The 144,179-nt window shown below is 42.3% G+C and overlaps 1 protein-coding gene and 1 long non-coding RNA gene across 3 annotated transcripts; one reads left to right on the top strand and one right to left on the bottom strand.

Annotated features, from left to right (window-relative positions):
- The first annotated feature begins 27,951 nt into the window (after positions 1 to 27,951).
- Positions 27,952 to 118,949, top strand: EVA1C (eva-1 homolog C). Of its 2 annotated transcripts, XM_075197180.1 has the most exons (8): positions 27,953 to 28,384; positions 83,027 to 83,232; positions 88,283 to 88,406; positions 102,568 to 102,720; positions 106,289 to 106,432; positions 109,535 to 109,615; positions 116,661 to 116,750; positions 118,337 to 118,949. In XM_075197180.1, exons 1-8 carry the CDS (start codon positions 28,273 to 28,275, stop codon positions 118,717 to 118,719), a joined length of 1,293 nt encoding a protein of 430 aa, XP_075053281.1. In that variant the 5' UTR covers positions 27,953 to 28,272; the 3' UTR covers positions 118,720 to 118,949. The 2 variants fall into 2 exon arrangements, with proteins under 2 accessions (XP_075053283.1, XP_075053281.1); XM_075197182.1 differs by lacking the exon at positions 109,535 to 109,615 and having other exon boundaries at positions 27,952 to 28,384.
- Positions 36,414 to 37,165, bottom strand: LOC142140508 (uncharacterized). Its single transcript, XR_012688519.1, has 2 exons — positions 36,553 to 37,165; positions 36,414 to 36,496 (listed from the first exon to the last, which is right to left on the bottom strand). It is a non-coding gene; the product is annotated as an uncharacterized LOC142140508 (long non-coding RNA).
- Positions 118,950 to 144,179: the final 25,230 nt, after the last annotated feature.

Raw genomic sequence — 144,179 nt, 5'->3', positions numbered from 1 at the left:
ATTTGCATCATTTTGAACCCGCCCCCGTGATGTAATGACGCGTCATTTTACAGCAGGAGGCGGAGATAATTCTGCCCACTTCCTAGTGAAGTTGGCAGATGCGGGAGATTGCCACACTCGCCCGGGAGTCCGTGAGACTCTCACGAAATGTGGGAGTCTCCCGGACATTCCGGGAGAGTTGGCAAGTATGCTTTAAATGCCAGGGCTGATTTTTAGTCCCAGTCCGGCCCTGCCTAAATCAAATCACTTTCATTCTTTTATACTTAAGTTCTGCTATAAACAAAATAAAACTGTTATCATACATCAAAAGGCATCTGGAAACCCCCATCTAATAAATACCGAGATGGAGGAGAAAAGCAAATACATTGCTTATGACTCATATCAAATACAATTCAGTATGTTTTTCATACTGTACAATTGCTATGACTCTTTTGTCATTAAAGTTTCGATGCACATAAAATATATATATTACGTCTATATATGAAGACAACAACTCTGAAATTTGACACATGGGGAAACCCCTTGTTTACGTGTGGGCCTATATATGCAATTTTCAGGGTACAAGTTAGACCTTTAGAAGTGTGAGTGTTTATATGATTAGTGATCTTTACACTTCTCCACCAGCAAAGCGTGTATAGAAAATTGAGAGAGACCACATGCAGAGTCTCAGTAATATTAACCATATCCTCTTGTTTAGACAGCGTGAAATCACTGTGCAGTTGCCCAATTCTTGTTTGGTCTCTAAGGGAGGATGTGTAACCTGCACATTGTCACTAAAATATACAAGTGTACATATATATTAGAGATGCTCAGGCTCGGTTTTCTGAAAACCAAGCCCACCTGAACTTAGAGGATTCGAGTAGACTCGCAAGCCGGCTCGGTACTTTCACGCATCGTCGGATCTGAATCAAGGCAAAAAGTCATTGTTGCGATGTCAGATCTTGCGGGTTTTGGATTCCATAAATACCGCCCTCCCCAGGAGATCCAGCGCCATTGCTCACACAGAAACAGGGGTAGCAGTGTTCTTGTCACTCTCCAGTCTCCAGTGCCGTTGCTCAGTGCCATTGCTCACACAGAAACAGGAGGAGTAGCAGTGTTCTTGTCACTCTCCAGTCTCCAGTGCCATTGCTCAGTGCCATTGCTCACACAGAAACAGGAGGAGTAGCAGTGTTCTTGTCACTTGACAAAAATTGACTGGAAATGACTGGAAATTAATGTTATTGAGGTTAATAATAATGTAGGAACAAAAAAAGAGTCTAATTATGTAGATTTAAAAAAACAAAATAGGGATTTTAGACAAAAATATGGGATCCAAAACCAAAACACACGAGGGCAGTTTTTCCAAAACCAAAACACAAAGTTAATCCAGATCCAAACCAAAACCAAAACATGCGGGTCAGTGAAGATCTATATATATATATATATATATATATAGATCATATTTGCCTACTTTCGGCAAGTTCTGTCCGGGGAGAGGGGCATGACTGGAGGGCGGGAGGGGGTGGGGCGTGACCAAACACCTCATTTTGGCCCCGCCCCCACAATGAAAATTTAATTTTGTCACTGGGGACAGGGCCAAAATGACACGATTCACCACGAATCGAGTCATTTTGGGAAGGCAGTTGCGGGATGCGGGAGACTTGCCTGCTCTCCCGGGAGTCCGTGAGACTGACTCGAATTTCGGGAGTCTCCCAGACATTCCAGGAGAGTTGGCAAGTATGATATAGATGTAAATATAGATGTTATAATTAGACGTGACAATTAACTTGCTCCATTCAGAGAAACAATGCAACTAACCTTAGATCAGATTGAGGAAACCTAAAATCCTGGTTTCTGCAGAACTACAAGTCCCAGAAAACCGTGCCAGCCATGCAGGAACTTGTATTTCCACTGACCTGTAGTTTACTCACAATTAATTTCTGAAGTTTGTGCACGATACAATTTATGTCTCAAACATAAGAGGGAAAATTACACGACTGCGCCATCATCATCAAAACTGTATTTTCTGTAAGTTAAGTTAAGTTAGGTTATACATAACCATTATATGCATATAGGGGCGCCGAGAGGGAACGGGGTACAAACACTGGAGAAATGTAAAGTGTGGGGGGGTTGGGAATGGGAGCTGACAGCTGCTCCGTCTCCGGACAGTGTGCGATGACAGCGTGTGTTATCACAGACCATCCAGAAACTCCAAATCTCGAAAGACTATGAAATCTCGCAAGACTAAGAGCTTCCCTGCTCACTCTGCAGGATGTTGTCTACTCTGATGACAGCAGCATAGGTAAGTACAGTGGGCTGTGGAGTGGGTCATAATGTATCTTGGCTGGGTTATAATGTGTCTGAGGGGTCATAATGTGTCCAGCGAGGAGGCATAATAATATGACTGGGGGCTGGCGTGCTGTGTCTGGGGTTGGCGTGATGCGTGATGTGGCAGGGGGTGGCATGATGCGTGATGTAGCTGAGGTGTGGCGTGATGTGGCTGGGGCGTGTGATAGATGTAATATTTTAATTTAATGTATTTATTATATACTGCATGATCGGTGTTATGTACGTCGTTCACTTATAACTTGGTTTTCCATTTTCCATTTTCCAACAGGTCCCAACATTCCAGAATCCATGCAAGAATCCAGCACCAGGTTGTGAAAGCTGTAATAACGGGTAGGCGAGAGCAATGAGCAACACCATTTTAATACATAATAAGGGAATTCAATCAGCCAGGAAGTGTTCGCAAAACACTTTGCGGTGGGGATTTGACAGAAATCTTCTCCCACGGCGTGCATTAAAAAATAAACAGTATTTTACTTATGTGCAAAATAGAAAACTAATTTGCACCCCTTGCATTGTAACATGGCTTTGTCCAGGAGACTACTTACTCATTTTTTTACTTAACTTTCCTTAATGATTCAGGCCCTCTGTACTTATATATGCCTTCTGCAGTACCTTTGTCTTACCAGAGGTGCTGCTCTTGTTACACCTCACCTGCAGGAGTTTACCTTCCCTAATCATCACCTGCACCTGCCCCCCACTGCTTTTTACACCAGCACCAAACATTGCACGTTGAAGGTCATTAATATTTGAGCCTGTGTGTTGACTGGCTGTTTCCAGTGATTCATGTCAAATAAGCTTCGCCATGCAAAGGCATGGAAACCTTTATTCTATAGGACAAAATGAAAAACCTCTATACCCGGCAAAAACAACAATTTTCAACACATTCAACACCTGGTGCCGTGTTACTGTTCAGCTTTATACATTATGCAAGAGGCAGGAAGTGTAAAACGACCACCATCAGCCTTTAATCTAACCACATTTCTATCTGTATTAACATCTCACATCTATACCAGTCCCTGGAAATATTCATGTGGTCAATGTAAAGCAATGCAGCTAAACTTGGCATATGAGTTTACCCGATACACTAACGAACCACATCCTGGCCAATGTCATGTACTGCATTGAATCACAAAACACCACAGATTTCCAAATGGTATAAAAGGCCTTCCTGTAAATATTTCAAGTAATAATCCCCAATATATATTATAACTATTATTATTATTATCATTTATTTGTTAGGCGCCACAAGATTTCCGCAGCGCCGTACATAGTACAAACACTAGACTATACAGGGTGAGACAGTACAGAACAATAAACAAGAAGTACCAATACAGTATAAAAAAATGATTTAAAAAAAAAAAACCACAGGTGAAAGGCAAATATATATCTATATATATATCTATCTATATATCTATCTATATATATATATATATATATATATATATATATATATATATATATATATTTTTATATATATATATATATATATATATATATATATTAGTGCATAGAAGCGAATCAATTGAAGTCATATGATAGTTGCCATATGTCTGCAATATGTGCTGCAAAATACACTAAAATATGAAAACTGTGTTAAGAGGTGTTTATGTGTGATTTGTCTAGTGGCTTCCATTAGTTCACACAGGAGGCAGCTATGATAAAATGTGAAAGGGTTTAAAGTGCATATATAAGAATGGTCAGGTGCAGCAGCATACATTACTGTCAACAAGACAGTCTATGTACAGTACAGAGTAGATTGGGATGTGTAGTGGAGTTACAAATATGGCATCGTGCATTGAACAACTAAGAAATGTAAGTGGCTTTGGCAACACCATGGCAGTTTTCACATTATGTTGTCGTTATTGGGGTTTAGAAAGTGGGGAGAGGTGACAGTTGGCAGTTGGTGGGAGACAGTTAGGACCAGGACCCGGGAGGGGGAGGGAGGTCCAGGGGTCTTCAGGGGAAAACACAATATATGCTACAAGGCTTCACAACTGTAGAGGGAACCCAGGGGGATGTAGAAAACCCCAATATAAAACAGGAGATCCCAAGCCAGAAAAGGGGGGCAGGGTCACCAGAGCTGGGTTAAGGCTTCGGGGTCCCTGGGCATTAAGACAGGGGGAGCCCTATGAACTAAATTTATGGGCTTAGCGTCATCATCCACAAGAAAGAGAGAACCTCTATTGTATAGGACGAAAAGTATGTTAAAATTGTCAATATTGTTTTTTGACATCTGCCAAAGGTTAAGATATTATTTATTTCATTTACATTTGTCTTTGTCCTGTCTCGGTGTCGGGGTACCATGCCGATGAGAGAGATTTTAAGGAGCCCTTTGTAACATCTTAAAGCAAAGACTTGTTCAAGCTGTTTCTTTCAAGTGAAATTGACTTACTTAGGTTGTCCAAGTAAAATAGCTGTTTAAATAGGCTAATGATGAGGCAACCAGGGGCGGATTGGAAATTAAAAATGGCCCTGAAAAATATCCTAAAAGTGGTTTCATGTGGAAGATGTGGCCAAATTGTCAAGAGGCGGGGTTAAATTGTCAGAAGGCGGGGTCAAATAGTCAGGAGGCGGGCTGTCACTATGGGTGCTGCCATAGAGTCAGATATGGGCGGGGCCAACACACAATATCACCAGACCCTATATATAACCAATAGAATTATACAATACCTGCTTTAATAATAGTGCAAAGTTAGATATAGAAAGAGGGCGCTCTAAAACCTATTTAATACCTAAAATAAACAAAACTATGGCCAGTTGCAGCTCTCCTTACAGGCTCTGGGACCTGATTAAGGATATAAACATAAACAAAAAGAAAACTGAGAGCGCAAAAAACTGTAAGCCACTAGTTGGATTAATTACAAATTAATTTATTATATAAAATAATATGTATTTAAAGATGATATAAATATACCATTACACATATTTATAAAACAATAGCCAGTATTAGGTATAACAAAAAACTGGCATATATCAGATTCAACACTCTAAAATGTGTCAGAGCACATAAAATATTCCCTAAATGGATTCACAGCAGATGTAGTAATAATTGGATATACTCGTGTATATGTATAGGTTGAAACTTGTAGACACAACAAAGTGTGTAAAATGATAATCCAACAAATACACGGCTCAATCCTGGAAAATGAATGTACTAGAGCACACAAATGTAAAAACAAATCCTCCTACCGCAGGTTATTTAGTCCATGATAATGATAAAATCACTCATGAATGATTCAGGAAGTTCATATGGACAAAAACCTCGTGTGTGAAATCCCCAATTGAGTACACAAAAGTCACCCTCTCTGTGAGAGGAACATTGTTGCCTTTTAGGTTGTTATATACTTGATGTTAGTCCCGGATAGGCAATCTAATGTGATAGTAAAGATCACTCATAGATAATTCAAGAGGTTCATATGAACCAGACTTCATGTATAAAATCCCCAATTGAGTACACAATAGTCACCCTCTCTATGAGAGGAACATAGATGCCTTTTAAGATGTTGTATACTTAATGTTAATCCCGATTAGGCAATCAAATGTCATGGAGATTCAGCCTCAAAGCGGTATTGTATAGAGGTTTGACCATTCAAATCACGGAGAAAGTTTCTTCGACCCCGGGGTATGTTAGTGACTCCGCTGTTACAATCACTGACTGGAATCCAGCAAATACCTGACGCGTTTCTCGGCACTCTGGCCGTTTCATCAGAGGTGTAATTATCAGAACAGACCAGCCTTCTCTATATAGTCAGTGCTTCTAATCACATGGGGATAGTAAACCAATCCTTTATCGCTGATCATGTGATACAATGGTGCAATGGAATAAGGTTCCTGTTTAGAAAAAAGGTTCCCATTCAGAAAAAATACCAGCTGTTAAATACGTCACTCGTAACTCAGCTGTGAAAGTTGTAATCCTAATTGTAAGATCCGCTGGTTTATCTGCCAATAAAGGGGTCTTGTCTTGGTTCATGAGCAATAACGCAGCCACTTCTGGACATCCTAAAAAAGTGGAAAATTCCCCTGAATACATAGATTGGTGTCTACAAATGATGTTTTGAACCAGTTGAATGAACTTCCTGAATCATTCATGAGTGATTTTATCATTATCATGGACTAAATAACCTGCGGTATGAGGATTTGTTTTTACATTTGTGTGCTCTAGTACATTCATTTTCCAGGATTGAGCCGTGTATTTGTTGGATTATCATCTTACACACTTTGTTGTGTCTACAAGTTTCAACCTATACATATACACGAGTATATCCAATTATTACTACATCTGCTGTGAATCCATTTAGGGAATATTTTATGTGCTCTGACACATTTTAGAGTGTTGAATCTGATATATGCCAGTTTTTTGTTATACCTAATACTGGCTATTGTTTTATAAATATGTGTAATGGTATATTTATATCATCTTTAAATACATATTATTTTATATAATAAATTAATTTGTAATTAATCCAACTAGTGGCTTACAGTTTTTTGCGCTCTCAGTTTTCTTTTTGTTTATGTTTAATAATAGTGGCTTTGGTCTAATGGGAACAATATTTGATATGTTAAACAAGAAATTAAGTTATTCACACCCTATCAACACATAAAAACCTATTGACCAAAATTTATTAGAATAACCAAGGCTTACTTAAAAGGGGATATGTCTGATGGTACTATCAGACTAATAAAGATGTGAGAAGGTCTATCAGTCAGCAGCATAACCACTCGGCCTGATTTATATTCGGAAATAAGTTTGTTTTATCCTGCATATGTAACACCCTTTTATAGCGGAGGTGTACTTCCTAGAATTCCTCTTCTCCAATGTCCCAATTTACGAACCAGAGGGGATTGGTCAAATAAAATCAACTTTATTTCACATCAACATTGTAGTACTTATACATAAGTGAAGTGTACTGTGGAATCGAAGTAATAATGCAGAAGCTTCCAGTAGTTCTAACATACAATAGAAGCGGTGTAGGTTAAGAGTTGTTGCTCAACGCGTTTCGCTCTTAACAGAACTTTTTCAAGACTCAGCATTTTCAGGCATGTCCATCTTTTTCATTCAACGTACCAGGCTGTGGTTGGTAGAGTTCTCTGTCACTCGCAATAAAAATCACAACATGATATGTTAACTCCTTCATCCCAAATGAAAAATGCTAGGATGTATTACTACAGAATCCCCACATAATAATAGTCTGTATATCCATTAATAAATTAATGAAACTGTCTCTATACCTAAAGGGTTATTAAATGTGTATATATATATATATATATATATATATATATATATATATATATATACACAAGTTAACCCGTGCATTATACTCATGCATTCTAGTCAAATCAAGCTACTTAAGGTGTTAAAAAGGTTCTTGTCATGCATTTGGGCCATAGCCCAGGCCTCAACCACCAACCACTCCCCACTGTCACCCCCGGCAATCACCAACCACTCCCCACTGTCACCCCCGGCAACCACCAACCACTCCCAACTGTCACTGCTCCTTCAAGAAATATATATATTTTTTTTAAAATCTTTATAAACACTTTTAACAATTAACAAATTAAATTAACAAATTAAAAACATCTTAGTATACCAAATTTCAGCCCTTTCTGGATTTTTTTCCCCACACACACTAAGAATTTAGTAGGTCAGTGTATAACTCCGCCCAGCAGGTGGCGCTGCAGCTTGGTTTTATTTTTTCTACACACACACACACACACACACACACAGACAGACTAACACACACCACTAGACATTTATATTATAGATATATATATATATATAATGAAATGCAATCAAAATAGATGTAAATATCACCTCTTATACTCGCTACAAATATAATTGTATTGAGTACATATAAGATCTCTTCCACTAATAATATTAAATACAAGTCAATCTAGGCTAAAAAATAGCATACAACTAATAATATATACATTTCTCCCTAACATATTAATACATGTAAACGCACCAAATCTATATAGATATTTCTTCAATACAGCACAACTACCCCAAAGCAAATAATAATAGAAATATCGCAAAAACATATTGCAGACACTAGAATGATATTAATTACTAGCTAGTTAAATGACATTGTATACTTCATATTTCATTAACATAATCCAATACAATATTATACCTATTATTAGGCACCCTCAGTAGCCATAATTGTTTACAACCAAATGCCCTAACTCCTCTCCTTACATGGCGGCCCCGCTATCTCATTCTATTAGCATATTGATTTCAAAATCAAAGTTCATCCTTTAGGGCTAGGGTTTTAAGTTGAAAAATCCATCTCATTTGTTCCTTATTGATCTTCCTAATAAAATCGCCCCCTCTCCAGTCCTTCTTTACCCGTGTCAGAGCCATGAATTTGATACCTTTAGGGTCGCCTTCACGATGTTGTAGAAAAATGCTAGGATACAAAGTTTTTCCTTTACTGATGTTCCTAATATGTTCACTAATACGCACTTTTAATTTTCTAATCGTGCGTCCCACGTACTGTAAGTGGCACAATAGTAAACCCCCCCCTTTGAGTATGTCTCCGATAGCCAAGTACTAGGAGCTTTTCTAAGTGGTATATAGCTCCGGGTAATTTTGGAGCTTAGATTTGGTGCTTTGCGACAAGTTTGGGCCTGGAGGCAGAGTCGTAATTTAGAATCCTTTCGCCTGGGGTGAGAACAACAAATGCCGCCCCTAGCACTCAATTTTAACCAAATTAACCTAAAATATTCCTAAACTGCGCCCCCCATCAGCGTTGCGCCCTGGGCGTTCGCCCCTATCGCACAGCCCTAGTTACGGCCCTGCCTTGAGGGTAAAATACTCTGTAGTACATCGTCCTTTAACAGTATATGACAATGACAATTTAACATTTTATTTAGCTGGGAGGCTGATTGGGAATATTGTGTATTCAACAATGGTTCCTGATCCCACTAATTATATTGTCCATTGTTAGGTTTAGATTTATATTAAAGTAAACTCGTCTGATCTCTATTTGTTTCAAAGGCTTTAACCACCAGACTGGAATCCTTCTGTTTATCCAAAAACTTTTCTTTCAATTGTTCACCCTGTGTATTATACACACTAAGATCAGTACATTTTTAATGACTTCTACAGAATTGTTCTTGTGGAATATTAGTCAACCAGTTATAATGATGATGGCTCGTGGCTAAGATGTATCCATTGGCATCTACAGGTTTTATAAAAGTTTTTGTTTTGATGGTGCTATTCTCTATGTAGATCTCCAGATCTAAATATTCTACTTTTTCTTGGCTACAGGCAAATCTTAAATTGTTTTGCCTATTATAAATATATTGCAATTGGCGAGACCCTTTCCAGGCGATTAGGATGTCGTCAAAATAACATTGCCAGAGCACTAGGTTTGCCTCACACTGGTGGGAGGACTAGATGTTGTCTTCCTCACACCTGCTCATTAATAAATATGCATAGCTTGGGGCAAACTTAGTGCCCATTGCTGTGCCTTGTTCGCAAAGGTAGGTTGTTGCAAAAGGCAGCAACTTTTTGACTGCCTCCTTGTGTGCAATTTTGAATGCCTTTGCAGCTGTTGACATCCAAAAATATGACAGATCTGCTTTGTTTTCAAATGCAATACGTGCTTCAATATTGCATCGAAGCTCAAGAAGTGCCTCTGCCAACCCTTGAGGCTCTTCTGGTACAACAGCAATTTCACATTTAAAGGGGTCTACAATCCAACTGGCAGCATGTGAATCGGCAGCATTACCCCCAGGAATTTTAATTTTTACCCCATTTAGGGTAATTTACCCCTGTTCCCTCACCGCTGTCTTAAAGCAAAGACTTGTTCAAGCTGTTTCTTTCAAGTGAAAATAACTTACTTAGGTTGCCCAAGTAAAATATCTGTTTAAATAGGCTAATGAGGAAGCAACCAGCGGCGGATTGGAAATTAAAAATACCCTGAAAATTATCCTAAAAGTGGTTTAAGATGTGGCCAAATTGTCAGGAGGTGGGGTCAAATTGTCAGAAGGCGGGGTCAAATCACCAGGAGGCGGGCTGTCGCTATGGGTGCTGCCATAGAGTCAGATATGGGCGGGACCAGCACACAATATCACCAGACCCTATTTATAACCAATAGAATTATACAATACCTGCTTTAATAATAGTGACTTTGGTCTAATGGTAACAATATTTGATAAACAAGAAATTAAGTTATTCACACCCCAGTAACACATAAAAACCTATTGACCAAAAGTTATTATAATAACCAAGGCTTATTTAAAAGGAGATATGTCTGATGGTAATATCAGACTATTAATGATGTGAGAAGGTCTATCAGTCAGCAGCATAACCACTCGGCCTGATTTATATTCAGAAATAAGTCTGTTTATCTTGCATATGTAACACCCTTTTTTAGGTGTCCTTCCTAGAATTCCTCTTCTCCAATGTCCCAATTGCAAACCAGAGGGGATTGGTCAAATAAAATCAACTTTATTTCACATGAACATTGTAGTACTTACACAAAAGTGAAGTGTACTGCGAAATCGATGTAAAAGCGCAGGCCTCAACCACCAACCACTCCCCACTGTCCCCCCCGGCAACCACCAACCACTCCCAACTGTCACTTCTCCTTCAAGAAATATATATATATTTTTTTAAAATCTTTATAAACACTTTTAACAATTAACAAATTTAATTAATAAATTAAAAACATCTTAGTATACCAAATGTCAGCCCTTTCTGAATTTTTTTTCCCACACACACTAAGAATTTAGTAGATCAGTGTATAACTCCGCCCAGCAGGTGGCGCTGCAGCTTGGTTTTATTTTTTTCACACACAGACAGACTAACACACGCCACTAGACATTTATATTATAGAATATTATATATTATAAAAAACAATATATATTGTTTTATTTATCCAAGCGCTTTTATTGAAAATCAGAAAATAATTATAGACACATTGTTACAACAATAAGGCTACAAAACAGCAGTTACTTGGAGTCCTCAGTCCTAAGTTATGAATCTGATAAAAACAGGACCATATCATACGTGATTCTAAACTCATCAAGTGACCTCATGTATGTGAAATAGTCTTAGGGGTATATTTACTAAACTGTGAGTTTCAAAAAGTAGACATGTTGCCTATAGCAACATGTCAGATTCTAGTTATCATTTATTTAGTGCATTCTACAAAATGATAGGTAGAATCTGATTGGTTACTATAGGTAACATCTCCACTTTTTCAAACCCGCAGTTTAGTAACTATACCCCTTAGAGGCTGTATGGCTAATAGGGGCATTGCAAATGAATGGCAGGGAAGGGGGGGAGAGGTCAGGGTAGGATGCAAATACTTGATAACTTTATTTTTACACTGACATTAAAAGTTGATCTAGGACATGCCCTACCCCAACTATAAATCTGTCCTCACATTTTATATTTACCTCCCCCTCCAATGCAACATGGTTTTGCCAAGGTTCAAAGTTATTCATTTTTTCTGCTTTACTTTCCATAATGAATCAGGCCCTTTAATGTTTAGTATGAAATCATTGGCTGGTAAAGGGTATCAGTGAACACTCAGCTGTACTTCCTCATCAGCACCAGCAGGGGGCAGGCTGAACAGGGAATGTCTCATTATTGAACACAGTCTGTGGAGAGATCAGATTGTATACATCCTGATTGAATTACTTGTCTCTATACTTACAGGCTCCATTTTAAATGGAGGATCTGATCTGCCAGTCTCTATTTCTTCCCAGTCACATGGAGAGAAAAACGGATGAGCTCTTATAAATCTACTGGAGAGCTGCCGTGACAGAGGTAATTTGCACAAGAGCTATGAAAGAAAATGTCACGAACACGCTCTAAGCTGCCGTGACTTTGAGGTGATTTGCTGTATGAAGTCATACAATTCCAGCCCGCAGTCTCTCTCTACCTATCACACAGGTTATAGACCTACTGAATCGCCCCCAAACGCAGCGCTCACACCTCACACACTTCAGGTTTGCCACCACCTATTGAATACGGACAATAGGACCCCAATATACTGTCTCACACTGGCACCCAAGGCTTCTAGTTATCCACAGACTAGCAAGACCCACACCAGCACGCACAGGGTTAACTCTTCATACCTCCAGACAGTTACACAAATGTAAATGCAAGCACACACAGCTTGTTAATCAAATGTATCAACAAATCACACACTGGCATTCCAAGGGTTAACTTGGTCGAGCCTTCTCTTCTAACAGGCTAATGGATTCGTTAGAGTATCAAGGACGCAACATATTAAATTATAGATTTAATATACAAAAATACAGGGCATACAGATAAAAAAAAATAATGAATAACAATTAATAGATTGACATAACAAGCAAAGCAGTTTTAAAAAAAAGGGTTACATTCAGATTCGCACTTACATGAATTGCATTCTGGCCAAGAGAAATTTGGCTTGGAAGATGGACAGCTTATCAATATGAATTGATTTCCCAAAAAGTCTGACCCCTGTCCCTTTCCAACACAGGTTTTTTTAAGCAAAATGAAATGGGATGGTCTTCACAGGGGCAGCGTTTAATGCTAATAGGGGGCAGGGATGTCCCCTGGGTGTCACTTAAGTCCTGTTCAAAACTATTCCTAAGTTTTGACCTGTCTCAGCTTTTCACAGATATAACTCCCGCTTCAATAAACCAGTCATAATTTCCCGCACATTTAAATACCAATCATGATGGAATTATGACAATGTGACATATCTTTTTCAAAGATATGTGATTTTAGCTGTCATTCACAAGCCTGGTGTGATTTCTGCTCCTCAGTATGGAGTGGCACCCAGATTTCCCAAAATATGAACTATGACAACATTTTCCTTTGAAGGTCATATTTGTATATACTTGTATAGGCTTTCACATGCTGCCTACAAGAATCTCCAGCTGTGATCGGCCCCGCAAAGTCTATTCAAGTGTCCAAGACTAACAGCAAGAGATCTTTGAAGCTGCTACAGGTGACATGGTTATCTTCTCACACTGTAATGTGCAAAGCCAGCAAATGCATTTACATCAGACTCTCTGTCTTCACACTTTACACTTTAACAGCTCAATTGATCCATGGATTCATTTGAGACAACCTATTTACACTGCAGTTATGATTTATCCCTTATAAATAACTGCAAGCTCTCTATGTTCACGACACATGGTTTTGTCTAGGAGACTTGCCTAAGTTCCTTAATGAATCAGGCTCTCTGTTCTTTTCCTGCTAATCAATCTGCCTGTACAGACAAGTCTTCTGCTAGCTTTATTTCTTCGATACATAAATAAGAATTAACATAATGAATTAAAGATACCCTCAATATATTTAAATTACAGCTACATTACAGATCCCCTGGAAGATGGGACAGTCTCTTCTAGCAATCTACACACCCGGCCACCTTATACATTATTACCTTCTGATATTGATGTATCTATAAATAGGTGGGAATAATATGAGGGCAGGTGTGTATGTATGTGTCTTACTATAAATATAGACAACTACATGACAGTATTGTCCTGTGACTCTATAATCTCCTCATCCATCTATATATCTGCAAATACTCACTCTCTCCAGGACGTTCTTCAGGTGAGGATCGAGGTGATGTGGATATGATGGGACACTCAATATCACTGACCACTCTGTATATAAGGTGTCACTACAATAATAGAAGGGATATCTCCCAATGGCCAGTTCATACAGTATGACCCCACAGGAGAACCAGTCTATGGCTGCATCATATGGCTTAAAGGAGCATCTGTGGAAACATTGTGGAGATATGAACAATTAGAATATGATAATTCCGCCTGGCAGGAGACACATAGATGGGCTGACGACTCTGTGATTTGTAGTGAAAACTTGAGAGCACTAACAAATAAAAAGAGTGTATGTGAAAGAAACCAAGTGATTCAAATTATAACAATTATGTTAGAGATAGTAATCAAAAGCACGGTAAACATCATATGAACATTTATCTGAATTATATACCATTGAGTCAAAGTATAATAAAATAAAGAAGAAATCACACCAATAACTATACTTAGAGTAGCATTGCACAATAAATTAGTTTTTGGTGTATATATGATATTTCTGCGGTCAGGTGGGTACCACCAAGAGCTATGTAGGAGGCTCAGGGTTTTAGCAGTGGGGAGAGGGGGCCATCGAAATAAACCTTGGGAGAACCGGGCCCCTATCACACTGCCAAGTTCTCTAAATGTCTCCTGGTACCCAAGCTCTGCTACTTAATCAATGCAAGGGGGAAAACCACCAGAAGCTGTAATTTACATCTAACTGAGAGCTCAAGGCACTCTGATTTGTTCATACAATTAGGCAGTTCTGTTAGATACTGACCACCGGAGATTAGAGATCGCCTATACCAGGGGTAGGCAACCTTAAACACTCAAAGAGCCATTTGGACCCGTTTTCCAGAGAAAAAAAACCTTGGGAGCCACAAAACCCTTTTGACATATTTACTTACCTTCACTCAGGTGGTGTCCTGGTCCTGGATCTTCTCTTCTCTGCTCCTCCTCGGCGCGCTCTCTGTCAACTGAATGATGCTGACGCGACCTTAGGGTCACGTCAGCGTCCTTCCATCCTTCAGCCAGCAGGGAGCTGCGGCTTCCATTAGTTTTTTATATTTTTAAATCGCAATTAGTTTAGCAAAGAGGGTGACAGAGAGGCGCTCTGTCAGACACATCTATAAATAATTATAACAACATGCCTCATAGGAGTGACAATATGGAGGCAAAGAGGGTCTGGGGTATTTTTGTCCTACGGACGAATCATTTGAGAAAATGTCTTTGAGTTTAGGTAGCAAATATCAGGTACAGGTAACTAGTTGGTTATTGGCCAGGTGACTTAAATCACCAGCTGGTAAAATAGATCAGACGCAGAAGACATGCTGGTAGGTTTATTGGCTTCTGACATTTCATCTTTCGCATCCTAATGAATTGATAGTCGCTGCTGTCCCCATAGATGACAAGGGTAAGCTCCGTTAATGGAGTTAAGGCTGGACAAGTCTCTGATTTCTCTTACGTTTCTTAAATTGCAAAAAATGGTGAAAAAGCCTTTTGCAGGCATATACACCAGCATTTTGCTCAATGCAAAGTAGATGTAAGTATGAATCTAGTCCCTATCCTTACAACACAACTTACTCTACTTCAAACAGATCTCCCAGTCTTCCTATAAGAGTAACAATGTGTATGGGATTATTTAATAGTGATTTTATAAGCCTTACCTGCTGTAGCTTGGGACAACAATTTACGGTTCTCAAGTGTACTTTCCTCTGTGCCCTCCACATCAGATGGTTTCCTCTTTCTAGACGCCTCTTCTCCACTCATATGATCTTCTCTCTTACGCTTTATGTCCGCTCGTCTCTCTGTGTCCCATCTAGTGAGTCTCCCCATGTGCCTCTTATTGCTGCCATGATCTAAGATATGTTCTCTTGGTCTCTTAGATCCTCTCTCCTCTCTCAGCTCGTTAGACCGAGATGTAAGATGGTCTTTGGCTGATTTGAAGGACAGGCTGGATCCTTCTTCTGCAGTGTAATATTCTGTTCTGCTTGTATCATGCAGGTTCTCATCCCTCTTTCTCCTCTTGTCTCTGGGACATTTGGAAGCCATACTTTTAGCATTGGCTTTGTCCCCTTCCCCGCTCTCAGACTTTTCAGATTTACTCCTCTTATTTGTCTTTCTTCCTCTTCTTTCGGGGAGTATTTGAAGCCTCCACATTAAGCCCTCTAGATGTCACATTGGGCTGGTTCCTGTCCCCATGAAAGTCCTCTCTCTCCTCAGCAATGTTCTCCTCTGAGCTGGTGTGAAGAACTCCTCTCCTCTCAGATATATCCTCCTCCCTTATATATCATCCTTACCACAGGTGCTAAAATTTCTGGTTGCAGCTCTGCCTTACAGCTCGGGGCCGGTGTCACTCAGCGGCCTCTGTGATATTTTAATATAAAAATGTACATCTTTTGCTGGGAAGAGTTACGGGAAGCTGGGCGGATTCTTTTTTTTTTTTTTTGCTCATAGCTGGTTTGACGTATAATATCTGAAGCTGCACAAATACACACATTGAGCAATACTGCATCAGGAAATGTAAACTGTGTGATGCATGCAACATATGTCATTTATATTATGTTTTATAGGTAATATAGTATATTTATGTACCAGCCTGGTGCTGCTCTGCCTGCACCACGCTCCTGGCCGACCTCCTCTTCTTTCTGGAAGCCCCAAAACCTCTTTATTCTGAACACTGAATACCAGGAACAATGGGAGAGACATAGGTATAGGATACCAAGATTCAGGGAGCCGAACAAGCCAACAAATTAAACTGGTTATAGGACATGAAGATCTGGTCCTCACTCAAGGATCCAGGTGCCTTAAATAGGTGGATGTAATGAGGAGGAGTGGTAATTAATCAGCCTATGATTGAAAGACAGAAGAGATAAAAAATGGGACTGCTGAAGATGGTGCCGCCATTGGAAGAGATGCGCTGGGGGAACAGTCGGAGGAGGACAGGAAAGTGCGCCGGACCTCAGTAAGCAATCCGAAGGCTCCGGCGCTACTATACCTGTTGGACTATGGTATTACGTATATTTATTTAATCCATTAATGCTGGTTTGTTCATACATTGGTTTTGTCAGTGTTCCATTGTTTAAATAATGTTTTTATTGCCTCCATCTTTACTCTTTATGGATCTTATTCAGGTGTAAGTTCTTTAACGTGACATAAAATTTCACTTTGCCGCACAGCAAATTCTTAGAGTAAAATATATCTTGCAATTGTTATCCATTGTGCCAGGGGAAGCAGATCGGGGGCATTCCTGCGCAAGTGCAGTACTGTGAGAGTGTACACATGAAAGTTAAGCACTCCCCAAGAGGCGTTCTATTTAGAGTTGAAAGTATCTTTAGATATATTTTCAGACGTACATTTTGCACCACCCGACAGGTACAGTTTAGTTGGTTGATAGTGATGACTGCCATATTTTTCAATTTTAGAAAAATAAATAAAAATCAAGTCCCCCCAAATCCTTAACCAGTATTGATGCTATACAGCCTGGGCTGGTTTCCACTAATAAAGGGGGACAGCAAGCATGAGGTCCCCTGCTTGAGTAGAAACCAGCACCAGGATATATAGCGCAGCTACTGGTTAAGAATAAACTGTAAATGTGCTTTTCACAGGTAGCTGCTTATATAGGCCTGAACCTGGGGTACCGAGCCTCAGGTGCTGGCAACTCTTCACCAGCATCAGGTCATCAGGACCTCGGGGTCCTAAATTGAAAATGTGCAAATATTGTATTGAAATGCAAAATGTTAACAAACCCTGAATGATTCAAACACAAACACAACATTCCATTAGGACCAAATAAAACAACTCCCTAGTACAGGCATATGTAGATAATAATATATATAAAAATTATTTATAATCATATACTAACATCTACCAGCCCTTTCTGGCTAGTATTTAACATTCTAGTGACAGTTGAGACCACAGAAAGCATCCATGTCACCGCTACACAATACAGAGATCAAGCCCCCCACAAGCTATTTCATTAACAGCCCCACATTGCTATTTCATTAACTTCCCCTAGCCAATTAACTAACCCCCCTAGCCATTTCATTAACACCCCAGCCAATTAACTAACCCCCCTAGCAATTTCATTAACCCCCCCTTTCCAATTCATTAACTCCCCCTTCTAGCCAATTCATTAACCCCCCCCCAATCACCCCCCTAGACAATTTATTAACCCCCCCAGTCATCTCCCACCCTCTAGCCAATTCATTAACCCTCCACCCCCAAGTCACCCCCCCCCCCCCCCACCAGTCACCTCCTCCATCCCCCGCTCTAGCCAATTCTTTAACTCCACTCCCCCCCCCCAGTCACCTCCTTCCTACCCCCCTCTAGTTAGTTCTTTAACCCCACTGTAATTATTGGCACATTATATGCAACTTTGTAGTTACTACTGTGAGCTGTACAACACATGGCTTGGCAGTCCTTTGTCGTCACATAAGCAATGCTGTTTATTTTATTAAACTACTCTTCTGAAAAAGCTCAATGCACAAGACATTTCACAAACTGCACTTAACTTGCCCTGCTCCTCTTCTCTCCAGACTCTGGGACTTCTGGCTTCTTGACAGGCAACAGTGCAGCGCGGGCTCAGTGACTAGTGTGGTCATGTGATCTCACATGACCACACTGAGTTTAGCACCGCAGCTGCACTGACAGGGCAGCTAACAGCATCGGATGTGTTGTTTACCTCAGTGTTTGCAGGGACAGTCGGGGCCGCACCCTTGAGACCAGGGGCGGCCACGATCAATGAGGAGGCAGCGCCAGACATTTTAGGGGGGGAGCTAAATATATTGACGTTTAAAAAACAAAAGTCCGGTTCAGTTCAAGGAATCCTTAGGGCCTACAAATTTTTTTCAAGGCACCCCTAAGACAAAATAATTACCAAGTAGTCCCCCGCCTTGCTTACCACTGGCCCTGGCCGAGGCACCCCTGTGAGATCTCCAAGGCACCCCAGGGAGCCTAGGCGCACAGTTTGGGAACCACTGGCCTAATGGTTGATCATGCCCTGTGCAGGTCTACACAGATGAAATTAAAAGGCTACAGCAGCCTGTTAACTGAGCCTGTGGCTCACTGTGCAGAGGCTGCAACCGGAGTTAGCACTTTGAGCACCACTCTTCCTGGCCATTGGTAGGACAAACCCTGTGGCAGCAGAGCAGCAGCGTCATGTCAGAGAAGAAGCGTAATCTCTAACAATGAACCTGAGTGCTGTTAGGCCTTTAGTACATATGAAACTCGCACAGCAGAGCAAGTCAGGGCAGACCTGCACAGGACCTGACAGTATGCGTCTCTTTAGTTTTCTTTAGATAAAAGGGAGTAAGGCTTCTCTTAGAGCAATGCAGCAACACATTTATTCCAAAAAAATTCCAATGTTATGACTTTTTGATATTCAAAAATCATGGATAAATACTCACACTAATAACCTGGTGTAATGCGGGTGCAGGTGGCTCCCACACAAAAACATGATATATAGAAGCCCTGCAACATTTAAAAATAATGTAAGCCAGATGACACGTTTGAGCAAACATTATGTTGATCTGATTTCGGATGTGCACTGGTTTCCATTAGATCCATTGTGTGCGGAACTCTCTATATACAGACATAGGACACTAGACCCCCCCAACATGACCCTGAAAATTATTGTAATATAATCCTAATGCACAAACCCTAACACCACACATCCCATCATAAACCACTGTCTGTACACACTCTACACGCCTCTCCAAACCTCACATCTATCTCTCAACACATCCAATTGCGCTAAAATCTATGTGTTCCTAACTCAAGTTAAACATATGTAAATTAAAAGGGGGAAAATCATTGTGCCAAATGGGTCCGTATATAAGTGTATTTTTACACTTACCTGGTGTAGCGCCTTACTTTGAACGCTATTTGTTCCATTTCAGTGCGTTTAACAAACTTCTATTCATCTCAATGGGTCGTGCATTGTAAACTCAGTGAGTGGATCAGAAGCCGTTACCATGTGTTTTGCCTGAAGATAACATTCTTCTGCTTTGTCAAAGACACATGTCTAAAAAACAAATTGCGAATTGTATAGAGATGCATATCAATGGTTGTGCACTGTTCCACAGAATAAGGGAGAAATGTACAGGATGTGAACACTTATGCAACCAGGGTATTGTAGATTTTTTTATTTTCACTCCTTTTCCCCCAAAACTCTTTGTTTATCGCGTACGTTTTGTTGATTCCGAGGTCACATTAAAGGCGCAAAAGGTCTGACATAATTTACCTTGATTTCCGGCTTTACATCCCAAACATCTGCAATTTCAATAAGGGTGTGTAGACTTTGTATATCCAGTGTATCTATCTTATGGTTTACCTCGTCAATGCGATTGACACACACCCCCAACTGTTCTGATTTTAGGGTTCTGTCCCGCTGAGCCGCCCAACGAGATGTTTGTACAGCGGTGTGGAACACTGGGGGGGAAGGGAGATATCAAATGGCAGCCTGGCGCTGTCACGTCCCCCATTGTGAAGTGGCCACGCCCCCACCATGCGGTGGCCACGCCCCCTGTCCCGCTGCCGAGGACTGGCATGTTGGGAGGTATGGAGTGGAGTCATGGTGTGGCTGGAACAAATACTCCTCAGTGGCTGCTTCTATGTGAGTACTGCTCGCCAGCTAAATGGTTATTAATATTTATTACCAGTTGTTACTTGATAAGTTTTTCATGGCCAATGAGGTGGCTGAGGTGGAGTCTGGAGAAGTACTGATAATCCTGTGTGAAGAGGTGTTGCTACTTTCTACTCGTGGAACACCCGCCCTCCCATCCCCTTTTTTATGTTATATGTGGTTTATGTAGTACGTGCTATGGGTTCTAACCATAGTTCTCTTTCTGCATTCAACTGAGGGAGTCATCCTCCCTTCGATCCTGGCTCTTTATGGGGTCACCTTTGCAGGTGCCCTGGGTATCGTTTTAGTAAGCATACCCGTGAGGCCAGAGGGGGTGGAGTCTTTCTGACGCTGTAATGGTTAGCGCCGGGATATTTGGGCCGGCTGGCCACCCCCTTTGAAAGTATTCTAATAAAGTTTGTATTGACTGGTAGCCTGCCTGCATCCGCCTTCGTTGCCATTTTCTACAATTTCTAACTAATTAATAAACCGTGACCTTAGTTCGCCAAAATGTATTACTGTGTCCGTGTGGTTTACTTCGGGTTCGTCATGTGAGTCATTATTTAAAGGCATTTAGGGTTTAGAACAGTGTGGTGGAATAAGCCATTGGCATTAGCAAACTCCACACAGATACTGCCCTCTACTAAGTAATACGATATTGGTGTGTACTTTGTATACAATTAAGAGGAGTTGAAGAAAACAAAAAAGCATCTTCTAAATGATTGTAAAGGTTCTTTAAGATTGTTTTCATTCTTCCCGTTTTCCAATGATCACCAATTTCACAATGAGGAAGTAAATAGCTTTTGTGAATGATATCAAAGGAATCAGGACCTGGGACGGAATGTGTGATAGACGAGGTTTAAATAACCGGACTGTTAGCTGCAGTTACTCAGGCTCTATGTGTCATGTTGTTTGAGTTTCCCTGTGCTTTTGTATGAGTTTTCTTGATAGGAGCTGCGGATTACATTTTTGGCATTGGTTCAATAGGAAAGTGTAGAATAGAAAAAAATATATTTCCGTCCACGGATACAAGCGGCCCATATCACCTCAGGCTTTCAACACAACTATGTGTAAGCCTATTTTCCTGCACTGTGTAAGTATAGTTAAGTCAGAGGTATATTAGTAAAGCAAAAGACCTGCTCTGTATTTCACCCTTCTCATTATTGAAATAAGATTAAAAATAAATCACCTAATGCAGTTAATCTAGGCTAGTGGTCAGGGAACAGGGGTAAATTACCCAAAATAGGGTAAAAATTTAATTCCTGGGGGTAATGCTGCAGATTCACATGCTGTCAGTTGATTGTAGACCCCTTTAAATGTGAAATTGCTGTTGTACCAGAAGAGCCTCCAGGGTTTGGCAGAGGCACTTCTTGAGCTTCGATGCAATAATGAAGCACGTATTGCATTTGAAAACAAAGCAGATCTGTCATATTTTGGATGTCAATAAAGGCATTCAAAATTGCACATGAGGAGGCAGTCAAAAAGTTGCTGCCTTTTGCAACAACCTAACTTTGCGAACATAAAAACAAAGCAGAGAAATCAATTGGACGCTGAAGACTGTATCCAAATTGCTCTAACATCAAAATTCCCCAATATTGATGCTCTCATATCAAAAATGAAGCAACATCATTTCTCCAAAACCTGACGTTTTGAAGTTGAAGCTTTCAAAGAAATTTTGAATAGAGTCAATAAAATTTTGAATTCCAATAATTAATAATATAATATTTCCTTCCTATCTGTTAGGAACCCCTCCAGCCGCACACAACACAACCCGGAATCTACTCTGCCAGTCAGGTGTTCACATGGAGCCCCTGATGTGTGGAACAGACTGGGGCTGCAGACTGACAGAGGGTCGTGAAGTGTGTACCGGCTGGGGAGAACCCAGGCAAGCGGAGTAAGGTCCACGCAGAGGTCACGGGCCGGCAGCAGACATCGGTATCAGTAAACAAGCTGAAGTCAGGGGTCACAGGCGGATAGCAGAAACGGTAAACAGGCCAGGGATCAGGGTCACAGGAAACACAAGCGAGGTCAGTTCAAAGCCAAAGGTCATACACGGTAAATCAGAAGTGGTCTCAGAAGACTAGAGCAGGAACAAGCAGGTCAGCAGACTGGAGCACAGAAGCTATAACCGGCAATGATGTAGCAGCCTTAAATACTAACCCCAACCAATCAGAGCCTAGCTCTGCCAGAATACTGCCCATATTTAATTAGCCCACAGGCTATCTATGTGCGCACGCGCCCAGCAGTTCCCCTTGCTGGGACGCGGCGCTCTCACACAGCTTCCCGCCCGTTGCCTAGGCAACGGCCGGCCCGAGCCCCCGGAAGTGACGTCCCGGTCGCCAATAGCGACGGCCGGGACGGAGGTAGGTGGAGTCGCGCCGGCTGGGCACCCGCCGCGGCTTTGTAACAGTATCTAAATATATTTGGGGCTAAAAGGTAAAAAAGTTCCCTGACCCCTGATCTAGGCAGATACAGATGCTGGGAATTATAAATATTATAGATTACAGAGAAACAGTTCCTGCTCCCCCTGTTGGCCAGAGACAGTGCTGCAGCCTTTTTTTTATTTCCCCATTTAAAGTTCACCTGAATAAAGCATTTTTTCAGCGGAGACAGTTTTTTTTAATGTTTTTAAATATGTTAATCTATTTTTTACAATAGAATTATTATTATTTTTTTTTAATTATAGGAACTGAAAGCCCAACTCTTGATGGCGATTGAAAATTAGCTCTGTCGCCATTTATTAATTGATAGACCCCTATGTGAGTTAAAGGCAAGAAAACAGGGGAGAGAAAGGAGACACCACGCTGTTTATGTAATCCAGGAAGCGGATTTATAAGCCAGATCGGATGGTTGGAGGAGCCGAAAACTTCACTAAACCTTAGTATACATACTAGCCGACTTTGCCAGGGGAATTGTTATGTTTAGTTACAGCCACGGGTGTTAGTTATATTTATTTTTAACACAATCTCACAACAAATGAGTGCTGTAACTTACATTTATTTTGTGTTTGTTTTTTTATTTGGAGTTAAAGGCTCTAATGTAACAGCTGCTGGGGTCGTTGTGTGTGGGCTTCTTTGCTCAGCACCTAAAAGGGATTTTTTTTGCATTTTGAATTGTTAATAGTGCATGGAATTTGGATATTCCAAATTATCTTTTTGCCAGTGTCTGTGTTTGGTTAGGGATCCTTGGAATGGGCCGTGGAAGGAGCCATTAGGATATTGCGTCTGGCATGTGGGTTTTATGTAAACTCATGGGCACAAGAAACCATCTGTAAAATATTTTAAGAATGTTTTTGCAGACACATATCAAGCTCTAAGGTATATTGGTCTAATAGTCGCCTAATCCTCTGGGTCCAGCTCCCATTTGGTTTCATGTGGGTCTTTGGGAGTCGGTGCCATGAGTCAAGAATTGCCGGTAGACCGTTGATATCAACTCTCTAGTTGGTGACCTACGAAAGTATTAATATTGCAGGGTGGATCGCAGGCGAAACGCGTTGAGTGTGGATAGCAAATTATGTAGGTGCCGGATTTGTAGATACTGGTGTGAACCAAAGTTTGGGATGCAGAAACCATATTTCATGAATCGATTGCTCCGATACCTTTAAACCCTCATACTCCAGCCAGAAGCGGCTCCACTCTCCTTCCACATTCCACGGGAGAGCAGAGAGATGCTGGAGTATCGGGATGTTCTCAGGGGATGCTGATTTTATTTGTTTAGTTTATTACAAACTATAACGCAGAACTTGGGACACAAAACGAGAAGAAGCTTCAACATCCAATCAAATACTCACTTCAGCATCTGCTCAGAGTGTTCCAGATTTTGCCAAACCTTTCACTTGTTACTATCATGAAAAGGAGAGCATTGGCTTAAGAGTAAGGGTTTGTAGCCCATTATTATAACTATCTTCTTTTTTAATCAGTATGCCAAACTCGTAACATCATAGGCAAACCGAGGAGGGGGGGGGGGTTTCTAGTGCCTAGAAACCCCCCTCCAAGCCTGGGGCACTGTATAATTGAGGTGGCTGGACCCTGCCCCCACTTAACACGGCTGTGCTTGAAAAGGGAGAGCTGCGTGCACCTAACAGTAGTGCATGCAGCATTGCCCATGTATATTATTGGGATAGGAAGAGTCGGAGAGCAGCCAAGCACTGTCTAACATTATAGCCACGCCCCCATGTATGCTGGTCACGCCCACTGGCGGGGTGGTGTGGAAACCCCCCTCTAGAAATCCTACGTTTGCCCCTGAACATAATGAACTGTTGGGTATGCACTCACCTTACCATTCTAAGGGCATATACCAATGTATATTCACTTGGACAGAGCTTGGCCCTCATCCAAACTGTACATCAGTTACGTATCAGTAATATCATGTCTGCCCTATTTGTCAGTAATATATTGTGGGCAGGGTTGAGGAGACACAGAGCACAGCACAACCTCGACACTTGGGACCTTTTGTAATTATTCAGTTGATTTTTATTCAGATGAACAAGAGTTGCCATTTTGAATTTGTACTTGTAATTGTTCGCATGTCCTCTGGTTGGGTGGAAGCCTACCCAAGTGCAAAGGCAAATACAGTCACTGTCAGCAAAAAGCTGCTTTAGGATTTTATGCCAATTTAACTTACAAAATTCACATAAATCTGTGATTTCCTAACACTTGCTGTTAGCATTATTCATGTACTTTGTCTATCTTTTTAACAAAGCAGAATACAGTTAACTATCCCCTTCCTGAGGTGTCAGGATGAAAAGACCTGTTGGCTACTGAGATGAAAAGTTCTAATTAACATGAGATTAACATAGGGTCCTTTCTTCAGACAGCTGCAAAAACACATTTCCTTCACACATACCTATTGTATCAGGAATAAATACATTTCTAATACACAAAAATAACACAGTATCACAATTAGTACATTTACAATTATATAAATTAACGCACTGCACTAAAAATTTAAATATATTTATACAATAAGTTATTTATAAGTGATCCAGCCACATTACTTAACCTAAGATTTGAACATTTTAGTACGTTTTCTTTATCCACTTGGTAGTAAAATTATATTTAACTATGTAACTCTGCACATGTAACACAGCGCATGCACTGTAAACAAGACTCTAAGTCATCAACTTACAAAAGACAACTATAAGACTAATGTAAGGCTAATGTCACGAGGGTGACTTGTCCCCGGGATTTCACTTACAGTTGCTCTTGACGACAGTGGAGATTTGTAGCAACGTGAGTCTGGTTCTGAAAATGGGAAAGTTATTATAACAATGCAAATGAGCATTTTTTATTTTTGCATTTGAAAAGATTGATTATTTGCATTTGTATTTTAGGACAAGAGTTGGAGCTACCATTAAGCTTTTTCTCTACAGGTGAAATTGAAATAACCATGGTATGTAAATTACAAAGAGCAGTCAACGAGCAGCGCAAAACACCTTGGTTTGCACTGCTGTTCCTGGATGGTCGCCCAGCTCACATCAAGCCACATTTACCCCTCGCACTCAGATGAGGCCTCTGCACTGTAGAAGCCCAGAAGTGTAAATGTCCCACCAAAGTCCAATCTCCCACCACCTTTGTGTCGTCCTAAAGCTGTTCGTAGCTTGTTATATTGGACAAGACACCGGTTCCCATAGATGATGTGGGGACTGCATTACTGATTTTGGAGATATCTGTGATACCTCTGACAATTGCCCACATACTAAAAATTGAATCAATTTTGCGGGAACATCCATTTCCGTAAGATATATGGCAAAATAATGTTCAATACATAGGCCCTTTATAGCTTAAATTATCCAGGAGGGTACATCCAGACTGACTTTATTAAATGCACCACTTTTGTGTGGATGAAGCTTTTTATTACTTTTATTACTTAAAATTTGCCATCCAGCCCCTGGAAGTAGATCTTACTTCCAGGGGCTGGATGGCAAATTTTAGGCCCTTGGGTGAGACTCTGCTCGGCACTCTATTTGCTTAGCTTCCAACTCTCCCTATTTTGACGGGAAGTCCCGATCTGCAGTCCGCAAAAGTGACGCGGCTTAACTGGAAAGTGGGTGGGTTTTGACAAAATATGGTCGTTTGTGGGCGGAGTTTGGTTATAACTGTGTAGGCGTGGGCAGAGCTTATTTTGTCCAGCTTTCAAGATTCTGACTGTTGGGAGTTATGTATTAGGAACATTTTAAGGGGAAAAAAATTCAGGTACCATAGTGACCCAGCCCTAGGTACCCACTGTGGGACCAGCCCCTACCCCTAACATGGAGGCAGAAAAAGAGGCTCCAAAAGTTTAGGCTGAGACCATAAGGTCACCAGATCTGAGCGGCCTTAAGTCAATTCTTTTCATGTTGTATAAAAAGCAATGTACCCCTCCGCACCCCACAAATGCCTCTTAAGATGTGCCCTCTACACCACTTTTATCTGATTTCACTAATCTCCCAAAAAGATCTCTTGCTTCCATATTGCATACTTGCCAACTTTTTGTCATTGACTTCAGGGAGATCACGGGGGAGGTGGGCGTGCGGGGGCGGGGCTTGATGAATCGCATAATTTTGGCACCGCCCCCTAAACGATTGTCACAATTTTGGCCAATTATGGCAGGGGGTGGGGCTAAGTTGACTCGATATTTGCGTCATTAAGCCCCACCCCTACCACTTATCTATTGAGGGGTGAGAACCGGGAGGTTGCTCTGCTCTCCCAGAAATGCGGGAGTCTCCCGGACATTCCGGGAGAGTAGGCAACTATACGTTAAAGAAAAGTAGCAAATGAATCTCTAGAGACTGAAGTGTCTTTTACATTTCTGTCTCCATTACTGAAGTCATGTTGTCTTACCTGTCAGTCGTTGATTAAATCTTGGTCTCCATGAAAATGGCCACTTCCATATCCATCAATACATGGACATAAGACACAATTTCTGAAGCGTGTTATCATGCCACAGATGGTGAAGCCAACCACATCTTGTACTGGTTCAGCATCAGGGAGAATGCCAGACTCTTCAGGGAGTGAGGGAGATCACCCCTATTTCAGGGAGTCTCCCTGACATTCAGGGAGAGTTGGCAAGAATGCCATATTGTTCAGCAAAACTAGGCGGTCTCTATTTTGCAGGAAACGTCTTCTCTCCACTCAGCCTGTGCAAACTTACCATCTTGTCTTTCGCAATCCCAATATCCCATGCTCCTTGGCAGAAATCTAGACACAATACCACAAAATAGGCCACATAGCGAGTCCAAAACTGATTTTTGCATTGCATGTCGGGCATTTTAAGGCTTCAGAAATGACCTCCATAGGTGGTAATAGAACTGCGTCACACAGTAAGGCTACAGTAAATCATGACAATTAGAACCCTTGTCTTGATCATTTGGCACATTTAGGGAAATGACCACTAGATGGCGCCAGCTGCCCATCTCTGCAAGCTCCATTGACGCTGAAACAGAATGAAGTTGTGTAAAGTGGGAGGAAATGTCTGGATCTCCGAACATTCCACGTGTTGTTGGGGCAGGAGGACGCTTCTGTTGTATCCCCAGTGATGATAAAGTAGGAACTGGACACTACAACTAATAGACAAGCTGCCTAAGAGCCAGCCACAAGCTACCTGCATGCCTGATAGATCAGACCCAGCAGCAGGACAGGGGCTGGGAGGGCAGTGAGACATAGTGGATGTGGACTGTGAGTTACTCTGTACATGAAGACTATTGTCTGTGCTGATCTGCAGGTCACTGATTTGTTTCCCAGGACTGGCTGGATCTAGAGATCATGTGAGTCCCCGGGATAGATCTCCACATCATGATCAAGCGAGATGGGTATGAAGGGAGACAGGTGGAGCCAGTGATCAGCATTGTTTACTGCATCCTCCTGCTGTGGACCACAGAGGTGTCTGCCCTTGCTGACTTCTCAGGTAAAGCACTGATGTGTCTGCTGGTAACTTGTCACTAAGTCCTCAACTTGTTGCAAGGACTTCTAGATACTGTGGTTATATAGGAAAGATGTTATTAATCTTGGGAAACTATCATTGTACTATACAGATAGTGGAAAATGCTTTGAGCAGATGAAATAAGAAAATAAATGAAAGTCAGCATTTTAATTTAATTTAATATTTAATGGAAGAGCGCAAGTTGTTTTTTTTCCATTGTATTTGATTTATTTGGATATTATGCACATACATTATTTTATGTTCTATATTTGTGTTGATTTAGATGAGTCCAGCTGCGATACTGACAGCTTGTCTTAGACAAAATGAAATATTTACAGACTAAATAATTAAGAGAGATACATATAAAACATTCATTGACCAAAAAATATTTGCTGGTGATTAATGTCACTTCACAATTAAGGTGAAAAGTCATAAAATCCTCACAGGTCCTTTTTTCCCGTTTAGTGTCTGGGGCTAAGACTCAAATACCCAGCAGCTGGTAGCATTAGTGCTCTCCAACAGTCCCAGGTAAAATATCATGCTGGGACTTGTAGTTCCATAATGGCTGGAGAGCCACATGCTGCTTAAGTGTGTTTATAGAAGGTGGCAGTGCATGCTGGGATTTGTAGTTCTACAACAGCTGGAGAGCCACAGGCTGCTTAAGTATGTTTATAGAAGGTGGCAGTACATACTGGGACTTGTAGTTATACAACAGCTGGAGAGCCACAGGCTGCTTAAGTATGTTTATAGAAGGTGGCAGTACATACTGGGACTTGTAGTTCCACAACAGCTGGCGAGCCTCAGAATGACTAAACTTGTTATAGAAGGTGGCAGTACATACTGGGACTTGTAGTTCCACAACAGCTGGCGAGCCACAGGCTGCTTACGTGTGTTTATAGAAGGTGGCAGTACATACTGGGACTTGTAGTTCTACAACAGCTGGAGAGCCACAGGCTGCTTAAGTATGTTTATAGAAGGTGGCAGTACATACTGGGACTTGTAGTTCCACAACAGCTGGCGAGCCACAGGATGACTAAACTTGTTATAGAAGGTGGCAGTACATACTGGGACTTGTAGTTCCACAACAGCTGGCGAGCCACAGGCTGCTTACGTGTGTTTATAGAAGGTGGCAGTACATACTGGGACTTGTAGTTCCACAACAGCTGGCGAGCCACAGGCTGCTTACGTGTGTTTATAGAAGGTGGCAGTACATACTGGCACTTGTAGTTCCACAACAGCTAGAGGGCCAGAGGTTGCCTAAGATTGTTATAGAAGTTGGCAGTGCCTGTTGGGACTTGTAGTTCCACAACAGCTGGAAGGCCAGAGGTTACCTAAGATTGTTATAGAAGGTGGCAGTGCATGCTGGGACTTGTAGTTCCACAACAGCTGGGTGGCCTGAGGTTACTTAAGATTGTTATAGAAGGTGGCAGTGCATGCTGGGACTTGTAGTTCCACAACAGCTGGAGGGCCGGAGGTTACCTAAGATTGTTATAGAAGGTGGCAGTGCATACTGGGACTTGTAGTTCCACAACAGCTGGAAGGCCAGAGGTTACCTAAGATTGTTATAGAAGGTGGCAGTGCATGTTGGGACTTGTAGTTCCACAACAGCTGGAAGGCCAGAGGTTACCTAAGATTGTTATATAAGGTGACAGTGCATACTGGGACTTGTAGTTCCACAACAGCTGGAAGGCCAGAGGTTACCTAAGATTGTTATAGAAGGTGGCAGTGCATACTGGGACTTGTAGTTCCACAACAGCTGGAAGGCCAGAGGTTACCTAAGATTGTTATATAAGGTGGCAGTGCATGTTGGGACTTGTAGTTCCACAACAGCTGGATGGCCAGAGGTTACCTAAGCTTGGCACAGTGACCACACAGTACTAGAATGTAAATGATCCCACGAGGAAGGGGATACATCCTGCTGTCACTTCCAGGCTCAGGGAGGCTCCCAGCACTTCCTTGTTCTATTTGGATTTCCGAGTGTACAGAACCGACACTGGTTTATAAATGTTATTATTAGAACTAATCACCTTCATGCTGTGTGATGACATATTAAAGAGGAACCAGTCATTTCTGTATCCCACAGCACAACTGTGGATAGGTGATCGTTCTAGTTCTGCCGCTGACTTCAGATAAGCAGAGTGATGTTCACACAAGGCCGGCGTCAGCAATAAGCGCAGCGTTTACAGACAGTATGCCCAGAATTTATTATTTACCATTCTCCACGGTGACTGGATTATTCGGTATCAACATATAGCTTACATGGATCTGGTTATCACATCAGGAATATATTTGGTGTATCTCTTAGGAGGTTCAGTAGAAAATGTACTTCAGAAAACACAATCAATCTAAACATATGCAAATGTATGGAAATGTTTCCATTTGTGCTTGTAAAGAATTCAGCATTATAATCCACATAGTACAGAGCCCCAGACCTCCCCCTATTCAACAGAAATATATCAATATAAGAATCCATAAAAGTCATAGTATTATATCTACTCATTTTATTGTAAGTGTGAGCCCCTGGTTTAATAGAGCTCCATGTCACTGGTAAGAGCAAGGCCACTCTGCCCTATTATTTATTATCATATATCTATCTATCTATCTATATATATATATATATATATATATATATATATATATATATATATATATATATATATGTATATCCGACACTTATTACTCTATACAGGGATTATCTGTTTTTCCAGTTTGTTTATTGCTGTGTTTGTCCCCAATTGTAAAGCGCTACGGAATATGTTGGCGCTGGATAAGTAAATGATGATCATCATTCCCTGCTCCGTTGGAGCTTACATTCTAAACTAGGGATGAGCGCACTCGGATTTATGAAATCCGAGCCCACCCGAACGTTGCGGATCCGAGTCGGATCCGAGACAGATCCGGGTATTGGCGCCAAATTCAAAAGTGAAACTGAGGCTCTGACTCATAATCCCGTTGTCGGATCTCGCGATACTCGGATCCTATAAATTCCCCGCTAGTCGCCGCCATCTTCACTCGGGCATTGATCAGGGTAGAGGGAGGGTGTGTTAGGTGGTCCTCTGTGCTGTTTAGTTCTGTGCTGTTTAGTTCTGTGCTGTTTAGTTCTGTGCTGTTTAGTTCTGTGCTGTTTAGTTCTGTGCTGTTTAGTTCTGTGCTGTGCTGTGCTGTGCTGTGCTGTGCTGTGCTGTGCTGTGCTGTGCTGTGCTGTGTTCTGCAGTATCAGTCCAGTGGTGCTGTGTGCTGTGCTCTGTCCTTCTGAGGTCAGTGGTGCTGCTGGGTCCTGTGCTGTGTCCTGTTCAGTCCAGTGGTGCTGTGTCCTGTGCTCTGTGCTTCTAAGGGCATAGTTATTTCCCCAATATTCCCCTGTGTTTAAAAAAATAAAAAAAAGTTTTTTTTAAAAAATACCAAAAACTACTTTAATATTTTTTAATTACCACAAAATTTGCACAACCAATCCTGCAGTATAAGCCCATTGGTACTGCAATATTACCAAGTTCACACATTCAGCAGTAAAAGTCCAGTGGTACTGCAATATTACAAAGTTTACACATTCTGCAGTATCAGTCCAGTGGTGCTGTGTCCTGTGCTCTGTCCTGCTGAGTTCCGTAGTGCTGCTGGGTCCTGTGCCGTGTCCTGTTCAGTCCAGTGGTGCTGTGTCCTGTGCTCTGTGCTTCTAAGGGCATAGTTATTTCCCCATTATTCCCAAGTTTTTAAAAAATAAAAAAAAAGTAAAAAAAAATAAAAAATTAAAAAAAAAAAAAAATATATAATAATTATAACCAAATTTGCAAAACCAATCCAGCATTATAAGTCCATTGGTACTGCAATATTACCAAGTTCACACATTCTGCAGTATCAGTCCAGTGGTGCTGTGTCCTGTGCTCTGTCCTGCTGAGTTCCGTAGTGCTGCTGGGTCCTGTGCCGTGTCCTGTTCAGTCCAGTGGTGCTGTGTCCTGTGCTCTGTGCTTCTAAGGGCATAGTTATTTCCCCACTATTCCCAAGTTTTTTAAAAATAAAAAAAAAGTAAAAAAAAATAAAAAATTTAAAAAAAAAAAAATATATAATAATTATAACCAAATTTGCAAAACCAATCCAGCAGTATAAGTCCATTGGTACTGCAATATTACCAAGTTCACACATTCTGCAGTATCTTGTGCTACATATAATGGAGACCAAAAATTTGGAGGATAAAGTAGGGAAAGATCAAGACCCACTTTCTCCTAATGCTGAAGCTGCTGCCACTAGTCATGACATAGACGATGAAATGCCATCAACGTCGTCTTCCAAGCCCGATGCCCAATCTCGTAGTACCGGGCATGTAAAATCCAAAAAGCCCAAGTTAAGAAAAAGTAGCAAAAAGAGAAACTTAAAATCATCTGAGGAGAAACGTAAAGTTGCCAATATGCCATTTACGACACGGAGTGGCAAGGAACGGCTTAGGCCCTGGCCCGTGTTCATGACTAGTGGTTCAGCTTCACCCACGGATCTTAGCCCTCCTCCTCCTCCCCCCCCCTACAAAAAATTGAAGAGAGTTATGCTGTCAGCAACAAAACAGCAAACAACTCTGCCTTCTAAAGAGAAATTATCACAAATCCCCAAGGCGAGTCCAAGGGTGTTGGTGGTTGTCAAGCCTGACCTTCCCATCACTGTACGGGAAGAGGTGGCTCGGGAGGAGGCTATTGATGATGTAGCTGGCGCTGTGGAGGAACTTGATGATGAGGATGGTGATGTGGTTATTGTAAATGAGGCACCAGGGGGGGAAACAGCTGATGTTCATGGGATGAAAAAGCCCATCGTCATGCCTGGTCAGAAGACCAAAAAATGCACCTCTTCGGTCTGGAGTTATTTTTATCCAAATCCAGACAACCAATGTATGGCAATATGTAGCTTATGTAAAGCTCAAATAAGCAGGGGTAAGGATCTTGCCCACCTAGGAACATCCTCCCTTATACGTCACCTGAATAACCTTCATAGTTCAGTGGTTAGTTCAGGAACTGGGGCTAGGACCCTCATCGGTACAGGGACACCTAAATCCCGTGGTCCAGTTGGATACACACCAGCAACACCCTCCTCGTCAACTTCCTCCACAATCTCCATCAGATTCAGTCCTGCAGCCCAAGTCAGCAGCCAGACTGAGTCCTCCTCAATACGGGATTCATCCGAGGAATCCTGCAGCGGTACGCCTACTACTGCCACTGCTGCTGTTGCTGCTGTTAGTCGGTCATCTTCCCAGAGGGGAAGTCGTAAGACCGCTAAGTCTTTCACAAAACAATTGACCGTCCAACAGTCGTTTGCTATGACCACCAAATACGATAGTAGTCACCCTATTGCAAAGCGTATAACTGCGGCTGTAACTGCAATGTTGGTGTTAGACGTGCGCCCGGTGTCCGCCATCAGTGGAGTGGGATTTAGAGGGTTGATGGAGGTATTGTGTCCCCGGTACCAAATCCCCTCGAGATTCCACTTCACTAGGCAGGCGATACCAAAAATGTACAGAGAAGTACGATCAAGTGTCCTCAGTGCTCTTAAAAATGCGGTTGTACCCACTGTCCACTTAACCACGGACATGTGGACAAGTGGTTCTGGGCAAACGAAGGACTATATGACTGTGACAGCCCACTGGGTAGATGCATCCCCTTCCGCAGCAACAGCAACAGCTGCATCAGTAGCAGCATCTACAAAATGGCTGCTCATGCAAAGGCAGGCAACATTGTGCATTACAGGCTTTAATAAGAGGCACAACGCTGACAACATATTAGAGAAAATGAGGGAAATTATCTCCCAGTGGCTTACCCCACTTAGACTCTCATGGGGATTTGTGGTGTCAGACAATGCCAGTAACATTGTGCGGGCATTAAATATGGGCAATTTCCAGCACGTCCCATGTTTTGCCCACACCATTAATTTGGTGGTGCAGCATTACCTCAAGAGTGACAGGGGTGTGCAGGAGATGCTTGCGGTGGCCCGCAAAATTGCTGGACACTTTCGGCATTCAGCCAGTGCCTACCGCAGACTAGAGGCACATCAAAAAAGCTTGAACCTGCCCTGCCATCACCTCAAACAAGAGGTTGTGACGCGCTGGAACTCCACCCTCTATATGCTGCAGAGGATGGAGGAGCAGCAAAAGGCCATTCAGGCCTACACAGCCACCTACGACATAGGCAAAGGAGTGGGGATGCGCCTCAGTCAAGCGCAGTGGAGACTGATTTCCGTGTTGTGCAAGGTTCTGCAGCCATTTGAACTTGCCACACGAGAAGTCAGTTCCGACACTGCCAGCTTGAGTCAGGTCATTCCCCTGATCAGGCTGTTGCAGAAGCAGCTGGAGAAAGTGAGGGAGGAGCTGGTAAGCCATTGCGATTACACCAAGCATGTAGCTCTTGTGGATGTAGCCCTTCGTACGCTTTGCCAGGATCCGAGGGTGGTCACTCTTTTAAAGTCAGAGGAATACATTCTGGCCACCGTGCTCGATCCTCGGTTTAAAGCGTATGTTGTGTCTCTGTTTCTGGCGGACACAAGTCTACAGCGGTGCAAAGACCTGCTGGTCAGGAGATTGTCCTCTGAAGAGGACCGTGACATGCCAACAGCTCCACCCTCATTTTCTTCCACATCTATGGCTGCGAGGAAAAAGCTCAGTTTTCCCAAAAGAGGCACTGGCGGGGATGCTGATAACATCTGGTCCGGACTGAAGGACCTGCCAACCATTGCAGACATGTCTACTCTCGCTGCATTGGATGCTGTCACAATAGAAAAAATTGTGGATGATTACTTTGCTGACACCATCCAAGTAGACATGTCAGACAGTCCATATTGTTACTGGCAGGAAAAAAAGGCAGTTTGGAAGCCCCTGTACAAACTGGCTCTATTTTACCTGAGTTGTCCCCCCTCCAGTGTGTACTCGGAAAGAGTTTTTAGTGCAGCGGGGAACCTGGTCAGTGAGCGGCGAAGGAGGTTGCTTCCTCACAACGTTGAAAAAATGATGTTTATAAAAATGAATAATCAATTCCTCAATGAAGTACAGCACTGCCCTCCAGATACTACAGAGGGACCTGTGGTTGTGGAGTCCAGCGGGGACGAATTGATAATGTGTGATGAGGAGGAAGTACACACTGTAGGGGGAGAGGAATCAGAGGTTGAGGATGAGGACGACATCTTGCCTCAGTAGAGCCTGTTTAGTCTGTACAGGGAGAGATGAATAGCTTTTTTGGTGTGGGGGCCCAAACAAACCAATCATTTCAGCCAAAGTTGTTTGGTAGGCCCTGTCGCTGAAATGATTGGTTTGTTAAAGTGTGCATGTCCTATTTCAACAACATAAGGGTGGGTGTGAGGGCCCAAGGACAATTCCATCTTGGAACTTTTTTTTTTGCATTATATGACCAAGCAACAGTCGTTTGCCATGTTCAAAAAGTAAAACCAAATGTAAAAAAATTCAAGAAATTAAACCAAAAGTAAAATGCCGTGTCATAATTTAAAACAAGAGGTATTGACGTGCTCTAAAACTACTGTATTGTTGTTTATATTTTATAAACACTACACTTGAAAGCTTGAGTCTTTCAATAGAAAAGTAACTGTCCATTGCACGAATATTTGCAACAGGGACAATTTTAGGGTTAAGAAAGTCAACTAATAATAACACTTCGACGCTGTCTGTCTTTATAAACACTACACTTGGAAGTTGGAGGAGGTATTGTGGCCCCGGCACCAAATTTACTACCGGGGACACTCCATTGTGCAGTCCATATTTAGGTGTATCAGATATTAAACAACGGTGACAGTTGATGCCCAATTTTTTAATTATATTGTGGCCTCATTATGTAACCCCCTGTCACTGTGTGTAGTGTGGGGTGCAAAGGGTACACAGTGCACCTCCTTCTCAAGCCCTGGCTAGCTGATGGGCATGGGTGTAAATGATCAGGGGGTCCCTGCACATGCAGGTGTTTCTTTGTAGTTAGTGGGACACAGGTAATGTCACTTTGGTGCAGTGTAATAGAAGTCACAATAATTTGGGCGCCAGACCATCTCTATAACAAACTGAACTTTTATTTACACTCTTCCTCCAGCACGATAATCATAATGGTTGCAGAATATATACATCTCCTTACTCTCTCCAGCACAGTTATTAATGAGAAATACGAATATGGTTGCAAATATCTTATCACTCCTCCTGCACAGTTCTTAATGTTATCCAGATGTTAAATAACATAATTTACATGTCTCTTGCACTCCATACTCACTGCAGATCACCCTTTCTGCAGGGGCACATGCATGGATGCTAATAGGCAGGCAGCCTCTCCTCCATGCAGCTCTGACACACTCTGTGTACCTCTCAACTGCAGCTCATCCCTCCTCTGCGGGGATAATGTCTCCTGTGCTCTGACACGTCACTCTGTGTACTCTCAGCCTCAGGATCTGACACTACAACTACCATGCCTCTTGTAGCAGCCCTCACTCCAGGGCCTCTTCCATGTGCAGTGTCCCCCTCTCTCTTGGGTTCACTATAGTGGCATGGAGTTCTCCCCCTCATCCAGGGCACACATTCCTTGCCCTGGCTCAGTCACCACGCTCAGACTTCCAGGCAATGCTGGGGGAGCCTGGGAGCTTCCACCCCAGGTCCCCAGCTACAACTCTCCTCTCCTGTGTCTTCTCTCTCTTTCTGACACTTTAAAGATCGTGCCTTTAAATGAAAAAGTCAGTCTTCATTGCACGACTATGTGCAACAGGGACATTTTTTTGGGTTTACAAAGTCAAACAATAACACTTCGACCCTGTCTGTCTGGGGTCTCTCAATGACGAATTGTCTGTACCATGTTTGGAGGAGGTATTGTGGCCCCGGTATCAAATTGGGTACCGGGGCCACCCCACTATGCAGTCCAGATACTTGTTTGGTGGAATTCAGACACGTGGAGGGTTTTTTAATTATATTGTGGCCTCGGTACCAAATTGTGTACCGGGGCCACCACACTACGCAGTCAAGATAGATAGATGCGTATTGCGTATCATAGATAAAGTACATTCAGTGGTGTGGGGCAAATTGAAAAATATTCAAAATGCACTGACATTATCAAAAACAAGAGGTTGTCACACGCTAAAACTCCAACATGTATATGATGGAGAGGATGGAGGAGCAGCCGTATGTGTAGTGTAATGCAGATCTGTTGAAGGTTTTTTATATATTTTATTGTGGTGCCCAGTGCCCACTCCTCTACGCAGTCCAGGTACAATTATTGGTGCGAATCATAAAAGTTCAGGGTTTTTAAGATATTGTGGTGACCCACTCCTCTACGCAGTCCAGGTCCAATTATTGGTGCGAATCATAAAAGTTCAGGGTTTTTAATATATTGTGGTGACCCACTCCTCTACGCAGTCCAGGTACAATTATTGGTGCGAATCATAAAAGTTCAGGGTTTTTAAGATATTGTGGTGACCCACTCCTCTACGCAGTCCAGGTACAATTATTGGTGCGATTCATAAAAGTTCAGGGTTTTTAATATATATTGTGGTGACCCACTCCTCTAGGCAGTCCAGGTACAATTATTGGTGCGAATCATAAAAGTTCAGGGTTTTTAATATATTGTGGTGACCCACTCCTCTACGCAGTCCAGGTCCAATTATTGGTGCGAATCATAAAAGTTCAGGGTTTTTAATATATTGTGGTGACCCACTCCTCTACGCAGTCCAGGTCCAATTATTGGTGCGAATCATAAAAGTTCAGGGTTTTTAATATATTGTGGTGACCCACTCCTCTACGCAGTCCAGGTACAATTATTGGTGCGAATCATAAAAGTTCAGGGTTTTTAATATATTGTGGTGACCCACTCCTCTACGCAGTCCAGGTCCAATTATTGGTGCGAATCATAAAAGTTCAGGGTTTTTAATATATTGTGGTGACCCACTCCTCTACGCAGTCCAGGTACATTTATTGGTGCGATTCATAAAAGTTCAGGGTTTTTAATATATATTGTGGTGACCCACTCCTCTACGCAGTCCAGGTACATTTATTGGTGCGATTCATAAAAGTTCAGGGTTTTTAATATATATTGTGGTGACCCACTCCTCTACGCAGTCCAGGTACAATTATTGGTGCGAATCATAAAAGTTCAGGGTTTTTAAGATATTGTGGTGACCCACTCCTCTACGCAGTCCAGGTACAATTATTGGTGCGATTCATAAAAGTTCAGGGTTTTTAATATATATTGTGGTGACCCACTCCTCTACGCAGTCCAGGTACAATTATTGGTGCGAATCATAAAAGTTCAGGGTTTTTAATATATTGTGGTGACCCACTCCTCTACGCAGTCCAGGTACAATTATTGGTGCGAATCATAAAAGTTCAGGGTTTTTAAGATATTGTGGTGACCCACTCCTCTACGCAGTCCAGGTACATTTATTGGTGCGAATCATAAAAGTTCAGGGTTTTTAATATATTGTGGTGACCCACTCCTCTACGCAGTCCAGAAAGATACCTTGTTGCAACGTTTTGGACTAATAACTATATTGTGAGGTGTTCAGAATACACTGTAAATTAGTGGAAATGCTTGTTATTGAATGTTATTGAGGTTAATAATAGCCTAGGAGTGAAAATAAGCCCAAAAATTTGATTTTTAAACTTTTTATGTTTTTTTCAAAAAAAATCCGAATCCAATACCTTAAATCCGAACCGAGACCTTTCGTCAAGTGTTTTGCGAGACAAATCCGAACCTCAAAAATAACGAAAATCCGGATCCAAAACACAAAACACGAGACCTCAAAAGTCGCCGGTGCACATCCCTATTCTAAACACACACAATAGGGTCCATTTTAACCAATTAACCACACTTAACAACCTTGTAGGATATCCTGGAGGGAGAAAGAGGGAGGTGGGAGGGCAGAAGGGGGTGTGGCCAATCGCGTCATTTGGGATTCACCACAAATCCTCTCTTACCCTAATTTTCCTCCCTCTTCGTCAGTATTTTTCTTTTCACCTCCTCATACGTATTAACCCTCAAAAATTTGTCATAAATGATAAAAGGAAATGAAAATATTGAATTATGTTTATATTTATTAATACAGTTATTTCTATATTCAATATATATATATATACTTTCAATAAAAACTGTTTAAACAAAAAAAAAATCACGTCATTGAGTTACAACAGCCAATCTTGTGATTAAAAATTAAATCTTATTCCAAGAATAACACATTTTTAATGCTTTTTGGATGATGATAAGAGAACAGATATTGTGGTAGTCCAAATAATATATTAAATGGGCCTCCCCATGTAAAGTAATGATGAGCCCCATACCGGCACGGTTATCAGTGGCAGTGGTAGTAAGTAGTGGTTACCCTTAGATGTATAAAGCCCGACTGACAGCGAGGAATGGAAGTTTTATATGTAGAAAAATCTCTGTGTAAAGTTTTAAAGACACCAATACGGTTTTATGTAGTTTTTAAGTACGTAAATAATGATTGGTCAAAACATTGTGAACTCAAAAAATATATAGAGTGTGATCGAGGGCATGGGGGGTATGGTGGCAGTGGGCCACTAGGTGAGGGGGGCGCAGCGAAGCCGGGATATGGCTCCATTCATTGGTTTAAATTAGTGTTATCATCATCATCATTTATTTATATAGCACCACTGATTCCGCAGCACTGTACAGAGAACTCATTCATATCAGTCCCTGCCCCATTGGAGCTTACAGTCTAAATTCCCTAACATACAGAGAGAGAGAGAGAGAGAGAGAGAGAGAGAGAGACTAGGGTAAATTTTGATAGCAGCCAATTAACCTACCAGTATGGTTTTTTTTGGAGTGTGGGAGGAAACCGGAGCACCCGCAGGAAACCCACGCAAACACAGGGAGAACATACAAACTCCACACAGTTAAGGCCATGGTCGGGAATTGAACTCATGACCCCAGTGCTGTGAGGCAGAAGTGCTAACCACTACGCCACCGTGTTGCCCATATGTTGGCCATGTGTTATCCGAGGTGGATGGCAGAATGAGGGGCCTAGGTTTGACCTGCGTGGTGCATTATGTAATGTACAGAGAGACAGCCTAGTATTTAACATGTACTATTCCTCCTATGTAATATTGTGCATGCCATTGTCTCTCACCTATACAATTATATCCAATTGTCCATCTCTGAACATTGTGTTAGGCCTTGGTTAGAAATTAAATGAGAGCTGCCTGGTGTATTGCCACCAACATTCAGATTAAAGTTCTCAAAATTGAAGCTCAGTCTTCAACTAAAAATCAAATATGTTTCAATTACAGTTAAAACAATAACAATCTCTTCTAGGACTATGATCAACATAAGCCATAAATCAAAACATTGTTCCAAAATGAAATTGCATTTTAGAACCTCTCTAAACATATATATATATATATATATATATATATTATATATATCTATCTATAATATAAATGTCTAGTGGCGTGTGTTTGTCTGTGTGTGTGTGTAAAAAATAAAACCAAGCTGCAGCGCCACCTGCTGGGCGGAGTTATACACTGACCTACTAAATTCTTAGTGTGTGTGGGAAAAAAAATTCAGAAAGGGCTGAAATTTGGTATACTAAGATGTTTTTAATTTGTTAATTTAATTTGTTAATTGTTAAAAGTGTTTATAAAGATTTAAAAAAAAATATATATAAATTTCTTGAAGGAGAAGTGACAGTTGGGAGTGGTTGGTGGTTGCCGGGGGCGACAGTGGGGAGTGGTTGGTGGTTGCCGGGGGTGACAGAGCGAGAGGAGTGTGATACTCAGGACCGCTGAGAGAGATCCCTGTGTCTGGATAGACATCTGGATAGATGTGGCGATGAAAATGAAGGATGAGGTGATGGAGAAGAATGATGAGGTGGTGACATGTGGACAAAACCACGTTAAAAAAGGCGCTTATGTCGGGAAGTAACGCTCTTCCCCTGAGGAGGCCTGGGCTAGGCCCAAATGCATGACAAGAACCTTTTTAACACCTTAAGTAGCTTGATTTGACTAGAATGCATGAGTATCATGCACGGGTTAACTTGTGTGTGTATATATATATATATATATATATATATATATATATATATATATATAAACAGTTTCCATATCTTGACAGGCATATTCATCAGGGTTATCCAAACAAACAACAACATATTTAGAGTAAAGAAGTAGCAAGAGATGGGGGGGACTAAATTAATGAGAGAGTAATAATTAAATCTTTAGACACAGATTATTTCTGAACTGTGCAACAATTGTGTGATAATAATCATGCATACAATTAATGGAGAAGTGTACCTTATTACTGCTTTTATCTAATTCTCTCCAGTATAATCCGAATAAAATATAATTATATTGGAAAGCATTAACAAAAAAAATGCCTAACAGAATTAATATATGAAATGTGTTATTGAATTAACCAACACAAAAAAATTAAATTGGTGAAGGATGTGTAAAGTGTTTAATAGCAACTTAGCAATGGGCAATATTATAATAATATGTAATATATTAATAATATATAATAATGTAGCAATAGGCAGCAATGTATTATGTCTAAGTGTTACCATTATAAATAAGACATCGTAGGCGCAGGATTTTTATTCCTGTCAATTAAACCATATTTGCTAACATTTGACTATTCCGGAGGGGAAGGTAAAAGTGAGGACGGAAGGGGGCAGGGCGCGGTGAATTGCGTCATGTTGTCCTCGCCCCATCAACGCAATGGCGTGAAAGTGTCATATTGCCGCGGGTGGCTGGGCCAAAATGACGCGATTCACCATGAATCACAACATGGAGGCTGTGGGAGAATGGTCTCCAGAATTCGGGAGTCTCCTGGACATTCCGGGAGAGTGGGTAAGTATGGATTAAAGTAAAATGGTTCTCTTTGGATCACAAACTAGGAACATCCTGACGGATAACAATGAGAATATTTCTCATGGATTACAAATGAAGAAGATCTCCTTGTATTACAAGTAAAGAAGATCCCACTGGATTACAAATAGATTCCCCATCCCCGCTGTGAAGTATGATGGTTGTGTTATGATTCTTAGTGGCAGACACTGGTAATCTTGTCAGGATGAACGAGGAGATGAATGGTGCATATTACAGATAAATCCTAGGCAAAAACCTGCTGCTCTCTGCCAGAAAGATCAAACTAGGGAGAAAGGTTGTCTTTTAACAGGACAGTGCTTCAAAATACAGACTAGAGCAAGGCTGGCCTGGCCTATAGTGAAGAAAATAGTCCTGTCTTTAATGAGATCAAAAACCTGTGGCGATACCTCAAACTTGTCCCCCCACCACTGCCACACTAATCTAACCTGACATGGGTAGATTTATCACACTTTTTAAAAAGGAAAAGTGGAGATGTTTCCCATAGCAACCAGTTATTTAGTACATTCTAGAAAATAATCAAAAGAATCGGATTGGTTGCTATGAAATGATCGCCAGAATCTGATTGGTTGCTATGAAATGATCGCCAGAATCTGATTGGTTGCTATGAAATGATCGCCAGAATCTGATTGGTTGCTATGAAATGATCGCCAGAATCTGATTGGTTGCTGTGAAACGACCGCCAGAATCTGATCTGTTGCTATGGGCAACACCACCACTTTTCCTTTTTAGAAGGTTTGATTAATCCACCCCTCAGTCTGAGCAATATTACAAGGAGGAATTGCTGTAAAAGTCACAAACGATTCAGCTAAGTACTGACCAAGGAGGATGTAAAATATAGAATGGTGATTTTTTTGTATATTCTCTTTATTACTGCGTGGTCTGTGATCACTTTTCTTTTTTTTCTGTAAAAAATTAATGTGTGACTCACAAAATCAAAATTCCAGGCTGCATTTCTGAAATGTGAAAAAGAATTGATGGGGGCTGAATACTTAAGACGATATTTTTTCAATCTTTTTTTCATTCCTGTTTAAATATTTTAATATATTTTTTTACAGTTCAATTATTATCATTTATTATTATTATTATTATTATTATTATTATTATTATATATATATTTTTTTAAATTGGTAAAAGTGAAAGGCCAAGTCTGGCTAGGTGGGTCAGACTTGGGCATATAGCCTCAGACTATCAACCTGTAAGTTGACCCTTACCGCTCCGGGTCAGTATCGCCGAGGCAGCTTTCAACAATAAGTCACCTGGATACGCGATGAGCGTCGATAAAAGATCAGCCCTATCGCCAGATATAAATAAATAGACCCCTGTATATTTATGCCAGTATTTGTAATGTCCCTATTTGTACGATGCTACAATATATGTTAGCGCTTTATAAATACATAATAATAAGTTAGTAAAAGTATTTGTGTGTCTCCCGTCTATAATACTCACTGTTGGGTAATATGTGATTCACTCAGATTGACGTCCCCGGGAGCAGCCTGGTATAGTCGCAGCCTGGTATAGTCGCAGCCTGGTATAGTCACAGCCTGGTATAGTCGCAGCCTCGTATAGTCGCAGCCTCATATAGTCGCAGCCTGGCATAGTTGCAACTTCGTATAGTCGCAGCCTCGTATAGTCGCAGCCTGCCATAGTCGCAGCCTTGTATAGTCGCAACCTCATATAGTTGCAGCCTGGCATAGTCGCAACCTCATATAGTTGCAGCCTGGTATAGTCGCAGCCTGGCATAGTCGCAGCCTGGTATAGTCGCAGCCTGGTATAGTCGCAACCTTGTATAGTCGCAGCCTTGTATAGTCGCAGCCTGGTATAGTCGCAGCCTTGTATAGTCGCAGTCTTGTATAGTCGCAACCTCGTATAGTCGCGGCCTCGTATAGTCGCGGCCTCGTATAGTCGCAGCCTGGTATAGTCGCAGTCTTGTATAGTCGCAGCCTTGTATAGTCGCAGCTTGGCATAGTCGCAGCTTGGCATAGTCGCAGCCTTGTATAGTCGCAGCCTGGCATAGTCGCAGCTTGGCATAGTCGCAGCCTTGTATAGTCGCAGCCTGGTATAGTCGCAGCCTGGTATAGTCGCAGTCTTGTATAGTCGCAGTCTTGTATAGTCGCAGCCTGGTATAGTCGCGGCCTCGTATAGTCGCGGCCTGGTATAGTCGCAGTCTTGTATAGTCGCAGCCTGGTATAGTCGCAGCCTTGTATAGTCGCAGCCTGGTATAGTCGCAGTCTTGTATAGTCGCAGTCTTGTATAGTCGCAGCCTGGCATAGTCGCAGCCTTGTATAGTCGCAGCCTGGCATAGTCGCAGCCTGGCATAGTCACAGCCTGGCATAGTCGCAACCTGGTATAGTCGCAGTCTTGTATAGTCGCAACCTCGTATAGTCGCAGCCTTGTATAGTCGCAGCCTTGTATAGTCGCAGTCTTGTATAGTCGCAGCCTGGCATAGTCGCAGCCTTGTATAGTCGCAGCCTGGCATAGTCGCAGCCTGGCATAGTCGCAGCTTGGCATAGTCGCAGCCTTGTATAGTCGCAGCCTGGTATAGTCGCAGTCTTGTATAGTCGCAACCTCGTATAGTCGCAGCCTGGTATAGTCGCAGCCTGGTATAGTCGCAGTCTCGTATAGTCGCAGCCTCGTATAGTCGCAGCCTGGTATAGTCGCAGCCTTGTATAGTCGCAGCCTTGGTATAGTCGCAGCCTGGTATAGTCGCAGCCTTGTATAGTCGCAGTCTTGTATAGTCGCAGCCTTGTATAGTCGCAGTCTTGTATAATCGCAGCCTGGTATAGTCGCAGCCTGGTATAGTCGCAGCCTGGTATAGTCGCAGCCTTGTATAGTCGCAGCCTTGGTATAGTCGCAGCCTGGTATAGTCGCAGCCTTGTATAGTCGCAGTCTTGTATAATCGCAGCCTGGTATAGTCGCAGTCTTGTATAGTCGCAGCCTCGTATAGTCGCAGCCTCGTATAGTCGCAGCCTTGTATAGTCGCAGCCTTGTATAGTCGCAGTCTTGTATAGTCGCAGCCTGGTATAGTCGCAGCCTGGTATAGTCGCAGCCTTGTATAGTCGCAGCCTGGCATAGTCGCAGCCTGGCATAGTCGCAGCCTGGCATAGTCGCAACCTGGTATAGTCGCAACCTCGTATAGTCGCAGCCTTGTATAGTCGCAGCCTTGTATAGTCGCAGTCTTGTATAGTCGCAGTCTTGTATAGTCGCAGCCTGGCATAGTCGCAGCCTTGTATAGTCGCAGCCTGGCATAGTCGCAGCCTGGCATAGTCGCAGCTTGGCATAGTCGCAGCCTTGTATAGTCGCAGCCTGGTATAGTCGCAGTCTTGTATAGTCGCAACCTCGTATAGTCGCAGCCTGGTATAGTCGCAGCCTGGTATAGTCGCAGTCTCGTATAGTCGCAGCCTGGTATAGTCGCAGCCTGGTATAGTCGCAGCCTTGTATAGTCGCAGCCTTGGTATAGTCGCAGCCTGGTATAGTCGCAGCCTTGTATAGTCGCAGTCTTGTATAGTCGCAGCCTTGTATAGTCGCAGCCTTGTATAGTCGCAGTCTTGTATAATCGCAGCCTGGTATAGTCGCAGCCTGGTATAGTCGCAGCCTGGTATAGTCGCAGCCTTGTATAGTCGCAGCCTTGGTATAGTCGCAGCCTGGTATAGTCGCAGCCTTGTATAGTCGCAGTCTTGTATAATCGCAGCCTGGTATAGTCGCAGTCTTGTATAGTCGCAGCCTCGTATAGTCGCAGCCTCGTATAGTCGCAGCCTTGTATAGTCGCAGTCTTGTATAGTCGCAGCCTGGTATAGTCGCAGCCTGGTATAGTCGCAGCCTTGCATAGTCGCAGTCTTGTATAGTCGCAGTCTTGTATAGTCGCAGCCTGGTATAGTCGCAGCCTTGTATAGTCGCAGTCTTGTATAGTCGCAGCCTCGTATAGTCGCAGTCTTGTATAGTCGCAGCCTGGTATAGTCGCAGCCTGGTATAGTCGCAGCCTTGTATAGTCGCAGCCTTGGTATAGTCGCAGCCTGGTATAGTCGCAGCCTTGTATAGTCGCAGTCTTGTATAATCGCAGCCTGGTATAGTCGCAGTCTTGTATAGTCGCAGCCTGGTATAGTCGCAGCCTGGTATAGTCGCAGCCTTGTATAGTCGCAGCCTTGTATAGTCGCAGTCTTGTATAGTCGCAGCCTGGTATAGTCGCAGCCTTGTATAGTCGCAGTCTTGTATAGTCGCAGCCTCGTATAGTCGCAGCCTCGTATAGTCGCAGCCTGGTATAGTCGCAGTCTTGTATAGTCGCAGCCTCGTATAGTCGCAGCCTCGTATAGTCGCAGACTGGTATAGTCGCAGCTTGGCATAGTCGCAGCCTTGTATAGTCGCAGTCTTGTATAGTCGCAGCCTGGTATAGTCGCAGCCTTGTATAGTCGCAGCCTTGTATAGTCGCAGCCTGGTATAGTCGCAGCCTTGTATAGTGGCAGCCTTGTATAGTCGCAGCCTTGTATAGTCGCAGCCTTGTATAGTGGCAGCCTTGTATAGTCGCAGCCTCGTATAGTCGCAGCCTCGTATAGTCGCAGCCTCGTATAGTGGCAGCCTGGTATAGTCGCAGCCTGGTATAGTCGCAGCCTGGTATAGTCGCAGCCTGGTATAGTCGCAGCCTTGTATAGTCGCAGCCTTGTATAGTCGCAGTCTTGTATAGTCGCAGCCTTGTATAGTCGCAGTCTTGTATAGTCGCAGCCTGGTATAGTCGCAGCCTGGTATAGTCGCAGCTTTGTATAGTCGCAGCCTTGTATAGTCGCAGCCTTGTATAGTCGCAGCCTTGTATAGTCGCAGCCTTGTATAGTCGCAGCCTTGTATAGTCGCAGTCTTGTATAGTCGCAGCCTTGTATAGTCGCAGCCTTGTATAGTCGCAGCCTTGTATAGTCGCAGCCTGCTATAGTCGCAGCCTGCTATAGTCGCAGCCTGGTATAGTCGCAGCCTTGTATAGTCGCAGCCTTGTATAGTCGCAGCCTGCTATAGTCGCAGCCTGCTATAGTCGCAGCCTCGTATAGTCGCAGCCTCGTATAGTCGCAGCCTCGTATAGTGGCAGCCTGGTATAGTCGCAGCCTGGTATAGTCGCAGCCTGGTATAGTCGCAGCCTGGTATAGTCGCAGCCTTGTATAGTCGCAGCCTTGTATAGTCGCAGCCTTGTATAGTCGCAGCCTGGTATAGTCGCAGCCTGGTATAGTCGCAGCTTTGTATAGTCGCAGCCTTGTATAGTCGCAGTCTTGTATAGTCGCAGCCTTGTATAGTCGCAGCCTTGGTATAGTCGCAGCCTGGTATAGTCGCAGCCTTGTATAGTCGCAGTCTTGTATAGTCGCAGCCTTGTATAGTCGCAGCCTTGTATAGTCGCAGTCTTGTATAATCGCAGCCTGGTATAGTCGCAGCCTGGTATAGTCGCAGCCTGGTATAGTCGCAGCCTTGTATAGTCGCAGCCTTGGTATAGTCGCAGCCTGGTATAGTCGCAGCCTTGTATAGTCGCAGTCTTGTATAATCGCAGTCTTGTATAGTCGCAGCCTTGCTTTGAAGGTTGTCTGTTATTCTGTAGCAGAGATGACTTAAAAACATTCCTCGTCTTCAGAGACCTATGGATTTTTCCTTTGCAAGGAAGTGGGGGGATTATTCCTTGGGTCATTGGTTTTTCCGCTCTGGGTAATCTGTATGATCAGATCTCTCTTTTAGCTGTCTACGCGCCTGTGTGATCCCTCCCTGCACGTTTTAAGGCTTTCCCTAATCGCTTCCACGCCTGCTGCGAGGGAATGCATTAAACAACATTACGTTTGCCCTTCTCTCTCCTGCACAATTAGAAGTTCTCACACTAGCAGCGAGCGGTCAGGAAGAAAAGTTACAATAAACCTTTAAAAAGAAAATTGTTTAGCTTCTCGGTTTTCACAAACTCAAATGGGAAATGAATACTCGAAATCTGCTATGTGACACTGCTCTGTGCCCAGAGATCACCTGCTGGACAATATCTCCCCCCAGCATTTCTTTATAGCAGAGATTTTATAGGAGGGTACTCTTTGGTTGGGGTGTAGCGTCGGTGACTAGGTTCCATCTTGTAGAAAGGTTTCGCCAGCCCCAACCCAGGGAGAGGTGAGTTCCCAAACCAAGGCAAGACCCAAACAGCGGCTAGATGCCCCCCTGCCCCCCGGCCCAACCCGCCACTGATTGTCTCTGTAGCACTGTGTCTGTAGCGGTGTCTCTGCAGTGCTGTCTATTTAGGGGTGTCTCTGTAGTGCTGTCTCTGTAGCACTGTGTCTGTAGCGGTGTCTCTGCAGTGCTGTCTATTTAGGGGTGTCTCTGTAGCGCTGTCTCTGTAGCGCTGTCTCTGTGTAGCGCTGTCTCTGTAGCGCTGTCTCTGTAGCGATGTCTCTGTAGCGCTGTCTCTGTGTAGCGCTGTCTCTGTAGCGCTGTCTCTGTAGCGGTGTCTCTGCAGTGCTGTCTATTTAGGGGTGTCTCTGTAGCGCTGACTCTGTAGCGCTGACTCTGTAGCGCTGTCTCTGTAGCGCTGTCTCAGCAGTGCTGTCTATTTAGGGGTATCTCTGTAGCGCTGTCTCTATAGCGCTGTCTCTGTAGCGCTGACTCTGTAGCGCTGTCTCTGTCGCGCTGACTCTGTAGCGCTGTCTCTGTAGCGCTGTCTCTGTAGCGCTGTCTCTGTAGCGCTGTCTCTGTAGCGCTGTCTCTGTAGCGCTGACTCTGTAGCGCTGTCTCTGTCGCGCTGACTCTGTAGCGCTGACTCTGTAGCGTTGACTCTGTAGCGCTGACTCTGTAGCGATGTCTCTGTAGCGCTGACTCTGTAGCGCTGTCTCTGTCGCGCTGACTCTGTAGCGCTGACTCTGTAGCGCTGACTCTGTAGCGATGTCTCTGTAGCGCTTGGTGAATCGCTTAATTTTGTCCCCGCCCCCTAAACGGACACCACCATTTTAGCCTATTACAACAGGGGGCGAGACCATTGTGTCACTAAGACCCACCCACTTCACTAACGAAGTGGGCAGGATCTGGGAGGTTGCCACCCCCTTCCAGAAATTCGAGAATCTCCCGGACATTCTGGGAGAGTAGGCAACTATGGCGTTACCTTTAATGTCAGCGGTAAGTTAAACCAACATTTGATCAAAGCAGAAAATAAGATCTGGGGGCGGCTGGAGGAAGGAGCTGGGAGTCGGAGGTGAAGTCCTTGGTGCCCGCATGCGCTCATAGGGCTGCCTGTTGCCCATCACTGGTGTAGGTCATAGTTATGTTTATAGCTCTAACTAGGCAGACATTTATACACCATCGAGTGGGTGTATCAGTTATAACATCTGAAGTCAGCACTTGTTGAACCTATTGTTACTTTTGTTTATTGTTTACAATTAAAGATCATTCCCCTAAGAAAATTCTAGGAGTTATTGAGCTGTTGAACGTTATTAATACATTGTGGAATTAGAATGAGATTACTCCCACTGAGATTACCCTTATTTAATAAGATTTATTTAATTGTGCTATGCATTCTACCATACTTTACAAGTTACATAAACGGCTATTAAAGGACCATTTTAACCCCAAATTAAAGTTTTTAGATATGAACAATGATTGAAAACGTTGCTCAGTGTAAGCCTGACATTCCTCTGCAGCTATGGTATAATGTAAAGTTTTACATCCCCACTCCCCTACAGGAAGCAAAAGCCCCACCCAGACAGTGTCCTAAAAATGAGGAGGAGCGTCCTGATAGGATCTGTCAAACAGCTGACTGCAGTCATTTGAGTTGCTGTGACATCACTAAGCCCTGCCCCCGCATATGACTCCACCAATACATTCCTGCAAAGGAAGTGTGCCGTGCTGTCAGTCACTCGCTCTGTGAGATGGTTCTCTAAAAACCTATTACAGAGGAATGAAAGAGCATGGTGGACATATTTGGTTAAGTATAAGCACAAGTTATTATGTGTACATTATTCAGCTGAGTAATACACAAACTTTGATGTATATTAATGTCACACTGTGGCTTTACTTCTTTAACTATTAGCAATAAATATTTATTTGGGTTTTAATTTCTCATAAAAACTCTGCAACCCCATATCTATAAGATGCATGACGTTATCAATATCTGCCTCTTGGACCATCACCTGGTCAGGTCCCAGCAGAGCTCCCACCCAAAAAAATAACTGACCAATCCTGATTTTCCAAGTACAACTAATAAACCCCCTCCAACCACAACACAGGCTGTGACAAACCATGTTCAGCAACATGAACAAACACATCTCTGGTTTTTGTCCGGATTTTTCCATAATATTACTTTTCCTTCTTTTATTTGATTTCAATCTATTTCTTATGTTATTATTTTATCATCTTACTATTAATTTCCATTTTTGTATCATTCTCCTTTTTTGTTTTTGCAAGAAAAGTAACATAGTTCACAAGCATAACATCAAACATACAAATAACACATAACTATACAAATTTGCCTCCTAAGCCTCTTGATTTCTGATTGGACAGGACAAGGGACTCCTATCAGGTGCTGGTCATACAAGTGGCACAACATTTACCCACTGATTAGAAGGAGTAATGTGGCTTCATTCAACTTATATGATATCACAGTAATTCTGTTGTAGTCACCAAATATATTTGTTTATAGTTTCCTAGGGGTGCTTACTTGCAGCATTTTATAGTTCCTAGAAATAATTATTTCATGAGTAAACTTTTTATGTGTCCTTCAAAAGTTTTCTGGCCCCCAAAACCTAATCCAGGTGCAGTCCAGGGGCCTGATTCATTAGTGATCTTATCTTGTGCAAAAGTTAAGATGTTTATTTTAAGAAGAAACGGGAAGATAAGAGTGAAGTTAAGATGGATTTTCATCTTAACTTAAGAAATTCTTAATTTACGCAGTGGATTTTGCTTCTTATCTCCCTTATCTGAGCATGCACAGATTGGATTTGCTTAAGATAAGCAAAAAACGTCAGATAAGATCACAAATGAATCAGACCCCAGATTATTATTCTGTCTATGAATACCCGAAGCCATGAAAGACTATGAAATCCTCCAGGGGATCCTTACGATTTATCTCCATCCTTGCTTCTGGAAGACTCCCTGTCCCCAAAATAAAAAAAAAGTATCCTAAAATCTCATGAGGGTTCGCCGGTCCTATGGCAATGAACAGGTTAAGATAGTAATAACAAACACACATGAAATTTAATTCTAATCCTTGCTCAATATGACCACATTAGTCACAGTATCTGAACAAAGTAACAAAGAACTCTCAGATATTCTGTCTGAGTCGATGTTCTGGCCACAAGTACAATACTCAGATGAAATAACACCTTCAATACGGGGCAGACTATTCACATTAAAGTATTCGTCTGCTCTGTGCTTACTTACTGTCCAGCACTGTGGAAAACTTGTCCTGTTCTGGGCCCATAGTTCATACTCATTTACAATAGTTTACTATTGTTTTATCGATGCAATATCTGGTATAATGTTAGTGTCTGCACGGCCACAAGCTAAAAGCCAAATCTACCTGATCTCAGCTTCTCACTCAGATATGCCAAAAGTATTTCTGGGGGGGATAAACGTCATTGGCCAAACCTGGAACAAGCAAATAAACTATCCTGGATGGCATATGGTCACTGGTGCTTGGGCCTATGGAGGTGAGAGGAGACTGTTCCCTAATGCTCAGTGCATATCGTACGCAAAATCACTCTGCACCTGCCCAGAATCGGCAGAAATGTCCGTGAACGCAGTCCTGATCCGTGCACCTGCCAGTGCAAAGGACACTTACTACAGCCTATGATTTCAGGAAGTGAACTGGTCCGGGAAGGGGTGTGTTGAACTCAAGCGCATGTAGCCACGTCCAAATCAAGCTCTGAAAGTTACTTGTTTTTCTGCCGTATCTCTTTCTCCAGCTACAGGGCTAGTCTGAGTCCTGATCAGTAGTGATGACAATCTCGTATGCATGCTATAACATGTGTTTGCAATCACGAGCAACTGTAAAAATACATTTTATGCTCAGAAGACATTAACAACATCCTAATAAATGTTTTTCTTGAGGAAATTTTTTTAAAAATAGCTACTTTTTTTTTTTACTGTTTTAACATTAATGCCTTTATTAGGTAACAATAATGCAAGATATTTTTATTTTTATTTTCCTGTGCGTTCTTTTGTGAATTTATAATCCACATAGGTATTGGACGCTTCCTGCTGCGTCCGGTGTAGCAGAGCGATTTAATAAGCACACGCAGCACACGAAGCTTGAGATCCGTGCCGTGCTTAATTCGGGTGCACACAAAGCCTAAATATACGTGCGCATAATATGAAACGTGGGTTGCGCTCAGAATACGGGCTTTGATGAATCAGGCCCAATGTCTCTCCATTTACAGAGGAGATTGGGAAAACAGCAAGATTCCAAATATATCCGTGTATATATTAGGGACAGTGCTGGGCTTCCCATTAGATATCACCCTCCCCCCAACATTCCCACACATGGGACAATGATTGCTACAAAGGCTTCAGTAGACTGGGAATCTTAATTCTTGTGATCTAAATTTGAATCTAGTCCCACGAAAGGGTTATATTTGAGTCTCTAAGCAGAAAGTGTGCAGGGGACAAAAATAGTATTTTTTATCTGTATTCTTATATACAAACCTCCCAACTGTCCAATTCCAGCAGGACAGTCCCGATCTCAGTGTACTGTCCCGCTGGGCCGCCTGATTTACAGTCTGTCCCGATAAGTTAGGAGAGGGTTTTTGGTTTTTTTGGCAGTGCAGCAGTGGGATAGAAGTATCAGAAGCATCAGCTAGGAGATCAATAAATCAATATAATCGATTGTTATGGTACCATAAACTAGATTGTAAAGATTAGAACCAATCAGTAGTGAAAGTACAATAGCCAACAAGAGGGGGGCAGAGACAACCAATCGGAGGCCGGATATGGGAACTTCAGGAAACTGCAGAGTGGGAGGACTGGTCGGGACCGCTGGCATAGCCTGGTGCGTACAGTAGTCAGGGGCTTGCTGGCTGAGATTGGGGTGTTCGGCATTGCAGAGAAGAGGGATTGTATCTGCCCAGGTCAGGCGTGCACAGGTAAGATCGTGTCTCGATTGTTAGTCTGGGAATGATCCCAGCTACGCTGGGTAGGGAGGAGACTACTGCATGGGGACGATAGGGGGCAGCCAGGAGGATCAGGGGTACAACACAAGGGGTGGGGGGATCGGTGAATAGATAAAACCATAAAACCATAAATAGACGATAAATATAGAAATAGTGCAGTGTGACTAAACTTTTTACATTTGTTCCTGCAAACAGCTGGAGTGGGGGGCACAGGGGGTATATATCGGGGGCGGATCTAGAAAAGTATCCTACCTGAGGCGATTTAGGGGGGGGCGATTTAGGCCTCGCCCCCTTTTTGACTTCAAGGCTGCAGGCGGCTGCACAATATGTGCAGGTCCGCTCGGCAGTGAAAGGGCAGGGATAGTGTGCTGCCCGGCTGCTCTGATTGTGTTTTAAACACAATCAGAGCAGCCGGGCAGCACACTGTCACTGCCGAGCGGACCTGCACATATTGTGCAGCCACCGGCAGCAAGCCCCTGCTAGGAGGGGGCGATCGCCCCGATCGCCCCCCCCCCCTGGATCCGCCACTGGTATATATACATATATGTATACTCCAGCTCTACAGAACGGAGAGATTATTATATTAGTGCACCATTATAACATACTTCCCAATGGTCCCCATTTTGCAGGGACATTCCAATTTGCGTGCCACAAAAGGGGTCGGGCTTAACAGGAAAGTGTGTGGGATTTTTAAATTGCTAATTTGTGGGCAGAGATTTGGCTGAAAGTGGCGTGGATTATTTTGTCCCGCTCTCGGAACTCTAAATGTTGGGAGGTATGTTATATGCATACATGCCAACTCTCCCGGAATGTCCAGGAGACTCCCGGATTCCGTGTAGGTATCCCGGAATCCCGGGAGAGCTGGCAATTCTCCCGCATCTGTCGGCATGGAGGGAGGAAGGGGATTTCATATACAACGCAGGCGATTGCTGTTATGCCCTTTGAAATAGCACCGGCAGGAAAACCAAAATAACCTTTATTTAATGGAAAGAAAAGCTTTAAAACATGTCTTGTTTTCGTTAATAAAATAATTAGTAATGTGCAAAGTCATATTAATATGATTTTCAGGGCATGCTGGTCATTGTAGTCCGGAACCAGCTGGAGAGCCTTAGTTACAGTTATCTGAATGGTTAAAGTGAAAATACTTAACTAGAGATGATACAGTCAGTGAGTAATTTCTATCAAAACAAAACATGACATACCAAATTCTTTGAAATTTATAGACCCAGAAGAGAAAAAAACAAATTCCCTCCAGAGAGGGGAAAATACATCGGCCTCAGCGGGTCACAGTAATATGATCTTTATAACCATCTACTAAGTAATAACAATTTGTTGTGCCTAATTGACTGTGGTTAATGGCTTTCTATAAGGAAATGCTAACAGCAGATAGATTAGTGCATGTTAGGCTGATGGCATACCGGAGGGAACATGGGTGGTTTCAGAGCCAAGAGATAAATGACTTTGGACCCTGTATCTGTACAATAGTTTGTCTGTACAAAATAAATGCTTCTCACTTACAGCTTCACTCAGCGTTCACTAGAAGGGGAGGAATAAGGGATGCGAGTGGAATTCGGAGGCAAAAATACCTCTTGGAATTCAGGAATCATCATGCATAGAGCAGTGTAGATTAAAGGTATACGCTGCTCCAAGCATTAGGGACGCCCTGCTACAGTGCAAGAGCCCTGCGACCGTGCGCTAGCTTGTACTGAGCTGTGTGTGGATATACATGGCAAGGCATTGAGTGAGCAAAGTACGCACTGGATGATAGGCGGACCTGGGTGAAAGGTTCTCCTCCCATCTGATATAATTAGCAGGACGAAAACTAATCTTGCGATGCAAATTTCTGACCATAAGTTGTCTTCCAGTTACACAACCAGTAATATCATCATTATCATCATCTATTTATTTATATAGCTCCACTAATTCCGCAGCGTTGTACAGAGAACCCATTCACATTAGTCCCTGCCCCATTGGAGCTTACAATCTAAATTCAGACACACAGGCACAGACAGAGAGAGAATAAGGGCAATTTAATAGCAGCTAATTAACCTACCAGTATATTTTTGGATATAGGCATATGTATTGACAATGCTTAGAGCATGGGAAGGAAAGGAGGACACGCTATGTAGCGCTCTGGGAGATACCAAGTCCCTGCCCATTTTATTGTGCTATGTCCAATCCCAAAGTAACTACAATTATTTATTTATTTTCTGTTAAAAATGTTAAAAGTACAACAATTTGTGCTCCTTCTGGTGGCTGGTATACAATACAGATCCAAATCTAATGGCTAGTGTAGAATAAAGAACCAGTCTGGTGGCTAATATAAAAAACAGACCCCAGTCTGGTGGCTAGTGTAGACTAGAGACACCTATTATGGTGCTTAGGGTAGGATACAGAACCAGTCTGGTGGCTAATATAAATAACAGATCCCAGTCTGGTGGCTAGTGTAAACTAGAGACACCCAATATGGTGCCTAGTGTAGGATATAGACCCTATTTTGGTGGTTAGTGTGCAATACAGACCCCATTCTCTGGTGGCTAGTGTACAATAAAGAGACCATTTCCTGGTGGCTACTACAGTATAAACCCCTTAGTACTCACTGTCAGCCTAGACCAGTGGTTCCCAAACTGTGTGCCGTGGCGCCCTGGAGTGCCGCGGCGATCTCACAGAGGTGCCTCGGTCAGGGCCAGTGGTAAGCAAGGCGGGGGACTTCTTGATAAATATTTTGGCTTAGGGGTGCCTTGAAAAAATTATGGAGACCCTAAGGGTGCCTCCAACTGAGAAAGTTTGGGATCCACTGGCCTAGACCCTTTGTGCATTTTTAGGGGATGTGCCAGGATCATATCTGTCAACATTGCCGACTGCAAATTCGGAAGGCACTAGGCCATGCCCCTGATACACCCAAAACACACCCCAGTCCACATACAGCCACAACCATGTCTGCCATCACAATGACCATATATGGCCTGATCAAGCTCTCTTTGGCTTTTAGTACACAGTAAATCAGTCCAAACTACAAAAATCGGGACTGTTGGCAGATACATAGAAACAAGCACTAATTTAGGTCTGAGCTCTCTGGTTTGTTAGCAGAGCCATGAAATTCCTTGCACAGTGGACTCCAATTGGCGACAAGAGTTCATTGTAGGAGCAGTCTGTTGATAGTAACCAATTAGAGAGGTTGTAGGTCAAGGAGCTTCAAATTGGGTGCTCTGTAATTACCAGCAGGTACAAAATACAAAATAGTTCTTACAGTAGGCTGACAGCTTTTATACAGTTCTCGAAGCTACAAGATGAATTGTAATATCAGTAATAATGTATAGTAGGGCATGAATTATTCCTTATAATACACAAGTTTTCCTACTGATGTTATGAAATCAGAACTCACTGATTGTAATTCAAAAGCGCTAGGTAGTCCCCGGGTGTGGCCTCGCCATTGGGGTGACCACACCCCCATCATGACTTGGCCACGCCCCCTGTCCTGATGACGGATTCCCCAATGTTGGGAGGTATGCTTCAATCTAGAATAAAGGGCCATGGCGTGAAAGGATTGTGTATCTCAATACTGACGCGCAAATAGATCCTATCTAATAAATATTAGGTATTTATTAGATAGGATCTATTTGCGCTTGTTTTTGTCTTTTGTTTTCTTCCATTATAATTGAAGTTGATGCCCAACAACTTCTATAAATAAGCAGCAATTTTTTCCTATTGTTATTTGAATCGGTTTTGTATCTATACTATACAAGGTACAGACTGCTATAGTCAGCGCCAGGTTTATCTGCCCATTTGGGTTTAGAATTGGAGATATCTCAATATTCCATTCAGGTTACATGTACGGGAATTAGTTGGAATCCCTGGACGGAACGGAGAGGTAGCGAGTCACAGCGGATCAGCACTGGTATCAATCTGCCGGTAAGACGCTATGTGCCGCATGGAACATCAACATGTAAAATGGACCAGGGGGCAATAATTACCCCACTTGCCAGCCCTCCCCTGCGGCCATACTATACAATACAAAACCTAGGCAGACCTCTGCAAATTTATATCAAACCTGGCATAGGTTTATATGGTTAATTAAACCAAACATCAGAGAGCCGTACAATTCCCAGTGATACACATGCTGCATGTCATTATAGTGAGGAGCCATAAAGACGATTTGAGAAACTATCATCATCATCATTTATTTATATAGCGCCACTGATTCCGCAGCGCTGTACAGAGAACTCACTCACATCAGTCCCTGCCCCAATGGAGCTTACAGTCTAAATTCCCTAACATACACACATAGACAGACTAGGGTCAATTTGTTAGCAGCTAATTAACCTACCAGTATGTTATGAAGGTCTAAACAAGAAACAGGGTTTCGGGTCTGGCATTTGTGACCTATGTTTTATAACGCTGTGGAAACGTCATATTAAATGCTAATGAAAACATGTTGGTTCCACAAACTTATTCTGCGCTGCATAAAAGAATCTCAGAACCCTCCTCCCTGCCCTCAGGGGCAGAACTGACACCCACGTAATTTTAAGTCTGTAAGTACACGATCGTGTTAGGTAAACTTTTTGCAGACAATGACGGATGAACAAAGTGCTACAGTGACAGTCCAAATATAGCCGAATATCATCCAAAAACTGCCCGTCGCCGGAACTTGTTCTTTAGCAGTGTGAATTTCTACTATAAATAAAAATATAGTTGCTATTACACATTACTGCTTATTGCCCGTGTCTTTTGCAGAAACCTGTTGATCCCCAGCTGTTGTGGAACAACAAGCTCCTGCCAATCTGATGTGAAAGTACAAATCTACACCGAAAGTGCGTTCTGGAACTTGTAGTTCCACAACAGAGCCGCAAGTTACCTACAGCTGCTCTAAGGGAATTTATGGTAATATAGGGGTCTATTTAACAAGACCCCTCTGTTATACTGATTTTCTGTCGCTGCAATATTGTGCAATGTAGCAAAAATAAATAAATAAATAAATTCTTCAGATTTCCTGTTCCAGATTTCATAGAAAAATATAATAAAAATATTTTTTTTAATACAAAAGAGAATAATATTTGCTTGAAATGACTTTGATAACAGTCCTACAAGAAACAACCTAAATAGATATATAACCTAAATAAAGTTCTTATGAATTGGTGGCAATGCCAGATGTACAGCTACAAAGTGTCCTTTCATACAGAGATAACTTCATGTATATTATAACTATTTTCCAGGAGTAGAATTGAAGTCAGAATCCTTGTCCTGAGTGATGAGTGGATTCTGGACTGGTGGCTGAAGGATAATATATTGGGTACATTCTAACGTCTTTATACCGCTGTACCACATCTGTTCTCCAGTCCGGGATCTACATGATGTACAGCAGATTATAGCTGGGCAGAGAATGTGGCAGGAATGCCAGATACAATCATTTCTAGACATTTGGAAGTGAAACAGAGACATTCCTCCCTCGGTTCTCCTTATTGTCCTGCTGACATTTCTCTATCAGATAAATGCTTCTGGCACAATTCTTGTTGCATTTCATGTAAGCTTTAAATGCTGATTTCAATGCGGTCTCTGAATGAAAGACGCAGGAGGGAAGCTGCGTGGCCGTGGTTCGGTTACACTGTCTTTTGTCCACCGTAGAAATATGTGATTCTACAGGGACAAAAGACACAGAAGAATAATATCGCCTGCAAAATATGATGTGGATATTCCAGTGTTTTGTGTGTTACAAATGTATTTAAAGGGCCACGAACCCTAAAAATACAGGATAGCTTATATTCAATAGCTGCTAGTAACATTTACAGATATATGTATAGAAACTTCATAAGTGTTTCAGAATGAAGTTATTTAGAATTTGTTTGTGGGGAATCAGTGGGGGAGACGCGGGTGGCGGAGGTGAAGTTGGGGGTTGTGGGGTAGAGCCTAGGGTAGAGGCGCTAGTAGGCACGTGCAGGGAAGATGGGGTGTGAGGGGTCAGGGATATGTGGTCTGTTCACATGTCTAGTGTGAGATGCCGGAGAGAAGAGGTTCAAGTGGCAAGTTCGGTTCATAGCTCTGCGGGGGCGGGGCCACGCTGACGCGATTCGCAGGAAATCTCGTACTCAAGGTCCTCACTTCCCTGGGGAAGAGCGCAGCATGCAGGAGGGAGACCTGATCTACCAGGAGTCAGGGAGGACTCCCCAAAGTTCAGGAATCTCTCAGACATTCCTGGAGAGTAGGCCAGTATGTCTCAAGGTTCTTTGACTTTTATAAACGCTTATGAAAGTCAAACATGTGTACTTCCATTTATAATTCATGGTTTATACCAGTGGTTCCCAAACTTTTGCAGTTCGCGGCACCCTTAGAGTCTCCAAATTTTTTCAAGGCACCCCTCCAAAATAATTACTGAGCAGTCCTGTTTTAGAGGTAGTTGTGTCAAAAAGTTGTAATAAGTATTTGGGTCACGACAGAAATACTTATTTAGTTGTATGCAAAAATGCCCCTCTGCAACCAGGCACACTGCCCCCTCTGCAACCAGGCACACTGCCCCCTCTGCCTTCTGTCACGCTGGCCCCCTCCTCTGCCCTGTCACGCTGTCTCCCTCATCTGCCCTCTCTCACGCTGTCCCCCTCTTCTGCCCTCTCTCACGCTGTCCCCCTCTTCTGCCCTCTCTCACGCTGTCCCCCTCCTCTGCCCTCTCTCACGCTGTCCCCCTCCTCTGCCCTCTCTCACGCTGTCCCCCTCCTCTGCCCTCTCTCACGCTGTCCCCCTCCTCTGCCCTCTCTCACGCTGTCCCCCTCCTCTGCCCTCTCTTACGCTGTCCCCCTCCTCTGCCCTCTCTCACGCTGTCCCGCTCCTGTCACGCTGTCCCCCTGCTCTGTCACGCTGTCCTCCTCCTCTGCCATCTGTCCCCCTCCTCTGCCACGATCCCTTGACATCTGCCATTGTCACGGGAAACTGTCCTCGTTCCGGTCTGCAGAGTGTTGTTGATGGACGCTATACTTATGATAAAAGCCCACCGGGACAGGACATCAGAGAGCAAAACTGAACCCAAAGGATCTGGTGGAATGCCAGACTACGGGTAAATAATATTCTGCATTAATGTTTAACTTGTGAAATTTTACATATAACTGAATTTCTATGAACATATATGCAGAAATATACTTGCTTCTGGATATTTACACCTGCATATGTTCACACCAACACTCTGCGCTGTCATGCTTCATTTGTGCATCTGATGAACATGCATTGCTTGAGAGAAACAGTCACCATAGAGCCCACAGTATTCCTCGGATCTCTGTTGGCAGGTCTGCAGTCAGTGAGGCACCCTGCTGCATATATGGTGTACAAGCCCGAAAATAAGCCTCTACTGTCAAGAAGTGCACTCACTTATACTATCTATCACTGACGTTAGCATGCCTGCCTCCGTTCTATACACACTGCTACTCAGGGCCCATCGCTGATATCACGCACCACTTACAAAAGTTGATCCGACACATAGTAAATACAGCAACATCCTCACTCTGCCCCGCGCCAGGAGCCAGCCAAAAAAAAAGAAAGAAGACAGAAACTTACCAATCCGCGCGGCGCCGGGACCCAGCAGCCTCCTCTCTCCCGCAGCTGTCACTGAATGACGTCAGTGACAGCTGCGGGAGAGAGGAGGCTGCTGGGTCCCGGCGCCGCGCGGATTGGTAAGTTTCTGTCTTCTTTCTTTTTTTTTTTCGCTGGCCCGCGGCACCCCAGTGACAGCGCCACGGCACCCCTGGGAGCCGCGGCGCACACTTTGGGAACCGCCGATTTATACAATATACTTGGGCAGTATGGTGGCTTAGTGGTTAGCACTTCTGCCTCACAGTACTGGGATTATGAGTTCGGTTTCTGACCTCATCTGTGTGGCGTTTGTATGTTCTCCCCTTGTTTGCGTGGGTTTCCTCCCACACACCAAAAACATACTACTAGGTTAATTGGCTGCTATTAAATTGACCTTATTCTCTCTCAGTCTGTATGTTAGGGAATTTAGACTGTAAGCTCCAATGGGGCAGGGACTGATGTGAGTGAGTTCCTTGTACAGCGCTGCGTAAATATTGTAGCGCTATATAAATAGCTGGTGATGATGACTTGAGGCATGACTAGAGGGCGGGAGGGGGCAGGGCACAGTCAACTGCGGCATTTTGGTTGATGCAATCACAGCGAATTGCATTATTTTGGACAGGGAATTGCAGGATGCGGGAGACTTGCCTGCTCTCCCAGAAGCCGGGACACCGACCCGGATTTCGGGAGGGAATCTCCTGGAATGTTGGCAAGTATGAGCTAAAAGCATCTATTAGTGCGATTAGCAGATTTCTGCACCTACAGACAAATTAGGGATTTACAATTGTTCCCAAAAATGACCCGATCGACTTTGTCCAGATTTTAGGGGGATATTGGGCCAAACTTCCGCCTCCACCATCAATATTGCTTTATACATGACCACCATTTACTTCCCTGGGTTTCAGCAGATACGAGTGCTTGCTGCATGATAAATGACGGACAGTAATGTTTATAAGTAGGGGATGTTTTCCTGTTAGTTTATTTTAGGACATGACATCCTTCTGTATACATAAGAATGTTGTTAGTAAATATTGTTTCAAAATTAGATTGTTTACTGTACAGTCCACCAATCATGGCTGTTTTGCTGAATATAAAGCCACAACACTAATGTCTTTTGATCAGGGAGTTGTTCAGCATTCCCGGATGTCATCACTCCACTTATCGCCGTCTCCCAGCTGCAAGCCCTCACTTCCAGGACTATTTATACCTGCTGTACTTTATGTACGTATGTAGAAGTGTTAGAATAGCCCAGCTGCTGCCGAACGCTGAGAACAATGCTATCGTTTGGTAATGCTGTCATTGAGCGTCCAAATGTCACCCCTGTTTGTCTGGGGAGTGGTGGTCGTGTGTTATACTTAGCTTCGACCTTGCTGTGCTCTTGTGTAACCACTTGTCTGTCGCTCAGTCCCTCCTGGGGGTCAGCAGGTGTAGTATAGTGGTATAAGTTACCAGTGAGGGAATGAATGGACACCAGGCCATCTCATTTGGATGAAATAAATGAGGTGGTCTATTCGCACCTCCCTGCTTCGGACTGAGGACAAGAAGGGAGAGTTGGCAAGTATGGTATACTATTGTTTCCTTAATCAAACTGAATGCATACATATAATGATAGTGGATCCACAATAGTGCCAAGGGATGTAAAACTCCTTGTGTTGGTATAACCAGATCATATATAACTTTTCTGCTTTTATAAGTAGCAGTGTCCCACAGCGTGCCAATAACTTACAGACTGACTGCTAGAAATAAGAAGTTCATAAACACATACCTCCCAACATTCGGGTTGGTGGCATTGGGACGGGACGTGGTCACGTCACAATGGAGGCGTGACCACCTTTAGATGTGGATGTAGCTATGACTCTATGGGGACGTGGCAACACCCAGGGGGCGGGCCTATCGCTTTAGAAGCGCTAGGCTGCCCCGTTCTATCCTCCTCTCCAGAACCCCTTCATTGTCATGAACACCAGCGCACACTGCACCCTTTCACCCTTGTGGATGTAGCCATGCCTTGTTGAGGGTGTGGCAGCATCCAGGGGGTGGGCTGTGGCCCTGTTTGCTCCGCCCCTCCAGAAATCCTCCATTGCCGTGCGCACCAGCGCAGATTTAAACTGCAGGTTTAAAAAGTGGAGATGTTGCCTATAGAAACCAATCAGATTCTAGGAGGCCAGATCAATTCGGCCGCATTATTCTAGGAATAACGCGGCCTGCCAATTATTACCGTTAGTACAGTAATCTTAACGCTGATTTTTGCTCGCATGTCTCGGGCCCACAAATAAAAATCTGGGTTAAAATTACCGTATTAAAGGTAATAGTACTAATGCCACGTTAATCCTGGACTAACGCGGACGAATTGAATCGCCCCCTAGTTATCATTTATTTAGTGCATTCTACAAAATGACAGCTAGAATCTGATTGGTTGCTATAGGCAACATCTCCACTTTTTCAAACCTGCAGTTTAGTAAATATACCCCAAAGGCTTCACTTACATGGTTACATTGTCGAGCCTAGCTGTACCCTCCTCTGGTTCTGTATGGCATCACTGATTGTGAAAATGCTGGAGGCTAGGAAATGCCTTTTGAAGAGAAGTCTTGGACTAATCTCCTGTTCCAACTGCAAAACAGATGATTGTGTTTGTTCGTGCCACCAGTGTGTAATCGTGATGGTATATAAAATATACTTTCTGTAAAGTCGTTATTACCCTGTCATGTATTACCTGCTGCACAAGATGTGTACATTTTTGAGGCTAGGATTGCTTAGATTGTGAAATAAGATACACAATGACTTCTGGGGTTCAGTAACGGGTACATTAATAATCTTAACTTCTGTGGGAAAGGGTGTGTGTATGCGTTACACACACTGTCTTACACCTAATACACCCAATGACATTATGTAGGAGCACCTGGATGTCCTGTATATGGATTTCTGGACTAGTGTGGGTAGCACAGTGGCCTAGTGGTTAGCACTTCTGCCCCACCGCACTGGGGTTATAAGTTCAATTCCCGACCATGGCCTTATCTGTGTGGAGTTTGTTTGTTGGGAAGTGGGAAGAGGTGATCAAAGTGGAGGAGAGGCAGCATTCATTGGCCGATCGCAGGGAACGGGATGGGGTGTGAGTAGAGAGGAGGTTGGAGATGTAAGGGGCAGTGGAGTTGGAGAGAGCCTTGTAGGTGAGGGTGAGGAGTTTTAAAAGGATTCTGTAGGGGAAAGGGAGCCAGTGTAGGGCAAGGCAGAGACGGGAGGAAGAGCGGCGGGAGAGGAAGATGAGTCTTGCAGCAGCGTTGAGTATAGACCTGAGGAGGGCAAGGTGTGAGAGGGTTACAGTAGTCAAGACGGGAAATGATAAATGCGTTGATAATGTTTTTAGTGGCATCCTGAGATAGGAAGGGCCGGATGTGGGCGTTATTGCGGAGTTGGAGGTGACAGAATTGGGCGAGAGATTGAATGTGGGGGGCAAAGGAGAGGGGGAAGTCAAGTTAAATACTGGCTTTTTTTTCATGTAGCGCACAAATACTCGGTAGCTTTATTTGTACACTGAAATTTAGAACTGATCTAGGACATGCCCTTCCCCAACTATAAATCTGTCCTCACATTTTAAATTTACCTCCCTCTCCAATGCAACATGGTTTTGCCAAGGTACAAAGTTACTCTTTTTTTTCTTTCCTTCCCTTAATGAATCAGGCCTGAAGTCTGTATATAGGTGGGATAAATGGAAAATGTAATGTATCAGGTTTATGATAAATGCCTACTTTAGATAAATATATACACTGAGCGCAGTAGTAAAATTACTCCTCTTAACATTTTTAAGGAGTGTTCTTTACAATATGGAATTATATATATTCCAATAAAAAGTTCTTTGGCAGATCAGAGAGATAGATAATTAGACATAAGTGAAGAGATGTATGCTTGTTAAAATCATAATAATTGTACTTATAACGTTATAAATAACCCCATTAAAGGTTAATTTATTCTTGGGAAAAAAATTAGAGATTAGTCTATGATTAGGGTACTTTTTAAAAATAATTTGGTAGATTTTAAGTGCCCAATATTAAGAGGGAAAAAAAACATCATCAGGAAATCCCCAAGTCCAGAAACATTGCCAATCAATAAACCATCATATAAAAATGTATGTAGTTATAGCTGACCAGGAAGTTTGATAAATATTTACACATAAACTACAATTGGTCAGTAAGACTAGAAATGATTGGGACTTCTTAATTGTAAAAAAGAGGACACAGAGACACACATACATAAAGACTAGAGATGCTCACTGATCCCCGTGAACTGGTTTTGGTTTTGGATCTGGATTAGCTTTGTGTTTTGGTTTTGGCAAAACCGCCCTCGTATGTTTTGGTTTTGGTTTTGTATGTTTTAGAAAAAATCCTAAAATATGCTAAAATCACATTATTTTGCTCTTTTTTTGTTCCTACATTATTATTAACCTCAATAACACTAATTTCAAGTCATTTGCAGTCACTTTTGACCACCTCACAGGTCACAATATTATTTTCATACACTTTCAAACAAATACTGCAGCGACCTGGCTGGATGGTAAGCGACAGAGCAATGACACAAACACACGGCAGTTCCTAACACATCTAGGACACATTGGCACACAGCAGTGGCAGAAAAGAAAAGTGGGGCAAGATGGAATTATCCTTGGGTCCGCCCTCACATGATGGAATTGTCTTTGGGTCCACCCTACTTCCCACCCACCGTTATGTTGGGTCTTAAAATGGAATCAAAAACTTGTGAAATCCGACAACATAACGCTGACGTCTTGCCTCATTTTAAAATCCGTAGGCGCGCGAAAGTACCAAGCTGGCTCGGCTCGGTACTCGGATCTGCTAAGTTCGGGTGTGTTTGGTTCTCGGGGGAACCGATCCTGAGCATCTCTAATAAAGACAGACACAGACAAACTCACAGAGAGACAGACTCACTTATTCCGTGTGCAGGACAATGACACTACATACTTTCCAGAATTTGAAAATTGGAAAGACGGACAAATTACCTCAGCAAAGCCGTGGCGCGCTGGAGTGGGTGTGTCTTGCCCACATCACCCCAAAATACCCACATTTACCCCAAACACCAGATCAACTCTGGCCATCCCCACTCACATCAAATTACTTCTAGTCACCCCCAAAACACCTAAACACACCTGAAATGCCTCATTTCCACAAAACAGCTACACAGGCAATCACAAATAGCTTGCTTCAAAGTACACCACATATTCTCTCTCACTGACAACCACCCAAATTAACCACTCAGACTCCCTGAAGCATTAATTCCCCAATATGAACCCACAAGACAGGCACTCACCTAAATAATGTCAAAAATGTTTTGCCATAACCAGCAGGATCTTCTGGGGAAGGAATAAGTTCTGTGCAGGTTGTTCCCTCGGAGTACTTCTCCTTCTGGCCAGGAGGTGGCACTGTTGCAATACACCACATATTCTCTCTCACTGACAACCACCCAAATTAACCACTCAGTCTCCCTGAAGCATTAATTCCCCAATATGAACCCACAAGACAGGCACTCACCTAAATAATGTCAAAAATGTTTTGCCATAACCAGCAGGATCTTCTGGGGAAGGAATAAGTTCTGTGCAGGTTGTTCCCTCAGAGTACTTCTCCTTCTGGCCAGGAGGTGGCACTGTTGCAATACGGCCGGCTACACATTAAAAAAACAAAACAAAAAAACTCACCTCTCTGTCTCTCCTCCACTGATCGGGAAATGTTACATATGACTGGGGACAGCGAGACAGTCCACCAAAACTCAGGACTGTCCTGTAGGACAGGATGGTTGGGAAGTATGTCACTAGCCAGTTATAATGAGGAAACACCAAGGAGAAGACAAAATAATGCAGAGGGGCGGCCATTTTCTTGTAGCACACCTTCTCCTGGCCAGGAGGTGTTCTATAACAAAATGGTTGCCGCCCTCCAGAGCACACATGTAGTTATCAGATAATTATATCCGTCTGCTGGAGAGTGGTGGCCATTTTGTTCTAGCACACATTTTGCCAGTTCAGGGATGAGGGTGGTTAGTCAACTGGGGTTTAACTTAGCTGTGGAACGCATACAAGTGTTAATCATACTTGCCTACTCTCGCAGAATTTCCGGGAGACTTCCGAATTTCAGGGAGTCCTCCCGTACACCCTGGAGGAGTAGGCATCCGCCTGGGTCTTGGTGGAGGCGGGGTCTAATTACGCGATCGCTCCATTATGCTCCATCCACTGCTATACAGTGCAGTGAATTTTGGCATTTCGCAGCAGGGGGAGGGGCCATGGTGACCATGCCCCTCCTTCCCTAATCACATGACCTCCGGAGGGGATGTTTTAAAGGTAGGCAGGTATGTTAATGCAATCACTGTCTGAGCATATCTTCCTGCAGCGACGTCTGTACACTATATGTGCAGGCAAAATTGTAGCCTACTCTAAATCAGGCTCCTACTGTGTATATGAAGATCACACAGTGATAATAGTTTAACTTGCTCTGCAACAGGGGTAATGGGCAGGGCCTGATTAATGGTTCAGGCCGCCCTAGGCTTATAGTGCCCCCTTGCCTTCCACGTCAGGCTAATACCCAGTAGGTATAATCAAACCCTTCCTTAATTTAAAATACAGTTTACTTCAAACATCCCCCCCCCTCAAACTATGTTTATCTTATGGGGGGGGGGGGTTGGTATCTCATCTACACTTGGCTATTTAAAGGGGTCACAACAATTTTGCACACAACCCCAAGCTACCAACTGTCCCATTTACAATAATTTTTATAACTATTATAATAAATATTTTCACATCACGTGAATCAGTAATTGGAGGATAAATTAAATGTGTGACTTCTGTAATCCATGAGTTGTGGGAAGAAAACACGCTGCATGAACTTAAGTCATTTTATGTAACGGTGCATTTCACACTTATATTTTGTTACTATTTATATTACTATATTAGATCACCATCTGTTCAGTGAATAGTTGTATAAATTGTGTTAGCACAGCACAGATATGTACCCCCAACAGCTAAAGAGAAAAGTTGCCCGTAGCATCAATTTTCAGAGCCATACCCCCGTCCCAGTAGGTAATGCCCTTTTTGCCGTGAGGTAATGTTGTAAAGTATGGAGTCACTATCGGTTTCAGAGAGAGAATATTAGTTGTAAGGTGGCCAGAGCACAGTGTTTATCAATAGGGAACATACAATCTTCAACAAGCACCTTATTGCAGGGCCATCTTAACAACATTATGGGCCCCCGGGCAAAGCAGTGCACCATGGCTCCTACATGTATGTATATATATATATATATATATAGAGAGAGAGAGAGAGAGAGAGAGAGAGAGATAGATGTATAGAGATACAGATATAGATATAGATATATAGAGATAGAAAGATGTACTTGCTCAGTGACCCTTGAAGGTTTTTTTTGCAGGTTTTTTCTTTTGCAGGATTATTTATTCTAATTAAGAGCCGTGCCTATGGGGCCCCCTTGCCCGTGGGGCCCCCGGGCACCTGCCCATCGTGCCCAATGGAAAAGATGGCCCTGCCTTATTGTTATCATTATTAACCTTCATTTACATAGTGCCAACATATTACACAGAGAATGTTCCACCATTCACATCACTTTTATCACTTAATTGTGCTTGCTGCTCAATCACACAGCCAGCAATTCCTTCTTCAGACTACAGGTTACTTCTATCCCCACCAAATAAATTTAAACAGGAACACGTTGTGGTTGAGATTAATGCCTACAATCCCTCAGGTAGCAGACAAAACTTTCTATGCCATTGTATTACAGCGTGTGGGGTATTGTCTATTTGTTTTAGTACTGTAACAAACAATTAGCAGTAATTTCAGTATAATTGTAGCAGAATGAATACAGTTGACATTGTTGACAGTGGTTGCTAGGATACCAAACCTCAGGATTCTGAGAACTTGCCCAGATGGTTCTAACTTTATTAGTTTGTGGTTGAAGCACAATGTGCACTGGAGCCTCAACACACGTTATTGTTTCAGCGCTTACGCTCATTTAAATACAATTGAGTGGTCACAATTAGAAACCACACTTAATATGGCATCAGTTTATTTCAACACACTCTAGCTAGGAAGACATAGCTTTAAATTGTGTCAACAAATTTTTTATCATGTAGGATCTGTCTAGACACGGAGGCATTTAGACACATGGAGACATGAGTTATCAGGACTTGTTCACATATATGCACCAGGAAATAGGTAAAAACACATGAAAACTATTGTGCGCTTTTCTGATGTGTTGTTAGCGTGTTTTTTGTGCAGTTTTCATGCATTGTGCTTTTACCAATACATCCTATTGTACTGGTACCACACGTTAACGCATGATAAATAGGTTGTGGCATTAAAATTTGAGAAGGCTATGTGAGAACACCATTCTAGACTCTTATTTGTTGTGAACAAGCCCTTAGTGCTCTGCTTATTAAGCATACTTGCCAACTCTCCCGGAATGTCCGGGAGACTCCCGAAATTTGGGTAGGGCTCCCGGGAGAGCAGGCAAATATCCAGCATATGGCAACATGCTCCTCAAAATGATGCGTTTCCTCTTTGAATCGCGTCATATTGGCCCGGCCCCCGCTACAAAAACGGCATTTTGTCGCAGGCGCGGAGCCAAAATTATGCAAACTACTGCACCCTGCCCTCCACGCCCCCCTGCCTGGGATCTCCCGGAATTAGCTTGCCAAAGGTCAGCAAGTATGTTAATAAGTAGACAAAAGCCCTATCTCTGGTGAAAATGGGTGATTTTGCCGGAACTAGGACCTCTCCCAGTTTGTCATAGGCTCCTGCCGTGTAAAGCATGGGCAATCCTCCCTTCGCTATCGCCATCTCAGGATCGCAGTATGTATTGAATGAAAAAAAAGTTTTATTTATTGTTGTAAAATAATTTTATTCTTATTTATATTTTTTCAACATTGTATTTTTTATTTTTTGAAAACTGGAACTGGAACCCCGGGTCATGCCTGGGCAGATGCACCAAGACTGTCCGGGCAAAGCAGTAAGACAACTTATAGCGCTGCCAGCCAGTGTCATCGGGCAGCTGAGTATCAGTATCACTCAGCTGATACAGCGATATTTGTCACTATAGTGAAAACTAAGCTTCTGCCTTCCATCTTCTCCTAAAATCATGCTCGTTTGAACCTCATTTTAGTCTTAAATCAGGAATGAGAGTAAAGCATGGAGATTGTCTTTATTTTATGTCCCATTTGTAGATTTTTATTACACTGGGATATGTGCACATATATGTGTACTTTACTGCATCATTGGTGCCTGGAAGGTGCACAAAAGCATAAGTAAAAATGTAATCCTTTTTCAGGCAAACAGAGGTTCTGCAGCCCTCTACTAACTCTGGGAACTTCCCCGCTCCTACAGGGGCTGGCTGGCTGGCAGGCAGACATTAGTCCGGGGGGCAAGCACATAGCACTGGCCCATAAGCAGCGGCCCATCCTTAAAGTGTGGTCTTCGGTACAATGTATCAATATAAAAAGAGGCAATTTTAGTGTTGCTTAACGCAGCGATACTTTATTATTATAAATGATAAATCTTAAATACTTAAAACAAAAATTGCAACAAAAAACAAACCTCACTTTATGTTGCATTTTAATTTATATGTTTCTTCTCCCTACAGCACATTTTATTTTATTTTTATTTATTTTTACATACCTCACTGATTATAATGGGGCATAAATCATATTATAGCAATAGATTATATAATGTTCTATTACAGTACTGAACACAGGGGCTGATTTATCAAATTGCAAAACCTGATGTTTTTGCCAGCAATAGGGCTTGTTTTTGCTTTGGACTATATACAAGTAGGGGTATAATTTGTTTTAGGGTTAACCTAAAACAAATAATATGAGCGGTACTACTAGTAGGAAAAGCTGAGCACTAGGTGTCAATCTGACACCCTGGCCCAGAGCTGGATTAAGGGGGTCAGCCACCAAGTAATAAACACTAAGGACCGGCCCAAAATAGATTTTTTTGGGTCTAGCCCGGGTGGTGGGGGGCATGTTGTGAATTTCGGCACTACGTAGCGAGGCCGGGGTCAAAATGACACAATTCGTCCAGTCCCGCCCCCACACTCCCACCTCTTCCTCCGGAGCTCCAATTGAAAAGGTTGGCAAGTATGTGTTTAAGACTCCCATAGTAATGGGATAATCCCTGTATCCACAGAATTTTGTATGGGCTAAACAGCTACTTGATGGTTGTTATAAGGATTTAAGATATATAAATGGATCGGCACAAAAAGCTTCAGATCAAGGTAGATGCTGGTGGTTATAATGGTCGAAGCGATGTAATTTAACCATAAGAAAGGGAGAATACGGGGCCAATTTATTAAAGGGTGTTTGTTCGCTGACAATATGGCTCATCTCACTTCACACTATTCAAAAAGGGTTTTTGCCGATGAAGCCTATTTCACTGCAGTTGTAGCACCGCCACTAATCCTTAGAATAAAAAGGTTTTAATGGTTTTTTAAAAAAAAATAAAATATGTATTTTTAACTTTTATTTTTACTTATTTCATTACTGGAGCTGAGAGCACATATCTACGGAGACGGCCACAGCCAAGCAGTCAGTTAACCCTTACCACGGCCAATATGTTTATGATAAGTTTCCTCCATAAGGGATGTCTTATTGCTGCCGTAAGCAGTGATATAAAGAAAAACCAGCCTTATTGCTGTAGAAATGGAATATGAAGTGTTAAATCAGCTCTTCTCAATCTCTTTTCTCCTGAAACACTGACTAGTATTGTGCACTCTATCAATGGTCCAGTGCGTGCACTCCATTGAGTGCATTAATAAAAAAAAAGCCTTAACAGAGGGTGAAAAAGGAATCACAGATCTCTATTAAAATATCCTTATGCACACAGTGTTTTGCCTAGAGATATGGCAGACAATGGTCCATCGTCCATTAGAATTCACTATGCATAGATACTAATTCTTTAATAGGGATCTCTGATCCCCTGGGAATCTTCCATTGACACCTTTTCATCTGTCTGATGTAATGACTGAAAGTTAGTTTAATTGTTGTCCACTTTTTACAACAGTCCCATCTTTACTTTTCCTTCACTGAACACGGCTGTCCCGTCAGAAGACTGTTACATCCATAGTTCGGGCTCAGTCCGCTCTGGCCTCTGCCTGTCACCTCCTTGCCAGTAATGACTGGGAGATGTGTGAGAAGTGATTTAATAGAACAAGTAAAAGTAGAAGAGGGAACAATGTGAGGAAATAAAATCACTGGTATATTGAGGAGAGGAAGTGTCCTGTGTGTAGCTGGCAGTGAGCGAGTGTGATGTAGTGTGAGAATGAGAGGACAGAAAGTGAGAAGTTCTGGGGGGAAATTACAATAATCTGTGCTGGAAATGATGAGGGCGTGGGGTGAGAACTGGAGGCTCCAGCGAGAGAGGAAGGGTGTAAAACGTAGCTTTTCTTTTATTAATGTGCAGGAAATGTGATCATTAGTGCAAAGCTCAATGGTATTATAATTCATAATTACATTCACATGCGGGCAGCACGGTGGCTAAGTGGTTAGCACTTCTGCCTCACAGCACAGGGGTCATGAGTTCAATTCCCGACCATGGCCTTATCTGTGTGGAGTTTGTATGTTCTCCCCATGTTTGCGTGGGTTTCCCCTGGGTGCTCCGGTTTCCTCCCACACTCCAAAAACATACTGATGGGTTAATTGGCTGCTATCAAATTGACCCTACTCTGTCTGTCTGTCTGTGTGTCTATATTAGGGAATTTAGACTGTAAGCTCCAATGGGGCAGGGACTGATGTGAGTAAGTTCTCTGTACAACGCTGCGCAATTAGTGGCGCTATATAAATTAATGGTGATGATGATGATTAGCTGGCTGATGGAACAAATAAGTAGGGATTGTTAAATGAAAGGAGCTCTGGGTTTCCACTGTACAGTATCGATAACAAGGTATTGGGAGATAACCCATTTCTCCTGTGATAATCGGTGAGTTCGCTGGAGACAAGACTTCTCCTAATCTGTCAAGGGGTTACTGCCATTAGTAGCCCCCGCTGGCGAACAGCGTCAATGGGTTTCTTCTGACGAAACCTCCCCATGCATTCTGCCGCAGTTCCCTTATCGCTACCGAAATCTCACGATGGCGATAGCCAGCAGAAGTAACGAAAAATTTTTAATTTTCCCACCGGTGTTCCAGGGAAGGGGCAAAGCCGGGTCACACACGGGCAGAGGCACCAAGGACTGGCTGGTGAGGCCCGTGCCAGCCAGTAATGATGGGGAGTGGGGTATCCCTCAGCTGCCTCTGAAACATTTTAATGGTAAATTGCAGTAATTTTAGGCTTTCTACAAAAGCTATGATATCTTCCTCCATAAATAGACACCTATAGCTAAAACCTTTTATGAGAATCTGAAATCACTCTAAAATGATAATAGAACATATGTGTTTAAGAAGGATTGTGATAATAGATTTACAGCAATCCTCATATTGCTATCGCCATCTCTGGCTGGTAGTACAGGATGTTGATTTTACAAAAAATATGATTTATTTATTTATTTAAATAAAACATTATTTTTTTTTGTCTCATTCCACTTTATTTTATTTACAATTTTTTAAAATATATTTCTTTACATTTTATTATTTTTGCTTTTGTTTTTTTGTGAAGGTGGTACTGGGACACAAAGTCATACTTGCCTACTTTTGAAGGCAGCTGTCCAGGAGGGGGCCCGTCGAAGGGGTGTGGCCACGCGTGGTGCACCGTTAGGCTCTGCCCCCTGACAATCTCATGCAATTCCGGCCAATCGCAGCAGGGCCAGGATGCCGCATTTAGCCCCGCCCCCATCCATCTTCAACAACGGAGACAGCTGGATCCAAGATTTTTGCCTTCTCTCTTAGGAGTCCGGGAGAACTGACAAAAATTCGGGAGTCTCCCGGACATTCCGGGAGAGTAGGCAACTATGCAAGTCCAGGCTTCTAGTTACATTGCACATGCATGAAATAACATGGCCGGGTCATGTATGTGAATATGGACCCATACTGACCTGGCCAGGCAGTAAGTTCAGCCATACTGCTGCAGCCGATATCGCCGGAAAACTGAGTATTACTCAGCCGCCAATCTAATGGCATATTGCGTTGATAACAGATTTCTATTGCTGCGCTATGTACCATAATAAATGGGTAACTAGCACTGGGACATTTCGGCAGCAGCAGATTAGAGGTTAACCATGAACAGTTTTTTCTGGGAATATTTTTTTGTTGCTTATATTTATCCTAGAATGAACATTAACACTGTGAGAAAAAATTGATGTCTGGAAGCAGATGTCGTATCTTTCAAACATTTGTTTATTTGTGCATCTATTCCATTACACAGATTCTCAAATTCAAGCAAATAGTTTCCATGATCTATTAAGATTCTCTGCTTGAATGTGGGGGGGGGGGACTTGGTATAGTCTGGGGAGCCGCAGAGAACATTGTGACCGTGGATCCCGCTAAGAGAAACCTTTTGTTCCATCCGTTACCGTCCCCCGGGGGCTGAGTGTAAAATTGGAATTGGCAGAACAAGGTGATGTTTGGAGATAGCAGTATTGACAGCACAACAAGAATCCCACTTGTAGATTTGCACAGACAGAACCCGCAGCTCTTTGTCGCATATATGAGACATGTACGATTTCTTATACTCCACTTTAGCTAAGTAGTAAATAATCACACGTGTCTTTATAGTAATAACTCATACCTGCCAACTTTTCCTTGTTGGGTTCAGGGGAGATCCCGGGGGAGGTGGGTGTGCGGGGCGGGGCTTGACAAATCTCATCTTTTGGCCCCTCCCCTAAACGATTGTCACAATTTTGGCCAATTACAGCAGGGGGCAGAGCTAAGATGACACAATATCTGCGTCATTAAACCCCGCCCCCAGCCACTTATCTATTGCGGTGGTGAGAACCAGGAGGTTGCCCTGCTCTCCCGGAAGCCTGGGAGGTCTCCCAGAAATGTGGGAATCTCCCGGACATTCCGGGAGAATAGGCAACTATGCGTTAAAGAAAAGCAGCTAAGGAATCTCTAGAGACTGAAGTGTCTTTTACATTTCTGTCTCCATTACTGAAGTCATGTTGTCTTACCTGTCAGTCTTTGATTAAATCTTGGTCTCCATGAAAATGGCCACCTCCGTAGGCATCAATACATGGACATAGGACACAATTTCTGAACTGTGTCATCATGCCACAGATGGCGAAGCCAACCACGTCTTGTACTGGCTCAGCATCAGGGAGAATGCCAGACTCTTCAGAGAGTGAGGGAGATCACCCCTATTTCAGGGAGTCTCCCTGACATTCAGGGAGTGTTAGCAAGTATGTAATAACTGTATCACTATGAGTGTGTGAATATTATTAAGGGTTGGCAGAGCTGCGGTTAGCACCCGGCACCAAGGGTCCAGATCCTAAGAATTGATTTAGTCAATAGAGTCCAGCGCTAGATAGACAGAAATCTTCTTTCACAGGCTCATTAATGGATCAACTGTAGCAGAAACAGGCACACAACCTCTTGAATATATCACAATATTGGTTAGATACTAAAAATTAATAAAAATTTCATAGGAAAGGAACTTTGTAAAAAGTTAAATTAAAAAAAGGTAAAGGTTCTAATCGTCCAAGCATAAATATAAAGAAAAATACATTCGAAATATCCAAATACAAATTGATTCAAATAGATTAAAGTGCATCCTGATGGCACATAGAACACACAAAGTAGTCCAGAATTGATGGTCACTAAGTCATATATTGTTCTATAGAGCAAAGTGTCTTATAAGACACTTAGCAAAGCAGAACTGTTTCTGGAGAAGAAAAATTGGAGGAGAACCAGGTTGTATTTGCGGTTTTCTTTTACCGACACTTTTTTTTATTAATTTATTGGAGGGAGGGGGGCTGTTCTGTTTCAATGCAGAGGGCCAGGCATGAAAAATTATGTTAAATGCTCTTCTGTTATATATTAAAAAATGTCATCCTGCTGATGGGTCTATTTAGCTGAACATTATTTTGTAATTAATTTCCTGATAGCTATATTTTAATTGTAAAAATATATGTAATATATTTATAGGTCATAGTAAAGAGACTAAAAAGAAAAATCATTTTGAATTGAACCACTGTTCAGAAAGCTGGCTCCCAGATTTAAGACATAGTTGCTTACTCTCTCGGAGTGTTCTGGAGACTCCCCTTTATTGAGAGGTCTCCGGGCAGAGGAGTCTCGCTGAAGGCCGCTCACCAGCCGGTGAAGTGGGTGGAAACGCGTTGTAATGATGACTTCAGTGATCATAGACCTTGCCCTGCCCAATTGCTGATGCAAACTATGTCATATTGCCCTGTCCATATCTTCTTCTCATACCTTCTCCTGGAAGTATCATCATCATCAACATTTATTTATATAGCGCTAGCAAATTCCGTAGCGCTTTACAATTAGGAACAAACATTGATAAAACAATACTGGGTAATACATACAGACAGAGAGGTAAGAGAACCCTGCTCGCAATCTTACAATCTATAGGACAATGGGAGTTTGAAACACAAGGGCATGTGCTACATCATATTGCACAATGGACCAGCTAGAATGCAAAGGTAAAAGTATTGAGTGGACTGTGCGTGTGGCAATGTTGGTCAGATGGTTGTTGTCTTGTGTTAGCTGTGTAGAGGGTGGTGATAGGGTAACCTAGGGAGATTAAGAGGGTGGTAGAGGAATATTATAAGTTAGTCTGAAGAGGTGGATTTTCAGAGAATGCTTGAAGGTTTGAAGACTAGAGGCAAGTCTTACTGTACGAGGGATGGAATTCCACAAAGTGGGTGCAGCCTAGAAAAAGCCCTGTAACCGAGAACGGGAGGATGTGATGAGAGTGGAAGAGAGACATAGATCTTGTGCAGAACGGAGGTGTCGAGTTGGGAGATATTTTGAGACAAGTGAGGAAATGTATGTCGGTGCAATTTTGTTGACGGCAGTATGATAGAAGCTAGCCACACATGGCCGTTCTTCCTGTAGGGCACAAGCACACTTGTGCCATGATCACTGGCAATGACCACACACATAAGTGACCAGATTGGATGAGATCAGGCCGTTTGGTCTTCAGACCAGATTGGATGAGATCAGGCCGTTTGGTCTTCAGACCAGATTGGATGAGATCAGGCCGTTTGGTCTTCAGACCAGATAACCGGCTTCTAATGACAATTACCAGTATGTGTGATAATGACACGTTCAATTTCAAGATAGTTTTGGCGCCAAATGTGCTGCTATACATTGGCCTGTGTTAGCCGGAACCCAGTTAAAACAAAATGTTCAAGAAGCCCTGATCTCAGATATTATCCACAGACCTCTAATACGCAGTTTGGTGATGTTGAGCGTAAGATTCAGTGATTACAGGATTCCCTCCCGCTACATGGACGCACCAAAAGGCCACTTTGAACCAGTACAAATAAAACTACAACATTCTTTTATTTAACATTTCCGCGTGACGGTGGAACAGAGGCAGCTGTTTACACACAGGTTAAATCATCCTGCAAGTTATGTAGATGTCTGGAGGTTTTGTTTTGACATGATGAAAAGCAAATTGTAATGAGAGAAGATGAATTTCAACAAGGGGACGACTCCAACCCTTTGATCAGAGTTATTTTTCATCCAGCTTTTGTATTAACCCCACATAAATATTCTGTTTGTTTGTTTATGTGTCATTGGAGAAATAAAAAATGTTATTGGTTTTACAAAAGGTTGTGGAACTAAAGCCGTATACAATGCTGCCTTCACTAAGGTTGGATTCATACTACAGGTTTTTCAGCCGATTATCGGGCCAGTCACATGAGAAACGACCGCTTGGCCCGATATCGCATTAGTGTGTACACTCCAATGATGAACGATTATCTTTCTAAAGCTCATCGTATCGTTTTGTTTGATTTTTAAACCAAATTAAAAATCTCGTTCAACGATGGAACAACGTCGTTCCAATCTCGCAGTGTGTAAGCACTCAGGACCGGCAGTGTCCATAGATCTCTATGGAGTGTGCAGAGTCACAAGCTTTTCACCCGATGTTTATGACAGATGAAGAGCACAGATCTGAAGGTAATTTGTGTATAGTGTGTACACATGAATCGGCTGCTGATTGGGACTTTTTTTTTCCTTTCAGTCGTTGGTAAAATAGTTAACGATATCACATCGGGAGAAAATTTCTGTAGTGTGTACCCAGTAAAACACACATGGAGGTAGATTGATCAAACCTTCTAAAAAGCAACAGTGGAGCTTTTGGCCATTGCAGCCAATCAGATTCTAGCTATCATTTATTTAGTACATTCTACAAAATGATAGCTATAATCTGATTGGTTGCTATAGGCAACATCTCTATTTTTCAAACCCGCCGGAAAACTCTCAGCTTGATACATTTACCCCTTGGTTTATTTACTGTAGGGAGAAATACCCTGTCTCCAGGTTGTTTTTGTCAGAAATAGGGCTTCTCCCTGTCTAGCAGGAGCTACATTGTGATATTGCCAGTGGTATCCCCCTCCGGCAAACGTCTTCCCCATGCTTTGCGATAAGCAGCGATAGAAAACTTGTCTTATCTCCGCTTAATTATAAATAAGCCAGTGAAACAGCTAAAGGACCATAAAGCAAAATACCACCATGTTAGTCAATATGCGCTGAGGCTTTAAGGTGCTCAAAAGTTGTCATCAAAAATTGAATTTGGCTTCGGGAATTAAAGAACTTCACTTGCAAAAAGTCTGACATTTCTAATGCAGTCAGCTGTACGGAGATGTTAGACTGGAATTCCCCCTACGCTGAACTGCTTACAATTTTCAACCAGTCAACCATGGACCTCCATCTACAAAGAGTGAAACTGGTGATTTGCACTGGGCAGGGGATACTGGTTTCACTTAAATCACAATCATTAAATCACTGGACATTTTGACATCTTTAAATATATCATCGTGCGTTCTTGGAAAGATTATTGAGCCATACCACAATATAAAGCGCCAGGGTGTTCGTTGACTGCATACCGTACGTGATGGGGGCTTGTAGATGGTGGTGTAGAGTGCACAGATCTTAGAACTTATCACAAATACTCCAAAATAATAATATTTATATCTTGGTGAGAAAAGCTTACAATAGTGATGTCATGCCATTTAAATGCTGATGAAATACACTGCATGTATTATTTCCAGAGGAAACAAAATTAGAAGAGGAAAAGTAACTGAGAAACTCCTTTTTCTTTTGTCAATCAGTGCCAGATTAAGGTTTCTGGAGGCCCCAGGGCAGATAAGCTGTGGGGGCCCTTACCAATGCAGGCAGATCAAGTCATGTCAGATACACCCACTCTGCTCTCTACACTTACACAGTGTAGGTTTGCTTTCCCTCCAAGTGCTACATACATACAGTGGAAGGACTCCATCACTTTGTATCCTCGGGGGCGGAGCTGCAGAGCCAAAGCGAGAACTACGCTGGCACAGATCAGTGGGGAAAATGTGTGTGTCCGGATGCCCTTCCCAATCTGGCCCTTTACTCTATTGAATTGAAACATCTTTTAGTGGTGCTTATCTTCTACCAGTTTGAAATCGAGTGTTTGGTTGAGAGTACTATAATGCACGTTAGTTCATCAGCTGTTAAAAAATTTTTAGAGACAGTTTTATTTTAAACATATACACTAACGTACAAAAGTCTTTGGCCAAGGAAAATAATTGTTAATAAAAGAAAAAATGTAGTGAAATAATGAAAATATTTATTAATAAGACTGTTTCACATGGTATTGTAACTAAACATTATTAAAATTATTTATAATTTGATAGTATAACATAAATTTCAGATTAAATTTGGCTTTCATCAATGTGTCCTCCTTTTGTGCGTATCACTGCTTCACATAATTTGGGCATTCGAGACACCAACTTTTCTAAAGTTTCGTAAGTTATGCGTTTTCAGGCCTCGTTCAGACATTCACATAAGTTTTTATTAATTGTTGGTACACAAACTTTTCTGTCTAATTCATCCCAGAGTTTCTCAAAGGGATTGAGATCAGGTGACTGAGGAGGTCATCTCATAATTTGTAGAACTTTCTGCTTTTCTTTACTTTTCAAATAATTGATACACAGTTTGGATGTGTGCATGATTAATCTCTTTCCCATACTTTGAGTTCCACTTGGTACAACGCGATGTACTAAAATACTGTGGTATCGTTTCATATCCATAGTTGATGTTATTTGCACTAAATCTCCAACATTTCCTCCACTAAAACCACCCCAAATCATGACATGTCCGCCACCATGTTTAACTGTATGACTTATACAATTATCTAACACATGTTCTCCGACTGTTCGAACATACTGAACGTCTTCTGCTTCCAAAAAGTTCAAATTTGGACTCCACAGTCCAAAATACTAGTCCTTTAATCCAGTGTCCAAAACCGGTGTTCTTTGGCCCATTGAATGCATTTTACTCTATTCACAGACCTCAACAATGGTGTTCTGCAGGCTATGTGACCATGTAGGTCTACATTACGCAGACGTCTTTTAATTGTATCAACTGATACTGGAGTTTGTCTAATTTAATTGAGTTCTTCTTGCAGTTGCTGGGAGTCTTCGGTTTTGTTTGCTCATTACGATAATGTATTTATCTTCCCTTTTTGATGTACACCTGGTCGTTCAGTTTTTTAGTCTTTTTGTACTTGTTTCTTTGTCATTTTTTTAGCAATTTGTCGATGAGCATAGCCTTCTTCAGAAGGTGTTTGAATGTTGGCACACGATTTAAGTGAATATTCGCGTCTTTTCTTCATTTTGAACAAGTTATGGCTATTATTGATTTTAACACTGTAAAAAAAGAAATTACAATGAAAATAATGTAGGAGATAAAATATTCAATTAATAAAAATATATTTTATATTAAAAATTTTATTGAATAAAATGAATAAACATACAGACCAGATTTAATAATGACCAATTAAAAATGACGTACTTTAGCATGTCAATAAGCTCTTGGGACTGTCATGAAAAGGAACTGCGCTTTTGTTACAAACAATTTGGAACGTTAAGTATAGAACATTTTGAAGTAAACTTCTAATGTCTCGATTCTAATCATGATAATGATTTTAGGGAGCAATTAAAGTTGATATTCATTAAGATAGAGCAATATTAGTAAACGAATACGCTTTGGCCAAAGACGTTTGTACAGTAGTGTAAATATAATGAACAGATATACTATGCGTGAACTAAATGTTATCGTTACCGTGTAGCAGCTATTAGGAAGACTTTAACCCAGTGATGGGCACCAGGCCGCCCCTCCGAACCTTCACCTCCGACTCCTTCCTGATTTGTTGTCTGATGTGTTTGTTATAGCGTGTAGCTCTTGTTTGAAATGCCGGCTAATATGTTATTACAGATGGCCATCTCCTTCTGTGATTAAAGGGTCTATTTATGAAGCCGAGATGAGTACATCAAGGTGATACAGCAAGAGAAAGGAGAGATTTTTCGTGCCTTATCCTGTTTTAAGCTGGTTATTGCTGTTCACCTAGACCTCTATGGGGACTGCGATCTGACCCCATTTAACAAGATTTGCTTTTCACCACCAGCTTCAAAAAACTAACATTGGCGTTAGATTACTTTTTTAAGTCCTCCTCTGTCCATCGCAGACGAGCTGAAACGGCTGTGGATCCATCGATTTTAGTCGCTCATGCACAAAAGCCACAGAGGGTCACTTTGTACCTTCACAGGCAGCTGTTTCTGCAGGATTAAGGCTAATTTTAGTATTGGGGCTATTTAACAACAGTGTGACACGGTAGATATCAAAGATGTCTCTGACGTTCATAAAATTATATCTCAGCATCGGTGTCCCATATACCAAGCTCTGGTATAAGCTGTACCCCTATAGTAAAAGATCTTCTGATCACTCCCCGGCAGACTGAATGAGGCTAGGTACAAAGTACAGAAATTTACTCCCGATGCGATATCGTTAGCAATTTTACCAACGATTGAACGTTCCGATCAGCATGCCGATTCATGTGTACACACTATAGGTGTTATACGCGATATACTGTCCGAGCTGTGATTTTCGTCTGTCATAACCTTCGTCTCAAAAGATGGTAACTCCGTACACACTGTTCAGATATCTGCCGTACCAGCAGCAATATGCTAAATAAATTAAAATAAAGGGTTGAACCTCTGCACACACAACACCCACAAACAAAGAATCAGTAACAGGAAATACATCATCGCCATTCATTCTCTTGTACTAAAAAGTGGCTTCTATATTTCAGTTGGTTTGGACCAGCACGGCAGCCCAAACCCAGGAGGGATACACTGTTGTATACACTTGTATACAGGAACACATAGATGATAAATGGAGCATGTAAAAAAGATTTATTATTGATTTGCTATTAAAAGATCACTATTTCCATTTGCTTCACGGTTTTACAGCGCACAACGTGGGACACGTGGAGACAACATCATAAGTTTAAATATACACGCCCAGAAAGGTGTCGGTGTTGGAATAACCATCGGCAGATTGTCGGGCACATGATCCTGAGTGCATGCACACTGCAGAATTGGAACGACATTGTTCCATCGTTGAACAAGATTTTTAGTTCAGTTTAAAAATCAACTGAAACGATACGATGAGCTTAGGAACGATAATCGTTCATCATTGAAGCGTACATACTAATGCGATATCAAGCCGAACAATCGTTTATTCATACTTGCCAACTCTGCCGTAAAGTCAGCCGAAATCTAGGTAGGTCCCCGGGAGAGCAGGCAATTCTCCCTAGAAAGTGGGCAGAATGGGAGCCTTAATGACGCGATCAACGGCAAATCGTGTCATTTCAGCCCCGCCCCCGTGACAAGATGACATTTTATAGTGGGGGAGGAGCCAAACTGACGCGATTGTCTGTGTACCACCCTCTTCCCGCCCTTCCGCCACGCCCCCCTTGTCAGGTTCTCCCGGACTTTAAGAATTAAAAGTTGGCAAGTAAGCTTTTATTGTGCAGTTGGCCCGGTAATTGTCTGAAAACCCTGTAGAGTGTATCCAGCCTAACGCACGCTCTGCGATTTCACTTCATAGAGAACTTCCTCAGTGGTTCAGGCAAAGTTTGAGCACAGTTTGTATTTGTATTGCCTGATATGAATGATCTCATGCTCAGGGGTTTGTCTGCTGTTTGTTCCAGGATATCTGACAAAACTTCTGCAGAATCACACTGTGTTTGCCTGTGACGGGGAATATCTGACCCTGCAGTGCCCTCGTCATTCCACCGTCAGCATCCAGTCTGCATTTTATGGGCGTCCTTTGCAGAGTTCACCAAGGTGCGTCTCGTTATCACCGGAAACCATGCACAGCCCTCATCACCAGTGCCGCGTACAGACTGCGCTACAAGTAAGTGTCGGGAGCTAATAAGACAACATACTGGTATCAGTGCAGTGTACACTATAAAATATGTCACTTTCATTATTATTAGCGATAGCAATAAGGCAGAAAACATTAATTTGAGCTTTTACAACAATAACTTTTGCATTTCAGATTTTTTATTTTTTTATAGTGATGCAGTTTTGCGTTTGGACAAACCAATCTCCGATGCGAGGGGTGCAAATGCATTTTTTTTGCATATAGGGAAACTACTGACTGCAATTTAGAGTTGAGCTAAGACGTTCCCCCCGCCAACTCTAAATATGCCTGTACAGTATGGGTCTGATTCACTAAGGCACACAATGCAGAAACAAGGAGTAAATTTGCTCCTGGACAAACCATGTTACAATACAAGGGGTGCAAATTAGTTTAATATTTTGCACATAAGGAAACTACTGGATGTTTTTTTGTGTAGCACACGAATACTTAATAGCTTTATTTTTCACTGATATTTAGAGTTGATCTAGGACATGCCTTACCCCAACTATAAATCTGTCCCTACATTTAAAATTTAACTCCCCCTCCAATACAACATGGTTCTGCCAAATTTACTCCTTTTTTTTTTTGCTTTGCTCTCCTTAATGACTCTAAGCCCTATATGTTTACAGAGAAACATGGGTTTGCTAAGGTGCAAAATTGCACCTTCCAGCTGGATTTAGTTCTAACCTTTAGGGGTTCTGTTTATCAGAGGGTTAAAAGCTCTGTAGCTGACAAGAACGGGTATTTCCAACACAGCATTTTTTTCCCAATCATTAGTAGCTTTAAATTGTTTATTCATTTACATATTTATTTATTTATTTATTTATTTTTTATAAAATATTTTTTTTATTGAAAACCACTCATGTAACATATATAAATATATCATAACAGTAAGTGGAAATTTTTAAAAGAAAATACCATCATAAAAATAACAGCATATAAAGTATTCCTTATATATTAAATATTACACTAAAGAATGATGAAATTAATTCAAAGTCAGTTATATCCTGTAGTTCACTATCTAATATGCTAATTTAAAGTGTAATGAAAATAATTCAAAGTTAGTTATATATAAAGTCAGTTCTATCTAGAAATCCACTGTCTATTTACGAATGTTAACAATAATTGGATATACATAAGTGGGGGTAAGACAGGGGCAAACGCAGGATTCGAGGAGCGGGGTTTCCACGCCACGATACAAGTGGGCGTGTCCAGTATATGTAGGGGCGTAGCTATAAGCACACATCGTGTCAAACACACAGATATGTAAGCTGTCACATACACACACACATAAACACACGGGATCAAACACACAAACATGTTAGCTGTCACATACACACACACATACATAAACACAGATATGTAAGCTGTCATAAACACACACACACATACATAAACACACAGATATGTAAGCTGTCACATACACACACACATACATAAACACACAGATATGTAAGCTGTCACATACACACACACATACATAAACACACAGATATGTAAGCTGTCACATACACACACATACATAAACACACAGGATCAAACACACAAACATGTTAGCTGTCACATACACACACACATACATAAACACACAGATATGTAAGCTGTCATAAACACACACACATACATAAACACACAGATATGTAAGCTGTCATAAACACACACACATACATAAACACACAGATATGTAAGCTGTCATAAACACACACACATACATAAACACACAGATATGTAAGCTGTCACATACACACACATACATAAACACACAGGATCAAACACACAAACATGTTAGCTGTCACATACACACACACATACATAAACACACAGATATGTAAGCTGTCATAAACACACACACATACATAAACACACAGATATGTTAGCTGTCACATACACACACACACATACATAAACACACAGATATGTTAGCTGTCACACACACACATACATAAACACACAGGATCAAACACACAAACATGTTAGCTGTCATAAACACACAGACATGTAAGCTGACACACACACATACATACACACACACATACATAAACACACAGACATGTAAGCTGACACACACACATACATACACACACATACATAAACACACAGACATGTAAGCTGACACACACACATACATACACACACATACATACATAAACACACATACATAAACACACAGACATGTAAGCTGACACACACACATACATACACACACATACATAAACACACAGACATGTAAGCTGACACACACACATACATACATACATACATACATACACATACATACATACACACACATACATAAACACACAGACATGTAAGCTGACACACACACATACATACACACACATACATAAACACACAGACATGTAAGCTGACACACACACATACATACACACATACATACATAAACACACATACATAAACACACAGACATGTAAGCTGACACACACACATACATACACACACATACATAAACACACAGACATGTAAGCTGACACACACACATACATACACATACATACATACATACATACACACACATACATAAACACACAGACATGTAAGCTGTCACATACACATACATACATACATACACACACATACATAAACACACAGACATGTAAGCTGACACATACATACATACATACACACACATACATAAACACACAGACATGTAAGCTGTCACATACACATACATACATACATACATACATACATACATACACACACATACATAAACACACAGACATGTAAGCTGTCACATACACATACATACATACATACATACATACACACACATACATAAACACACAGACATGTAAGCTGTCACATACACATACATACATACATACATACACACACATACATAAACACACAGACATGTAAGCTGACACACACACATACATACATACATACACACACATACATAAACACACAGACATGTAAGCTGTCACATACACATACATACACACACATACATAAACACACAGACATGTAAGCTGACACATACACATACATACATACATACACACACATACATAAACACACAGACATGTAAGCTGTCACATACACATACATACATACACACACATACATAAACACACAGACATGTAAGCTGACACACACACTTACCTTCTTCTGCTGCTGCCTCCTGCATTACACCCATGCTGGCTGTGTGGGAGGAAGGGGCGGGGCCATGCTGGCTGTGTGGGAGGAAGGGGCGGGGCCAAACTGCCGGCAGAGAGCTGTGCTCACACAGCAGGAGATTGACATGGAGATGATTACAAGCTGCAAGCAGAATTGTGGCTGGTCCCGGGAGAGGGGCATACAACACCCAGGTAGGACAGGGGTTTTTGGGGACTAGGAAACCCTCCCTGGGTGCGCCCCTGTAAGATATAAGGGAGGAGGAGGGAGAGGATGAGTTTGGAAGGGATAGCTCCGAATCTGAACCCATATTAATCCCATCAAAGGATCTAAGATAGTCTGGTCTCAACACTAATAATAATCAAATAATTTAAGATACAGAAAATTTTATAGACTTATATAGATTGGAGCCAATGAAGTTCAACCAATTACACATAATAGCATAATAATCATCCAGTTTGTCATTTAATCCATGTTTCGATTAAAACTCTATCCCTAACTTTCCTACTCTCCCGGAATTTCTGGTAGGCTCCCAAATTTCGGGGAGTGCTCCCGGACTCCTGGAAGAGTAGGCAAACCTCCAGAACCCTGTAAAATGCCGAAATGCACGGCACTGAAGAGCGGGGGGCAGGGCTTAATCGTGTCATTAAGCCCCATCCCCCGCTATTCAATACCTTGAATTTCTGTATTTTATAGTAGCGGCGGGGCTATAGTGATGTAATGACATCATCACGCCCCCTCCTACCCTCTGTCTCATGAGATCCCAGAGTACAGATTTAAAAAGTAGGCAAGTATGCTCTATCCTGGTCCCCTATCGTCAGAGGTATGGTGGATTTCCAGTGAACTGGAATTAGCGCTTTAGCAGCACAAATTAGCTTAATTAAAAGAGATTTTTTTTTATTGAGAAATTGGTATTCCGTTTTTTTGTAAAAGTCGGACTCTTCTTATTTACATATTTTTATACATTTATTATAGTATTTATTTATATATATATATATTTATTAGTGGAACTGAAAGCTCAAGTCTGACTGTTGACTTCTACGGTGCAAACTGGCTGGTCAGGTCACGCCTACGAATATCCACCGAAACTGGCCTGGCGCAGCGGTAGATCAAGAATTACTGCTCGCGGGTAGTATGGCTGTGGCAACTGCCCCGGCTATATTTCATTGCTAAACCGCGATGATAACTGATTTTCAGTTACCGCCATAAGCAGCGATAGAAACTGAGCCTTATTACTGCAGATTGATAAAGAGACCCTTTAATGAGGCACCGCGTGGGCTAATCTGAAATATATAAGAACACAGCCTGTCCATTTACTGACCACCTGTCACATCTCACTGAGTGTTTCTTTCTTTCTCATGAATAATGTCTCAGCCTTATAAAACAATGGTTCCCTCCGCTATAAGCAAGCAGCTGATGCATGTTAATACGATCCAGTATCTTCGGGCTGTCTTATGTCTATTCTAAATGTAAATGGGGATATCTCCAGGAGAAGTTGTCAAAGTGAAACAAATATTCAGATTATTATGACTTTCTAACGCTCTATTTCCCCGTAAGGGGTCCCATTGTTTGGGGGGGAGGGGGGGAGAGGGTCAAATAATATTATAATCAAAATAATTTCATACATATATAGTTTTATTTTCATTTTTGTCATCTGGAGATAAGCGATACTTACCATGACTAAGTGTATAGATAACACACACAGCAGGAAAATCATAAAGGACTGAGTTTCCTTCCTTTAATGTAATGTAATACAAAGCACAAGATAAGATTAGCTGATGACAATGTGTATGTATCCGAGGTCCATGTGATAGCCTATTGTCTGTGTATATATAACTCCCCACACTATAAATGCATACATTGTTGCTGGATGTGATTACTGTATATTCACTTATTGTTTCAGAAAGTGCTGGACGAGTGCCAGAATCTGAGGTCCTGCCAACTCCCCGTGAACAGTCGTGTTTTTGGGCTGGACCCGTGTCCGGGTGCCACCAAATATCTACTGGTGTCTTACAAGTGCAAACCTAGTAAGTAACGCTTTGTATTGTGCCTCTGTACGTTCCACGTACAGCTGTTGTCCTGTTATGGGATAGCAGAATATAGCTGTGTATATAGTATAAAGCTAGTATACACATTTATGATATTATGTGCAGATCACACATTCGCAACCGTTTGGTCAGATATTGCTAGACTCTGTACGCTCCCACGATTATGTTTTATTGTACCAAAACACGAACTTCCTAAAAATCACGATCAATGATGGAACGATGTCGGGCATATGTGGAAGCGTGTAGCCACTCACAACCAGCAGCGTAGGAAGATCTCTTGTCGGCATTAAGTTTAGTCTATTATCTTAAGCAATAGCTTCCCCATGCAAAGCAAAGCCTATTTAACAAGGAAAATGAATATAAACAATACTTTATTATTTGAATAAAGCATTTTTTTCAATACTCAATAGCTTAATAGCTTTTAAAAAAAAGAAAAAATTCTGATTTTTAGGTATTTTTTTTACTATTTGTTTTATTTTATTAGTGGAACAGACGGTGGTGATCACTTCACCGACTACCCAAAACCCAGCGCAAATGTTCCCGAAATGAAAACTTCGATAGTCATCTTACCTACAGTGAATCCATGTAAAATAGACTTCAAACAATTGCGCCGAATCAACATGCCATCTGCCAAAAATCACGTCATCTTACAGAGCGACACTGACTATGTTGGTATCTGTTGCTCATTTAAGGAGGCGCCGCGTGTGTCATTTTTTTTTTTTCTACACAGCATTCTCCATTGTAGATGCGACGCCTCCTTAAATGAGCAACAGACACCAACATAGTCAGTGTCGCTCTGTAAAACAACGTGATTTCCTGCGGACGGCATGTTGATTCGGCGCAATTGTTTGAAGTCTATTTTACAGGCAGTCGAGATCACCACACTGTAGGTAAGATATCATGTCGGGAACATTTGCGCTGGGTTTTGGGAAGTTGGCGTTTACTACCCAACCCGGAACAGATTAGGGGGGGCTTCCAGTTCCACTGTGCATGTGTCAAACAGCTATGGTGGTCATACATGCGCTTATCCACCGAGACTGACCTGGTGAAGTGATAAGTTAAACATTACCACTCCCGGACAGTAACGCCAAAGTGATATTTTATTGATAAATTGCAGCTATAAGTGATTTCCTATCACTGCCATAAGTGGTGGTAGAAAATCAGCCTTATCGCTTCAGATTGAAATATAAGCCCCTACGTCTCAACAGATGTTCACTTTTACTTTTGCTGCAAACACAAAGCACTGTGGGAGGCACAGCGGTTAGCATTGCTGCCTCACAGTGCTGGGGCCATGAGTCCAGGGCCTTATCTGTGTGGAGTTTGTATGTTCTCCCCGTGTTTGCTTCGGTTTCCTCTGGGTGCTCCGGTTTCCTCCTACCATCCATACACATACTGGTAGGCTGATTGGCTTTTAACCAAATAAACCTTAATGTGTGTGTGGTAAGGAATTTAGAAGCTCCCAGAGGGCAGGGACTGGCATCAATGATTACATATCCTGATTGTAATGTGATTGGCACTATATAAATATACTTCAAAAAATATTATAGTGTTGTCTATAGACTAGGTAACTAATAGTGAATACAGTAGGAGATATCATTAAGACATTCTAGCGCACATGGGCTGAGTTTGCTATTTGACCCCTGAGCAGAACTAAAGAATGTGTGTGCAATATGGCTACACACGTAGATGGCCAAGTTGGAGGAAATCTGGCCATTCGGCTCATGAGCTGATTGGATTCTTTAAGACATTACGGCCTGTAAGTGCAAGCGGACGATGATTGTATATAGAGGGTAATAGTTTTCATCTTCCAATCACGTTTATCTTCAAGTTCTATATTGTTCTGTCTAATTTTGATCAGATTATTATCGGGCAGTGGGTTTTTGTTGGGACCACAATGGGTGCGATAACAGGCCAATTGTCTTATAGCACTGCCGGTTATGCAGGCCAGCTTTAGACGTAGAAACACAGTAGAGCAGCAGACACACCGATTCTTAATAAAGTAAACATTTTATTGTCATAACACAGAGCCCTGTATTTAAAATCATAGAATGTTCTTTATCACCATCTCTTAAAGTTTATTTATGCCCCAGCTAAAAAAATTCTGCCCCAATGAAGGAGTTAGGAATTCTGCTCGCTACAATTTCTACATGTCCAATGTCAGGTCACTTTACCCACTGTTGTGAAGCCAAATAACTAAACAAATGTTTATTTGCAGCATTAAAACAAACTCATAAAAGAAAAGGGATATTATTGTGTTAATTAGTTCAATGATGGACTCTGAGCGATAAATATTGTTCTCATTTTGTTACTTGGCAGCAAATACACAAATCCTGTTGGGCTGCAGCTTTTAGTTCCATAAACACAGGTTTTTTTTATTGCTTATTTTTATGTTAACTGACGTCCAAAGTAAATCTCTGTGTATATATATTTATCTTTTTATATTTCCTGAAAATGAGGTTAGGGAAATATGACGGTTACACGGTGTAATTGACCTGGTATCAGGGCAGGCGTCCAGTTGGGACAGTAGAAGGTGTTAGGAACAAGCCAAGGTCAGAGCAGGCAGAAGTGGAGTGTAGATAAACAAGCTAAAGTCAGGACAGGGTAACTGTCACGGGCACTAGGAGTCTTTACCCAGGGATCACCAGGTGGTAGGCTTACCAGAGCAACGTAGGTGGTAATAGGGTACTCTGGTAGCAGGGTGATCACGGAACAGTAAATAGCAGATGATGAGATGCTCAGGAAAGTCTATGACTAGCAACACTGGTAATATGGAGGTGGTAGTACACGAGGAACTGTATGGACAAGGACACGTGAAGGTAGTCAGTGGTCTGCGATAGCAAGTTGTACCACTGCTATAGTGAGGAGGAATGTCCAACAGAAACGAGGAGGTGATGAGAGTCAGCGGTCTGCGGATAGCAAGTTGTACCGCTGTCTGAGTGAAGGAATGGAATCCAAGTGGAGGTATCCGGGGAGTCAGTGGTCTGCGATAGCAAGTTGTACCACTGCTATGTGAGAGGATACTGGAACAGGTGAAACTGGAAACAGGGATCAGTGGTCTGCTACTAGCAAGTTGTACCACTGAATATATATGTGAGGAGGTGCACGGGGAGAGACTGCAACACAGGGTAAACACGGCACCTTAACACGATCCACAGTAATATGCACAATATAGATATATGAATGACTGAACAGCACTGCAAATATGGAAAGTCTCTTGAAGTAATCCGGAACAAGATAGTGCAGTCAATGATGGCAACAGACTCAGCGGATAGCAGACTCCAGAGGAGAACCAACACAGTCCAGCAAGATATGCAATACACCAGCACAGTCAATGAGAAGTATGCATACCGTGGTTCAGAAGCAGGCAGTCAGACAGGAGTGCAGCGATACCTGAGCGGCAGGAGGCCGGCAGGATGAGAAGTCCCTGGATGGATGAAGCAGAGGTCTAGTAGGTGCAGCGCACAGGTAAGTAAACCAACAGGGACACGAATCCACAGGAATCGGTAGAACACGGAACTGGACTCTTGGAGGACCCAGGAGAATGGTGATGATCTAGCAGCAGGATAGCAGATGAGACACGAATCCAATGCTGACAGGCGGGTAGAGACCAGCGGGACACAGGAAGGTGTGGAGAGCGGATCAGCAACAGATGGGCGAGTAGCGCTGGCAGCAGGAGCAGGACTCTGCGGACACACGGAGGTAACCAGTAGCAACCAGCAGGTGCAAATAGCGATGGAACACGGGTGAGCAGAGTAGACCAGGAGCTGTTGATCACGGGAGTAGCGAATGGCAATAATAGCAGCAGTCTCGAGGAAACACGGGAGAGATGAGATGAAGACTGCAGCGCACGGAGGTAGCGGATAGGAATCAGCTCACCGTCACGATGTTGAAACACAGACGAGTTGCAAGCTGGAGTCTGTAGTGCACGGAGGCAGCGGGTAGGAATCAGCTAACAGTCACGATGTAGAAACACAGACGAGTTGCAAGCTGGAGTCTGTAGTGCACGGAGGCAGCGGATAGGAATCAGCTCACAGTCTTGATGATGAACAGGTGAGTAGATGTGGAGAGTGGCTGAAGTGCACGGAGGCAGCGGATAGGAATCAGCTCACAGTCTTGATGATGAACAGGTGAGTAGATGTGGAGAGTGGCTGAAGTGCACGGAGGCAGCGGATAGGAATCAGCTCACAGTCACAATGATATGAGATAGAGTTGAAGTGGTATAGAAGACTGTAGTGCACGGAGGCAGCGGATAGGAATCAGCTCACAGTCTTGATGATGAACTTGATGGTAGAAGTGGTATGGGAACCACAGTAGTAGAAGTGGTATGGAAACCACAGAGGTAGAAGTGGTTTGGAAACCACAGGAATCAGCAGCGCTGAATACACGAGGAAACACAGGAACACCTTCAGAGACTCATGGGGAATGAGACTCCAAGATCAGGCAACGTGGTGTTGACCACAGGTGCTTAATATAGGGAGTGTTGCCTGATCTGCCAATTAAGTTAAAGGGACATACACTGAAGGGTAGAAAAGGGCTGCGCATGCGCAGACCCTCAGGATGGAGGACGGCCACGGTTCCTAAATGTCCGGGAAGAGGCACTCACGGTCCGGTGAGTGACAGTACCCCCCCTTTTAAAGGTGGGCACAGAACGCCTGGAACCGGGCTTGTCCGGATTTTTGGAATAAAACTTCTTCAAAAGGGCAGGAGCATTAAGATCTTCAGCTTTGATCCAAGAGCGCTCCTCAGGACCAAAGCCCTTCCAATGAACGAGGAAACGGAGGACTCCTCGCGAAATTTTTGCATCCAATACCTCAGTAATCTCGAAATCCTCCTCCTGGTGAACTTGAACTGGCTGCGGAGCTGAGGGAGGAGTTGAGAAACGGTTGATGATCAGAGGTTTGAGTAAAGACACATGAAAGGCATTGGAAATCCGAAGATTCTTAGGAAGAAGAAGTTTAACACATACTGGATTGATTATCTGAATGATCCTATATGGACCAATGAAACGAGGGGCCAATGTAGTACAGCATTCACCTTGTCTGGATCCATCTTCAGGCCAACTCCGGAAACTATATACCCCAAGAATGGAATCTGGGGCAATTCGAATGAACATTTTTCGAATTTACAGAACAATGAGTTTTTCCGTAGCCTGGAGAGGACTTCTGCCACATGTTGGTGATGAGAAGGCAGGTCCTGTGAAAAGATCAATATGTCGTCCAGGTAGACGACGACACATACGTATAATAATTCCCGAAAGATCTCATTGATGAAGCCTTGGAAAACAGCGGGGGCATTACACAGCCCGAAAGACATTACCAGATATTCGTAATGCCCGTCTCTGGTGTTAAACGCTGTCTTCCATTCGTCACCGGAACGAATTCTAATTAAATTGTAGGCACCACGAAGATCCAACTTAGTAAAGATACGGGCTCCCTTGATGCGATCGAACAACTCAGTGATCAGCGGAATGGGATACCGATTCTTGATAGTAATGGCATTGAGTCCACGAAAATCTATGCAAGGGCGTAATGATCCATCCTTCTTTTTGACGAAGAAGAACCCAGCTCCAGCGGGAGAGGTAAAAGGTCGAATAAACCCACGCTGGAGGTTCTCCTGTATGTACTCAGATGTGGCTTGAGTTTCAGGTAACGAGAGTGGATAGACCCGGCCCCTGGGAGGAGTCTTGCCAGGTAGAAGGTCGATCGGACAATCCCAAGAACGATGAGGAGGAAGACGTTCAGACTGAGCTTTATCAAACACATCAGTAAATGAAGCATACTGAGGAGGGAGTCCCGGTGAGGAAGATGAGATGGAAGATTGCTGTACTTTGAGAGGAATAACTTGGGAAAGGCACCGATGGTAACATTCAGACCCCCAAGACGTAACTTGAGGGGTGCGCCAGTCAATCTGGGGAGAGTGACACTGAAGCCATGGAAGGCCTAAAACAATCGGACTTGTCGTAACTGGAAGGATTAAAAACGATATTTCTTCATGGTGCAGAGCACCAATCTGGAGTGTTACTGGAGACGTACTCTGGGTGATGAGACCGTTGATGAGACGTGATCCATCTATAGCCGTCACAGTAATGGGTGTTCTTAACGTAATTACTGGTAGAGACCATTGATGCACTAATGATTTGGAAATAAAATTTCCTGCTGCTCCGGAATCAATCAATGCCTGTGACTCGAAGGTTTTGGTAGCAAAGGAAATCGTAACATCAAAAGCGCAGACTTTAGATTTCATAGAAGATGGAGAGGACTCCAGGGACCCTAACTTCACCTCTCCAGAACTAGTTAGGGCCTGGCATTTCCCGATCTCTTAGGGCAAGAGCTGAGCATATGAGTGGAATCAGCACAATAGATACAGAGTCTATTCTTGACTCTTCGTTTCCTCTCCTCTGAAGATAATTTGGAACGTCCTATCTCCATGGGAATCACAGAGGGTGAAACTGGACGAAATTGAGGGTTTGAACGAAGAGGTGCTTTAGCAGAAGTTGTTTTTTCAGCCTCTCTTTCACGAAATCTCATATCAACACGATGGCAAAGAGAGATCAGGTCTTCAAGCGACGAAGGAAGCTCCTGGGTAGTCAGTGCATCTTTAATTTTATCGGAGAGCCCCTGCCAGAAGGCGGCAACTAGGGCTTCAGTGTTCCACTGAAGTTCAGAGGCTAAGATCCTAAATTGAATGACGTACTGGCCTACTGTATGAGATCCTTGTCGCAAACGGAGGATGCTGGAAGCAGCGGAGGTCACACGACCTGGTTCATCGAACACACTTCGGAATGTAGAAATGAATTTGGCACTATCTTGCAATATTGGGTCGTTTCTTTCCCGAAGAGGGGAGGCCCAAGCCAGGGCTTGTCCAGAAAACAAAGAGATAAGATAGGCCACTCTGGAACGATGGGTAGAAAAATTTTGAGGTTGGAGCTCAAAATGGACTGAACATTGGTTAAGGAAACCCCTACAAGTTTTGGGGTCCCCATCGTACTTTGACGGAGTAGGCAGGTGAAGCGTGGAAGCTGTAGACACCTGGGATGGCACTGGGGAAACGGAGGAAAGCACAGGAGCCTCAGTAGTGGCTGTCACAGTCTGTCCAGATGTTCCTTGGGAGGTTAATGATTGATAACACTGAAGTAACAGCTGTTGGCGGGCATCCTGTTGCTCCACACGGCTGACCAGATGCTGCAGCATCTCTTTGGCGGTAGGTTCCGTATCTGGGTCTGTCATGGCCTGATCTTACTGTCACGGGCACTAGGAGTCTTTACCCAGGGATCACCAGGTGGTAGGCTTACCAGAGCAACGTAGGTGGTAATAGGGTACTCTGGTAGCAGGGTGATCACGGAACAGTAAATAGCAGATGATGAGATGCTCAGGAAAGTCTATGACTAGCAACACTGGTAATATGGAGGTGGTAGTACACGAGGAACTGTATGGACAAGGACACGTGAAGGTAGTCAGTGGTCTGCGATAGCAAGTTGTACCACTGCTATAGTGAGGAGGAATGTCCAACAGAAACGAGGAGGTGATGAGAGTCAGCGGTCTGCGGATAGCAAGTTGTACCGCTGTCTGAGTGAAGGAATGGAATCCAAGTGGAGGTATCCGGGGAGTCAGTGGTCTGCGATAGCAAGTTGTACCACTGCTATGTGAGAGGATACTGGAACAGGTGAAACTGGAAACAGGGATCAGTGGTCTGCTACTAGCAAGTTGTACCACTGAATATATATGTGAGGAGGTGCACGGGGAGAGACTGCAACACAGGGTAAACACGGCACCTTAACACGATCCACAGTAATATGCACAATATAGATATATGAATGACTGAACAGCACTGCAAATATGGAAAGTCTCTTGAAGTAATCCGGAACAAGATAGTGCAGTCAATGATGGCAACAGACTCAGCGGATAGCAGACTCCAGAGGAGAACCAACACAGTCCAGCAAGATATGCAATACACCAGCACAGTCAATGAGAAGTATGCATACCGTGGTTCAGAAGCAGGCAGTCAGACAGGAGTGCAGCGATACCTGAGCGGCAGGAGGCCGGCAGGATGAGAAGTCCCTGGATGGATGAAGCAGAGGTCTAGTAGGTGCAGCGCACAGGTAAGTAAACCAACAGGGACACGAATCCACAGGAATCGGTAGAACACGGAACTGGACTCTTGGAGGACCCAGGAGAATGGTGATGATCTAGCAGCAGGATAGCAGATGAGACACGAATCCAATGCTGACAGGCGGGTAGAGACCAGCGGGACACAGGAAGGTGTGGAGAGCGGATCAGCAACAGATGGGCGAGTAGCGCTGGCAGCAGGAGCAGGACTCTGCGGACACACGGAGGTAACCAGTAGCAACCAGCAGGTGCAAATAGCGATGGAACACGGGTGAGCAGAGTAGACCAGGAGCTGTTGATCACGGGAGTAGCGAATGGCAATAATAGCAGCAGTCTCGAGGAAACACGGGAGAGATGAGATGAAGACTGCAGCGCACAGAGGTAGCGGATAGGAATCAGCTCACCGTCACGATGTTGAAACACAGACGAGTTGCAAGCTGGAGTCTGTAGTGCACGGAGGCAGCGGGTAGGAATCAGCTAACAGTCACGATGTAGAAACACAGACGAGTTGCAAGCTGGAGTCTGTAGTGCACGGAGGCAGCGGATAGGAATCAGCTCACAGTCTTGATGATGAACAGGTGAGTAGATGTGGAGAGTGGCTGAAGTGCACGGAGGCAGCGGATAGGAATCAGCTCACAGTCTTGATGATGAACAGGTGAGTAGATGTGGAGAGTGGCTGAAGTGCACGGAGGCAGCGGATAGGAATCAGCTCACAGTCACAATGATATGAGATAGAGTTGAAGTGGTATAGAAGACTGTAGTGCACGGAGGCAGCGGATAGGAATCAGCTCACAGTCTTGATGATGAACTTGATGGTAGAAGTGGTATGGGAACCACAGTAGTAGAAGTGGTATGGAAACCACAGAGGTAGAAGTGGTTTGGAAACCACAGGAATCAGCAGCGCTGAATACACGAGGAAACACAGGAACACCTTCAGAGACTCATGGGGAATGAGACTCCAAGATCAGGCAACGTGGTGTTGACCACAGGTGCTTAATATAGGGAGTGTGCCTGATCTGCCAATTAAGTTAAAGGAACATACACTGAAGGATTAGAAAGGGCTGCGCATGCGCAGACCCTCAGGATGGAGGACGGCCACGGTTCCTAAATGTCCGGGAAGAGGCACTCACGGTCCGGTGAGTGACAGTAACCAAGCAGAGACGCGGTCAAGGACACACCAGCTCAGTACATAGGTAACGGTAATGCACCTGGCAAGATGACAGCTTTATACCACAATAATCAGACAAGGGAAAGAGGAAGCTGCTGAGTGTATAAAGCTCCGGGCATCCTCTGCTTGGCCACTGCCTAGGAACAGGTGAAGGTCACTGAGCAACATATATAATATAACGATATCAGGACAGGCTCACATGGAGTATATGTATAATGTAATATAATATTATAATATATTTTAAATATTATATATTTATTATATTTGACATTTATAATCCAGTATATATTATTGTTGTACAATATAAACATATATATATATATATATATATATATATATATATCTCCCCAAAGTGACCTATCTCACCTTGTCTTTCTGGGAGATATGGTTGTGAACACAGCCCTTTCTGCTGCGTCTTCCAACGCAAAGGACGCTTACTACAGCCTATGATTTCGGGGACTGAACGGGACGAGGAAGGGGTGTTTGCCCATAGTCAGTGTACAGTATGGGTGTGTCAAACTCAAGCGCACTCAACCATGTCCAATTCCAGCTCTGAACATCTGAAAGTTACTTGTTTTTCTGCTGTATCTCTTGCTCCAGCTACAGGGCTAGTCTAAGTCCTGATCAGTAGTGATGACGGTCTCGTATGTATGCTATAACATGTGCCTGCAATCAGGAACAACTAAAATGTATTTTATGATCAGTAGATATTAACAACATTCTAATAAATGTATTTCATGGGGAAAAAAAATAAAAAACAAATCATCTATCATTAATACCTTTATTAATATCAGGTAACAATAAGGCAAGATTGTTTTGATTTTCCTGTGCGTTCATTTGCGGATTTATAATCCACGTAGGTATTGGACGCATCCTGCAACGTCCGATGTAATAGAGCACAGCAGACCTGCCCCTGATTTCAGAAGCACATGTATCCTGAGATCAGTGCTTTGCTGAATTCGGGTGGACGAATACATGCGGATAATACTAAACGTGGGTTGCGCTCAGAATATGTATCTTGATTAATCAGGCGCTATATATGCTGATATTAAATGTCACTAGAATTAGAAAATAATTAAGAAAATGTGATGGTGGCAATGTGTTTTGGATGGATTGGGTTATGCTGAAAGTAAAATGCAATATAGAGAAACGTAATCATGTGAATAATTCAGTATTCTCTGGAATGCGCTGCGTAATATGGTGGCAGTATAATAATAATAATAGTAATTATACACCAATAGTCCTGATCTGTTGACCAAAAGGGGCACAGCTTAGTGATTTGGGGACATGTACTCTTAAATTGTGGGTCTCCAGTTAGTTGTATTGGGGGTGTTGTCATATTTTGTGAGGTAATGTGTAGTGTAATCAGGACAGTCTTATACAGTATATAATGTAGTGTAATCTCCTGCCAATAAGGCTGGCATCATTGATGAACACGGAGGACCAACATTGTTTGTACATCCAACTAATAGGACATTGCTCCCCTATTTGCCAGCATAACAGTCTTAGGGCTATGTTTACTTAACTGCGGGTTTGAAAAAGTGGAGATGTTGCCTATAGCAACCAATCAGATTATAGCTGTCATTTTGTAGAGTGCACTAAATAAATGACAGCTAGAATCTGATTGGTTGCTATAGGCAACATCTCTACTTTTTCAAACCCGCAGTTTAGTAAATATACCCCTTAGTCAGACATGGACTTAAGCTGGGAATGGGCTCATCCAGGTATCATGTCTTACATTAGCTGGACCCTACTCTGCTTTTTTTTAACAGTCTGTATCAGAATATAAATACATCCAGTAGAAGAATTAAAGTTCATTATACTTAACGTTTCACCTTTGAAGGCACTGTTCTGTATTTTGTGATGTCAGGTACTGAACTATTACCCACTGCTGCCCCATCTGGATCCAGCTTTGCTCAAGATGTTTTCCAGCGTATTGAACTGATTACAGCACATAAGAAAGGACTTTGTATTCTGCTTGAATGGAGGGCATAATCCTATTAAACAAGTGTGTGCTCTCTGCCAGTGCGGAGAAGGCTTTACTTACTTACTTTACAGCAGTAGAAAGAGATTTTTCACTTTCAGAAACTCTATCTGGCAGTAGACCAGAGACTTGTTCCCTGCGTCCAGGAGGAAGATTATAGGAGCACCAGCTCCCCTGTCTAATAACAGAACATGCAATAGTAAGATGTATTTTCACCATTATTTTGGATACTGAATGCATTCTGTTCCTGCTTTCTAGACTTTATAAGTTAATAGTTATTGAAAATTAATATATGAAATGCAAACAAATCCTTTATAATCAAGTTCATATTTGTATGGGGATTTTAGTTAAATGAGTTTCTCAGTAACGTGTGGTGTGTTATGATAAGTTTTTTTTTAATATTGGCAACTGTACATACGTGTAACCTCGTATTGCTTGTGTCTGTACTCAGTACGGTTATTTGTGCTGGAAAACCAGAGTGGAACCTAAATCTAAAACCATGCTTTAGAGATCCCCGGGAGGGGAGATCTTACTGGCGGATCCTGGGGTCGTGGCCACGCGGGGGAGCATCATTGGACCCCACCCCTTAACTTGTCATCAGCATTTTAGCCTATTACAGCAGGGGGCGGGGCCACGGTGACGGAGTGGCCAGGATCCGGGAGCTTGCCCTACTCACCCGGGAGGACTCTCAGAAATTCGGGAGTCTCCCGGACATTCCGGGGTAGTAGGCAGCTATGCTTACACAATAGGCAATTTGCTTTCTTGAAAGAGTAGTATTACACTAGATATTATCCATTACTGTACATGTATATGTTTACTTAAGAGTATTGTTTTATATATTTTTTTTTCCTAAAGCTTTACTTATGGTTGCTCACATTATATAGTAATAAATGTGTGTTTTTATTATATCCACGGACAGTTTCTTTTATTTGATTACAGATATTTCTTTATGTGGTTGACTATTTAGCGCTGTTTATTCATATTCCTTGTTACAGTTAATCTGCATATATATAATGTGCTCTCAAAAGAGCATGAAAGTAATGGGTTCAGGGTCCTTTGTTTTCCTAAATATACCAAGTTCCGGCACGGGTAGAAGAGCCGACTCCTTCTGCCCGAAATGTGGCTCAGGCGAAAATGGCTTCTGGCGTATGTTTTGGGAATGTCGGGTGGTCCACAATTTCTCGTCCGAAATCTGGCATTGTGTCCTCCCATACTGTACTGAATGCCCCCTCTGGATGAAAAGTGGTGTCTTTATGGTATCTCCCTGGAGGATATGATTGATAAGTTTGTCTATAAATATATATTTCATCTTACGACATTAGCTAAGGTTATAAATGCCCGAGGTTGGCTTGCTCCCGCCAGACTTCCATATATGGAAGCTGCTAGTCATCGATACGGTGCAACACAAGGGATATATGTATATATTTAGGAATGCCAAGTCTAAGGGGGGTATTCAATTGACCGCAAGATTTTTTTTTTCCTGTTCCGTAAAAAAAAAAAAAAACACCCGCGGGTTTGTAACTGCTATAGTGACCATTATTACTTAACGCAGCGTGAAAACTGTTGCAATTCAATTGAAAAACAGGGAACGCTGTATTCATTGTGTTTGCGAGTTTTTAGGGCAGTGTTTAACGTGGTCATGTGTAACACGAAGAAAGGATTGACATACATTTTCATACATTAGATTGCATTACACAACCATTCTAGTTGATAATATCTACATTACAGTACTTTCTTTAGCATATTTTTTTATTTAACTATTTTTTACTATAGAATCATCTATACCATGTCAAAACACATTAGTACAAACATATTTCTACCAAAAACATATATAAATATATTTAATTAGTGATTTTTTTTTTCATGTTTTTTTTTTATTTCATTATTTTTTAACAAGAAAATTAGCTTTTACATGTTAGGCATTAGTAATAAACATAGTTTATCTTTTTTTTCCTCATTATTACAAGATCTCAAACAGTTTTCAGAGGTTTTTTATTTTTATCACACCCCAAAGAGGTGCGAGATAAAACAGCATATTGGCCTGTTTAACGCGCCGCGTTAAAAAACAATTGAATAGATTTTAACGTGGCTGCCTCTCGCACACCCTATACTTTCAATAGACCGTCTACTGGAGCGCGAAAGGACCGTTTGTTTAAAAAAGACGGAGCGTGAAAAATGGAATTGAACCGTGGGTAAAGTTAACCCGCTCGAAAATGATAAAAAAAACAGCGTTAAAATGACTTAACGCGGTCTTAAGAAAAAATCTTGCGGTCAATTGAATACCCCCCTAAATGTCACAGAATTTGGACTAGGTGATATAGTTCACTATACAGGGCATGTTCAGAGGTCCTAGTGGCCCTTAACTATATTATTTGTTGTTGGGGGGGTAGGGGCTCTCTAGTCGGCCTTCTATTGTACAGAAGAAGTTTCTCAAGTTAAGGTCCTTAATGAATCAGGCCCCATGTGCATAATGTCCGGTTATTTTTGAGGTTGCAAGATGATTTTGTTTAGTTTACTGCGTTCTTTGGACTAAGGGGATAGCTGTATAAGTTACCCTTTTTTTTATTTTTTTTATTTGTTGTTTGTTTTTCTTTGTCTGTCTTGGAAAAATGCAATAAAAAAATGACCTGATTTTAAAAAAAAATACATCAAGCTTCCGAAGCTGCGTCATTGGGTATTGGGAGATTTTTCTTGTGCGATGACAGTTTTGCACCATTAAAATGTCTGCTATTTGCCAAGTTTGTACAGATGTCTCCTCTCTCCAGAAATAACTCTTTCTAGTGTACTCAGCCCGCTGTCTGCCGTAGCGAGTTACACCCCATGCTGTATGCAGAACGTTAACATTTGTACAGACTGTTTATTCAGTTTCGGCTTCTGTTTTAGCTGAATACAAGTCGACATCTGTTTGTGAAAACCGTGAACTGAAGCTTCATTGCAAAGAGCCCAAGTTACTCAATATCTACTCAGCTGTCTATGGCAGATTCTCCAATGAAAAGAACCAATGTGCCACAGACATGGACCGGGCAACGCCGTATGGTGAGTATGAAGATCGCCAGCAGTATGGTAAATCTGTACTGTATCTTGTATGACGAGATAAATTGTTTTTTTTGCAGAGGAATCAGGAGAACTTTTCACCTTTGTAGTCAGTTTTTATAAAGAAAGCAGCTGGTTGCTGAAATCTAGGAGGGAAGGAGAATGTAACATACCGTGCAACTCAGAGAAACCAGAATCCTATATGTACCACTGTTTAAAGACATAGGTCCTGTTGCATAATTGTGCTTACGTCTGTTTTATTGTCGTAACATCCGCAAGTTCGGTACTGCACATGTGCAACAAAATCACGTACGCATATGCACTTATGTAGATTAAGTTGCATCTTACACTTGTGTCGCTTATGACTAGAGAGGCGGGATGTGGGAGTGATGGGGTGGGACCACGTTGGATGAACATAGTAAGGGCGAGTTTGCGTAATTGCGACTGAGGTAGAACTGGACACAGATGCGTATCTCTTGCGGATGCTGGAGGGCTGGTGTGAATGCAGGCACTGATGATCATACTTGCCCACTTTGGGCAAGTTCTTTCCGAGAGAGTGGCGTGATGGGAGGGCGGGGCACGACCAAAAGTGTCATTTTTGCCCCGCCCATGCAGCAGTAATGGCATTTTGTCGTGAGGAGCGGGCCTAAATTACGCGATTCACCGCCAATCGCGTCATTTTGGAACGGCAGTAGAGGGATGCAGGAGATTTGCCAGCTCTCCCAGGAGTCCGTGAGACTGACCAAAATTTCGGGAGTCGGCAAGTATGCTGATGATGAAGACGATCGTCACTACTAGCCAGGGCCGGATTAAAGGAATGGAGGCCCCTGGGCTAAGGGGGCCTCCATTCCCCCGTGAGGCTTCCCCTGTGAGACGCAAACGAAACCCACCCCGTGATCCGCTCGCCGCCCACGCCCCAAGGGCTTACCTCTTTCTGTCTCCTGTCACTGTAGTCTTTCCGCGGTGCGCTGTTAGCACCTTACTGAGGAGATGTTGTGAGAGTGAGACTCACGAGATCTCCTCAGTAAGGAGACTACTGAGCGCCGCGGAAAGACTACAGTGACAATGCTCAGCAGCATTGATCGGGCCGGGGGCGCCCTCACCCCCGCACCGATCAATAATGCCTCTGATCACTGTCAAGGGCCCCCTGAATGCCCAAGACCCCTCCAGCCGATATAACTTATTTTATTAGTGTTCTATTACAGCCATCTATTTTCATTACTTAATTCACATTTCCCTTTGACCCGCGGCAGGACAGGCTCTTCAAAGGGGGAAAATAACAAATGGTTGTATTTAATTTAATCTCACTTCATTGATGTGTATTTTGTATTTGTGTTTGTATTTCATTATAGACCAAAAATACAAGGAGAGACCTGTGCACTCACCAAGTTTTTAGCAAATCACAGCTGTAAAAAAAGGATATTGCTAAATCCCACCAAGAAGAATCAGACAAAGAAAACTGTATACAGCGATGACAATGCAGTTGGGAGAGGAAGAAAATAATTTTTAAACAAATACAAGGGTCAAACTGTGGCAGGATTCAGACAATAGTGCTCATCAGGAATAATTTGTCACAAAAATATTGAAAACTTGTTTTCATCCAAGATACACTATCAGCGATGTACATTTTACTTTTTGTGATTGTATTTCATTATAGTTTACATTGACACTCGCGCATTTATTAATGATACTATCCAGACACTATTTTCTGTAGATGACGCTTCATTACATTATTATATTGTGTAGGAATAGGGTAATGTGACGGGCGGACTTACTGCTAACAGTGTCAAGCTGCATCTGTATAATTCTCTATGCTACACTTGTAGCTCCAGGCAGAGACCTGGCGACTGGCCATATATACCTAAATACGCTTTTCTTACGTGCATCTTTTTAGGCGGATGTTCTGATTCTTATACAGGCAACATCGGATCAGGCCCATAATGTGCATGCAATAGACAAAACCTTTACATTCCAAATATCAGCTGTTCAAGTTTCCTGCAATATTGTGTATGGTTTATATAATAATACCTCTTTAGATTTATGCGAAAATTTTTGAATATGTGCGTTAATACATTAAAGTCTTGCGTCATGGTTGAATATCAGTCTGCAGTCAGAAAATCTCCGTTGTCAATATCGAAGAGTTCATTTTCATGACTTTAAACAAATCTGAGTAACTAATGGCATACTTGCCTGCTCTTCTGAATTCCGGGTAGGTCTCCCAGACTCACGGGAGAGCAGGCAATTCTCCCGTATCCTGAGGCTCCCATCCTGCCCACTTCACTAGCTGGTCCAGTGTGCAATATGATGTAGCACGTGTCCTTGTGTTTCAAACTCCCACTGTCCTATAGATTGTCAGCTTGCGAGCAGGGTTCTCTTACCTCCCTGTCTGTATGTATTACCCAGTATTGTCCTATTAATGTTTGTTCCCAATTGTAAAGCGCTATGGAATCTGTTGGCGCTATATAAATAAATGATGATGATGATGATATGAGCCTCAGTGACGGATTTTGCGGGAAATCACGTCATGTTTTTTGATGCTGCAACAGAACCTTTACAAATATAATTCCAAAATGATAGCTGCAGACATCACCGTGACTCATAACACCCTGATCATACTGAGTTATGGTTAGGAAACATTTCATTTCAGCTTGTCATTGCACAGAGCATTCAATCAAACCACTGTTTGCTCATTATAGGAGTGATGTGCGCGTCTCATTTCTGCGGAGGAAATTATGTTATATAATATATTAATGTAATCAGAGGGTTCCCTGGATGAGGTTAAGCTCAGAGGAAAACTGTATATGCATTGTCCTGCAACTCAGCCTTAAAGGGTAACTCCACTCGAAAAAATGATTTTGTAAATCCATTATACTGGGTAATAAAAAAATTTGCAGTAAGAGCTGATACTTGAAATAGGATTTCTGCTTGAAATTGCCTGTTGAGTGATCAGAAACAAACTGTTGCTGCCATTTGACCTATTTTGTGGAGACAGTCAGTACAGTCCATGGCTTGTTTTTATGCTTAAAAATTTGCTAAGTAAGGTTAGTTCTTCACAGTATATCTGTCAGATGGATCTAGAGTGTTTTTCTGAGTTTTCAACAGGTAGAATTCCTATTTCGGAAGTAATCCCGGCACATGTATTATCAAACCTATTGATTTTAATTAGGCAACACAAGTCTTAATATTTTAATATTTCCTTTCTAAACTATGTATTAAAAATTGATATGTCAATAGCATATGTTAGAAATGATATTATTGGACACATGGGGTGTTTTCATGGTTCTTTTAAAAAAAAATTATAATAAGAACAAATACAAACGACAAAGAAAAATAAATAGAATAATGTGAAATGCGTTGTTCTAAATGTTGTTGATACATGTGTAGACTTTCTGACCAAAGCAAGCTGGTAATACAGAAGAAATAGTCTTGGCTAGCACAGACCCAGCTGATCAAATCCAACCAACAATTTACCCCAGATGTTTTTTTAAACGTATCAGGGTTTTTCCTCCTAGTTATTACTGAATCGTAAGAACAGGTCTGATAACAATGTACCGCTTCTTCCTTCCCGCAGACTGCGTGTCGTACTCCGCGCTGGAGGTGTTGGCACAGAGGTGTTATGGGAAACAGAGATGCAGAATGATCGTCAGTGATGAACATTTCGGAAGTCCATGTTTACCCGGAGTTGTTAAATATCTTATTGTAAATTATTCTTGTGGTAAGTAGACAGTTTACATAACCTGTTGCTGATCATTGCAAGTAATAATGTACTGCAGCATTAATGCTCTGCTCTTCTGTTGGTACTTCGTAGATTGATCGTTTAGTAGTTAGAAACATACAATCTGACGGCAGATAAGAACCGCTTGGCCCATCTAGTCTGCCCATTTTTTTTATTAACCTATGGTAACCTCAATCCCTATTTGATTGTTAGTTCTTTGTAAGGATGCCCTTATGTCTACCCCAAGCATGTTTAAACTGCTCTACTGTATTAGCCTCTACCACCTCTGATGGGAGGCTATTCCACTTATCCACTACCCTTTCTGTGAAGTAGTTTTTCCTCAGATTTGCTCTGAACCTACTTCCCCCCAGTGTCAGTACATGTCTAGTATTATTATTATTATTATTATCATTTATTTGTTAGGCGCCACAAGGTTTCCGCAGCGCCGTACATAATACAAACATAGTACAGAGCAATAAACACAAAGTACCAATACTTCAGAACTCCGGGCAGACATATGAGCGAAGATGGAGTAGAAGAACAGGTATGGAGACAGGAGGGGAGAGGGGCCCTGCTCATACGAGCTCACATCCTAAGGGAGGGTGGACAAACAGGCACAGGAGGGAGCCATTAAAGTAAGTGAGAGAAAGGCGGGGCTGGTGGAGAGAGGGAGAACGAGAGAAGGATGTTTGCGAAGGTGCAACAAGGTAAGGGTTAAGTGGATTGTTGGTAGGCTTTGAGGAACAGGTGAGTTTTGAGTGCCCGTTTGAAGGAGCACAGACTGGGTGAGAGACGGATGGAGCGAGGGAGGTCGTTCCAGTGGAGGGGAGCAGCTCGGGAGAAGTCTTGGATTCTGGAGTGGGAAGAGGTGATCAGAGTGGAGGAGAGGCGACGGTCATTGGCCGAGCGCAGGGAGCGGGCAGGGGTGTGAATGGTGAGGAGGTTGGAGATATAGGGGGCAGTAGACTGGGAGAGGGCTTTGTAAGTGGTGGTGAGGAGCTTGAAAAGGATCCTGTAGGGGAAGGGGAGCCAGTGTAAGGCAAGGCAGAGAGGGGAGGCGGAGGAGGAGCGGCGTGAGAGAAAGATGAGTCAGGCAGCCGCATTGAGAACAGAGAACAGAGCGAAGGGGGACGAGGTGGGAGAGGGGGAGGCCAGTAAGGAGAAGGTTGCAGTAGTCGAGGCGGGAGATGATGAGAGCGTGTATGATGGTTTTGGTGGCATCTTGTGAGAGGAAGGGCCGGATGCGGGCAATGTTACGCAGCTGGAAGCGGCAGGTTTGGGCTAGAGATTGGATGTGGGGGACAAAGGAGAGAGAGGAGTCAAGGGTGACACCCAGGCAACGGAGCTGGGTGACAGAGGAGATGGTTGAATTATTAACCACGATAGAGAGGTTGTGGTGAGAGGGGAGCCTGTGGGGAGGGAAGACAATTAGTTCAGTTTTAGAGATATTAATTTTGAGAAAGCGCGAGGACATCCAGGAGGAGATGGCAGAGAGGCAGTCAGATACACGAGAGAGGAGAGTGGGAGAGAGATCAGGAGATGATACGTAGAGCTGAATGTCGTCAGCATAGAGGTGATACTGAAGACCGTAGGAGGAGATGAGAGTCCCGAGTGAGGAAGTGTAGAGCGAGAATAGTAGGGGGCCGAGAACAGAGCCCTGGGGGACTCCAACCGGGAGAGGGGAGGGGGTGGAGGCAGAACCAGATGTGGAGACAGAGAAGGTGCGGTTGGCGAGATAAGAGCAGAACCAGGCATGGACAGAACCAGAGAGGCCAAGAGAGAGAGAGAAGAGTTTGCAGAAGGAGGGGGTGATCCACAGTGTCAAAGGCCGCAGAGAGGTCGAGGAGGATAAGTATGGAGAAGTGACCCCTGGATTTGGCTGAGAGGAGGTCGTTGGTGACTTTGGTCAGGGCGGTTTCGGTAGATTGGAGGGGGCGGTAGCCAGATTGGAGAGGATCGAGGAGGGAATTGTCTAAGAGGTAATTGGTGAGACGACAGCAGACTATCCGCTCAAGTAATTTGGAGGCGTAGGGGAGAAGTGAGATGGGGAGATAGTTGGCGAGGAAGGTGGGGTCAAGATTGGGTTTTTTGAGGATAGGAGAGATGAGAGCATGTTTGAATGAGGAGGGTACAACACCTGAGGCGAGTAATATGTTGAGTAGGTGTGCAAGGTAGGAGCAGGCAGTAGGAGAGAGAGAGCGAAGGAGGTTAGAGGGGATGGGATCAAGCGGACAGGTGGAGGGTGGAGAGGAAAGAATAAGGGAGCGAACTTCATCGCCAGATGTGGGGTGGAAGGAGCTAGTACTTGTCTTCCTTTGTAGAATGTTTCACTCCTGCACCTTGTTCAAACCCTTGATATATATGAAAGTGTCTATCATGTCCCCCTTTCCCATCTCTGCTCCAAACTATACATATTAAGATCCTTTAGTATTTTCAGATAAGTTTTGTGCTGTAGACCATGCACCAGTTTAGTTGCCCTTCTTTGTACAGAATGTAATGTATTTATATCCTTCTGGAGATATGGCCTCCAGAACTGAACACAGTATTCTAGATGAGGCCGTACCAATGACTTATACAGTGACATTATTACTTCTTTCTTTCTGCTACTGATTCCTCTCCCTATACAACCAAAGCATCTGACTTGATTAAACGTGGGGTCCGGGGTCCTCACAGCCTCTGTGGGGTTCACACTGATCTCACTTCCGTTTACATGGGGCAACGTTTGCATCAAACTGCAGAAAAATGCATCAGGTTGAATTTAAGTGTAATTATGTCCAGTTATCCTGTAATCTGGACCTGATGGTTGTACATCTGAAATGATGATTTCTGTGCCTGGTCCATAAGCACTTGTCAGTTGGAAAATGCATTTATGGTGGCCCTCCCCCAAATCAGTAGGAACATGGACCACTGAGGTGTTTCTTCCTAATTGTCCAGACTTATTACATCATACCCACAGTCCTCTGGGGCAGACTGGGGGAACTGGCAATGCTACTCGCCACAGTGCTCCCGAAAATATACAGTGGAAAGAAATCAGCATCTGATGCAAATGGTAAGAACTTCTAGAAGACAAATATGTGCAATCTTTTCTGTTTTTATTTATAGTTCCCAAAATCATCCTGAAAGAGGTTGACCCAAAGGTTTCTAATGTAATACCCCCTTCCAAGCAGAACGATGGCAAATATGGTAATTATCACGGTTTATCCTCAGTTTTGTTTTGTGAGGGATGCTCTTCTTGACCATAGATGGAAATGATCAGGAAATAATAAATAGACAAAAGGTTCTTAACCCCATGGATCAGGACCGGAAATATGAATGTTTAAGCTATTGCTTGTTGCAATAACGGGGGAAAAACTGCCAGTAGTTCTATTGTGGTGAATATGGAGTTGGTTTACATTATGCTCGCGTAAGGCTTACATACACCCACATACCCATACAACGTACACCCACATACCCATACAACGTACACCCACATACCCATACAACGTACACCCACATACCCATTATTATTATTATTATTATTATTAATTTTTATTTATAGGGCGCCACTAGGCGTCCGTAGCGCCGTACAGGGACAAACAAAGTTGCAATACAAGGTGAGACAGCACAGTACAGTAAACAATTAGCACAGTAACTCGGTGAGCTCAAAGCACAGCTAGAGGGGCGGGGGAGGGGAGAGGGGAAGGTCCTGCATACGTCTGAGCCCGAGAGGGAGGGCCCGGATGATAGGGAAACCCCCAGAGGGGAGAGGAAGGAGCGAGAGGGGACGGGGGGGGGGGAGGGTCCTCGAGGAGAAGGGGTTGGTAGCTGGAGAGCCGAGTTAAGAGTGGTGAGTACAGGAGGAGAGATGACCCTGCTCAGAGGAGCGTACAATCTAAGGGGTGGGGTAGACAGACAGAGAGACACAGGGGAGAGAGGGAGAGATAAGGGTAAGGGAAGGGGAATGAAGGGGAAGAGGTAGAAGAAAATAGTAGGAAATTAAGTGGGAGACTGGAAGGCTTTAAGAAAAAGGTGGGTTTTTAGAGCCCGTTTGAAACTGGACAGATTAGGGGAAGTTCTGATAGAGGGAGGGAGCTTGTTCCAGTGGAGGGGGGCAGCGCGGGCGAAGTCTTGGATACGCGCATGGGAGGAGGTGATCAGGGGGGAAGAGAGGCGACGGTCATTGGCAGATCGGAGCGGGCGGGATGGAGCATGAATAGAGAGGAGGGTGGAGATGTAGGGTGCAGTGGAGTTGGCGAGGGCCTTGTATGTAAGAGTGAGGAGCTTGAAGAGGATTCTGTAGGGGAAGGGGAGCCAATGAAGGGATAGGTAGAGGGGGGAGACAGATGAGGAGCGGCGAGAAAGGAAGATAAGCCTAGGACAGATCGAAGGGGAGCGAGATGAGAGTGGGGGAGGCCAGTAAGGAGGACGTTGCAGTAGTCCAAGCGGGAAATGATCAGAGAGTGAATAAGACATTTGCTGGCATCTTGGGAGAGGAAGGGCCGGATGCGAGCGATGTTACGCAGGTGGAAGCGGCAGGATTTAGCGAGAGAGAGAATGTGGTGGCCAAAGGAGAGAGAGGAGTCGAGGATGACACCGAGGCAGCGAAGTTGGGGGACAGGGGACATACACCTACATACCCATACAACGTGCACCCACATACCCATACAACATACACCTACATACCCATACAACGTACACCCACATACCCATACAACGTACACCTACATACCCATACAACGTGCACCCACATACCCATACAACGTACACCTACATACCCATACAACGTACACCTACATACCCATACAACGTGCACTCACATACCCATACAACGTACACCCACATACCCATACAAAGTACACCCACATACCCATACAACGTGCACTCACATACCCATACAACGTACACCCACATACCCATACAAAGTACACCCACATACCCATACAAAGTACACCCACCCAGTACATACACCCAAAAAATCCTATAATAAAGTCATGATCAATGAAGAAAGCTTCTATCAACTTGAGAGGTGACTCCACAATCAGCCAATCAGAAGCGCCTAGCTAGTGCTGGCAACCATCAGCATCAGCCTGTATTTCATACTTGCCAACTATCCCAAAATGTCCGGGAGACTCCCGAATTCTGGGTGGGATTCCCGGGAGAATATGACAGTCTCCCGTATTAAATCCAAAATGCCGCCATTCACCGGGAATCGCGGCATTTGCCCCCCCCCCCCCCCTGCTGCAAGCTCACCTGCCCCCGGCAGCTCCGGGATCATACTTGCCATAAGTTGGCAAGTATGGTGTATTTGCACATGCCCTCTAGCATGATATGGCTCCTGACAGGCATGTACGTGTCTCTGTGCTGGTCCGGACTCATCCGCGTTTGTGTGAACACGCCCTTACAGTACTCTTAATATGTAAGACCGCTCTTTCCCCCCCTCCCATGTCCCGCCACTCCGGTTGTAAGGAGGCACAAGGGTCATATGCGCTCTCTACACGCGCACACATCCATGCGCTTGCTTTGTGGGCATACTGCAAATTTCCATAATTTATGCTACGCAAACTGGCTTACGTCCAACACGGCATCAGGGCCAATATGTCTCCACTACAATGTCCAATGCTCCAGTAAGTAAGTTAGAAACATCTTTAATATAAATGTATTTTGTCACCAGAAGGCAGCAGACCAATGAATAACAATATGCAAATCATCCTATTATCAATATATTTTTTTTAATTTGTGAGAAGTTCCCTTTTAAGCCATGTTCCACCAGTGAATGGAATATAGTGCTGTACAAACGTTATTATCATAGATTATTAAACAAATATTATTTCCACGTCAGTGAGAGTAAATATTGTTACCATTCATGACGTTATGGAATTCTTTAGACATAACCGTTCATGAGCAAATATTTAACAATCCATCAAGATTTAGTCAAATACATTAAATCTTGCATAAGTCCGTATTAAGGTGCAGAAGTGTGCGTCATGCAGCATATAATGATGCCCTATCATCCATTACAGCAGCAGTTTTATAAGACATTATTTTACCGAAATCTATGGTCAAGAATCGTGCTCTCCTCATTATTGTTCCATCTGCTATAGATATCTACATGTGTACAGTGCTGAAACCTTCACTTGCACGTTCCTAGCATCACTGCATGATTGCTATAAAGTCACTTCCTCTTGCCCATAATGCTTTGCAGAACAAATCCAGGCTTTGTGCTGCCCTTTGCTATAGTTTGCATGCTAAATTCAGCCCATTTTCTGTGGCATGATGCAAGATTACTCATTTTTTTCCAATGTATTTTTTTATGTATAGATGCATTTTTTGTTAAGTAAGTTTTGATTTGTTTGATTTAACTAGCATGACATAATAAAATAACATGACATTCTCTCTACCACTATTTCTCATTTGCATGGCCTTAGACAGGAAGCTATTTTTCCCCCCGTCCCGTGAATTTTAAAAATAATATAATTTATAATAATGAGACAGCACCAGGCAGTGGAGATAGTATGGCCTCAGTATTTTAATTAATTATTGTCATCATATCCTTAAAGGGAGGGGTGTAGCGGTACTCCAAGGATGACAAAACTATACCCACTAATCTAATCAAGGATCACATCCAACCAGCCACCTTCTGTCCCAGTAACAACCATAAACCGTGGTTTAATAACCCATCCGTGGGACTGGAACTCTTCAGGATAGCTGCTCAGCCAATTCCTGGGGGCAAATGTATCATTATCATCATCATCATCACCATTTATTTATATAGCGCCACTGATTCTGCAGTGCTGTACAAAGAACTCATTCACTCATTCTGGGGCTGAAGTCATCCTCTTCAACCCTGCCACAATATTTCTTACATTAAACTGTCACTTTATATCAGGCCAGCCCAGTGCAACCTGCCAACACTCTTTCCACTGAGCTGGCTGTAACTCTTGTTTGGAATTCACAAAATATGAGGTGATTCTGTAGTAAGAACATTTTGGATTTTATTGCAGTTCACCGCATATAGTGATGGTCTGAGGACAAGAACAATGGATATTTCAGTAATCAAAATAAGAGAGGTGAAAACACAGGCTCTGGGGTATTGCAGGGATGAGTAACAGACAAAACACAATACAGAAATATAATACAATTTTTGTGGCAATGCAGGACTATAACACAGACTCTGTGACAATGCAGGAATATAACAGTATCTGTGGCAGTGCAGAATTATACACAGTCCTTGTGGTAGTTCAGAATTATACACAGTCCTTGTGGTAATGCAGAATTATACTCTGTCTTTGTGGCAATGCAGGAATATAACACTGTCTCTGTGGTAGTGCAGAAATATATACAGTTTTTACTGCAAATGCCATGCAGATTGAACAATGATAATTATCTTAGTCCATGCCTGATGATAATGTGGAGAGCTATATAAAAGAGGATGCAGATGCAAAGCTAGATATCAGGAACCAAGAGACTGTAAGTTGTAAAGCCAGGTATCAGGAACCAGGAGACAATAAGTTGCAAAGCCAGATATCTGAAACCAGGAGACAATAAGTTGCAAAGCCAGGTATCAGGAACAAGGAGACAATAAATTTAAAAAGCCAGGTATCAGGAAATGGGAGACTGCATTGCAGAATGCAGATGCAAGAACTGCTTAATGCAAGGTCAGAATCACACTGGACACAGATGCAGGAACCAGGAAGCTAGCGTACAGTGCTGTCACTGGCAATGAATGCAGGACAGGTGAGAACTTATAAAGTGCAGCCTGCCAATCACCACTCAGAGGGAGACACACCTGGACTGCATTCCAGGTCTAAATAACAAACAGAATGCAAAGCAGATGAAAACCTTCCTAACCTTCACCACTGCCTCACTGTCAAGCAAGAACACTACCTGGCTATTTCATTTTGTTTCTCACAGTTCTATTGCTAAAGCCTTAGTGTACATTTATAACATCGCTGCAGTCCAAACCAGGCTCAGTTCACCCTCTCTGCCAACCATTCATCAGCCCACCACATTTGCTGCTACGACTTCCAAACTGCATCCTTGACTAGCTGCATCTTCACACACTATCTCCCTCATGTTTTTTGTTATTATTATTATTTATATAGCTGCAAGCAGGGGTGGGGGTGAGACCAGACAATTCCCTTGGCTTCTGATCTGTTTACCAAACATCTGTAAAATTATTACCTACCATTTCCAGTGCCTTCACTGGCCTACTAGTTGTTCTGTTACTAATGGCCCTCAGAACCCTTAGCATTGCTTTGCAATTTTGTCCACTTAACTCCAAATTAAAGATCCACTGGGCCTATCACTAGTACTCACCTAAAAAAGGGCACCTTCCCCATCAGTTGCACACTTTCTTCCTCTACCACACTCTTGAGGACTTAACTGAACCCCAAAGACAACTCTTCTCTATATCGGGTAACTCATGACAAGACGCTCAATTATTTGCTACCATTGAATTATGAACTCAGCAACCAGCACCCCGGATGGAGCACAGCGAGCGAACAAAGGCCGCAGCTATGTCTGCCCTTACCGTTGAAACCTTTTCACATGTTCTTGTCAATATTAACTCCTTTATCGTTGGTGTCTATTTTCCCTATGCAACTTGGGGTCAATTCCACCATGAGCTGACCACTCAGTAGTTAAGCAAATCGTAATGACTTCTCTACTACTTCTTTATGTTCCAGTGCTGAGAGCAATTCCTCCTCCCCCAGGATACTCATCTAGGTTATAATAAATCCACAAGCAAAACCTTCATATACCTTGCAAACTCACCCATGGCAGTTTCTCCCGCGGACCTCGCCATAGCTTGTTTGTTGGATTTCCTGACTAAAGAACAGCTGCGATAGCAACCGCCGAGACCCTTTTATTCATTCCCTGCTCAAGTGCCTCTAAAGCCACCTCCTAGCCAGCTTCCGTCGCCATATTTTTTCTCTGGTGGGCAGCACTGTGGCTCAGTGGTTAGCACTTCTGCCTCACAGCACTGGGGTCATGAGGTCGATTCCCGACCATGGCCTTATCTGTGTGGAGTTTGTATGTTCTCCCCGTGTTTGCGTGGGTTTCCTCCGAGTGCTCCGGTTTCCTCCCACACTCCAAAAACATACTGGTAGGTTAATTGGCTGCTATCATATTGACCCTAGTCTCTATCTCTCTCTGTGTGTGTGTGTGTGTGTGTGTGTGTGTTTGAGTGTGTGTTAGAGAAATTAGACTGTAAGCTCCAATGGGGCATGGACTGATGTGAGTGAATTCACCATGGAGAATTTCATGATATATGTGTATAAATCCATTTTTTGTACGTTAGAAGCTTCAGGGGAAATACATATCTTAGCACCCACTTTTCCAAGGGTGGATTTGCTAATACTAAACTACTGAAAAGGAAAAGTGGAAGTGTTTCTCATAGCAACCAATCAGATTCTAGCTATCATTTTCTAGAATGCACTGGATAAATGATTGCTAGAATCTGATTGGTAGCTATGGGCAACACCTCCACCTCCACCTCCACACAATGTTTGGTAAATCTACTCCTAAGTGTCTCTTCACATTTTATTGAGAAATTATACCCAGTAGACCAAGCCTGAGGTTATGTTGTCCTGAAGAAATGTAGTTATTTGTGTCTAATACCGCTGTATCATAGGACATGACATGTGGACGGCAGTTGGGTTTGGCTGCACCTTAGATGAGCGTTTATGTAGAAAATACATGGTCATAGTTACCACCTGTCCCTAAATTCCATCGTTTTCAATACTTGTCCCTGTTTTCCAACATTGTCCAATTATATAGTGTGTTCAATGATTTTTCTATTCTGTTGCTCTGTGCTTTATACATTAATATTTATTGATGTAGAGTTTAAAATGCAGACCAATGAATAAATTACATCATGACTACGTTATGTGAACATATTCTGCTGAGGATTGTAGTGCAGGTCCATTTGGACAGTAGCAGCAGAGTGGTAAGTATGCATTGTATTAACAGGGCGATATGCGCAGTTGATTATACGCGGTCAGCTAGTGATACGTGAGCTTACGGCCCTTCCTATTTACATATTCTTTCTGCTGAAGTATGATCAGAATGTACTTTTCATTCCATTCAACTTCAGACCGTTACGCCTCATTTCATGGCTTATGTCTAACTTGGAATATAAAACATTCTTTTCCGTCATTGAAGTGGCTTCGTTCTGTATACAGTCAGCACAATACTTCTACAGTTCTATGGTACATGTAATGTGCTTTGTGTGTTTTCTGTTTTCATATAGATATCAAGCTTGATCCATCTGAATCTCGCCTCCCCAGCAGAGATGGGCTGTTTCTCACTAACCTACTTGCTGCATATTCTTACATCAGAGGTAAGGACGAAACACTGAAATGTTATATAAAGTTTTATATAGCACAGTAAGAATATATGGAATATGGAAGCATTACTCTTTCTTATGTACACCCTTCTCCCATGTTACCATGCCTCCTGAGATTCCAGGGGGAAAAAAGTGGGACAAAATTTGGCTACACCCCAAACTCCCAAATTGGGAGTCCCAACCCCTTTTGACCACTCACAAACTGGACTGTTGGCAGATGGTATGGTCAAGTGTCCAGCACTTTCATTAAAGAGGGGATGTTTTTTGAAATGCAAGTTTACATCTCATTGGTGTATGGTGAGGGATTATAGGGAAGTTTCTCAGGAACCAATCTTATCTAGCGATGCGAGAAGAGACATTAGCTCTGATGGGAAGGGTATCGGTGCATTTGTCAACGACATACAGGCAGCCATTTTGTAGGGCCAATCAATCTTCAGGAGAAGAATATGGCTTATCAATTTTTCTAGGACACAATCCAACCTGAATACTGGTCATTGAGTGCCTTGGTGATATCTTTGGTTCTAAGCGAATTGATAGACTACATTTCATGACTTGGTTCAGACACAAATTGCACTAATAACAAGCAAGGCGTCTTCAAGACTACATGGAATATGGAGATTGGTTCAGCCCACAAAATGGCTCCTCTGTGTATAAGAGATGATTGGTCTGTAAGAGTCACCTGACATAGCTGTTGGCATTTTAAAATAATTTTCTGGCATACTTTTCTGCTTTAAGTGCATCTAAGCTGGTCATATGCAGTCCAGTCTAGATTGGCGTAAAGTGCTTCAATCATCCTCTTGCCATGTTTACGGAACTTAGTATTAATTGCAATTAAAATTGCAATAAAATTTAATTATAATTAACTTAAGAAGCCCAAATGGAAAGAATAGGCAGTGAGCATTGTTTACACAGACCAAGAGGAAGTGCTTTGTACGGGGTCAGTATTGAACAATAAGGATCAAATGATTAGAGTCTGGCACTGTCCCATTGGGAATGGAGATGTGAGATCCACAACAGTCCTGATTTTGGCCGGACAGTCCCAGTTTTTGAGGTAAAAAGTTGTCTTGTGGTTACAATAAATTGGGGGCCTGGCTGAGTGCATTGGGGCTGGTGTCAGTGTGTCAGGGCAATGTTATATAATTAGAGCGATCTGGAAAGGAGAGAGTTAACAGGTCAGTCTAAGGTGGACTCATAATCGGAATCTTCATTCCGTTAGATTCTTCTAAGCAACTTAAATGATAAAGGATTACAGCGTTTCTTGTTAAATAGGCCAGGAGAATCTTGCCTCTGCCGGTGATCCCTGGATGTATAAAGCAAACCCCTACCTCTGACGAGAACACCCGCTGTTCCCTGAGCCTATAGTCATTAGTCCTGTAAATCAATACATGCCTTATGGGCGCACTGTTTGGTGTTATTATGTAAACCTGTGTGTTAGGCCATTTACTGCCGCTGATAAATGATCGTCAGGTCTGACTTGAGATGGGGATTTTGCCACAGAAACACAAAGCCAGACCTCAAACATATTTCATTAGACCTAGCTTATAACATAGTCCTTTTATTATCTCTCCATTTCTCTCTAGATCATCCAGAAACAGCGGCCTTGTTCTTTGTGTCCAGCGTCTGCATCGGACTGATTTTCACCCTTTTGGCGTTAGTGGTCCGTATATCGTGGAGGACCGATTGGCAGAGACCCCAGAAAATGAACGGACAAGTGGTGCAGGAAAAAGACCGCGAAGAGACAGTAGCGTATAGCAGTGAGGAGGAAGAGGACGAAGCCTCTACAAAGTCGCACTTTTCCCAGGAGTTTCATGAGCTTTGTAAAACGTCACGCCCGCTGTATAACACCGCGGACGCTGCCGACCTGGCAGAGAGGATAGAACGCAGAGACCAAATTATTCAAGAAATCTGGATGAACAGCGGCTTGGACCTCCCTCCCAGCAGCCTCACGATCCCGTTCTTTTAACGCATCGTTCATAGGAGCAACTCTTTGTTGCGTGACAGCAGAGGGAGTCGTATTGTGGTCCGCTAGTTCTTGTGGAACTACAAGTCCCAGTATGACATACCTGAAACGCTGGGTAGCCACAGTTAGCCAGAGCCTGTATTATATCCTTCTGTGAAGGGAAATGTATTTTACCTTTAAGAAAAAAAACATCAGAATTTTAATTTTTAAATATATATGTCATATAACTTGAAGAGCTTCTTTATATTTTTGTACAGATCTATATTTATCAACGTATAATTATTCAGAGATGTAAAAGGAGGAGGAAGGATTATTTTTTTGTGTGGAAAATGCGGATCTTTAAAAACAGAGCAATTTTCTAATTAAAGGGGAACTAACACTTGCAGTAGACAATAACCCATTAATCCTGTGTCCCGGTTTTCCTAAAAATCAGCCTCAGGAAGTAACAAAGCGAGGAGAAATAGGTTTTTATAACTGTACCCTTGTCATACTGAATTCCACACCAGCGTGAAACGAGAGAGCATTTTGATGGCACATTCTCCATGCCATATGGGAGATACCGTTTTTTCTGATATCGTTACTTGTAAATTTCCACTTCAACCACTGGTCACCCCTTAACAATATGGAGATTTATGTGGAATAATGACATTATTAAACCCAGCTCAAGCTGACAATAACACTGTGTAGGGGACCATGGCATTAATTCATCATCATTTATTTATATAGCGCCACTAATTCCGCAGCGCTGTACAGAGAACTCACTCACATCAGTCCCTGCCCCATAGGAGCTTACAATCTAAATTCCCTAACCTACACACACACACACACACACACACACACACACACACAGAGAAAGACTAGGGTCAATTTGATAGCAGCCAATTAACCTACCAGTATGTTTTTGGAGCATGGGAGGAAACCGGAGCACCCGGTGGAAACCAACGCAAACACGAGGAGAACATACAAACTCCACACAGATAAGGCCATGGTCGGGAATCGAACTGATGGCCCCAGTGCTGAGAGGCAGAAGTGCTAACCACGGAGCCACCATGCTCAGTGGTTAGCACTATTAATTCATCATCATTTATTTATATAGCGCCACTAATTCTGCAGCGCTGTACAGAGATCTCACTCACATCAGTCCCTGCCCCATTGGGGCTTACAATCTAAATTCCCTAACATACACACACACACACACATTTAGAGTGAGAGAGACTAGGGTCAATTTGGTAGCAGCCAATTAACCTATCAGTATGTTTTTGGAGTGTGGTAGGAAACCCACGCAAACACGGGGAGAACTTACAAACTCCACACAGCTAAGGCCATGGTCGGGAATCGAACTCATGACCCCAGTGGTGTGAGGCAGAAGTGCTAACCACTGAGCCACCGTGCTACCCATTGTCCATTCATTGTGCATTAAATGCAAAAATCACACTGCACATAGAGTATATTTGAATTTCAGGTTCATAATAGAACATAGTGGTTTAGTTATATTATTAAAGAAGCCCCCCAAAATATATACATAGAAGATACCCAATGCAGGGATAAACACATCCCACCACTATCATGAAAATATTCCTTTACATTTAGCTACAGTTGTAATGTTAAGTCAGACTATGGTTAGTGATTATAATATGTGTCAGGAATACATAATAGGATACATCAGTGTAACTTGGCACCGACTAATGTGTACCTTCCGCTGACTTTCTCCTGTTACTACTAATTCAATTAAATGTAATTTAGCATACACTGCTCCCTCTTAGTAATGCTCCCCTTCACGTACTGTCTGGTACATTCTCTTCCCAAAAATACATTAAAAAGTATTCATTCCATAATACGCCACACGCTTCATAATGCCTCCTTTATATATAGCTAGTTATAGCCACTGCTTTCAGCTGGACATTTAAAGATACAGCACTGGAGGCTGGACTGTTTGTAAGTTATAGATGCTTGTTAAATAATCAACAGGGGCAGTACTGTACGGGGGGGGTGCACGTGTCATGGCAGTTACAGGATCAGTGGTGAGGGGTGGGCGGTAATGCTTCGAGGCCCCCACTGCCCCTGAGCTCAGAAGAGTCCTTCGCATACATGCCAACTCTGTACTCTTTCCCTCCGAGAGGTGAAGTGTGAGGACGGAAAGCAGCGGAGCGCTGTGAACTGCGTAATTTTGGACGGAATTTGGGAGCCAGGAGAGCATTGCAAGACCACTACCCAAATTTTGCTGTGATTTTGCACTGTTTCGTCCATGAATATTAAGATTCAATATATAAAGTACAAAGGACAGAGTATGTTGGGACTCAACTTGAAAATATTTGAATGAATCCGTCCTGTGTTAGGATTTGCAATATTATCTTTTCAAAAGGGAAACCACATAGTCCTGAAAGAAACCATTTCTGACCCCAAGAGAATGTATTTGATTTGAGATGTGTGATATTTGTACATTGCTGTAAAATCATCTTTTCTTCTGATGTGACAGTATTCTTACCACTCGGCTGCTGTAAGTGAGACTGAAAGAACCAAGGAGACCCACCTATCTTTCTAATGAAAGAATACTAATTTAAAGAACAAATAAAGCCACTGTTGGTGTAATATCTATTGAAATATGTGTACTGCTGAGCAAAATATTATAACTAAAATAAATGAAGTATTTATATGTAACTGTTCAACATGCAATTTGTCTTTTCCTTTTGCTCACATTCGGCATCTTTAAAAAAAAAAAAAAAAGCATCTTTGTCATTGTCTAAGAAATGTGAAATTTGTATTTTGCTTTTGGTGATGACGGATCACTCTGGTTATCTGTAAAAAGATGGAGTTGCTAATTTTTCCTTAGGATATTGATATACTGTGGGTTGCTGTAGTGTGGCTATCATGGCAACCACAGTCACGTGACATGTGATGTGAGCAGAGGCGCTTTCAAAGGTTCAAAGCATAACAGCCGCCCACATCATTTGCCATCATGTAACCACAGAGAAGCTTGGTGACTGATTGACTCAGACTAAGAGATCAGGTTACATTTTGCTGATAACAAACAGAAACCAAGGACATAGATGTTCTTTCTGTTGTGACAGCTAGGTGGATCTCCCCCACAGAGAAATTTGCAAAGGGAACACTGGGTTATAGGAGAAAGTCCTGGAAAAACTGTAAAATCAGTTTTCGGTGGAATATCAGAAGTTATACTCCATCCCAAAAATTTGCACACCTGGGGTTCAGTTTTCACACAGTTTGGATGGACCCCAATATCTTGCAGATAGACTAAGGAAAACTTCTATAAAGAAAAATTGGAGGTGTTGCCCATAGCAACCAATCAGATTCTAGCGATCATTTTCTAGCACTTACTGATAAATGATAGCTAGAATCTGGTTGCTATGGGCAACACCTCCATTTTTTTCTTTTAAGAAGTTTTAGTAAATTTACCCCGAGTGTGCAATTACAGTGACAGTTGGTTTCCCTGTGGGGACAGGGGGTTAGTTTTCACAATGGTAGGGGGGTCTCCTTATTGTAAAGGAAAAACGTCCTAGGTTGTAGAAAATTTAGGAAGGGGGGGAGGGGCACACTCTGAGGTTTTAAATTATTTATTTTTTATATCGATTCCATTCAAACAGCTTGGACCAGGGAATAAGTCCTGGGGGTGGTAAATTTATCAAACTGGTTTGAAAAAGTGGAGATGTTGCCTATAGCAACCAATCAGATTCTAGTTATCATTTATTTAGTACATTCTACAAAATGATAGGTACAATCTGATTGGTTGCTTCCATCCAAAAATCTTGACTTCAGTGGGTAAAGTTATCAAGCTGCAGGTTTGAAAAACTGTTGCCTATAGCAACCAATCAGATTCCATCTGTCATTTTGTAGAATGTACTAAATAAATGATAACTAGAATGTGTTTAGTTGCTATAGGCAACATCTCCACTTTTTTATGGCATGGGACACCCAAAAGGATACGTTGTCTGGTCTTTAAGGACTGATAAAACCCTGTGTCATTGGGCACTCCTTGTTGTACCATTTCAAAATAATTGGGGGTGGGGGATTCTAGGATATGTTAAGAGCGTGTTGTCGCTATCCAATAACGATTGTGGAATCTCGATTTGTGTTTCCAACGCAGAAATATTTATTCTCAAAAAGTAGCAGAATAATTCAAGCGAAATAATAATAAGTACAGCCGTTACTTATCGCAGGCGCTCTGGATCCAGTGTACAGTCATTCAGGTCTGAAGTCTGTGGTCAAGGTGACTGAACACTACATGAGAGCGACTGCTTATATGCAAACAGAGATACAGTGAAACAATGCAGATGGTATAGCTGGCTTCTATTGGTCCAGGCTTCAGGAGGGTCCAGGGAGTTGCACATCATAGGCTGATTAAATCTAAGGAATCCAAAGGTGGGGGTCATCTCTCCAGGGGATGAGCTCTGTTCTTCCTGCCAGAACTCCAATTACAATCAGTCCATTAGCATTTCACAGTCAATATCATATTAAAGGTTTATTCCCTAACATCAATAACTAGAGTATTCAATGTGCAATCTCTTCGTCGAATGCACCGGACAGCTGCTGATGTAAAGGGGATTAATATGATATCAGACATGACATATTTCCCTTAACCTGAACCGTAGGATTCACTAATATGCATATACCTCCTTTATTAAACATGAATTCTACTATATTTTGACATAAATGACTATGTGTTGCAACTACAATTAATGTGTCCTATTTGCAAATGTTTATGTTTGTGCGAATGTGTGTAAAAGTGTAGAAACTGTTTATTGCCACGTGTTGCAGCTGGATACGCCCTTCCACGCCGTAGCGTGCTCTACGCATAATTTCAGACAAAGACAATCAAGTTTGCTCGATATTAATTGAAATGACTTTATCCAATTTGCTGACTTCAACAGGTATGTACTTGGACTTTAACATTGAAGTGAAACTATAGGGATCACTGATAAAAGCTCTACTCTTTATATGGCTTGCAAGTAATTTGCCCATGATAAATGAACCGTGGTCAAAAAGGAAGTGCAAATAAAGCGGAAGATTGACAAACGATGCAACATACTCCGCAAGACTAACGATGTGCTTAGAACAGAAGGTTCTCTTACTGTAAACACAATACAATGAGTGTTGTAATTTGTCTGTTAAGATCTGAAAGTTGTTGGAGAAATTCCACACTTATGAGGTAGAACAACTCATCTTAACATGATGCCCCTTGCAGAGAATTAATAATAAACATCAGGACATGTCAAAATATGACATACTTAACTCCTACTTAAAAAACCCACACACGCATGTATTTTAAATAAATATACAAACAGAGTGAATTCCTGTCTAGATTTGAGTTGCTGATTTATCTGACATTTATTAGAGTGTGTGACGGCATTACACCATTTATGTTGGATGTTTAAGTCTCTCCTAAATGTCATGATGTCAAAGGGAATAGCAACTGCTACTGTTGACTGTAAGGATGATAAACTCTTTAAATTGTGTATTGTTGATGCCCCCTTCCCATTGCACAATCACGCGCCAACATGTTAAGGTACCATAACTTGTAAATAAAGACTCGGACATATATATAACTGTGGCAAAAATAGGTCACTGTTTACTAAAGTTAATTGGTGGTGGAGAAAGCTAAATGCGGGACAACTAAAACAACTGAATGCTGAACCAAACGAATGGATGGCCAAATGGCCCTGAATCCACTAAACTAAAGATAAACTCCCTTACTGAATGGCTGGTGCTAAATCTGGCGTCAGAATGACTACACCCCCTCTAGACTTACAATGACGTCCCCATAGAAAACAGGTCAAGAGATCCCCCACACAAAATGACTTCAAAGTAAAGGCCTGCTCCAACACGGTTAAAGACTGTCACTCACCGGACTGTGAGTGCTACTTCTCGTGTGTTTAGGAACCGTGGCCGTCCACCATCCTGAGGGTCTGCGCATGTGCAGCCCTTTCAAACCTTCAGTTCATGTTCCTTTTAGTTAATTGGCTGATCAGGCAACACTCCCTATTTAAAGCACCTGAGGTCAATACCTCGTGGCCTGATCTTGGAGTCTCATTCCCCATGAGCCTCTGAAGGTGTTCCTGTGTTTCCTCGTGTGTTCAGCTCCTGCTGATTCCTGTTGTTCGTTTGTGGTTTCCAGACCACTTCAACTCTCCTGTGTTTCATCGTGACTGTGCCAGCTGATTCCTATCCGCTGCCTCCGTGCTTCTACAGTTTCCAGTCCACTTCAACTCTCCTGTGTTTCATCGTGACTGCACCAGCTGATTCCTATCCGCTGCCTCCGTGTATCTACAGTATCCTGCTCACCTCAACTCTCCCGTGTTTCATCGTGACTGCACCAGCTGATTCCTATCCGCTGCCTCCGTGTATCTACAGTATCCTGCTCACCTCAACTCTCCCGTGTTTCATCGTGACTGCACCAGCTGATTCCTATCCGCTGCCTCCGTGTATCTACAGTATCCTGCTCACCTCAACTCTTCCGTGTTTCATCGGGACTGCACCAGCTGATTCCTATCCGCTGCCTCCGTGTATCTACAGTATCCTGCTCACCTCAACTCTCCCGTGTTTCATCGTGACTGCTCCAGCTGATTCCTATCCGCTGCCTCCGTGTATCTGCAGTACCCTGCTCATCGCAAACCTCCAGTATTCCTCGCGTCTGCAGCCAGCTGATCCGCTCTCCGTGCTTCTACAGTGTCTCCGCTTGTGTCAACTCGCCTGTCTGCATTGGATCAACGCTCCGCTGCTTCCATCTCGTCTAGACCATCTCTACTCTTCAGCGTTCTCCAGGTGTCCAGTTCGATGTACTACTGCTTCCTGAGTATTGTTTCCATCCCTGCTGGTCTACCTACCTGTGCGCTGCACCTACTTGATTACCGCTTCTACCCTCCTGGGACTTCGTATCCTGCCGGCCTCCAGCCATCCAGGTATCTCTGCACTTCTATCTGACAGCCTGCTCTCCTGAACCACGGTATGCATACTTCTCATTGACTGTGCTGGTGTATTGCATATCTTGCTGGACTGAGTTGTTCTCCTCTGGAGTTTACTATCCGCTGAGACTATTACCATCATTTGACTGTGTTACCTTTTGCCTGGATAGTTCTTGTGACTTTGTATTATAGTGCAGTGCTGTTCAGTTATTACTATTTGTGCATATCATCGTGGGATCAAGTTCAGTGTGCCCGTGTATACTCTGCATTGCATTTATCTCCCCGTGCTCTTCCTCACATATATATATTCAGTGGTACAACTTGCTAGAGGCAGACCACTGTTCCCTGTTTCCTGAGTCACCCGTTTCCAGTATCCTTTCACATAGCAGTGGTACAACTTGCTAACGCAGACCACTGACTTCCCGGATACCTTCACCTGGATTCCATTCCCTCACTTAGACAACGGTACAACTTGCTATACGCAGACCGCTGACTCTCATCACCTCCTCGTTATTTCTGGACATTCCTCCTCACTATAGCAGTGGTACAACTTGCTATCCGCAGACCACTGACTACCCTCACGTTTCCTTGTCCATCCAGCTCCTCGTGTCAATTATCTACATATTACCAGTGCTGCTAGTCATAGACTTTCCACGAGCATTCTCTTACCATCTGCTGTCTCCTGTTCCGTGATCACCCCACTACCAGAGTATCATATTACCACCTATACTGCTCTGGTAAGTCCATCATCTGGTGATACCTGGGTAAAGACTCCTAGTGCCCGTGACAAAGACCTAACTCAATGTGGCCCTGCAGACCCTAAGAACTACAAGATAACTGTCATCTTTAAGGGGAACTGAACAGCTTCAACGACCTCTGTAACCCTGGCTTGCTATATTTTATATAGACAAATATAATTCCATTTACAAAATACCATTTGCCATCAATATAATTAGTGATCAACCACACATTCATAAATAGTATGATGAAAGGCAACCGATATGTCGAAAAAAGCTGTCTGTCATGCAAGGAATGAGAGGAAATGAGTATCAGCTCAGCTAATCCACTTGACCTATGCCTGTTTGGTATCTATAGATTGGTAAATTTATATTGGATTTATTAATGATAAACTTGGGTCTGTGTGACACTCCCCAGAAAATATATATTGGGCCTGATTCATTAAGGAAATTTAAGCAAAAGTAAGTAAGGCAAAACCATGTTGCATTGGACGGGGAGGTAAATTTAAAATATGATGGCAGATTTATATTTGGAGTAGGGCATGTCCTAGATCAACTTTACATTTCAGAGTACAAATAAGCTATCAAGTATTTGTGTGCTACATGAAAAACAGACAGTATTCTTTATGTGCAAAATAATAAACTAATTTGCACCCTTACATTGCAACATGGTTTTGTCCAGGAAACTTGAGTAAGAAAACTAAAGATCAAGTCCATTATATTTTAGCATGGGGATTAAACAGGGAAGATGTAAATTGTGGCTGTAAAATTGTGTCACAGGCCTTCCCAGGAGACCAACCCCTGTAGGAGGGGCAAGGTGACAAAGTGTCTTTAAAAGATAAGACCACTTAAAAGATATTTTCAGACTTTTGGGAAATCAATCAACATGGATGAGCTGTCCGTTTTCAAACCAATTTCCTTTGGAGCAGATTATACCACTCGTATGTAAGTTTATACTCTGAAACTTTCTCTGTTTATTTTACATGTTTTGCTTATGTTATATCATCTTTTATTAATTGTTTTTTTATTCATATATATTATGTATATTAAATCTAAAATGTAATAAGTGCTGTCCTTATTGCTCTAAACGAATTCACTGTTTAGAAGAGATTTATTGCTTGGCTGTGTTAACCCTTTAAATACCATTGTGGGAAATGTTAACTTTTTTAGCTCTCAGAGCGCAGAGTGTGTGCAATTGGATAATTAAGTCGTAGGTTTTCTAGGGGCTTTATATGTAGATGGTGGCAGTTGAGAGGTGTGAAAGTAGTTGCCTGTGCTGGGGAAGGGACCAGTTAGATCTGTAAGGATAGGTAAATGCAAGATTGAATTGCTGGAATGCTGTGTGTCTCCTTACAGTAAACTTCCAAGTTTAGGTGCATGACAGGTAAAGGTGGTCAGGAGTGGTTTTCTGCCAAAATAGAGGTGTTATATTTGACTGTTTGATTATTTGATAAGTTATTAGATCATGGAACCGACAGAGGCGGATCTCCATGAAAACATGGTCACAAGGGCGGGTGACAAATAATTGTTCCAGCCGATTGAGGCAGGAGAACAGCCAGAGAGGGTTTTTATGTGAAAAACCCAGGACACTCCCCCAATGGATCCCATTGGCTAGAAGGAGCCTACAGAAAAAACTTAACCCTTGAAGGTAAATGTTTTATGTACGTGAACTGAACACAAACTTCATGAGTTTAAGTGCGTTCGACTTTAGTGCCTCTCTTATCATTCTTTCTCTTCCTAGTCTTTAACGTGCACACATATTACACACGATCATGACTAATATCTATGACAATACAGTTTAGAAATATACAAGCAACCAATTGAAACACGATACTTTCCATTTGGATATTGGAGCAGCCCACAAAATGTCTGCCTCATGATTACCTCATAAAGTGAATCAGGGATATTCAGCTGTCTCTAATGAACTGAAAGGCAGGAGACATAAATATATGTTCAGACCACAAAATTGCAGCATTCACTGTGTGTAGGCAGCTAGTAAAACCATATTCATTAGGGCTGATCAGTTCACATAGATATTTTCAATGCAAAGTATGTTAGTCAATATATGTATGCAGATGTAACATGTAACAGACACAGCCTCTAAATAAACTTCATTAAATAGCTGTTAAAATTAAATACATTAATTAATTGCATATCCTGAAATAATTCTCATAAAATATTGTTCATACAATTATGGAACTCCACGGTATACTAAGAAAGCCTTATTCCTTTGAAATGAACGTTCTATTTGTCAAAGTACCTTTGAAAACAAAGTTGGGAGGTCACATGATTCTACTTCTCTGCTGCTTGATTAGGCAAGAGAGAGGCCTACACAAGCACTCTTGTATAATCAATGTGTAGCAACAGAATACCAGTGCGTCCATTAATGTATTACTACAGTTCACAGAGTTCCAAGTATTATGATAGAAATCTTCAAGAACTTAGAAGATTTCTCCAAAGTTTTCACCATGTAATATTGCTCAATAAAATATATTATTCTAATTTCTGTTTTACACGCCATCCGGCTAGAAATCAATTGGTTGAATCAGATCAACTATAGATTCCTTGAGTATCCAGCAATTAACTTCTTTGTGTGCACTATAAGACCTGTATAAGCTTTATATGATTGTTTATATTTCTGACATATATAACTCAACAGTAAAGATACTTATTGCACATAATTATTCAGATGAGTCTACAGGGTAAAGTGCTTTTTACATGAGACCGCTTATGAGCTGAATGGCGTGATTTAATTCACTGCTTACAAGTACACATTAGTAGCCAAGGTGTGTTTTAAGATATGTAAATAATTCAAAAGACCCTTATCTGTTTCAATTTTAAGTCCTAATGTGTTTCTCCACCGTTAATGATTTAATCAGAGTAGTAGTATAGAAGAAACAACATGACTTGTATCCAGTTCATGCATACCATTCCAGGAGATTAAGGGTCATAGGGCAAATAAAATCTCTTTTGTATTCCTACAAAATAAGAAAAAGGTTTATTTATTTAATGTGAATACTATTAATTTAATGTTGGGGCTGGTTGCAGAAAGAGAGGCCCAATTATTAAACGTGGGCGGTATTCATTTAACTTTGCGGCTGGTTGGTGGGAGAGGTCTAGAGGGTTCACTCTTTGCTAGACTTTCTATGTTTCATGTATCTCTTTTTCCAAACAGGGACCAACATTCCAGGATCCAGAGAAGCAGCAACTGAGCTTAAGACACCTACAGCAACAGGTAGTGAAAGCTGCAAGAACAGACTGGAAAAAGCAGGACAGTCTGTCGCCTGTTCTGATTCTGGTGGGGCAATCCTGATTTTGGGTCACTGTCCAGCCCAGTCAGGACCATGTCCCCGATCTAGGGGATGGGGCCCAGACTGTGCACTCTTTATATACACTGAAATCTTTATATACTACACTATGGCGCCAGCCATGTCAACCATGGACTGACCGCGCCACTTCTACCACCTGGCTGCACCTCTCTGGCTCTCTGGTGGGCCCCTATCATTGCAACATTGTTACCTTAGATACAGTATTTTCAATTGTCCCTCTTGGTTACACTAGAAACAAAGAAAAGTTTGAATATCCCAGGAACTCCAGTGATTGGGTCATGCCATAGGATTAGTTAAACATGTCCTTTCTCCTCTTGCTATGATTCCCTATAATTTTGTAATTCAGGCTATAAGATCTGTCTGTCTTTATTTGCTCTACTGTCTTTTCAATTATTTCTGACATGCTAGCTACCGTGAGTTCTTGCATTATCTAATCCTAAAACATTTTGTATGAACTGTTTCTCCATGGATTTTCTATCATCCAAATTGTAATTATCTCCATACTCTCCAAAAATTAAACACCATACTCTCTTAAATTGGTTTACTTCTAACAATAATCTTTAATTCCACTATACCTATATCTATACAAATGTTTTCCCCTTTTCTGCACAGAAAAATTCACCTCCTTCAGCTATTGTGTGTTTACTTGTACGTACTTGTTATGTTTGTGTGTGTGATTTGTATATTGAATAATTTATCATTCTGACTTTTCGGCTTGCAGCGTTTTATGGCTTATTAAAAATAAAACATGATGATGATGTTTACATGCCTCCCAGCTTTTGTCCAGCGCACACCTCTCACAACACCTAGAAAAGTTTTATGCAGCTCACTAGCGCCCTCTCCTGACTTGGTTACCAAAGTATAGAAATCTAGACTGTATTGATACTCTAAATAACATGAAGCTTCAATAAGATCTCTAATGAAGCTTTATTTCTTCTGAGGCACAGCAACAGCAAGGTATAAGAGACAACCAAATCAGCATGTTGCTGGAATGAACTGACAGCATACTGCTAACTTATTTATACTTTTTAAACTAAGTGTGTGTCTATGCAGTTCTCCAAAGTCATTCAGGTATTTATCATACCTGAATTTGGCTAATTGGCTATAATCCCTAACATCTATATTTTCTACCTTTAAGCATTGATCTGTAAATTTGATGACCTCCTAGCTCTTCTTATCTTATAAATCAATGCATTATGTGTTTCCTTTATCTAACAATTTCAAACAACTCCTAAAAATCCTTTCCTAGGTCACGCACAAAACACACATAATTATATTACTTTTTACAAGGCAGGGGAGGATCTGCTCCCCAGAACAGTCCCATAGTTGGCTACCTTGCATTTATTTTTATTTAAAATGTTCCTTATAGGCTGCTAAGCTGAGTCTTGCACTCCTTCCCCCCAACCATCCTTCCTCCGGGGTAAAATTTGCCAACCAGCCCCTGACTTTTTACTTACAGATTTCTGCTGACTTAATCAGATAACAATAAAATATAAAAATTAAGTATTTAGGCTGATAATCTATCAATGGAAACAGCAAAACCACTTTTTGGAAAGTACACTGCTTTGTATTGACAGCTCCTGCCTCCTGGACTTTTGGACTTTATCTGTGTTTCATTTTATGTGTCAGCAGCAGTATCTCTGATCCCCAGAGCTGCTGCTATTGTGCATGTTTCTTGTGCTTTAAGAGTTAACCTTGTGGAACTAATTATTCCTTACACCTGGGTTTTCCCCTATGTATACTTGCCACTCCCAGCATACATTGCTGGTTATTGTTGTCACATTGTAGTTACTTCCTTCTGCTGTGTTCCTGGGTTTATGCTGCTTGGGATCTCTCCATACATTCTGCTTACATGCATCATCTGTGAACCTGGTATTTACTTCTGAATTTCCCTGCACTTGCTGCTTGGGATCTCTCCATACCTCCTGTTTACCTGCAACACCTGTGTACCTGGTAAATTACTGCAAGCTCATTATTACACCTTCTGTTTATACTCTTCAGCAAAAAAACATTGAATGTTTTTCACCTTATTCGTGGCTCCTTAGCTGTATTCCTGCATTGATTCGTGACATACACCTGTCTCCTATGCACTCTGGGGCAGCCCATTCATGAGAATACAGAATATCAATTCATTATGAAGAAGTGAAATAACAGTGTGGTACCTCCAAGAAAAGTGTATGAGCGTAGAATAAGCTCTTTGAAATTGAAAAGTATGTGTGTAATGTGGCTGGCTAAATAATTATCTACACTATATCCAGGTGTAGTGTGAATAATTAAGAAAAATACCTTTTATGTTTTCCAGCTTGTAATCACCATGCACTTACAGAGAATGTATGACATGCTTAAGATGTTTACTGTTCCCAGCAAAGGAAATGTCATTGATACTCCTTGGATTACAAAATTGATCTCTGTTTTAGCTGTATAATGATGTGGCAGACCTGACTGCTTTGGTTATGTAACACCTACCGGAGACACATAAGATTGTATGGGTGGACTGTTTTGTTATGGTCTTGTTTTTCTTTTAAAAATTAAATAATGCAGATGTTTTAATCCCAATTTTTTGTGGCACAGGCCTGATTTCTGTTGGAAAAGGGGTCATAGAGTGTCGTGAAATAGGTGTGGATTTCCCTGTAATGGGAGTGGTAATTGCGGATTGGCTTTGCAGATATGACTTATGTGTCCTGATACTGAGAATGTTCACAAACAGCGAAGAATCTCAACCGGCCTGAAGTCAATTGTATGACTAGGGCAGGGATGTAACTTTAAATCGCTGGGCCAGATAGCTAAACTTTGGGTGGTGACAGCTATGTGTATCTAATTACCACACTAGAGCCTCCCGACTTGCTCCACTGCATATGTGCCGGCCCTATGCACGCTCAGGAGTGGCTACTCCGGTGGTTGTTGCACCCCTAAAAATAAGGAACACAGTGCCCCCTAAGTGTGGTCTCTAACTTCTAGGTAGGTTGTGTGTCACATGACTATTGAGTAATCTCAATAAATGGCTGCACCATTTTACCTCAGTGTGAGGTCACTGGCTCCTAGATCATTCTGAATATATAGCATGGCCACAAAATTGTTGTCTCCTGTGTTTGAGGCAATAGGTCCATTTTAAAGCATTTTTTCCATTCACTTTATGCCCAGGAGTGTGGAAAACGGGACAATTCTCATTTAAGAGGGCAGATACCATTAACCACGTTGTTCTTCAGAACAACGCGGCCATGGGATTTGACAGAAAATCACCACTGATTTTTTAGAGCTGCGAGAAAAAATCAGCAGAGAAATTACCATGGTAACAGTAATAGTGCACAGTCACGTTGTTCTAAAGGACAACGCGGCCAATTGAATCTGCCCCAATATGTCGGTGTCTGGTATATCCTAGAAGTGATAATGAGCATTTGTTCAGAATTGTATTCAAGTGAATGGAGGGACATTTCATTTGTGTATTTGAACCATCAGAGAGCTTCAGATATGCTCAAGACAATAATCAGTCTGTACAGTACATAACATTAGTGCATAGTTGCTGACTCTCCTAAAATGTCCCATAGACTCCCCAAATTAGGGTGAGACATCTTCAATGTTAATATTTCTGCAGAGGCAACTATCAAGGCCTACCTGCCTATCACCTCTGAAGAGGCAGAAATGTTTCATATTAAATTATGTCAGGCTACCCCATACGTTGTTGTTAGTGGAACACTGAATGAAAGTCATTTTAATTGCCTTTAAACTCGTCCATTTTCCTGTTAGTGTGTTATTTGCACACAAGGGGTCAAGAAAAGGGTACAAATTCTCTAGAATATTAGCCATGGCTTGCCACGGAAACACTTGTGCAGGGCACGGCTTGCTGAGAGAAACTGAAAATCCGGCACGCTAGTTACTAAGTATTTTGGACACAAATTCATCTGTGCATTATACTAATAGAGATTTTATTGGCCACCTACTGCAATAAGTATTTAGGGTTGTCATATACATAAGCAGTTCCTGCATTCCTCAAGTGAAACGCAGTCAGTGAGCAGTGAGGGATCTGTATGAGCTGTCACTCTTCAGCAAATCTCTGTGAGAGCTTCACATAATCTGGGCTCGTGGAATGTTCATGTCTGCTGACACTTGCCTCAGCTCAGCCAAACAGAAAATTCAACCGGAGACTTATCTAAGGTGAATGCACAGTCTTTCTGGCTTCAAGTGAAAGCACTGCTAGACTGTAACTTAAGTGTCTTGGAAAAATCAAGGAAACAAAAGGAGGAAAAATGTCATTTCCCTGCAGTGACTCACTCTCAGGTTCATCTGTTAACTGTTCCCACTCTGGTGATCACTTTTATCCTATTTTAAATAGCAATGTAAAACATGCAAAGATAATGTATAGTTTCTGTGTAAACATATGATGACAAGGATTGTAGTGCATCAGGGTCAATGTAGAAAGTACAGCATGTGATGTGCTTAGTTGCACCCTATTATCAGCAAAGTGTCTTACATTTTTTTTCCCTGGAAGTATCTTTATTTTTCAGTACTGCCCAACTACACAATAACATTTTTTAAAGTTTTTCTGCACAGTAGAGGCCATTTTTGCAATCATTCTTATTCTTTGTACCTTATCAATTCATATTTATCGAGTATAGTACTACGTGGTCCACTGAGACATAATATTTTACTATCTCAATCTCAGACTATGTTTCTGTAGCATACTGATTTTTAGTTCTAGCAGATCAGCACAACTTGGTACAGCTGCAGCACAGATGTATAGCAGCTGAAATTCATATGATTTGTATTGATCTTGATTAGGTTTACCAAAATCAATTAATATAATACTACTAGTAATTATTGTGTTTGGCCCTCTGGCTAGCATTGTTCCCTGTGTGAGAATTGCTCTGTTCTGTTGCATTTAATAATTGTCTTTCACAAACTTTTAAAGGGACGTCTATGGTCTGTTTCACTAGCAGGTTGCTAGTTTGACTCACTGGGCTAGATTTACTAAGCTGCGGGTTTGAAAAAGTGGGAATGTTGCCTATAACAACCAATCAGATTCTAGTTGTCATTTTGTGGAAGGTACTAAATAAATGAATAAGATCTGGCTGGTTGCTATAGACAACATTCCCACTTTTTCAAACCCGCAGCTTAGTAAATTACCATACTAGTATGTTTTTGGAGTATGGGAGAAAATCCACAAAAACATTGGGAGAACATATAAATTCCACCACACAGATAAGGCCATGGTCGGGAATTGAACTCATGACCCCAGGTCTGTGAGGCAGAAGTGCTGACCACTGAGCCACCATGCTCAGCATGTTACGCACGCCTTGGCTGCCCCCTTCATTACGTCTCTAATGATCAACTTTGGACTGTTTTTATTTTTATCATTATAATTATTAGAGATCTTTTTAACAATATTTGCAATCTTCACCATTCAGTTCCAGAAGATCGTTTAAGGATGATCTCTTACAATGTTAAAGGTTTAAATACACCTCAGAATCATGCCCAGATATTTGATCTTGTCATGAATGCGAGTAGGCCACTAGCACTTTTTAGCGCTGCTGAGCAGGGAGGCGCGGAGTCTAACACACCCCCAGTGTTCACCAGGGACCCCTGCAAGGGAGTTTGGACTTCGCTACAAGGGGATGCGCAGGTCGTGGTTCTATGAGACAGACACCAGCATAGTGACAGGAGAAGACAGAAGTGGTCAAACGTTCTGGGTCAGAACCAGCCAGGCGAAGATGTACACAGGGATGATCCATAGAATAACAACAACAATAACAAGCCAAACGTCAGTAACTGGAACAAACAGGTAGGTAAAAGAAATGAGATCCAAAGGGGGAGTCAAGGAATAGCCGGGTCAGTAACAGGAGCAATAGCAGGATACAGGAACAAAGTGCTGGAGCCGGTATGTGAACCAAATACTCTGGCACCCTAGTGATGCCAGAGGCTTCTTTAAACACAACAAGGTGTCCCCTAATAGGAGGAGGTGTTTTCGGCGGTCAGGTTCGCTGACCGCCGCCAGGTGAGCGGAGAAGCGTCCCGTTGCCTAGCAATGGGCCACAATGTCTAATGCACATGCGCGCACAGCGTGCCCTAATAAAAACAAGGAAGCGTCCCGTTGCTTGACAACAAAATGCAGAAGCCGGATAAGAACAGGTAACCGTCTCCTGCACACATAGTAAGTGCAGAGACGGCGCCTGACAGATCTTCCACGCAAAGATAGTAATAACAGTGCAAGCATTCAGCAAGTCCTTTCTAGGATAGACAAAATGCTTTATTTAAAAAAAAAAAAGTATCAATAAACTTTGAATTAATAGATATTAAAAGAAAAAAGAGTATTCTACTTCCTTCCTTATTAGGAACAGCTCCTGGAAATCAGAAGTATATAATGACCTCATGCAGTGTGCCTATTAATGATGGCACAAATGCAACAAGCAAGACAATTATATAAGTGTAGATGAACGGCAGTTGTCAATGATTTAAAAAACATTAATGATAATGGCAGCTGGAAGCGTAAACTTATCACATTCTGAAGAGCTTATGTAAGGTTCTGATTCTGAAGCTAATTATAACAATGATGATGAGGGTGGGGATCAGTTAGCTTCTCGCTATTTCCAAGGTGGACATTCACTTGTTCCCCGCCGGCATATAGGGCTTTTGAACCTCAAGTACATTGTTGCTTGGTGTGATGATGATGATGATATTATTACTACTGTTACACTGCCTCCCACCAGTGGTGATGGGGAATCAGATATACTTAAACATGCTCCTTGCATTCTTTAAGGATATACTGATCTCAGTGTGCATGAATGATTTATGGCCATCACAGCCACCATGATCAATAAACAGGGATACCCAGGCTCGAGCAATCTGCTCAGGTCAAACCAACCCACAGATCCTAAATTTGGTTCTGAAGCTGCGGACTTCAAAGAAACCTATTTTTTATTTTATTTTTTTAAATCAAAATCACTGCAGTTTAAAATTCTGAGATCAATTCTTAATGTAAACCAGTGTTTCTCAAATCCAGTCCTCAGGACCCCCTAGCAGTACATGTTTTCCATATCTCCTTGCTGGAGCACAGGTGAAGTCATTACTGACTGACACAGTGTAGCAGGTGGTATAATTATTTCACTGGTCACCTGGAAATCCTGCACTGTTAGTGGGTCCTGAGGACTGGAGTTGAGACTGATGTAAACGAATGGTTCTTCATCAAACACATAACATTAAAGGCTTAATTCAAACCCGACCCATGACAAAAGAACTGCATTATGGTCTTTTTATGGTCTATTTCTTTACAAATATTGTGCAGAAATATTTCAACAGATCCATATTTCTGTAAAGCTAATCGACAAATAAATATAATAGATATTATAATAAAATTCTGTTTGCTTATTTTTTTTCTTTTTCAAGCGTGCAACAGCAAAAGATCTAACACATAATCCGCCGCTGCCAACAATTAAAACGGGTGACACCCTCTGCCCACGCATAACACTGTAACTCTTTTCAATCAACAAGGATGTATTATTACTCTGCTGCTCAGTCCTGTCAGGGCAGAAGCCTTCAACTTAAAATATCTAATAGAAAGTGATTACTTGCACAATTCTTATTGTCTCTCGGAATAAAGGACCACAGAGCATAATAGGCAAAAATATCTTCTCTGCCAAAGGCATACATACTTTTTAATAATTAGGTGCTGTGGGATGGGATTAAATATTCACTTGACGATTATTTGGTGCCTAGTACACTTTTGTAAATTATAGTTTATTGCACATCCTGAGTGTACAATGTAAAATAGCTTTAAAAGGTTTGGTGCTGCTAAGCTTTGTGTAGTCTAATCAGTGCTCGAAGTGTGGCGGTATGTGCCGGTATGACTTGCCGGCACTTCTTCATTCCAATGCCTTCGGAGTTGCAAGCAGTATTTGGTGATCCAGGGCACCAGGGCACCATGTGTGCACCACTCGTCCAGTCTATTCACCACTGTTCCCCATCACAGTGTCAGGGTTACTGTGTCTGCTGGTCTGCACACTGGCACAGAGACCAATGGGTGCTGTCCTGGTATATAGGCATATCTGACGGTATCAGACTTATGCTTAAAAACTCAAGGTCACTCATCCTAAAGCCCTTTACTCCAAGTTTTGTACCAATGTTTTGCTGTAAGGGTCTATTTTGTTTTCTAATTGCAGACAACTAATTTTTCTATGCATGTTCTGAGTTATACATCTGACATGTTTGGTTGTATTGAAGTCTAGTAATTTGAAACGTTGTTCCTCGCTGCTAGACTAGGCTGTCTAGGGCTCCAGTACAATAAAACACCCCAAAAAAATGTACAAAACATTTTCCCAGTGCTGACTCTCGGTTGCTTTGGATTGGTGCCAGTTCGAGGATGTTTGAATCGCGTGCCCCTATTCCCAAAGATGTAATGTATAAGTATAATTAGACAGGATCAGGCAGGACCGTACCTAGGGCTGTGCGAGAGGGGCAATGCTGACGGGGGGTGCAGTTTATGAATTTTTTAGGTTTATTTTGATAAAATCAAGGTCTATGGGTGCGGCAGTTTTCCTTTTTGTGCCAAGCGCTAAAATTTTAAGTTATGTCCCAGGAGGTAAGGGTGGGTGGGTTTGAGTGGCACAGGGGGTAAGTAAGGCAGAAAGTGAAGCAGCTGATTATACACAAAGGAGAGCAGGTGAGGAGTGAGAAATGGGGGTACATGGGGAGTGTAGACAAACGGATAAGGGAAAGGAGAAGGGACACATGGAAGACATAAGGAAGAGGTGAGGAAACAGAGAGGAGACGAGGACACAGGGACATGCATGTGTCTGTATTTCATGTGTTACGTCTGATCATTTTAATGTTTTACTTGCATCATTTAATGCGCGCATATAAATGCACTTTTCTGTATAAAATGCACTTAAAGAACACAAAAAGCATCCCACTGAGAGCAGTGGTGGGCACCCAATCACCATTATCTCAGGATACAAATGAAGTCCTTTGCAGACCTAATAAAGAGACTCCCAAACACATGCATGAGGGCAGCACGGTGGCTCAGTGGTTAGCACTTCTGCCTCACAGCACTGGGGCATGAGTTCAATTCCTGACCATGGCCTTATCTGTGAGGAGTTTGTATGTTCTCCCCGCATTTGTGTGGGTTTCCTCCGGGTGCTCCGGTTTCCTCCCACACTTCAAAAACATACTGGTCAGTACATAATTATGTCAGTACATAATTATTTTTTAAAATGTAATTGTTAGCAACAAATAATATGGAAAAAAAAGTCAAAATGGCAACAAAATAAACAAATAAAACTTAAAAACAACTTTTTTTTATCCAGGTCATGTCCTAGATCCACTTTAAAGTTAATTGTAAAAAAAAAGCTATCAAGTATTTGTGTGCTGCATGAAAAAACAGCCAGTATTTAACTTATGTGCAAAATAATAAACTAATTTGCACCCCATGCATTTTAACATGGTTTTGTCCAGGAGAAAACGTACTCCTTTTTTTGCCTTACTCTCCTTAACGAATCAGGCCCTCCGATGTTACATAAGAAACCAGTTAGGAGGCAACTCAACGTTTGCACTGCAAACGTATTTATATTTCCATTTCACATTTTCAATTTTGCTTTAAACAGATGGGGATAACGCACCTCCTACTGTGAGATATTAATGATAACAGACATTGCCAAACGATTACTTGACCTGTAAAAAACAGAATGCTGCAAAGCCCATGCAAAAATCAGTGTTGTTAAAAGGATTGGAAAACCCTGTCATACCACAAAAAAATAAAAATAAGTATACGCTTATACCCTGTCTAAAGGGCTCACAAGTTTTCGAACAAAGCTGGACATTAGTCATTGGGAAATGGGAGACCAGTTCAATTAGGGTTTTTGAGATAACAAAAAGGGAAGAATAGCGATAAAGTAAATAAGTAAAAATGATCTAATGAAGCAGTAGCTAATGGTTTTCAGAAGTGATAAAAGCTCTGCTGACAAAGCCCTGCAGAGGAAACGGGGCAAACTCACCCAACCACAGAATCAATTCAGCATGTTCTGGTTTTAAATGATAAATGTTGCTCTTGTTTTACTGTGTTATTGCTGCATACTGGATGCGAATTGCCTCAGACCTATATTTTTGCTCTGGGGTCATTCATAAATACAGAATGCAATTAGTCTGCTGAATGTGAGGCAATAATTCTCTCATATTTAAATAATAGGGCCACCCAGGAGCTCATTCACTGGTGCCAGTGGCAGAGGAAGATGCAGAGAGCTCTTTTGAAGTGAGGTCCCTTTATGAGAGTTCATTCAGCTGTTTTGTGTAAAACATTTGTCTGACAATGAACCCAGAACCTGCCAGCTGCACCTCAGCGATTCTGTGAGACGCTATTGTGACACCCAGGGGTGGTGGGTTACTATGTGGCAGGAGTAAAGCAGAATTGCGGAGGTGTGGTGCAGTACAAGTATGCTGGGTCTTCTGATCATTATCGTTTATGCAGAGCCGTACAGTCAGCAATATACAAACAGAACAAACAAATACTGGAGCAAGAGAACAAACAAAAGCAGAATGGTGGCCTAGTGGTTAGCACTTTTGCCTCACAGCACTGGGGTCATGATTTCAATTCCCGACTATGGTCTCATCTGTGAGGAGTTTGTATGTTCTCCCCGTGTTTGCGTGGGTTTCCTCCGGGTGCTCCAGTTTCCTCCCGCACTCCAAAAAATATACTGGTAGGTTAATCGGCTGCTATCAAATTGACCCTAGTCTGTCTCTCTGTCGGTCTGTATGTGTATGTTAGAGAATTTAGATTGTAAGCTCCAATGGGGCAGGGACTGATGTGAGTGAATTCTCTGTAAAGCGCTGCGGAATTAGTGGCGCTATATAAATAGCCGATGATGATGAAGACACAACTGAGAACACAAAAATAAAACTTTACAAAAGGGCAGGTAAAGGTAGAGGAGGCAGTTGTCTAAGGATGGGGCAGAGTAGACAAGCGTGAAGAGGCGAGTTTTGAGGGAGCACTTGAAAGATTGGAGTTTAAGGGTGATTCTTATTAGGGGGAGCAGGAAGTACCAAAGGTGGGGGGTAGCAAGGACAGAGTCCTACAGGTGGGAGTGTTAGGTGGTGATAAGAGAGGAGGAGAAGCGATGGTCATTGGCAGTATGGAGTAGGCGTAGATGTAGGAAGGGGAGGGATTAAAGAGGGCCTTATAAGTGAGGGACAGCAGCTTGAATCGTATTCTGGACTGAATGGGAAGCGATGGAGGGCGTTGCGGAGAGGCACACTGGGAGAGGACGTTAGACGTGATACCGCAGAGGAGACAGACTGCAAAGGAGACAGACGCCTCTCAGGCCAGCGAGGAGGAGATTGCAATATATTGAATTCGATTAGCAACATAATGATTTTAGTATTAAATTAGCCAAAATGGAGATAAGTTGGATCCATAGAATGAATACTATCACTCCATATGGTTTAAATGCTGATTGTGAATTACATTGGTTTTTATAATGCACTGTCATGTTTGTAGTCAAAATTCAATATAGACTGTATTTTATATCATTGTTTACATTAAGCATGTACATTTAAGCACAATATTTAGGAATATTCTTACTATTATACTGAGAAGGAATGCTTTGGTATGTTAGTATACTAAGCAGACAATATGAGACACGTGGGTTGACACGTATTGTTTGAAAAGAACATCTGATCATATTACTATATCTGGTTTTGGCTGAAACAAAGATTTTTTTCTGTAAGTGGGGATCCGTTAAGAAAACTCACTGTGGATTAGTGTGGGGATGGCCACATTTAATTTAGGTTTAATACCTTATAAGTCGCGACTATGTTATCCACAATCCATTTTAGAAACAAGGCGGATCAAATTAGAACTTCACAAATTAGGAAACACACATATATAATCTATTTGTTTTTTTAATACACACAATTTAATGATTATATATTTTGCATTATAGAACAAAGTTGTACAGTAACATAAGATATGACTATATACCGTGTCAGATTGGATAGTTACGGTCAAATGATCGGGATCTCTTTGCTGACATGTGCATTGGGCAGCACGGTGGCCAGGCCCGGCGCTCCCATTAGGCAACCTTAGGCAGTTGCCTAGGGCGCCGGGACCTGCAGGGCGCCGCTGACTAGATTTTGTAATCTAGTCAGCGGTGTTTGGGACATAGTACAGCGGCGGAATGGCGCCTGCTGTTTCCCTTTTTTTTTTTTATGGATGCCCCCGTCCGCGCAGCACTCACACATGACCACTGACATCAGTCAGTGATCATGTGATATCAGTCTTCTTCGGCGGCGTCTTCCAGGTCCAGAGAAATGCTGTCCCCACCCCCCGTTTTCTCGCACTGTCTGTCAGTGACAGACAGTGTGAATAAAGTTATTTCCCAGAGTCCCCTCCCCTCCCAGCATGCACCGCTCCGCTCCACCCCCCTTCTCTGTGTTTTTGGAAGCCGAGGAGCGTTTTTGGCAGCCAGTGGAGAGAACAGAAGAAGTGTGAAGAGCCCCCCTGCATCTGCTGACAAAAGAAAAAAAGTAAGTAAATAGAATATTATTATTTTTTTTCAATTTATTTATTTTTATTTGACTGTCAAAGTGTTCCTGCGGCGCGCCGTTTTTTTTTTGGGGGGGGGGGCGCTGATTTTGAGAAAGTGCCTAGGGCGCCATGGACCCTAGCACCGGCCATGACGGTGGCTCAGTGGTTAGCACTTCTGCCTCACAGCACTGGGGTCATGAGTTCAAGTCCCATCCATGTCCTTACCTGTGTGGAGTTTGTATGATCTCCCTGTGTTTGCGTAGGTTTCCTCCGGGTGCTCCAGTTTCCTCCCACACTCCAAAAACATACTAGTAGGTTAATTGGTTGTTAACAAATTGACCTTAGTGTGTGTGTGTGTGTGTGTGTGTGTGTGTGTGTGTGTGTGTGTGTGTATGTTAGGGAATTTAGACTGTAAGCTCCAATGGGGCAGGTACTGATATGAGTGAGGTCTCTGTACAGCGCTGCGGAATTAGTGGCGCTATATAAATAGATGATGATGTACAGTATTGTCTCTTTTTTTTGGTATTTTATGCTGATTTTTTATTTGTATTCTTTATATACATGATTTTATTATTATAACCTTATGACTATAGATTTTTAAACAAATTTTAATTTAATTATAGAGTAACTTAAATTGTAACCACATAAGATTTCGGATTGGTTAATCAAGGTCATATGATCGGGACCTTTTTGTTGATATTTATAAGACCGTCTTTTTATGGTATTTGATTGTTTATTTGGACCTTTTGTACACCTATTTTAACCTCTATACATTCTACACAAACATGTAATGAAGTTCTATAGCAATATAAGGTGTAATTATATAGTACTATGGTTAAAAACATACTACACTATATGTTGATTTTGTCTTTACTTTTCATAGCCTATATTCAACTGGGATCCTCATCTGAATTCCTACGAATGTACGCAAGTCATTAGCAAATTGAAATCTAAATTGGGGAGGGCGCCCTAAATGAGGGCGGACGATTGCGAGTTTACCTCTCATGACAGGACATTTTTTCAGGATTTCTCTCTGTAGAAACAGGTGGGATAATTTCTGACCCAGAAAAATAAGTTAACTCACCTGTGCGTGATTAAAGAAATCCTAAAAACATGAACTGTCGGTAGCTCTTGAGGACTGGGTTTGAGCATCTCTGCCTTATATGGCTATATTGTGTCGTTTTTTTTTTTAACAGTTTCTTTGTTTAATTCAGGGGTCAGGGAACTTTTTTACCCTTTACCCCAAAATATATTTAGATATGCCAACGTTACCCCCTTGATTTGTAAGGAAGGAAATCATATATTATTAATTATTGGAATTCAAAATTTTATTGAATGTATTCAAAATTTCGTTGAAAGCTTCAACTTCAAAACTTCAGGTTTTGGAGAAATGATGTTGCTTCATTTTTGATGTCAGAACAATTTGGATACAATCCAGCGTCCAATCGATTTCTCTGCTTTGTTTTTATGTTCATTTGAGTGGAAAATCCTTGTTCGCAAAGGTAGGTTGTTGGAAAAGGCAGCAACTTTTTGACTGCCTCCTTGTGTGCAATTTTGATGCCTTTGCAGCTGTTGACATCCAAAAATATGACAAAATTGTTTTCAAATGCAATACGGGCTTCATTATTACATCGAAGCTCAAGAAGTGCCTCTGCCAACCCTTGAGGCTCTTCTGGTACAACAGCAATTTCACATTTAAAGGGGTCTACAATCCAACTGATAGCATGTGAATCTGCAGCATTACCCCCAGGAATTTCATTTTTACCCCATTTGGGGTAATTTACCCCTGTTCCCTGACCACTGGTTTAATTGAACAGCGAATATTAGTTGTTTGAGTTTAAAATTTGACATGCATGGAAAACCATTAAACATACTATACGATAAAGCCATTGAGCCATTTTCAGGGTTTAACACAGCTTCACAATGGTGAAACCTTTATGCCTTGTTTTGATAATATTTTTCAGTCTATCTACAT

This window comes from Mixophyes fleayi, chromosome 2, assembly GCF_038048845.1.
Source record: "Mixophyes fleayi isolate aMixFle1 chromosome 2, aMixFle1.hap1, whole genome shotgun sequence".
Classification (NCBI taxonomy): Eukaryota; Metazoa; Chordata; class Amphibia; order Anura; family Limnodynastidae; genus Mixophyes; species Mixophyes fleayi.
The sequence above is the reverse complement of the archived record's forward strand: the minus strand, read 5'-3'. Positions and strand labels throughout refer to the sequence as shown.

Coding starts and splice junctions, on each gene's coding strand:
- EVA1C (XM_075197180.1), top strand. CDS start 28,273: ATGATCAAGCGAGATGGGTATGAAGGGAGACAGGTGGAGCCAGTGATC. Junction 109,616..116,660: donor GCAGAACGATGGCAAATATG/GTAATTATCACG, acceptor GTTTTCATATAG/ATATCAAGCTTGATCCATCT. Junction 116,751..118,336: donor TGCATATTCTTACATCAGAG/GTAAGGACGAAA, acceptor ATTTCTCTCTAG/ATCATCCAGAAACAGCGGCC.